The 142247-nt window shown below is 38.8% G+C and overlaps 4 protein-coding genes and 1 pseudogene across 7 annotated transcripts in view; 1 reads left to right on the top strand and 4 right to left on the bottom strand.

Annotated features, from left to right (window-relative positions):
• Positions 1–2935, bottom strand: part of LOC309486868 (5-hydroxytryptamine receptor 1D-like) — a 5689-nt pseudogene extending 2754 nt beyond the window's left edge. Inside the window, exon 1 of the transcript in view lies at positions 2915–2935. The product of the transcript in view is annotated as a 5-hydroxytryptamine receptor 1D-like (transcript). The remainder of the gene's footprint in view (positions 1–2914) is intronic.
• LOC309486866 (putative methyltransferase TARBP1) lies at positions 2857–26367 on the bottom strand (the record flags this gene model as incomplete). Its single annotated transcript, XM_082154333.1, has 28 exons — positions 2857–3458; positions 3890–4014; positions 5948–6127; positions 6335–6506; positions 6720–6801; positions 6835–6934; positions 8627–8765; positions 8845–8931; positions 9154–9306; positions 10616–10726; positions 10899–11019; positions 11294–11365; positions 13128–13318; positions 13431–13619; positions 15200–15419; positions 16473–16600; positions 17253–17411; positions 17630–17727; positions 17812–18063; positions 19498–19660; positions 19770–19859; positions 20867–20963; positions 21347–21482; positions 21609–21706; positions 21813–21865; positions 25262–25407; positions 25494–25645; positions 26282–26367. 28 exons carry the CDS (start codon positions 26365–26367, stop codon positions 3318–3320), a joined length of 3741 nt encoding a protein of 1246 aa, XP_082010459.1. The 3' UTR covers positions 2857–3317.
• Positions 26368–74744: 48377 nt separating this feature from the next.
• On the top strand, positions 74745–76638 carry LOC309487194 (solute carrier family 35 member F3-like). Of its 2 annotated transcripts, XM_082154748.1 has the most exons (4): positions 74745–75025; positions 75390–75582; positions 75702–75791; positions 76361–76638. In XM_082154748.1, the coding sequence occupies exons 2-4, from the start codon at positions 75477–75479 to the stop codon at positions 76597–76599; spliced, it is 435 nt and encodes a 144-aa protein (XP_082010874.1). In that variant the 5' UTR covers positions 74745–75025; positions 75390–75476; the 3' UTR covers positions 76600–76638. The 2 variants fall into 2 exon arrangements, with proteins under 2 accessions (XP_082010874.1, XP_082010873.1); XM_082154747.1 differs by lacking the exon at positions 74745–75025 and having other exon boundaries at positions 75057–75582.
• Positions 76639–79691: 3053 nt separating this feature from the next.
• Positions 79692–87181, bottom strand: LOC309486972 (5-hydroxytryptamine receptor 1D-like). 2 transcript variants are annotated; one of them, XM_082154493.1, is made up of 4 exons: positions 86929–87181; positions 86655–86751; positions 85386–85546; positions 79692–81336 (listed from the first exon to the last, which is right to left on the bottom strand). In XM_082154493.1, exons 2-4 carry the CDS (start codon positions 86749–86751, stop codon positions 80071–80073), a joined length of 1524 nt encoding a protein of 507 aa, XP_082010619.1. In that variant the 5' UTR covers positions 86929–87181; the 3' UTR covers positions 79692–80070. The 2 variants fall into 2 exon arrangements, with proteins under 2 accessions (XP_082010619.1, XP_082010618.1); XM_082154492.1 differs by lacking the exon at positions 86929–87181 and having other exon boundaries at positions 86655–86846.
• Positions 87182–87284: 103 nt separating this feature from the next.
• Positions 87285–125492, bottom strand: LOC309486908 (putative methyltransferase TARBP1). The gene is made up of 29 exons (XM_082154375.1): positions 124809–125492; positions 124631–124728; positions 124151–124220; positions 123919–124064; positions 120481–120533; positions 120277–120374; positions 120015–120150; positions 119534–119630; positions 118441–118530; positions 118163–118325; positions 115365–115616; positions 115183–115280; positions 108801–108981; positions 108236–108329; positions 107099–107318; positions 105318–105506; positions 105015–105205; positions 102232–102303; positions 101837–101957; positions 101554–101664; positions 100177–100329; positions 99868–99954; positions 99589–99788; positions 97685–97766; positions 97284–97455; positions 96897–97076; positions 94799–94923; positions 94230–94366; positions 87285–87734 (listed from the first exon to the last, which is right to left on the bottom strand). Exons 1-29 carry the CDS (start codon positions 125482–125484, stop codon positions 87563–87565), a joined length of 4464 nt encoding a protein of 1487 aa, XP_082010501.1. The 5' UTR covers positions 125485–125492; the 3' UTR covers positions 87285–87562.
• Positions 125493–142247: the final 16755 nt, after the last annotated feature.

The following is a 142247-nucleotide window of genomic DNA, read 5'->3' as shown; positions in this document are numbered from 1 at the left end:
AGTAACATTTGGAATAAATACTAGTATCTAATAAATAGTTACTAGTATCTATTCAATAAGTACTAGTAGCTAATTTATAAGTACTAGTATCTAATTAATAGGTACTAGTATCTAATGAATAAGTACTAGTATCTAATGAATAAGTACTAGTATCTAATGAATAAGTACTAGTATCTAATGAATAAGTACTAGTATCTATTGAATAAGTACTAGTATCTAATGAATAAGTACTAGTATCTATTTAATAGGTACTAGTATCTATTTAAGAGGTACTAGTATCTAATGATTCAGTACTAGTATTTATTGAATACATACTAGTATCTAGTAATAGGTACTAGTATCTAAAAAATAAGTACTAGTACCTAATAACTACTAGTATCTAATATATATGTACTAGTCACAATTGGAATACATACTAGTCAGAACTGAATAGTTGATATCTGAATGACAGATCCCCATAGAAGTCAATGGCAAAAAAAAAATATTTGTTACTAGTAACAAAATAATAGTTACTAGTCACTATTGGAATAAGTACTAGTATCTAATGAATAAGTACTAGTATATTTAATAGGTACTAGTATCTAATGAATAAGTACTAGTATCTAATAATAAGTACTAGTAACTAATGAATAAGTACTAGTATCTAATAAATAAGAACTAGTATCTAATGAATAAGTACTAGTATCTAATGAATAAGTACTAGTATCTATTTAATAGGTACTAGTATCTAATGAATAAGTACTAGTATCTAATGAATAAGTACTAGTATCTATTGAATAAGTACTAGTACCTAAAGAATAAGCACTAGTATCTAAAGAATAGGCACTAGTACCTAAAGAATAAGCACTAGTATCTAAAGAATAGGCACTAGTACCTAAAGAATAAGCACTAGTAGCTAATGAATAAGTACTAGTATCTAAAGAATAGGCACTAGTACCTAAAGAATAAGCACTAGTAGCTAATGAATAAGCACTAGTAGCTAACGAATAGGCACTAGTACCTAAAGAATAAGCACTAGTATCTAAAGAATAGGCACTAGTACCTAAAGAATAAGCACTAGTAGCTAATGAATAAGCACTAGTAGCTAAAGAATAGGCACTAGTACCTAAAGAATAAGCACTAGTATCTAAAGAATAGGCACTAGTACCTAAAGAATAAGCACAAGTATCTAAAGAATAGGCACTAGTACCTAAAGAATAAGCACTAGTAGCTAATGAATAAGTACTAGTATCTAATGAATAAGTACTAGTATCTATTTAATAAGTACTAGTATCTAATGAATAAGTACTAGTATCTATTGAATAAGTACTAGTACCTAAAGAATAAGCACTAGTATCTAAAGAATAGGCACTAGTACCTAAAGAATAAGCACTAGTAGCTAATGAAATAAGTACTAGTACTTAATGGAATAGATACTAGTATCTAAAAAATAAGTACTAGTATCATGAAAATAGAGACTAGTCGGTTAAAATGATTAAATGTTAAAACGGCTTGCCATACGCGTGCAAATTAATTAATGTAATGCGGAACTATTGTTAGATACGCGGGTTCTTTAGGGACACCTAATCTGTAGCCCCGCCTTAGCTCTGAAGCAGGCTGCGATGTAAAGATTGCAATGCTGGAATATATATATTCGTGGGCGCGATCGAAAAGTAGCAAAGTGTTTACTTATATTTGTGTGCGTGCGTGCGTGCGTGCGTGCGTTCATCATTATGTTTTGCAACAATTAGGTTGCGAAGGTCTTGAGACAGCTCTTTGCTTTTACCCATCATGAGATGTGTCTTGTGTGACACCTTGGCAATGACACCTTTTTGTAGGCCATCATTTGGGACTGAACCAGCTGTTATTAATTTCCACTGACAGGGGGCTGGATTGCTTTTTAATTACTGTAAGTTTTCAGCAGTTGTCTTGGCTTCCCATGCCTTTTTGCGCCTCCCTTTCTTCATGTGTTCAATACTTTTTCCCTGTGTCATTTCACATTATTACACATAACTTAATTTCTGAACTTATTTTTGTTTGTTTCTTTGTATGTATGGCTTACTTAGGTTGTTACCAACATCTGGTGAAAATTTCATGTCAATAGTCAAGGCAAGTTTATTTGTATAGCGCTTTTCACAATACAGATTGTATCAAAGCAGCTTCACAGTATTAAATTAAAATAATACAACAAAGTTTGTTTCAAGAGGAATTTATTGATTGATAAAATTAAATTAAATATCCCCAAAAGCACCTTTGGAAATATATTTACTGAGAAAAATGATGACGTGTTCAATACTTATTTTCCCCGCTGTATATATATATATATATATATATATATATATATATATATATATATATATTTTTTTTTTTATTTTTTTTTTTTTTTTTATACATATTTATTTATATTTATTTATTTAAATTTTTTTAGGTTACTTTTTACATCCTTGTTTTATTCAATTGTTTTCTAAGTGTTTTACGGCTTAATGTTCACTTAAAGGGATAGTTCACTTTGAAATTAAATTTTGATATGTTTTAGCTTACCTCAAGGGCATCCAAGATGTAGGTGTCTTTTTCCGCAGTAGTTTCAATTTTGATCTTTTTAGGTCAAACCGTTCTTGTCTGTCAGTCATATAATGCAGGTCTATGGTCACCACCTCAAAGAGCATGCACAGAGTCCAAATTAAAACAATTCCCCGTCGTCCAAATTAAACAATTCCACATCGTAAGTACACATTGATGGCCTAAGACACGAAACGAGCGGTTTGTGTGAGAAAACGAACAGTATTTATATCGTTGTTACCTCTTGTACACAGCCACGTCCAAGTGATCTGAGAGCGCGGGCGGGTATAATGCACAAACCTATGTCACTCCCACATAGCATCTTTTCTCTACTTACAGATATGACTAGACATGCACAGGCGAGTGGCCTATGTACGCAATTTCCAGCGAAAACCATCCCGACCTGTCTAAAACAAACACTTATAGGCTTACCATAGTGAATTAGGGTAAGACAAAAAATATGTTTTGGAAGAAGGATTGAAAAAAGTTACATAATGTACGTTTAAGCTACATTTTTAAAAGACGCATCCTTTTTTATCAAAGTCATCAAATAATTATTAGGGTCACTGATCCTTAAAAATTTATAAATATATTTGCATTACATAACAAAATGTAAAAACTTAAAATGTGGTTGTCAAACATTTCTGTAGCTACTCTGCTAGGACATTTGCTAATATGATTGAACATTCATATATTTTTGAGTGTGGCTGAGATGTACAAACACTTTTTGGGGCCACTGCATATAGACAGCATTTGGGTGGTGAGTTGGAGGTGTTGGTTTACCCGAGTAAAAGGAGGCTTCTCTCAGGAAACGTGTAATCTTGTAAACTCTGGCTGTTGGATGTCTGCTCTACACCTATTACCCAATATCCCTCTCTCTTCTTCAGCTGCAGGTAATCTGACAACTCGGCGGGCTTCACCTGGAAAATGAAGGCAGATAACTTGAGATTTCTGAACAGCTTCATTAATCATGACAGATTCAATCAACAGAATGCTCATTTTCTACATTTCACCCCACAAAACCGAGCTTCTGATGGTTTTGTGTGGTACATATTTGGCTGATGTAATGCATGATTATGAAGAATAACATCTCTAGGCTTGTTTCAACTCACACTTAGAGGAAATATGAAAATATAACTATTTCTTTAAAGCTGCAGTGTGTAATTTCTGCACCCCTAGTACCACAATTGTGGAAACAATTGATTTTGAAAAAAAAAACCACACAATTTTTGCAGTTTGGATTAGTTTTGAGCAACTGATATATTTGTCAAAAAGGCTGCAAAATAAACTGAACAGAATTGATACTCTATACAAATAAAGAATCTATATCTGGCCAGAAATAAAAACACACCTCAAGCATTGGCAGCCACAACTCTGAAGACACACTGAGCGCCTGGAACTGTTTATCATTAATGTGTCGCAAACTGTCCAGAACCAGAGCTTTGGCCCCAAAGATCTCACACGTCCTGCACAGACCTGGAAAAGACACACAAACACTTGCGGTTTAGTCCTCTGATAATCTTAATAGTAACACGTCTAGATAGATAGATATTTTTATATTTCATATTTCAAATAAATGCTGTTATCTTGACTTTTTATTCATCAAATAATCTTTAGAGGGGGGAAAAAAGCAGCACAACTGTTTTCAACATCAAATCAGAATATTAGAATGATTTATGAAGAATCATGTGACACTGAAGACTGAAGTAATGATGCTGAAAAATCAGCTTTGATCACATGAAAAAAAAAACATTCTAAAATATAGTAAAATAGAACACAATTGTAATGATTTTAAATTTACAGTATTTTTGATCAAACAAATAAATGCAGTCTTGGTGAGCATAAGAGATTTCTTTCAAAAACACATAAAATAAAACATTTCACATATATTATATGATACAGACATTCATATTCATCTGTGGTTCTTTTATCAGTCTTATTGAAGGCAACTGAGCGCTGATATTTATTCATAGAATGTGACTGAGATAAAGCATGAATGAAAACCATATGCCTATCAAACAAACAATAGTTGGCTTGTGCAGAATGTTTGAATGTGATGAATGAGCCTTTTTTGATGAGCTTGTGTTAAAACAGATTTGTTGGTTGATTCAGAAGGGAAGATGTGTGTGTTGAATGTCTCTGTTATAGTTGCAATGATGACATTCAGAAAACAACAAAGATCAAACAGAATGAAAACAGTGTGAGACACACTAGCATCTGTCACAGCAAAGACAATGAAGACCATAACAGGATGCACTCAATAATAGGGCTATGTTTCGCCAGGAATCTGGTGATATGATATGCATCACAATTTGATATATTGTGGTACTGCAAGAAAGGTGATAATATATTGCACTATTTCTTGTTGAATCAAATTTTAGGGAACACCTATATGCATAAAACTAGAGCAAAAACTCGTATTTCATTTTATTTAATAAAAACAGTGGGATCTGCATTTATATCTATATCACTAATCACTATTTTCTTTAGGTATATATTAGTTCTGGGCAATGATTAATCACGATTAATCCAGGGTTGCTGCACACTTTTTAGAGTCCAATTTAGGGCTAAGACCTTTTTAAGACCTGAAGAAATCATAATTAATACCGTACATTAGGGGCGAAATTTCAATATAGTTTTGTTGATAATAATTAGATGATATTTTACTGATTGTATTTTTGTACTGGTACCATGGCTGGTTTAGGCCTGTTGTTGACAGCAGACTCACAAAGAAATTCATATTTTTCATATTCTATGCAGTGGTCAGTTCAAAGAAGTGACAGAAATTAACATTTTTATTAAGGGGCGATATTTGCCACCTTAAATTGATTTCCAGGAGCATTTTCACCTATGGACATTTTTTTCTAAAAGATAATATGTATGCGAATTAGATAGTTTTAATTTGGAAAGCATTTAGATATGTTTAAGTCAAAGTGTCATCTAAAATTTATATAAATAACACATTTTTCTTAAATATATACATGCATATGTGTGTATTTACAAAATAATTATACACAGTATACACACAAAAATTATGTAAACACAGACTTATTTTGGATGCGATCAATCGCGATTAATCGTTGCCCAGCACTAGTGTATATATGTGTATATATATATATATATATATATATATATATATTACAGACAGAAACAGAAATTGCATAGTCCAATCCATGACTACATGACACTGTTTTATATTCAATACAGTAAAGCTGCTTGTTTTAAAGCAATCTATTGTATAAAGTGCTATATTAAATATGCCTTCACTGGAGTGCTGAATTGCTGAGCTCGTTCAAACATCCACATCGATATGATCAGATGTTTTCTAGGGTTTAGCCATCATAAACAATTTTATTGATCCCTTCTCCTATATAATATTACTATCATTCATTTTGTCTATTTGTCTTACCGCCCAGATTGGTGGGCTTGTCGATGAGTGATGCGACCACCAGGAGGTTGCTGGTGAGTTTGCCCAGGCGTGCTGCCCTCTGCTGGGCCATGAGCTCAGGCTCCTGCTCCTGGACGCTCATCTTCCACGGGGTGATTTTCTTCTGAACTTCTGCCCAGCGCTCGTCCTGCTCCAAAACACCTATCAGACATATAACATGTGTGCTTGTAATGTAATGATTTCACTCTTCTTCTAACAAATTAGCTGGTGCTGTAAAACACTGAACATTAGAGCTGACAAGACCGTATCCCTCACACTGATTGAAACCAGGGAAATAGCTGAAGATTCTCATGGTTTTTATAAGTGTGGTGAGGTTCCTGCTCTCTGCTGCCCTCATGTGGTGATTACCTTTGTCCTGCTGGATCCAGTCACCAGGCTGGAGTTCACAGAGATCCCTCACACGGTTCTTCAAAGGCAGGGCGGCGCACATCGGGAAGACAACAAAACTCTCAAATTTCCACAGTGGAAGCCACTCATCTTCTGACAACTCTGAGAGACTGGGAAAGGTCTGGAATATTGTCTGGAGAAGCAGAGAACGTGATGCTGATGGATTATGACAGGTCAGAACAAATGACATTATACACAGACAATAGGAAAAAAAGGTGTGTGTGTGTGTAAAGGAATAGAATATACAGTTTGTACAGTATAAAAATCATTACACCTATGGAGAGTCCCCACAAAGATAGCAAAACCGTGTGTGTGTGTGTGTGTGTGTGTGAGAGAGAGATCTCACCTCAACACTGTAATCCCTGATTGGGTGGAAAGCACTGAAGAAGAAATGCTCCTGGATTCTAGACCAATTTTTCATTGCATTTCTGTGAAAAAAAAAAAAAAAAAAAAAGTTTTACAAGTCTCTGGTATCTCCAGGTTTCTTCTGAGAATCTAAGAAAAACCAGTCCCAAAATTTGTCGCTATAATTTAGGATCGCATTCACAGGTCTATTAAACCCTGTAAAGCAGATATGGAGTTCATATTAAAGGGATACTCCACCGAAAAATTAAAATTCTGTCATCATATATACTCACCCTCATGTTGTTTCAAAACTGTATGAATTTCTTTCTTCTGCTGAACAGAAAGGAAGATATTTAGAAGAATGTAGGTAACCAGACAGTTTTAGATCCCATTGACTTCCATAGTAGGAAAAAAAAAATACTATGGAAGTCAATGGTATCTAAAACTGTCTGGTTACTGACATTCTTCTAAATATCTTCCTTTCTGTTCAGCAGAAGAAAGAAATTCATACAGGTTTGAAACAACATGAGAGTGAGTATATGATGACAGAATTTTCATTTTTCGGTGGAGTATCCCTTTAAAGGAGGAAAAAACACTAGTTTTATTCAGAGGCCCAAACTGAGCAAAAAAATATGTAATTTGGTGCACTTGCTGATAAAAAATTCTGATAGACTTAAAGGTCCTCTAAGCGATGTCACGCGTTTTTTAGGCTAAAACATTTTTTGTCACATACAGCAAACATCTCCTCACCATCCGCTAGCTGCCTGTCCCCTGAACACACTGTAAAAAAAAACACGGTCTCTGTAGACAGCCCAGGCTCCACAAACGGCAAGAAAAACAAACTGGCCCAGCCTGGACCACGAAACATAACAAACAGTGTTCCAGCCAATAACAGACTAGAATGATTTGGGGGTGGGGGTTTGGGGGTTAGTTCGCATGCACGTGTGGGGAGTGGAGGAGAGAGAAGCATGTAGAGGGAAGTTAGCTAGAGAAGAGATGTCCTAGACAACGACAACGACTAACGTTACAAATGTATATTCTTGAGAATTTTGATATGGCCGACACACGACCAAAGAGACGACTTTCCGATGAACAAATAACAAAGAAGAGGGAAAAGGAACAGTGAAGTCCTGAATTTACATCGGAAAAGCATTCAAAAGGTGGCGAGAACTCCGCCGGCAGAAGGGCTTCCAATCCGACATTCAGGTGGCTCTGTTTTTGCTGGACAGGTGGGTAAATCCAGTTTGTTTTTTCTAAATGGTTCATGACTGTTTCAGGAAGCACGGAAGGGGGGGGGGGGGAAATCAAGCTAGCCTCTGTTTTGTTTGACAATACTTCGAACAACAAGTGACATCACCCAACATCGTTTAGAGCACCTTTAATGTAAATTAATGAGATCTGTATCACAGTATAGCAGACTACTTACATAAAATGGTTATAAATATCTGTTGTCACTCTGTATCTCCCAATAATATGCGTTAGATTTTTCTGATCAAAGCTCTGTAGTTTTTATTGTGGGGGGAAAACATATGATGACTGACAAATATACATTCATTGAAAGCCTGAAGGCCACAATTTAATATGATCTTTCTAAAAAAAATTATGTATGGATAATCAATTAAACCTAAATAGCTTCAGTCCAATAAGTGTTCATCTTGAAATATTAAAGTTCTTAAATTTACTAAACAAAAATCAGTAAAGATTTCCGATTTACCACGGCCTGAAGGGGGACATTTTTACAGTTCTATTAAAAGGCCTTTTGCTTGCTAAAAAAGCATAAACTATCAATTAGACATCAGAAGGCATTTTTCAAAGTTGATCATGTCGACAATTTAGAGGCCTTAGAAATTCCCGAATCAAATAAGATGAAGTGCGCTTTACAGGGTTAATGAGTGAATCTTTTCTCACCCAGGTTTTCCTCCAGGGCACGGGCGTCCTCCAGCTCCCACACCCTCTTAAGGGCGAGCAGGGCATAGAGACGAACGCTGAAGTTATGACTGAAACACCACTGCAGGCTCACCTCCACCGCTCTACGCCACTGCACCTCCTGAGAGAAAACACAAATAAATGTTGATTTCTTCCTGTTCGCAGAGGAAGAAATTAGATTAAAATGATAAAAACTGCACCTTATCTTGCAGTTTCGGGAAGAGGACGTTCAGGTGCACGAGGACAGAGAAAAAAGTGCAAATGCTTGTTCTTGTCTTCTCATGCTCCTGCAAAACAAATTATTTACCAGTAAATAGACATATCTACATAACTCAAGCTGCTGTGTGTAACATTTTAGGTGTTAAAATACTTCCTCCTGTCCGAGTTTAATCTAGTTCTTTTTTTCTACCGCAGAACTTGGAATGAGAAGCATTCAAGCCTGGTTTTGTTGCGTATGTGTTGCACCTGTTTGTAGATTGAGGTTTGTGAGTTAATAAGTTCAGACTCACCAGACTGAAACAGTTCCACAGGTTCTGGATGCGAGACGGGTTCAGATGGAGGATCAGGATCAGGGTCCATTCGATCAGGTACTTGACGGATGCTTGGTTACTGCAGAACCCGGCCTCACACACGTGACTCAACACACAGTCCGACACAAACTCCTGTAGCAGATAACAAAGTACACTATTAAAGTGACTATATAAGTCTTACCTGCTAGAAAAACGTAACTAATTTTCATATGGAAAAACTGAATTTAATTTTTTTTACAAACACACACATATAATTTTTTTACATTTCTTCTACACACACACATATATATATATACATATATGTACACATATATATATATACATACATATATATGTATATGTATATGTATATGTATATGTGTGTGTGTGTGTGTGTGTGTGTGTGTGTGTGTGTGTGTGTGTGTGTGTGTGTGTGTGTGTGTGTGTGTGTGTGTGTGTGTGTGTGTGTGTGTGTGTGTGTGTGTGTGTGTGTGTGTGTGTGTGTGTGTGTGTGTGTGTGTGAATAGAAAATGGTTTGATTTTTAAAAAAAAGGTTTAATAATTTATATAAAATAAATTGCATTATATATATATATATATATATATATATATATACACACACACATACATGATCTATACATCATATATATCTATACATTAAAAAATCTAATTCAAATATATATACAAAATCTGATCTTATTTCATCTGCTATTGGCATGTGTGAGGAAAAAATATAATTTAGATTGCATCTCATGTTTGTAAAAAAAAAAAAGAAAAAGAAAAAAAGAAGATTACAAACAAAACAAAAATAGCAAGATTGTTTTATTTAGTATAGACTGCATTAGTGCTCGCCCACTCTTTCAGCAGCGCTGGTTCCGGAAGAATTTTTTTCATTCATTTTTCCCATAGGGATTTAAAAAAAAGTTTTTGATAAAGTATTATAAGCCATGAACCAAGCCAATCAGCCATGAGGTGAATCATAACTTTACAAACTTCGATTTGAAGCAAAAAAATAAAAACTTTCGGTACAAGACTGTGTATTTTATGGCTTTACGGCTGAGAACTACAATCCAGTAAGGCTGTCTTTAATGGTTTATAAGTTATTGTTAAAAATCAGTTTCCCTATGGAGAAAATGAATAGAAAAAGTATTTCCGGAACCCAACTGTTGCACTCTATTACAAATAACAGCCTTATATATATATATATATATATATATATATATATATATATATATATATAAGTCGTCATTATAGAATATTTAATTAATTCATATTTTTTCTTCATTGTGCCCGTCTAACTATGTAGGCTTGTTATACATCCACTAGATTTAATCGAGTAATGTTTAGTAGAAATGACTGAATGTTAATATTACTTTGTGAGGTTGTTATCAAATTGGTATCGGCCAAAATCCTTGAAATCCAAGTGTATTAATATGCATGTGCGTGTGTGTAGAGATCTAACCAGTCTGAGTTTATGCAGTAGCAGCAGCAGCGTCTGCCACACACGGTTCTTCACTCTGTGCTGGATGGAGTTGCTATAGTAACGTACTTTGGATTTTGAAATCTCGGCATCCTGAGGGAAGGAAAAGAGAAACAGGAGGGAACTTTAATCATAAACACATGCAATAACCATGAGAAGAACAGAACAGAATCAAACACACACTCATTGTTTTCAGGAAGTGTTTTCTTTAAGAATTGAACACCCAATTTCCAGTAAGAGCTGTAGTTAAGAACTGAACACAAACCTTCCTCAGTAATCGTTGCACGAGCTCTTCCATCAGACGCTGGTGGAGACGATTAGATGGATTCAAGCGGCAGAGAAAAGCCAAAGCACACACTCGAGGAAACTGATCGTCTCTGTTATCACTGGAAATGAGATTCAGAATAATAAATGTAAATCAGCATCAAAGTATTTGACATGCTACTGTATGAGGAAAAGTACAATGAATATATTTAATTCAAGTAGTTTTGAACCACAGTCTATTTATAAAAGTCATGCTTAGTCAATGATGCCAACCTCTAAAATGTGCATACCACAACATTTCTTCACAATTATGGAATGCTTTAATGAAACATTACTCACTAGTGTATCAAAAGTGACAACTATCTTACATTACAAACAGCTAGTGTTGTGGTTTACCTGCTGACAGCTGTGTTTGCTGCACAAGTATCACCAAATTGCTCAACATAGCTTTGAACCTCCTGAACAAGCCTGAAAGCAAGAGAATAAAGGAAAATAAATGAATAAAAAAAGAATAGTGTGTGTATATATATATATATATTTATTGATTTATTTATGCACATATGCGTATGTATTAGAGCAGTCAAATAGATTAATATAAAATATTATATAAAAAGATATGGGTATTATAAAAAGACAAATACTACGGCTGCATGATATCGAAAGAAAATGCGATATTCGATACGATAATGCTTAAAGTGTGTAAAATTAATTTAAATGATCTTTAAAATATATTCAAAATGGTATAACCTACATACGTGTTTCACATTCTTTTTGTGACAAGAAAACATCCCAACAACTTCTGAAAGTGAACATCAGTGTTTTACTGTAGCATAAGTATAAGTGTTATTTTAACATCAGTGTAAACTACGGGGTTTAGGGTTTCAGGTTATCCTACATTAGGTTTATTTAACAGCAGAAACTGAATAATCAAATTTAAAAATAAAACACGGCTTAGTTTTCACTCTATGAATTAAATATCGGCTATATAGTATACTGATTCTTATTAAAGCTACAAAAGTTATGCAGCAAAGAGCAGTGAGTGATTTTTGGTCTATTGCTCATGACCCCAGTTATTGCAAGCCGTTGCGATATGCATATACATTTGCGATATTTCGATATATTGTGCAACTTTTGTAACTTACAAACTTTGTTACTATATATATATATATATATATATATATATATATATATATATATATATATAGGGGTGGAACGGTACACAGAAGTCACGGTTCGGTTCATACCTCGGTTCAGACATCACGGTTGGGTACGAGCTCTGTACAATGGAGGGAAAAGCAAAACAAAAATGCAGAAGGCTTGTGCATGTCTCAGGCTGTACCACCAAAGGAAAATAAATTACTTAAGCCTTGTATTTTATAAATATAGGTTGTCCTCACAGTAGAATTATGTTGTCTAGGAATAAAAAACACCAGACAGAATGACTATATTGGAACGACACATTTATGAGCGTTTCAATTTTTGTTTTATGCACTTACATTTCTACATTTTTTCAATTATTTAAAATATCTTTATCAACTGTCATAAAACGGATTTACTGCTAAATAAATGCAATGAAATTAGGAGGGATCAACTGATCATCTAATTGTTTGATTGATTTAAGACAAATATTGTACACAAACTATCAAACTAATTGTATGTTTTTCATCAAGTTTATTCATCATCTGACAATAAATATTTCACACACCATTTTACGTTAGTGCAATGACAAATTAAAGCAGGTCTTTTAGAACTGACGATCAAAACGTCTCGATCGCCCCGGTGACTGGTCCTAGTAAAGGTCATAAGCCCCGCCTCCCCGTGTTATTCTCCCCCGTGAGACCAACTAAACAATTCAATTACACTTCAAATATCTTTTTTCCAAAGGTGGTTTCTGTCATTTACTGTAGTTTTTTTTATCACGCTGATGTAAGTTCAAGTGTCTGTTTTTTAAATAAGCTTGTTTTTAGTTAATTACGCGATGCTATAAAAACGGTGTAACGTCATGATTGACAGGTTCTATAAGTAGTCACTGATGCACCAACAGACTTTTTATATATATATATATATATATATAAAAAGTCTGTTGGTGCGTATATATATATATATATATATACATACACAGTATATATAGAGTTTAGTATTTTTTCAAAATATTTATTCTGTATTTATTTAAATATTAATATAAACATTTTACTATTTGAATATCTTTCTTAATGTTGTTCAAATTGACCTTTGGTCTCTTCTGAACACCGGGCCGTACACACAGGCCTCAGTCAGGATGTTGAGGTGTAAGAGAGCCGTACTGAACACAGCGTCTGACTGGACACCCTCTGCTGGAAGCCACGTCTCACAACAATGCTGGATCAGAACATTAAACACCCCTGATCGGACCTGAGCCAACTCCATGAGCTCACTCAAAATCTGTCAAAAACCAGAAAGCTTTTATTATATACACTAGCTATATATATTTTTGATCAAAATATGTTGTGGATGTAAAGGGAGAAGGCGAAGTGCTTGTAGATCTTTCCCTGACCTGTTGTATGCAGGCCGTGATGCTGGGGTTCTGTTCCTCTGTGAGCTGCAGAAGCTCATGGTCAAAAGCTAAGCGCACGAATCCCTGCAGTGTGGACCAGAAGTCATGAGGGTTTGTGCTCAGAGCCTGAACCACCTTCCATGATGCACATACGGCCTCGACGCACAGAGATTCTTCACACTGCACCATCTGCTGGTGAAAATACACCCATGAACTAAACACGCATCACAACAACATAACCTGTCCGTAAAAAGGCACAGAAAAATAATATACACACATATATTCTTTTTTTACCAACAGAAAATCATATTTCTACAATTGTAAAATTCCCTGAAATTCCTGGTGTTGTTATAATGTTACTGACACTTGTTTGGCACAAGAAACCTCAACTAAGATTATCAGTTGACTTTAAGGAAGACTACTTAGATAACAGTAGAATATGTATTTGTTGCGCTTTAAATCTGAAATGATAATTGTAACGTACTCTAAAGTACACTGAGGAGTTCATCTGGTTTGTGTTTCAGATTCCAATGGACGAACAGCTTGTCATTTTTCATCACAGAAGTTGACGGCCCGGTTCACGTTGCAAATCACCTTTTACCGTACCCGTTTAAATACCCGTATCTCCTCTGTCCCGGAAGCTTTTTGCTAGATTTGTTTGACTGCTGCCATCTTGAACACACCTTGTTAGCGCGAATCTGTGTTTTTGTGATTACATGCTGTTGCTAGAGTTTATTATGTGTTCCTTTACAGTACTTGCCCGATGCATTCTATGTTATCATGTATATGTGGATGTAAAGTGTCCAGTTGTGTATGTTCTGTCGGTAGCACTTTAAGTCCTGTTCCAAATGTTCATACTATGTACTTATTATAGTAACTAAAATAACTAGGTACTAACTCTGAACCTACCCCTAAACCTAACCTTAAAGGGATAGGTCACCCAAAAATGAAAATTCTGCCATCATTTACTCACACTCAAGTTGTTCCAAACCTGTATGAATTTCTTTTTTAACACAAAAGAACATATTTTGAGCAATGTCGGTAACCAAACAGTTGAGGGGCCCCCCACTGACCTCCATAGTATGGGGGAAAGAATACTATGGAAGTCAATAGGGCCCATCAACTGTTTGGTTACCGACATTCTTTAAAATATATTCTTTTGTGTTCAGCAGAAGAAAGAAATTCATAAAGGTTTGGAACAACTTGAAGGTGAGTAAATCATGACACAATTTACATTTTTGGATGAACTATCCCTGTAACCCATGTAATTACCTTACATTACCCAGTGTAGAACACTTCCTGTAAAATAAAGTGCAAGTTTCTCTCTTCTCAAGTCGTCACGTTGTGTGAAGGCTGAAGAGGAGCGAGTAGGTAAGCAAGTCGTGCAACATTCATTGTGCACCACACAGGAACGTCCCGTTGTATTAGACACACTAGGTTTAGGAGAGAGTGCCACACCCCTGTTTGTTTTGTTTATTTTAATATTTAGAATAGTTTAGTTAGGGCGTTTCACGCTGAAGACTTTTCTGTTCTACATTTTATTTAATTGTCAGTTTAGTTGATAAAACTAGTTAGATGAGTTTCATTTATTTATTTTGTTTGGTACCTCTCATGCTCGCCTTCCTATCTTAGGTTGTTATTTGTATTGTTGTTATTTGTCTCTTGTAAATATAGATTTTTCACCTTTTTAACTTGGCACTGAACACAAAAAGAAACCTTTTAATTTAATTCAAGAGTACAGTCTATGTCCTTCTCTTTTGCTTCCCCACCTGTGGCAGGACTGATGCCATGAAGTCCAGCACCGGGAGAACGAGATGGCCAGGCAATAATGCCAGAGCGTCCACCGCAGCCCTCAGGACCTCAGGAGCTTCAGGAGCCCGGACGGTCCCAGTAGACTTCTGCAGGAAACTCAGACACGTCCACTGATCTCCAATAAACTGGGCCACAATTCGCCCCCAGTCCTTCAGCAAGAGGCCATCTTCTGGATGACTGGAGTAAACACACATTCATAAATGAATAAGTGATAATCCTCCTCAGAAAAACATACTTTGATAAAAGTTCTCCTCCATATGGATGTGGAAGATTATGATAGAATTGAAATTTTTGGGTGAACTTTTCATTGAAGACCCACAGCAGCCATGATATAAGTAGGTAGCTTATTTAAGATGTTTTGGTAACACTTTACAAAAAGTTCCCATTAGTTAAATCCTAGTTAGCATTACCTAACATTAACAATGAGCAACACTCTTTGTTAAGGTTAGTTAATAAAAATAACAAATCTTCATTGGTAGTTCATAATATTAGATACAATTTAATTTTAATAATGTTTTGGTAAATGTTGATATTAACTGAGGTTAATAAATGCTTATTTTTCATTGTTAGTTTATGTTAACCAATGTAGTGTGTAATGTAATGTAAAATTGGTAAGTTCACCCAAAAATGAAAATGCTGTCATTAATTGCTCACCCACATGCAGTTCTAAACCCGTAAGACTTTTGTTCATCTTCAGAACAGATCTTTTTGATGAAATCTGAGCTTTCTGTCCCTCCATGTCCCTCCAATAAAAGCCTAAATTCAATCTGTTCATCATATAAAGCGATCATGTCGCTTCAGAAAATTTGGACTAAACGGCTCAATTCATATGGATTCGTTTTATGATCTCTTTATGAACTTTTTGAAGCGTCAAAGTGTCAGTTGAGTAGCTGTCAAAGGAGGGACAGAAAGCTCTCAGATTTCATTAAAAAGATCTTTATTTGTGTTCTGAAGATGAATGAAAGTCTTACGCATTTGGAACGACATGAGGGCGAGTAATTAATGACAGAATTTTCATTTTTGGGTGCACTATCCCTTTAACTAACAAATGGAGCCTTATTACAAATGGAGCCTTATTACAAATGGAGCCTTATTACAAATGGAGCCTTATTACAAAGGTCTACCGAAATTGTTTTAGAGCTTGAACAGACCTGACTGTCGCAGTTGTGGGCTTCAGTAATGTCTGGTTGAGATGCTGGGATGATGATGATGATGAAGGGTAGAAATAGTCAGTCAGAGTAAAGTGATCTCATGGCCTCAGACTGGGACTTCAGGACACCTCGATCAGCCACATCACACAAGAGCGCAAGTGTGGCCATACCGACCGCTCTCTGAACCTGCCCTGGCACAGAGGGATTCTGGGAAAACACAGTTTAGATCTCATTCCATCAGAAATTGCCATCCACTTACAAAATGTTTTAGTAGGCGTCTAATTTGCTAACTAGGAGCTAACTTCAAAAAACATCCAAAATTACACTGAAACAAATATATATATGGAAAATATACTGGGAAAAAAATGAACCAACACAACTGAGGTTTAGCTCAAAGAATTGGGAAAGAATCTCTGCTTTGAAAAAAAATTAAACAAGACTGTTGTGCTGCTCGACTTACTTTATGGTTCTTCTAAATACTTGAATCTAAATTAAATATTTCTGTAACGACAGCCTAACTTTATATTTGACTTAAAAGTGAAGGGAAATAGAGCATATACACAAGAGCATTTTAGGGATAAAAACCTGTAGAATTTTAGGGTTGGTAAGATTTTTAATGTTTTTGAAAGAAGTCTCTTAAGCTCACCAAGACAAGTACAGTAAAAACAGTAATATTGTGACATATTTCAAATGTCATTTATTCCTGTGAGGTCAAAGCTGAATTTTCAGCATCATTACTCCAGTCTTCAGTGTCACATGATCCTACAGAAATTCTTATATGCTGATTTGGTGTACAAGAAACATTTATTTTTGTTATCAATGTTGAACACATTTAACAGTTAATATGTTTGTGCTGCACCTGTTCAGAAGGTTCATTGAGGATCCTCAAGCAGTGAGTGGTGAGTTTTGGGATGTAGTTCTGCTGCAGATTTGAGCCGTACCACGAAACAGTGGAGTAAGTGAGAACCAGCTCCCTTAATACTGAGAGATAAAGTTCAGACCTCTCCACATCACATAACTAGAGAGAGAAGGATGGTAGTTTATTTAACATGGTTTTAGGTGGTTCAAATTGATGGTCATCAGCTAGTCTAAATGGTTGAAGGAACAGGTTTCGACATGGTCGACCCGCTGATTAGTGCTGGTACACCACCTTTGATCAGCAATAAACCAGTTTTGACAACCCAGGCTTAGTTTTTCCCGGTAGGATTCTGTGTGTTACTGTGTGAAAACACTCACCTCCCTCAGTTCCCCACTCAACCTCCTCAGCAGAAACTCCTGCACTGAATCCCCCACCGACAGCATGTGCGTCTTCAAAGCGACAGCCACAACATCTTCTACAAACATCCAAACACATTAGCTTCCATTCAGCATGTCCAAACACAGCATGTTTGTCTTCTTTTCTCAAACACAACACACACCATTCTCCTGCTCTGTATCTGAGCGTCTGCGATGCAGCCGCAGCAAGCTCAAGAGTAACTGCAGGCTCTTGTCCGTCTTGTGAAGCACCAGATAGACATTAGTGCTAAGTCTCCGTAAGACATCCAGTAGAGGCTGGAGAAGCAGTTCTAGACCAGGTTCCTCATTCCTGGTCTTCTGTAGGTCTGCTGTAAGCAGTACGGCCCGCGCCAGCAGCTCGGCCTCAGCTGGATCAGGTAGACTTCCTTTTTGATCTGCCAGAAGAGAAGAAACTATACTCACGTACAGCCTAAACTCGAATATATATATATATATTTTTTTTTTTACTAGTGGGTACAGGACAATATAGTTCATTTATGTAAGTGAGGATCGCAAAATAAAGTAAACTGTGACATATTATACCCAAAAACTCTTCAACCAGTGGACTACCAGTAAAATGTATAAAAATGTGGGACCAAAAATGATTCAGACACTTTGACCTGACCATGTTTTGCTTAAGTGTTTTTTCTTTAATTGCTAATGTGACCTTTTTACACCACAGACTGAACAAAATTAAGCATTGCTTAGTAATTGGTTGAGCTAAATTGGTATTATCTAATTGTGTACTTAAATTTAACAGCTGACAGCTATTAAACAATTTATTTGTGAGACAGTCTAACAGAAGGATGGCCAAAACCAGTGAAATATCAACTGATTTGATAACTGAGTTCTTATCACATTTTATTTCCATTTTCTAAACTATAGCGAATAAACTGTGATAATGTGAGAAATGTTGAAGGTGTCTGAATAAATTTCGGTTTGACTGTATATACAACATACTATTTTAAAGACATTGCTAAATGTGACATTACAATGGGTTTATTTATGGATTGTTCACTGAAATGAAAAAAAGTTTATTAAAATTATGAAATTAAAAGTAATTTCAGGGCTCAGCGCTGAAAAATAATGTTTTACTGGCCCCACCACAAAAAAGTAATAAATAAATAAAATAGGCCTAGTTGTAGTCTTCGTTGTTTTGGACCCATAACCTTAATAAATAAGGTTGTTACAGCAAAAACTATTAGCACAAATACAATTGAACAAAGACAAACATACAAATAAAATAAACACAGCTTCATATTTTTCAGGTAAGTCTAACAGTAATTTTCATGTAGAGAAAATGAATAATCAAATGTAAAATAGCAATGCATAGTCTTCATTGTATAAATTAAATATATATTAATCCTTATTAAAGTTACAAAAGTTATTCAGTCAAGAAGAGCAATGAGTGAGAATTTCTGTGTCCTTTGTTGTTTGATTAACATTAAATAAAGACAGCAACTGGTTTATTAAGCTGCTGTCACTTTAAGAGCTGCAAGGATCCAAAATACTGTTACACCTGCGTTTTATAGGTGAACAATTTGCTCACTTAAGATATAACAGACTATGTTTACTAGGATACTCGCCAAGACCAGCATTTTTTGACGTAATTTTGTGTGAATATGTCCGATCAAGCGCAAGAAGGGCATCCACACGGAGTCTGAGAAGCGGCTTTCTGGAAGATAGGATATCGTTCCTCAGTGCCGTTATCGTTATAGTTGTCATCCTTTTAGTGTGAATGAGCATAGACAGGAATGTTGTTACAGGATTGACAAAGGATGTCGATGTAGAAATGTCCTATTCGGCCAAAATGTTGTGCTGTCTCTCACCTGAGTTGGCTGGAACTGCGAGAAAGGTCTTGAGTCGCTGCTGGACGTAGCTGAATATAGAGACACCTTTACAGTCTGAAGTTGCAGTGCAAAGTTCAGAAGAGCCTAAATCCCCGTCAGTCAGAAGAAAACGGCCTTCATTAGTCTGGAGCCAATTACACAGCTGTGATGGGAGCAAAGTTTGAGCTTTAGTACGTTGTGAATATTAGTTAAGATACAAATACTTTGCATTTTGTGCATGACTTATAGGTTTAGTTAGACTTTGAGTTTACCTCCTCCCAAAGTGCTGTACCCCGACATAGACTCTCATCAGCTCGAAAATGTGCAAGGAAACCAAAAACCTCATCTAGAGACACAGTGGACTGCCAAAACAAGAAAATCATTCAGATATCTGTTCTGTTTGATCATTAAATTAACTATTAAATGACTTTGCTAAGAAATGACATTAAGGAGGTTGTGTGCATGTTTCATAACTAATGGCAATGAGCCATGTTTCAACATGTGGAGGCACAAGATGTACAGGGTTATTTAAATGTCAGTTTGCCTCACCTCAGCTATTGTATGGTAAAAGAAAGTCATGTGGGATTGGAACAAAGTGAGGGTGAGTTTATGATGAAAACAAGTCAACTATTACTAACCCTATAAAGCTTATAGTATTATATTTAATATGAGAATTTCTAAAGCCTCTAAACTGTCAACATAATCAAACTTTACTTTTTAGCAAGTAAAAGGACTTTTAGAATAATTATAATATTAATATATGCTTTGCTGTGAAATTATTTTTATAAAGTAAACAATAACTTGCGGATAACTTTATAATGTTAGTAATATTTCAAGATGAACATTTACTGGACTGAAGCAACTGATTATCCACGCATCACAGGTTATCCATGAATGCATTACTTATATACGTCACATGATAATATGTGAGTATTAAATATGATTCAACAGGCTTTTAAGAAATGTGTATCTCTCAATCATCATTATATTGCATTGCATTACATGTTTTGCCCCCTACAATGAAAATTTAAGCATAAAACTAAGTATTTAAATATAATCTTACTAAGACATTTACATAAATGCTACCAGAATTTCATCTTACATTTTGGACATATGAATAACAACATCTGTACCTAATTGCATTTTTTCTGCTCACTTTGGGCCTAAATAAAAATAAAAATTAGGTGCGAACTACATATTCTCACTGTGTCATACTACAGGGCCATAAAATCCAGATGTACAATCAAATATGATAAAAAAATGTTGTCTAAAGGTAAGCTGCTCCATTTAAAGAGATAATTCTGACTATTATTTAATATCAGACTTAACTGTGTTAAGGATCTGAAGGAAAAAAGCAACTGTACAGTACCACATCTGTCAGGCAGAGAGCGGCATGGAGCAGAAAACACTGTGAAGCTCCTCTCAAAAGAACCTGGTGAGTGATCATAGTACAGCGCAGAACTTCTCTGAAAAAAACACAAACATGAAAATACTATGAGCAGATCATGTGAATTACAAACATCTTTTTTTGTTACAGTCTGCCGTGTCTATCAAAAGACTTGGTTTAAAACTCTTGATTCACAAGTATTTATTGTACGATTTTCGGTTTCGAATCATCAGAGTTTTGGGTGAATAGACTTTGAATGGAGTGCCAGAACTCTCTCAGGTTTCATTAAAAAATATCTTTATTTGTGTTTCCAAGATGAACAGAAGTCTACCGGGTTTGGAACGACATTAGGGTGAGTAAATGATGTCTAACTTTTCATTTTTGGGAGAACCTTTCCTTTAACTCTCTCTATATTTCTCCAATTTGCAGGATTTCATGATTCCAGCAGCTAGTAGTTTGTACCTGAACGCGTGGAGTCCATCAGATCCCAGTAAAGGACAAGGGGACAGACAGGACAGGGCCTGGGACAGAAAGAGCAGCGGGACTGCGCACCATTGCCGTGAACCCAAACGCTGAATGAGCTGCAGCAACACTGAACCTGAACACAATAACAGCAATTATTTCTGGATGTGGAATTGCAGGATTTAGACCAACTCAAAATATCCTGAACTCTTTCTGATGGATTTATTTAATAGCCTAAAACAGAGACCAAAACCCTCTTTACCTCTGTTCTCTTCTGGCAAACTGCTGAAGAAATTCACCATAAAGATTTGGAGTTTCACTCCCAGCTCTGGACAATCTCTGATGTTCTGCTGTGGTGCCCTGTGGAAACAAACAGCTTAAAAACATTCAAAGATAGAGACCAAACTAATTGTTTTATGTAATAAAACTTCACCTAGTATGAATTTTAACACCAGGGGACAATTACCTGTGATAGAGGGCGCTCTCTGCAAGAACATCCATGAGAGGGCCGATAACAAACTGACAACCAGAAAAACATTCATTATCAATAAATGCTTTCACAAACTATTTTACTTGCATAATGTGACATATTTCTGGGTTATGACTATCTCATAAGGCATTAGATCCCACTATCCTAAACCTATAAAGCCTACTGTATCATATTTGATTTGCGAGTTTCTAAGGCCTCTAAATGATCAACATTATCAAAACTTTGCTGAACAACCTTTTGTGCTCAATCTACCTCTAACCTTCTATCATATGATTGATAGTTTATACATTTTTAGCTTTATAGAATTACTGTCTATCGCAGGACTTTTATAGAGCGGATGTAGGCAGGGTTGACCCACCATTGAGGTCCTCGGTAATTTTTCGAAGTGCATATAATGAAGGTTGTGAAATAATTGCCTAATGTTAACTCTACTTTGGTGCTGCTATGATATTGCATATCGGCGATAACCGACTTCGTCTGAGCTGCTTTAGGGGCCGTTCTCACGTTCGTTATTTAAAATGTAGATGTGCGAAAAGTGCGCCCAAATAGAGAGCGACGCCCTCGCAACACCGCTTGTTTTCCCAGGCAAGGTGAAAAAAACGATCAGATGATCAGTTGATCTCTCCTAATTTCATGCCTTTAGCAGTAAATCCGTTTTATGACAGTTCATAAAGATATTTTAAATAATTGAAAACATTTATAAATGTAAGTGCATAAAACACAAAAATTAAAAACGCTCATTAATTTGTCTCTCCAATATACAGACTGTCAGGTTTGATTTTTTTAGTGCCTAGACATCACAATTTAACTGTGAGGACAACCTATATTTATAGTTCGGATACTGGCTATCAATGTGATGGTAGGTTATATAGCAGAGCTGTTTATGAGAAATCTTGGGCACATAAAAAATAAATAATAAAAACGTACATTTTAAGAAGGTTTACTACTGTTGTGACAAGCATTCTGAGACATATGCAAAATACTCGCGTTCTTGCGAAATGATTGGCCATTTCGTTTGTCGTTGTTTACGTAATGCCCCGCCCCCTCAGTGTGTCTGCAAATCAGAAGCGGGGAATGTCCGTGTGCATAGAGCCTATTAGATTAAAATTAAATCAGGAGGGTTTTTTTAATGTACATCATTGTTTAGCGCATACAGTATTTAGAAAATATTATAACATTATTTCATATTAATTCGAGCTATTGTAAAATTATAATTATACATTATAATACATTTCATAATGACAGTTCAAAAAAGGCTGATGTTAGACTTTGTAATCATGCTTTCTTATTCCATATCAGTGATAAATTGTTTAATTCTTTCTGGTTTGTCCACCCCAGTAGCTTTTAGGGGTGGAATGGTACATGTATTTGTATTGAACTGAAACGGTACGGGCGTCATGATTCGGTGCTTAAATTTACACGGAGAATACACGGTATAAAAATAAATAAAACTCGCGTGCAAATTAATTAATGTAATGCGGAACTACTGTTAGATACGCGGGTTCTTTAGGGACACCTGTAATCTATATATATTCATATATATATGAATGAGAGAGAGAGAGGCGCGGGCACGATCGAAAAGTCGCAAAGTGTTTACTTATATTTGTGTGTGTGTGTGTGTGTGTGTGTGCGCCTGTGTGAGGTGCGGGCGCGATCGAACAGTGGAAACATAAAAACATACTCCATGTGTTTTAAGTTACTGTTAATTAAAATTTGAAGGAAAACATATATTAATCTGAAATGTAGCAAATAAATTTTCAATTCATTCAGGTACAATTACCAAACATATCTCTAGGTCTTTTGGTCTTTTTATTAATTTAATTAATAAACTAATTATATAAAACTATTGTCAGTGCACTACAAATAAACTGGTTCTATGACTTTACTTTATTAATAAAACTTATTTAAAAAATACAAGGCTTAAGTCATTTATTTTCCTTTGGTGGTACAGCCTGAGACATGCACAAGCCTTCTGCATTTTTGTTTTGCTTTTCCCTCCATTGTACCGAGCTCGTACCCAACCGTGATGTCTGAACCGAGGTATGAACCGAACCGTGACTTCTGTGTACCGTTCCACCCCTATTTTATATTGTTAGTGATATATTAAATATATACCGAATATTGACTGAATTTTACTGACTGAAGCAACTTTGGTTTGCATGATTATCCATGCATCATTTTGATCAAAATCATGCTAAAATGCGAGTCAAATATGATACATCAGTCTTTTAATGAAAGTATATGCATTGCATTGAATTGAATGTTTTCCCCCACAATGTTTTTTTCCTTCTCAAGTGTGAGCTCAAAATTCTCCCATATCATACTAGATGAGCCTGATGTAAAAGTCTGATGTATCAAATATGAAAAAAAGAAAAGAAAAAAAATCAATATGTAAACTTTTTTTAAAGTTTAAAAAAAATGTGTCTAAAGGTATGCTATACTGTTCTATTTCAAAAAACAGATTTTTCAGACTATTAATTCAGATTCAAGTCAGATTTTACAGGGTTAAAAGGATAGTTGACCAAAAAAAGGAAATTCTTTCATTAATTACCATCATGCAGTTCCAAACCTGTAAGATTTTCATTCTTCTTCATCTTTTTGATGCAATCTGAGAGCTTTCTGTTCCTCTATTGACAACTACCACTTTGACGCTTCAAAAAGTTCATAAAGAGATCATTAAACTAATCCATATGAATTGAGCGGTTTAGTCCAAATTTTCTGAAGAGACATGATCGCTTTATATGATGAACAGATTGAATTTAGACTTGTACTGACAAATAAACATTCACCAAATCACACATCAGAATGTGGTAAATGGAAGCTCAAATATGTTCATTTGGCATGCGAGAAACAATGAGGTTCATTCTCGTGTTACGCATCATGTTTGAGCTTCCGCAAGAACCAATGAGGTTAATTCTCGAGTTACGCAGCACATTTGAGCTTCAGCAAGAACCAATGAGGTTCATTCTCGTGTTACGCAGCACGTTTGAGCTTCAGCAAGAACCAATGAGGTTCATTCTCGTGTTACGCAGCACGTTTGAGCTTTATCAAGAACTAATGAGGTTTGTTCTCGCGCATCAAGCATGTATGGTTGAGCTTCTATGTTCGCTAATCAATGTTTAAATGTGAATAAAAGACTAAAATAAATCTTCATCATATAAAGCGATCGAGTCTCTTAAGAAAATATTGACTAAACCACTCAATTCAAATGGATTAGTTTTACAATATCTTTATGAACTTTTTGAAGCATCAAAGTCATAGTTGCAAAGCTGTCAATGGAGAGGACAGAAAGCTCTCAGAGTTCATCAAAAAGATCTTCTGAAGATCTTCTCACGGTTTTGGAACGACATGAAAGTGAGTAATTAATGAAAGAATTTTTATTTTTGGGTGAACTATGCCTTTAAGATTCAAGGATGGATGGATACCTGTGAGAATGCCAAAGCAAACGCAGAACGACGCAGTGCTTTCAGCTCTAACAGGTGATTGACTCCTTCTTTCATTACTGCCTTGTTCTCACTGTGAAACATGCGCTGATACACACACAGCAGCCAGGACGGAGAAAACAGCCCACCTGATTATGGAGAGAGTCGGGGAACAGATTTAAGACAAATTAGAGTAAAACTAATATTGTGCTGCCATGTAAGAAACATGACAAACCTTGAATATCTTTTGCCGCTGTCTCAACAAGCACGTCAATCCTGTTGAGTACAGGTCGAATCACGTGAATCTTTAAAAAAAAAGATAAATAAACAGCATAAGACACAAATAGAGAGGTTAAATATATATTAGCATAAAATCGAATTATTAAACTGAACATAAAATGCAGTTAAAAAATATTTAATTTCCATAATCCGACAAATATTCAGATTGTTGGCCAGTTAATATGAAATTTGAATCAAATAATCAAAATATATTTTCTTTTCTCTGATGATGTGTTTACAGCCACGAGGGCGGGACAGCCTGTCACTCAAATGACATCACAGAAATTGCAAACCACAAGTCAATCCGGCCTGAATTGCCCTAAAAAACCTTTGAGATCTTCTAGGATCTGGCCGGTCCTGAGAGGTTTCCGGGGAGTAGAGGTGGTCAGAGAGAGCAGTGAGACACAACAGAACCCGAGCTGACACTGATTCTGTCCGATCTCTCTGATGCCAAGACAGCAAATCCTCCCATATCTGATGTAGGACCTCTGATTCAGCCTCTTTATGGCAGGACTTGAGTATGGTGAATCAGACCCGCACTATGATTTTTGAAACTATGGAGTCAGATAGATCTTTGACACAGCAAAGTGTGCAGGATAGAGTCCTGGAGATGATGTCTCCGTCATATGAGATGCTAGATAACAGCACTGCAGTGACTTCAATGGCAACATCTACGTCTAACCTGCCGGTTTCATTGTTGCCATCATCTCTCGTCATCAGCACTTGCAGAAGACCATGACTTACCTGCTCAGGTACATCGTCAGCCTGACAGGTACTGACACAGACTGCAAAGAGTCCACAGACAGAGCTGAGCAAATCCTTACCTCCATCTTCTGCACTGGAGATCATTTTCAGTAGCGGCATGCATTGATCCCATATAACTGACTTCACCTTACAAATAAAGCGCTCCTCTTGTGATTTATTGGAAAGCTGCTTGATCAAAACAGTTAAAGCTTCAATCTCCTCTATTTCGGGGCGTGATGAGCTTGCCCAGCACAAATTATTTATCAAACTCTCGGGATCGGGAGAGTGGGACAATAGGGTGCTTATCAAAATATGTGCCATCTCCCTTACAAGATAAAAAACATCCGCAGCTTCAAAATAGTAAAATCCGGTTCGATGTTTTGCCTTCTTCACACGTGTGAACCGGTGCGTCTACTTCCTGAAATATTACGTGGACGATTGGCGCATGCGCTGTGTGTGCAAAGTTGCTGCCAGCAGGGGGCGCGTGGTGGCTAATAGACAGTAGCTATGCTAATAACCAATAACGGCAAAACATATTTTTTTAGTTTTTTTTTTTTTACACACACACACACACACGTGTGTGTGTGTGTGTGCGTGCGTGCGTGCGTGCGTGCGTGCGTGCGTGCGTGCGTGTGTGTGTGTGTGTGTGTGTGTGTGTGTGTGTGTGTGTGTGTGTGTGTGTGTGTGTGTGTGTGTGTGTGTGTGTGTGTGTGTGGAAGGAAGATCAGGACTCTTCTTCTTTTTTTTTGCAGACTTTTACATTAACTTAATATTAAGAGCAGAGCAGCCACATTTCTACAAGAGTGACATTATTTGAACATGCTTGGTTGGTTAATTGGATGTTTCTTGGACATTTCTTGGATGTTTCTTGGACTGTTCCAAGCCAATATCTGTGCTCCTTAAAACTTATGGCCACTACGGATACACTTGGTGCATAGATCGTAAACCATTACTATCGTTTATTTTGGGATAATTGTCTCTGTTTAACTCGGGATGAGGACGCAAAAAAAAATGAGAAAGAAAGAGATACGTTAATTTTGAACGTAGGCTACGGTCTAAATATAGTGGTCTAAGGCTCTCGTTAATTTAGGGTTCAATTCAAGCACGGCGCTACACCGGGGCTATGGGGCGCTAAAGCCCCGTCAAAAATCTGTGTAGCCCCAGTTAAGCCCACGCAACCAGGGGGCAAAAGACCCGCGCTCTTAGTTCGTACCGGAGTACATCTGACCTCAACACGCAAAAATCCGGTGCAGCATCAAAGTATTTGACGAGCTGCACATGACCACATGACCACATAGCGCGTAGTTGTATGCATGCATCAAGGGATTTGTACGCTCTAATCATTTCTCTTGTATACACACTTGGTGTCTGAATTAGATAATTATATATATCAGGCCATACAATTGCTGGCCACTTCTTGTCATCCACAATCCAAAGATCGTCAGGTATTATTGTATAGGGATCCGGCAAGATCTCACCATTGCTGAGAGTAAGTTTTTTAATATAATCGCCACGGTCAGTGGTAGCCTACTAAGGCTTCCCACATAATCCATCGTCAAATCTTTGATTTACAGTAAAGTAACGTTATATGTGTGCAGAGTGCAGTCATGATATGTTGCAGGTCGTAAAGTAACGTAAACAAGGTTAACTTATATAAAAGCAAATTCGGGCTCTATCGAGGCTATTACATTACTAATTTAGTAGATAATTCATAGGCTACATGCATCACAGTATGTCCGGATTTTGATTCGTAAACAGTTGGACGTTTTACATAATGTAATATTAATATGAAACACAAACAAACAGATCCAACTCTGAAATTGCAGTTTATTATTGAGTCAACAACAAGAAATTACAAACAATGCGAAATAACGTTAATTACAATGTTCTTTTACAGAACTCGGCATAACAGATAGGCCTAGCTGTTTTTTGCCCAGTTCATTTTTAACAGGTACAGGGTGTTTGTTTTTCTTGCTGTGGCGTTGTATATTATTAATTCTATTTTTGACGTTGTGATCCGAATCATTAGACACCAGTGATGCACGGGTCAATGTACACTCTATAAATAACCCGCACCCGACCGACGTTTTCAACTAACCCGCCCGCAACTCGGACCGCAAAAAAAGAAAAAGAAAATATTGTAGGTTACCCGACCCGCTTCCTGACCCGCTGGCTATGTCTATTTTGATGTTTCTGCGCAAGTTCAGCAGACAGTGTGGTTCGGGTTTGTTCCGATCAGAGCTCGTGAGCGGAGAGCGCATTTCTGAATATTACGCTCCTCTCACGGTCGCTCCCCCAACACAGAATGGCCTGTTGGTTCGAAAATATGTGGAATAAGGGAGCCTCCGACTAATTTTTTTTCTAGTCGACTAGTAGTTGTTCATTTAAGCAATTCGTGGACAAATCGCCCCTTTATATTAATTTAATTAAATAGGCAAGCCTACAGGATAATAAGCCGCACGCATAAAACTTGCCACAAAGAACCGGTTAAAGTAATGATTATGAATGTGTCTAAATTAGCAAGGAGACATTTAATTGTTTAGTAATAAACTGGTGTTCTCTGTGTCGCTGCAAAGATGAAGTTGACGATGCGGACTCGCCATGAACGCCAGAGAAATGCACATTTCATTTGGATTACATAATCAGAGAGTAGCCTATTTATTTTGGTTTGAACATTTTCGTTTAAAAGTAGACATTTCAAACTTTCTGTAATATATAGCCTATATTTCTCAAATCTGTGAGGCACAAGCTGAGTTTCGGCGCCCTCCGGTTCACGTGCAATTAAGGCTCCTTATTACATTGTCTGCTATATATTTGATTCTTATTCATTAAATACGGGCAATTGATTGATAAAACATTGATCAAAATTAAGATACAATTTATACAAAACGAAAATCTTTTAAAAAGAGTTTTCTATAAAACAAAACTTAATGAAGTGGTCAAAATCATGTTTTACCAAAAACAGCGCCGTTGCTAGGAGGGCGCCAGCGCCTCTGCCTTTCAGCGCCTCTGCCTCGCGAGTGGATGATAGCCCTGAAGACGCCTAGCAATGATATACCTTTAGTGGTAGTATACCTTTAGTTAAGCTATACCTTAAGAGTCTTTGTAGCGCGCTAAGAGACAATGTTATCGGAAAATGCAGCCCAGGTATGATGCGTAATGGAGATTCCAAAGCTCTCTTCTTTGGTCAGAACCATGGAGAGCGATCGCGGATAGGTCTGTCCTATGCACCGAAACTTTTAATAATGTAACAAAATATTTAAAGAGTATCAAGCTATTAAAATCTATATTATGTATACGCACAGTTAATATAACAGTAGCCTATATTAGTCAATATTTTTTAAGCAGTTAAGCAGTGATTGGATAACGTTTTTTATTTTTTTATTTAACGTTTTTAATTTTAGGCTTAGTTATTTTGTTGACTATTCTTTGGCCAAATCCAGTTAAAGTGCTGTGTATCATAGCTGCTTTTATTGAAAAAACGAGAACCTCTATATTATAGAGTAACTTAAGTAATGAAAATCAATTGTTTTCTTAGCACCCCCACGTATCGGTCCAGCTCCCCATTAGCACCAGTAGAGAAAAAATCCTGGCGCCGTGCCTGGACAGAGACATCAAACCACTGTCATTCAGTAGAGGAGGACAGGGGACAAATTTCATAACCTCTCCTTTTACCCCTACTGGTGGAAAAATTCATGACCAAATTAAACTTTATTTTTGTAATAGCCATTTATTTTACAAAATGTAAAACATTTTATTGACAAGCCAATAGCTATTTTATTTATTATCCATTAGGAAGAGAGAGATGTAAAACTCAGTAGAGGGGGGCAATTGACATAAGACAAACTCTCTTTTTTCTTTTACAAAAACTAAATGTCATGTTTTGTTTACATGCAGCCAATATCCGGGTTATGGTCGGGTTAGAGTCACTATTTGGGTTTCTGAAACATTCGGAATAACGCGTTTACATGCGTGAGCAGAGAGAGTTACTCCTGTAGCAGCTATACATGGAATTTGCAATATCCCGATGTAAACGGCGACGCACGGTTAGCGTCTGGACGTACGGACTTCCTTAAGACGCAATATGCGTCATTTCCGATTCTTTATCCTGTATCCAAAGACAACAACAACAGCAGCAGCACGCGGATAATGAATAGTTCGGGGCAGATAGCGATAGCCTTTGTTTGCGCTTTCCTCCTCGCTCCAAAAGTGTGGTGCTGTGCTGCGTCTCGCCATGTTTACCTCTACTTCTTGTTTACTTCCGGTATACTGCACGCGGGTTTCTGTATGCGCCGTCCCTACTCAAAAGACCAAGATTCCTTGCGAATAGAACATGCGCAGAACACAAATCAATGTCCCTTTTGATGGGGATATGCCGATACGCGTTTACATGACCAAATATTCGGGTTAGAAAAGGGGTACCCCAGGGATAATATCCGGGTTTTTAAAAACCGGGATATGAGCATATCCGGGTTTTTGCCGGTGTTTACATGGCCGTGCGCGACCGGGTTATTGCTAATATCCCGGTTTTGAACGGGTTATTGGCTGCATGTAAACGTAGATATGTTACTATGTTCAAATGTTAAATAAAATGTTTACACACTTGTGGTTTTGCATTGTTTATATGGAAGTCTGCAAGATTAAAATATATATATTTTTAAAAAGTTGATAAATAGGCCTATACATATTTATACAACTACAATTTAATGTCAGGATTTTTTTTTTATTGACTAAGTACTGATCTTAGTAACCAATCCTCAAATATAACTGTCAAGAATGCAAAAATAGAGTTAAATATGAGTTCTTAAATATGTTACAAAGAATTTTTTTTTTTTTTACTTGTTCATTAAAATGCTGTATTTCTTACAACATCAGGGAAGCACTTAAATATGCTTGGACTTGGTCCTTTTTCCATATGCATTGGCCAGTAGCAGAATAGAAAAAAATAGAAACACCACAATAAAAATATTCATGATTTTGTATATAAAATAAATAAGTATCTAAATAAATATGTCACTTACTACAAACTGTATATCTTGGAAATTCAAAATACTAAACATATTAAAAAACAATACCGTCATTTGTTTTAAAATATAGATTATTACTGGATCATGCACCCGCTAATTAAAAATGACAATTTATGCCAAAGACCCTTTAATTATGGTATTTCTTGCAAAATGAACAGTGATTCTTATTTTATCTTACTCTGAATATTTAGGGAAATACAGAGACTCAGGAGAGTTTTCTATGACTTTTCAAACCATTCCATTGCAAGTCAGTATATTTCTAATTGACTTAACTAAACCTAATCATCATCAATACTGAGAGCTTTCTCCCAAGTACCCACTGGGTTCCAATGAATAAAAATGAAAATGAAATTTCAAAATAAGGTGTTGAGTATAAGTAAGTTTTAACAAGCATAAGTTGGGTTTTCATGTTTTTTTAGGGGATATTCCATAGGCATATATTCAAACTGTATATTCTGTCCAACACGAGTGCTGTGTGCTATGCTGAGAAGAGTCTTCCAACGCCTGCTTTCATTCTTGTGAGATGATCTACTGGTCTCCATCTAAATCCCAGAACGATACAACTGAACTGGTGAAGTAATGCTTTGTATTGTCCTCTCTTCCACTGAATATTGTCGTGAAGTAATTCCTCATTGAAGGCTCCTGCTAATCCTCTCCCTCTCTCTGAAAGTACAAGTCTCGTGAAGAACCGTATGGCTGTGGAAAAGTCTGAATCGTTATACTTCCTGACCGAGCTCTGAAGATGTACAACATCGCTGGTAAAGCTGCCTATCGAGTCTCTCGCTAATGTTTGATGAAGTGAGTTTTAAAGTCACAATTCCCCTTTCACGTCCTGATAAGAGAAGCTGCTGTTAAGAGAAGAAACCTTACCTGTTACCTACCGTCTGAGTCCTGCAGATGTGCAGCAACGCTGTGAAGTGAGTTTTAAAGTCACAATTCCCCTTTCACGTCCTGATAAGAGAAGCTGCTGTTAAGAGAAGAAACCTTACCTGTTACCTACCGTCTGAGTCCTGCAGATGTGCAGCAACGCTGTGAAGTGAGTTTTAAAGTCACAATTCCCCTTTCACGTCCTGATAAGAGAAGCTGCTGTTAAGAGAAGAAATCTCACCTGTTACCTACCGTCTGAGTCCTGCAGATGTGCAGCAACGCTGTGAAGTGAGTTTTAAAGTCACAATTTCCCCTTCATGTCATGATAAGAGAATCTGCTGTTGAGAGAAGAATGCATTATCTGTGACTTCCCGTTTGAGTCCTGCAGATGTGCAGCAACGCTGCGAAGTAAGCTTTTAGAGTCACTGTCTCCCCATTGTGCCCGACGACGTATCTGATACTGAGAAGAATACATTACCTGTTACTTACTGTCTGAGTCCTGTAGATGTGCAGCAACGCTGTGAAGTAAGCTTTTAGAGTCACTATCGCACTATTGTATCCCGAAGGCAGTGAAGAATCGATCCAGCGGCTACTCCGGTCAAATAGCCCTAGAAGAGGAGAGTTGCTTATTCTTTTCTCAAGTTGATTGCTATTCAATAAAGATTGTTACTTTTGAACTCAATTACTTGCCTCCTCTTTTGTCCATCTGTTGCGTGCCTGTGGTGTTAGCTCCTCACGGTGGTGTCTGGAGTGAGGGGCGGCTGGTCATCCGAGTCCGCCCCGGCCTGCACCGGTGACATAGGCCCCGTCCGTAACTCGCATTCCGAGGGTACGGAATCTGCATATCCTGCCTGAAGACGAAGGCAGGGGCGCAGCTCACCCCCAAAAATTAGGTGGAGTAATAATCCACCGAGACGGGGCCCACCCCCAAAGAACGGTAGAGGAAGTATACCCGCCCGTCGTGAATCCTGAAGTTCCTAAAATAGAAAGAAAAAATATTAGAACTTATGCATGTTTTTTTTTATATATTTTTTTTATATACAGGCCATCTTTTGATAAGTCACGTGGGCCACAGGCCATCTTCTGATAGGACACATGGGCCACAGGCCATCTTTTGATAGGACACATGGGCCACAAGCCATCTTTTGATAGGACGCATGGCCACAGGCCATCTTTTGATAGGACACATGGGCCACAGGCCATCTTTTGATAGGACACATGGGCCACAGGCCATCTTTTGATAGGACACATGGGCCACAGGCCATCTTTTGATAGGACACATGGCCCACAGGCCATCTTTTGATAGGACACATGGGCCACAGGCCATCTTTTGATAGGACACATGGGCCACAGGCCATCTTTTGATAGGACACATGGCCCACAGGCCATCTTTTGATAGGACACATGGGCCACAGGCCATCTTTTGATAGGACACATGGGCCACAGGCCATCTTTTGATAAGACACATGGACCACAGGCCATCTTTTGATAGGACACATGGGCCACAGGCCATCTTTTGATAGGACACATGGCCCACAGGCCATCTTTTGATAGGACACATGGGCCACAGGCCATCTTTTGATAGGACACATGGGCCACAGGCCATCTTTTGATAAGACACATGGACCACAGGCCATCTTTTGATAGGACACATGGGCCACAGGCCATCTTTTAGTTCTGTCATATGGACCACTGTCCATTATATTGTTACGATCACGTGAGCCACAGCCACCTTTGGATCTGTCACATGGGCCACAGGCCATCTTTTTGTTCTGTCGCGTAGGTCTCAGCCACTTTTGGATCTGTCGTCTGATCGCAGCAATTTAATTTGCTACGTGGCTGCTGGCCGTCCAGTCGATGAACCACAGCCATCATAATACATGCAAAGCCACTTGGCCAGACACCACCACCAGTGTTTAAATAGATATTTACCTGGACTGTTACTGGAGAGCTTGCTGAGCTTCGAGGATAGTTTTTAAATCTGGTCTTATTTAGGACTCAAGTGCCGAGGAAGACCATTTGCCCAGCATCTTGATAGCTGGAGAAGAAATGCCACGTTCATCTGCTGAAGTGGCTGTCCCGATCCTGAGGAATGACCAGTATACTGGGAGGGAGATAACTGCAGATTTTGAGGACAGAAACTAGATGAGTCCTGAACCAGGCTTAAGAGAGAGATGCTTCGTTAGGTAGGAAAATAGGGGAAGTGATCAGAGGACCCAGCATAGAAATGTTAGGGAGATGAAGGAAAAGTCCCGTCTTGGTGGTGGATGGGGAGGATGGAGGTGGTTGAAGCGACAGCATCTGCGAACTCAGACATGTGTAAGTACCACCCTTTTATACTGGCTATTAGGATATGATTGGATAGATGAGAAGGTAATACATGACGTGAACGATTGAGTCTTCCTGGCAGAACTTACGCTAGCTTCATTTCCTGAGTTGATGGCTGGAAACATTACTAGAAGTTTAAATAAAAACATACTCAAAGTCATTTCTAGAGAAATTCAAAAAAGCTGCAGACTGCATGATGATGTGATCCTGGAGCTGATGTTGACTCAGAAAATTATGAAAGACACAGATCTGTCATACAGATTTTGCCCAGGATATGTCCAACATCTGCAGGTGGATCCATTTGGAGTGCATCTTTACACTGAGACAGGACTGGTCATTCTTGTACAACATCTCAGAAAAGGAAATCCTGTTACCCTGTATTTGGATGCTACTGGAGGGGTTGTGAGTCGAGTTCCAAGTCAGGCAAAGAGAGTGCTGTACTACAGCATCAACCTACCAGGACATGGAAAAAACAAGCCTCCTCTTCCTGTGTCTGAAATAACAAATGACCACATGATCCCAAACATTTCTTTTTGGTTGCATCAGACTGTAACAAAGTTACGGAAACTCACTCTCTACAACATACACAATAAACAATCCATACAGAGTGAAGTACAACGATGATGATCCACAAAGAAAGGTAATCCACACGAGGAGAAGAGAGAGCCACACGAGGAGAAGAGAGAGCCACACAGGAACAGCACACGACACCGGGGAAGCCACAACGATCTGACAACATGAGATGAGGATTACTGAACATATACATACAGCAAGATGGTTACAGCTGTGGAGTTTATGTCATGCAGGTAACAATTTTATGTAACCTTGGAACAAGACAAAATTTTACATAACCTTGACAGTGTAATATTTCAATTTCTTATTCTGCTATGGCTAATGTATTTTGCAAGTTTATTTAATGCTATCTATGTTACCAAACAGATGGCTAAGGAGGTAGTGGAGGCCTTTCCAGTGACACCATCTGAAATAATGATACCATCCCATAAGCGTCTCCTGTCAGAGCTGCGTAAGGGGGTGGCTGTAACAATCCTAGAAGCATCAGGTAAGCACACAATTAAGGAGAATCTTGCACTGATCCTTCAGTGTGAGCAGACTTGGGAGGGTTACTTTAAAAATGTATTCCGTTACAGTTACAAATTACTTAATGAAAAAAGTATTCAGTAACGTAATACAAGTACCACAATATGAAAGTAATGTAATCTGATTACTTTTGGATTACTTCAAGGTCACATATATAAATAAAGTCAAGCAAGAAGAAATATAATTTTTTTGAAAACCTTTTATTTATTAAGAATTTGGTCCTGTGTAAAATATTTGCAAAATATAAACTATTTAAGAAAACGTCTTATAGCTGTAAGTAACTATGTTGTAGCTAAAAACCTATTAAAACTAAGCAATCATGTCTCATTTCCACAACTTGGGAACACACAGCCCTGAATATTTATGTAAAGGGCTATACAGACATCTAGTGGCTACTGTAAGGTATTACAGATTATTTTTGTTTTATTTTTAACAAGGAAAAAACAAAAAACACAACATTTAAAATTTCTACACAATCTAAATATTAGTTTATTTGAAAATAGGCCTAGGCTACATGTTGACTAAAGCCGTGATCTTTCTTAATTTGCCTGACTAAACTTGGGGCGTTGGCAGTGGGAGTTACCCTACGTTACCTAGGCAGCGAACATCCCTTTAAGTGAGAAGAGATTAAGAAAGGACATTTTGGTACAACCATGTTGTTTGCATTTTCTTCTTTGAAAACAAAATGTCAGCGGAGTTTCCATGAATTGAAAGCGTTTTTGTCCCGCGGGCAACGTTTCTACTAGCAGCAGTGATTCATTCAGCGTCTGAGGAGATTGTAGACAGCTGTTATTTGCGCATGCACCAGCGCACATGAGTCATTACTGTCAACAGAAACAGGAACTACTGTATAATCAAGCAGCGCTTAATATACAGTGTTATTATGCCAAAATACTGATTTATTAAGTTTTAAATTAAACCATTGTAATCCTGAAAGTAATTTTTTTTTTTCAAAATGTAACTATAATCTGATTACTAGGCTACGTTTTTTGACGTAACTGTAACGAATTACAGTTACTGGATTTTTGTATCCTGATTACATAACGCCGTTACATGTATTACTCCCCAACCCTGAGTGTGAGTGCTCTTTTACTACACATGGACATGAAAAGCCAAGGTTCCCACAAACTGATCTATAGTCATTTTTGAGTGGTGAGTTTGATTTTTATTATTATGTTGGCTTTACAATGGTAGCCTACTGAAAACATAATGTTTATATATTTATTGGTTATTATAATGGGTCCAAGCATCAAACGTACTGAAAACCTTTTGTATTTGCAGAAATTCTTTGTCTAGTCATCAGAGACCTAAGCCATAAACATTTTCTCAAAGTTGATTAAATGGATCCAAATCAACCCCATTACTCAGTCATTGTTGATGTTGTAATAAAACTTTAAACATGGTAAAATGTCATAAGTAATATAGTAGTACAGCACATACATATCATTTGCAAAATATAGTTAAATCACATTTTATATATTTCATTATGTACATTGTTAATATATTAAGAAGAGGATATATACAAATAGTGATTTTATTCCTTGTCACTGCAATTAACAAGATTGTTTTAATTACATTTATTTAATTAGCTCATATATGAAGAGTTTGATAATTCTGAGTTTAATAAACTCATTAACCGCAAAGTGTTCTCAACTTCAGATTAGGTGAAAATCCGAAAACTTTAAAGGACATTAACTGCACTACAACTTAGTTGTCCTTAAAATGGTTACAAATGCATGAAGCATATAGACATAAAACCATATATTGGCACACTGAAGGGAGTATTTAGAAAAGAAATACAGTATATACAGAGTGCACTTGAATGGGATAAATGCAGAGCACAAATTCCGAGTATGGTTTACCATAATTGACCATCACCATGCTTCACTTCACTTCACTTCACTTCACTTCACTTCACTTCACTTCACTTCACTTCACTTCACTTCACTATACGTATATAACGCAATCCTTTCAATGTGTTAACAATTTATGTTTTTATGTCTATGCAAATGCAAGGAAAGGTACATGTGAAAGGAAAAATAGATACTAATTCTCCTGAGATAACATTAAAATACATCAGTTAGGTTTAGTGGTAGAGTTAGGGATATGGGAAAGAACATACTCTGCACAGTATACAACTCCTATTAATATATTAACAATGTAGAGAATACAATAAATAAACTACAATTTAACTATAAACAAAAGCTCATAGTGTATGTCAAGAATGTATTAACCACGAGTAACTGTCATAGTTCTCCATGAGCTAATGTACAGTGATAATTATTTACTTATGTTGTTAACAAAGAATAAAAACCATCATCTTAGTATTTACATATGACCTAATTAAAATATTTAGATTTCTACCCTGAAAAAGAATGAAGAACTCACTATTTGTATATAGTAATCTATTTATACATAAACAGTTAAGACACTACAATAGATAAACCATGAATTAACTGTAAAATTTCCAATTGATTTGGAAACACTTTTATTACTATATATACTTACTATAAAGTGTATTTTTTTTTCACCGTTTCTGAGTACAAAAATAATAATAATAAAAAACTAGCTGAATTACAGCTTATTACAGTTTTCAGAAATCTTTGTACAAATATTAATTTTACCATAATATAAGATTATTTCTTGTCTGGTAATTGTAGGCCATTTCAGTTTTATGTACTTACTGGAAGAAATTTGATTGGCTGCCGTTTTTTATTTTTATTTATATAGCCAATTCATATTGGACATGTTAGAACATTCACCAAAGAAGATGCATTCGTTTTTTGTAGCATATTTGTTTTTTTCTATCTATCTATCTATCTATCTATCTATCTATCTATCTATCTATCTATCTATCTATCTATCTATCTATCTATCTATCTATCTATCTATCTAGTCTGTCTGTCTGTCTGTCTGTCTGTCTGTTAAAAATCAGCTAAAATAGAGCACTGATTTGTGAAAATGTAATTACAGTGTTCAACCCCAAGGATCATTGCTCCATTTGTGGACAAGAGTCTCCTGTTGGACATGCACATGGGTTTGTGTCCTTTTCTTTGTACATTTTCTTATTAAATGAGCTATTAGACATAGATATCAAGTGTTAAATTATTAAAAGTACTTAAATAATTAGCATGCAAATAATGATGTAATTATTATGCAGTTAACTTTGAAATAACTTTATAGCAAAAGCTCTGTAGTACTTTTCTAATAAGTAAATAAAGATCAAATATTTTCATTATTGTACTGTACATTGGATTACTATTTAATAAGATGTTTTCATTTTGAAAATAATATTACTTTATTATTCATGTAGGATAAAAAAAATAAAAAAAACGATTAAAGTTTATTTGTAACTTAATATGTTCGATTTAATATAAAAGTATACAAAGTTTAATTGTCACAATTTTCCCTCACCAGATTCAGTGCAGCAACTGTGAAAGGTGGTACCACTCTGTCTGTGTCAACATTCCAAAAAGAGACATTCGAAAATGTAAGAAAACGCTGTGGTTGTGTGTATTCTGTAGGTAAAAACCACAAAATCATTTGAAATTGTCGCTGTAAAAAAATATTGTTTTACTCTTTTATGTTTTTTAAATGTTTTATTTTGTTTGATCAGTTTGTTCAATCTCCTCCTATGTCTTTGCATAAACATGAGTTCTGTCAAAATGGCTGTTGTCCGGATAATTTTCGGAACTTTTTAACAACATATGGTAATTTTTTTTTCATTTTTAATTTCATATCAAGTCAAGTCACCTTTATTTATATGGCACTTTTTACAATTCAGATTGTTTCAAAGCAGCTTTATGGTATTAACAGGAAAATTCAGCAGATTTTGTCATTGATATAAATCAATGATCATATAGTAATATAAATAAGGTACAATTTGTACAAAAACACAAGTAGTGGTGAAAAGAGATATTGTGAAAGTTGTCCCGTCCTCCTTTACTGAATGACAGTGGTTTGATGTCTCTGTCTCCCCAATGAAAAAAGCTATTACTAAAATAAAGTTAATTTTAGACATGCAATACCCATTTCAGCCAGTAGGGGTAAAAGGAGAGGTTTTGAAAGTTGTCCCCTGTCCTCCTCTACAAAATGACAGTGGTTTGATGTCTCTGTCTCCCTGATGGACAAAGATATTATGTTAAAAATCCCAATTAGTCACTCTACTGTCACTCTATTGGGAGACACGCCCACTTCCTGGAACTTTCTTCACCTGAGGATAATTACCAATCAGTCTCACTAATGTGTCTCTCTTTGTGCTGACTGTTTGCTCCTCTGCTTGCTGTGTCTATGCTTTGTAAGTTTATTTAAACCTTTTGTATTGATATTAATTTGATAACTAATTTGGTTAAAGATTTTCTTTATGGTTATGTGAATGTATAATTATTCTTATAATGATTTGTATCAGTAAAGTTCATTTTGTTTGATTGTAGACATCAGCAATATGCAGCAATTGTAAAGCCACATTAAGGAAATGGGACAATGAAGAAAGAAAGCAAATGGCAATAAATTCAATTCAATTCAATTCAAATTTATTTGTACAGCGCTTTTCACAATACATATTGTTTCAAAGCAGCTTTACAGAAAGTGCATTTCAGAAATGTACATAGAAAAATACAGTTAGTTAATCATGTATTAATTTAGGGCATAAAATATCGCCGTCGTCGAGTCGTCTCTTCACGGGCGTCGAGTCATCTCTTCACGGGTGTTGGGGCATCTGAAGTTTCCATGAGAGGCTGGATACAAACTGGAGCTGACGAACTCTATTTACGACAGAAAAGCAGATGGGAAATAATTAGCATAGCTGCTGTTCATAATATTAATGCATTCAATCTTACTCAACTGTAGTATAAAAGGTAAGTATTATGTGAATGCTTGGCTAAAGAGATGCGTCTTTAATCTAGTTTTAAACTGGGACAGCGAGTCTGAGCCTCGAACAATATCAGGAAGGCCATTCCAGAGTTTAGGAGCTAAATGTGAAAACGCCCTCGCTCCTTTAGTGGACTTAGATATCCTAGGAATGACCAGAAGCCTCGAATTTAGTGATCTTAAAGAGTGTGATGGATTGTAGTAGGGCGATAGAAGTTCCGTTAAATACCCAGGAGCTAAACCATTTAGGGCTTTATAGGTCAGTAGTAATACTTTGTAATTGATACGGAACTTAATAGGTAACCAGTGTAGAGATGATAGAATTGGTGTTATATGATCATATTTTCTTGACCTAGTAAGAACTCTAGCAGCTGCATTTTGGACTAACGCTTTTGTACATTCTTGTTTATTGAGGATGCAGGACAACCAGCTAATTAAGCATTACAGTAATCTAGTCTCGAGGTCATGAATGCATGAACTAACTTTTCTGCATCAGAAACAGAGAGCATGTTACGTAGCTTAGCAATGTTTCTAAGGTGGAAAAACGCTGTTCTTGTAACATATGAAATATGATTTTCGAAAGACAAGTTGCGATCTAGTATAACTCCCAGGTCTTTTACTGTAGTGGATAAAGTAACAGGACATCCTTCTAAATTAAATGAATCATGATAAATGAATCATGAATAATAAATGAATAAATGAATTGAGAAGTAACTTCTGGACTCATTCCTGTGTTCTAATCGACACACCATTCTGGTAGCACTCATCCTTAACCAGCCAAACACCAAATATTGTACATATTACTAAAATAGTTAATTTTAGACATGCAATACCCATTTCAGCCAGTAGGGGTGAAAGGAAAAGTTGTGAAAGTTGTCCCCTCTCCTCCTCTATTGAATCACAGTGGTTTGATGTCTATGTCTCCCTGATGGACAAAGCTATAACTAAAATAAAGTTAATATTAGACATGCAATACCCATTTCAGCCAGTAGGGGTAAAAGGAGAGGTTGTGAAAGTTGTCCCCTTTCCTCCTCTACTGAATGACAGTGGTTTGATGTCTATGTCTCCCTGATGGACAAAGCTATTACTAAAATTAAGTTAATTTTATACATGCAATACCCATTTCAGCCAGTAGGGGTAAAAGAAGAGGTTGTGAAAGTTGTCCCCTGTCCTCCTCTACTGAATGACAGTGGTTTGATGTCTCTGTCTCCCTGTTGGACAAAGCTATTACTAAAATAAAGTTAATTTTAGACATGCATTACCCATTTCAGCCAGTAGGGGTGAAAGGAGAGGTTGTGAAAGTTGTCCCCTGTCCTCCTCTACTGAATGACAGTGGTTTGATGTCTATGTCTCCCTGATGGACAAAGCTATTACTAAAATAAAGTTAATTTTAGACATGCAATACCCATTTCAGCCAGTAGGAATAAAAGAAGAGGTTGTGAAAGTTGTCCCCTGTCCTCCTCTACTGAATGACAGTGGTTTGATGTCTCTGTCTCCCTGATGGACAAAGTTGTTACTAAAAGAATGTTAATTTTAGCATGCAATACCCATTTCAGCCAGTAGGGGTGAAAGGAGAGGTTGTGAAAGTTGTCTCCTTTCCTCCTCTACGGAATGACAGTGGTTTGATGTCTCTGTCTCCCTGATGGACAAAGTTGTTACTAAAAGAATGTTAATTTTAGCATGCAATATCTATTTCAGCCAGTAGGGGTTAAAGGAGAGGTTGTGAAAGTTGTCTCCTTTCCTCCTCTACTGAATGACAGTGGTTTGATGTCTCTGTCTCCCTGATGGACAAAGCTATTACTAATGGCGCTTTTCCACTGCATGGTACGGTACGGCTCGGTTCGGTACGGCACGCTTTGGCGCTTTTCCACTGCATGGTACGGTATGGCTCACTTATGGCGCATTTCCACTGCATGGTACGGTACGGTACGGCTCGCTTCGGCTCGCTTTAAATGGTACCACCTCTGTTGAGGTTCCAAGCGTACCGTACCGATACTAAAATGTGACGTGAAAACACTGCAGATCACTGATTGGTCAGACAGAATCATCACTACCAGCGTCATTGTATTTACGACACGAGACACTAAACCCGCTAGATTTAAATAGCCAGTAGACAACAGCCAACGCTGTAGCGCCTGTTTTAAAAGTATTTGCTTAAAAAAAAAAAGAGTATAAACTTAAAAAAAGAAATGGCTGAATCGTGGTCAGTGGACGAGGTGCAGACGTTCCTCTCGTTGGTTGCAGAGGAGCGGATGGGGAAACACGGAATGAAAAATTCGCATTTAATATGATGATGTCATGGCAGTAGAGACGGCAACTATAACGATCAGTCCCACCCACTTTGAAGCGGTACTAACTGCAGTGGAAAAGCAACCGAGCTAAAGCGAACCGAACTGTGCCGTACCGAGCCGAGTCGTACCACGCAGTGGAAAAGCGAAGCGAGCCGAACTGTTCCGCGCCGAACCGTACCGTGCCGAACCGAGCCATGCAGTGGAAAAGCGCCATAAAATAAAGTTAATTTTAGACATGCAATACCCATTTCAGCCAGTAGAGGTAAAAGGGGAAGTTGTGAAAGTTGTCCCCTTTCCCCCTTTACTGAATGACACTGGTTTGATGTCTCTGTCTCCCTGATGGACAAAGCTATTACAAAATGAATGTTAATTTCTGACGTGCTATACCCCTTTTCCCTTTACCCTTTTAGAGGTTATAAACTTCTTGTTGGTTAATGAAAACCAACAAGCTGAAAACATTCAGTGATATGTGTAAGAAGAGAGAAGTGAAATCAAGTGGGAGGGCAGTCATCTTGAAAGCAGACAGGTCTCTGTTTGGACGCATCATAGTGATGGCAACGGTACGTAGTCTTAACATGGAGGAAATCCTTTCTCATCCTCTTGGTCCATTGCCCTGGGCACTCTCCACACCGGATGGATTGCTGAGAAAAACAAAACAAAGCTACTATGGCCACAGCCTTGCAGAAAAATTTAGCACTACAGGAAAAACACCCAGAAAACTCTGCCACAGTGGTTGATGGGATGAACTTAGTCCAACGAGTGAAAGGTGATGAAGTTACTTTCAGAGATAATGCCACAACAATCCTGGGTATGGCTCTGAGGGAAGGCAGTCAGAGTAGAAGAATAGATGTTGTGTTCGACACATACAAGCAGAACTCAATCAAAAATAGTGAAAGATCTCTACGGGGTGAAGAGACTGGTCATGAGTTGCAGGATATCATAAGCACACAGATGGTGAGGCAGTGGAGGAACTTCCAGACCAAAGTCAATAACAAAACTAGTCTCATTAGCTTCATAGTGAATGAATGGAGGAAGCCAGAATACAGAGAAAAGCTACAGGAGAAGATTCTATATGCAACTGTGATTGACAAATGTTACAGAATCACATATCAAGACAGTGAGGAGGTGTCAACTCTTCAATGTCAACAAGAAGAAGCAGATGGACGACTACTTCTCCATGCCGCAAGAGAGGGATACCAATCTATAGTTATCTGTTCAGAAGACACAGATGTCTTTATCATGTCTTTAGCATTCTGTGACAAGATTGAGGCCCCATTGTTCCTGAAGTGTGGCACAAGAACCCGTACAAGGCTGGTAGCTATCAGGAAGGTTGCAGCCACTGTTGGCATGGACACTTGTCGGGCTCTCATTGGGTTGCACGCCTACACAGGATGTGACACTGTAAGCGCTTTTGCAGGCAAAGGGAAGACAAGGGCTCTTACACTCCTGATGAACAACAAAGAAACACAAGACACATTCTTGAAGTTGGGCCAGGAATGGGACCTCTCACCAGAACTGAGCAACAAACTGGAGGCATTTCCATGTGTCCTCTATGCCCCAAAAGCATCAACCACCATGATCAACAAGCTCAGGTACCACCTTTTCTGTGCAAAGAAAGGTGAAATCAAGAGTCATCGATTCCCCCCGTGCAAGGATAGCTTGAGGCAACACACACTGCGAGCTAACTATCAGGCTGGTATTTGGAAAAGATATTTAGAAAAGGACCCACAAGTGCCAAGCCCTGTTGGCAGAGGATGGAAGATGGAGACAGAGGAGGAAGGTGAACAGTTGGTGCTGCACTGGATGGAAGGCCAGCCAGCACCTGAAGCTGTCCTGGATCTACTCGCCTGCAACTGCACAAAACATTTTTCACTCCCACGATGTATGTGTCTTGCAAATGGCCTCAGGTGTACAGACATGTGTAAACTGACAGAGTGTGAAAACCAGGTGACCTGTGTAGAAAGTTCAGATGAAGACGAGGACGACATGGAAAATGATGATGATTAGATAATAAAATAATGGACATCAACATACAAACCAGTCTTTGATTAAATATATTCACTTTACAACCTGTTTCTTTATTGACTTTTACAACTAATAGGTCTCCATCCTATTTGTCCATTCTATTCACTTTATTCTATTTTGAAGACTTGTGCTGGGCTCAGTAGTTTCGGGATTTCTTTGCTGTTTTCTCGCTTTTTACTCGCAGGTTTCTCTCTAGAGCTCCCCCCACAGCTTCGGAATAGATATTTGACAACACTGTTGTAAAAACTCGTTAGCGATTCTTAGACACCAGAGGCTAGTAGATCAACGACATCAAAGCAGATGGGACATTCTTTAAAAAGTCTTCTTCATTCGGGTTCAAACAGCGTGAGGGAGCGCAATAATGAAATGCATTTTAGCAGATTTCTTTTGGCCGTAAAGCAATTGTTTACATCGCGAGACCTGATATCACGCGATACTTCCTGACGCGGCGGCCGGCGACCCGCCGGCCCGCCGGCTCAAAGTTGCAAGTGCGTATTTTCCGCTCACGGGCACCAGGGGGGTAGAAAAACGACCACCATTCAGCCCGAAATAAGTAATATAACCATTCCAATGACTCCGAAGCTGTTCAGTTAAGGTAAAAAAGTTACTTAGATCACCTTTAAGGCTCTCACAAATACATAGTATGGGTATATTAAACATTTTACATTAGACCAATTTTGGGGCCCTCGCTCATGGATTATTATGCCAACATCATTTTCGAGTCTATTTACATATAAATCATACATTTGTAGTCTATATAAAGCGGAACTGCAATGCTTGGGTCTGAATTCCTCATTATTATAGCTCCACAGGCCCCTTTTCTACCCCTTTTCTGATGTGCGTCTGAGAGCAACTCGTTTTGGTGCGGTCTCTTTAAATACAATTGAGACACTTCATACCCCGCCCCCTCTCCAGGTTGCAGAGGCGACACTCGGTTCAACTCCACCCCGTTCAGCCATTTTTGTAGTTTGATAGCAGATATACGATTATCTAGCGGCACAGAAACGTTTTATTCACACGTTATTAACAAAATGTCAACAACGGAAGACTTGTCCAGCCAGCTTTACATGTTCGAGCCAGAGTCGGAGCCGGAGCGAGATGAAAATGAAGACGACGAACCTGCAGAACAACGTCTTCATATGGATGTATGTATCGCAATGGTGTGTTACTGTATTTACACATGAAACTTTGGTCTTCCGACCTTTTACCACCGTGTTGATTTATTTTGATTAATATGTGCGAGGGAGAGAGAGCAAGACAGCGCCTAGTTTGGAGACGGTGAAGTCTTGTTTACACTTTCGCCTGGCTCCGAAGAGAGAGAGTGCCGTGTCTCTCTCTCTGCTCGTTCTTTCACTTAAACATGCGCCCTGTCACAAGCGCGCTGTTCATCTACATTAGACGGTGTAATGAAGCGTGCGGGTTACTATATCCAACAACCGAACATTTTAACTTACCCTCTCGTAACTTCTGCATCCTTTAGCTTGGACTACAAAATTGCAGCGAGAAATAAAAATGGCGGATTGCTCGAAGTGGTGGGCCGGAAGTCAATGTCCTTATTTGGCAGTTCCGCTGCAAATACTGTGACATAATAGTTAAAAAAACGTCATAGAGAACAGAAAAATCGGAACAGGTTGAAAAATATGACCAAAACAGAATATAAAGATATCAACGAAGCACCTGAAGAGAATAATTTCAACTTTTCTGTACTTCTAAACACTCCAAATATACAACAAAATGCATTTAAGGGCTAAAAAAGTGGATTTAGCATGATATGTCCCCTTTAAAAGAATGTTGTGGTCAATAGTATCAAATGCAGCACTAAGATCGAGTAACACTAATAGAGAGATACAACCACGATCGGATGATAAGAGCAAATCATTTGTAACTCTAATGAGAGCAGTCTCAGTACTATGGTACGGTCTAAATCCTGACTGAAAATCCTCACAGATATCATTTCTTTCTAAAAAGGAACATAGTTGTGAGGATACCGCCTTTTCTAGTATCTTTGAGAGAAAAGGTAGATTCGAGATCGGCCTGTAATTGACTAATTCTGTACGATCAAGTTGCGTTTTTTTCTCTTCTATAGCAATGAATGAATAAAATGTTTCCTTAGGGACACTACAATGCACTGCCTGATGCGATACTGTAGTAGACGGTTGCATAGTTATAATTTTCTCCCTGATATTATCAATCTTGTAAGTGAAGAAGTTCCTAAAGTCATTACTGCTGTGCTGCTTGGAAACTTCTGGGCTTGAAGCTTTATTTTTTGTTAGTTTAGCCACTGTTTCAAATAAATACCTAGGGTTTTGCTTATTTTCTTCTAATAGGGTTGAAAAATAAGCAGATCTAGCAGCTTTTAAGGTCTCTCTGTATGCAATCAAGCTCTTTTTCCAGGAAATGCGAAATACCTCTAATTTAGTTTTCCTCCAGTTGCACTCCATTTTTCTGGCTGCTCTCTTAAGGGCCCGAGTCAAGTCAAGTCAAGTCAAGTATATTTGTATAGCGCTTTTCACAATACAGATTGTATCAAAGCAGCTTCACAGTATTAAATTAAAATAATACAACAAAGTTAGTTTCAAGAGGAATTTATTGATTGATAAAATTAAAATTAAATTAAATATCCCCAAAATATCCCCAACTGAGCAAGCCAAAGGCAAAAGTGGCAAGGAACCGAAAAACTCCATCAAGTGACCTAATGGTGTCCTAAAACTCCATCAGGTGACATAATGGAGAAAAAAAAAAATACCTTGGGAGAACCCAGGCTCAGTCGGGGGCCAGTTCTCCTCTGGGATTTAAGAGCTAGAGGCCGGATTGTAGTTTGAACTGTAAGATTATATGAATGCCTGGCTGAAGAGATGCGACTTTAATCTAGTTTTAAACTGGGAGAGCGAGTCTGAGCTACGAACAGTATCAGGAAGACTATTCCAGAGTTTTGGAGCCAAATGTGAAAATGCTCTCCCTCCTTTGGTGGTTCTGGATATCCTAGGTATGACCAAAAGCCTTGAATTTAGTGATCTTAAAGAGCGCGATGGATTATAGGGCGATAGAAGATCCGTTAAATAGACTGGAGCTAAGCCGTTTAGGGCTTTATAAGTCAGTAGCAATACCTTGTAATTAATACGGAACTTTATAGGTAACCAATGCAGTGATGATAAAATCGGTGTTATATGATCATATTTTCTTGATCTCGTAAGAACTCTAGCGGCTGCATTTTGGACTAACTGTAGCTTGTTTATTGAGGATGCAGGACAACCAGCTAATAAAGCATTACAGTAATCTAGTCTCGAGGTCATGAATGCATGAACTAACTTTTCTGCATCAGAGACTGACAGCATATTACGTAGCTTAGCAATGTTTCTAAGGTGGAAAAAGGCTGTTTTTGTAACATATGAAATATGATTTTCAAAAGACAGGTTGCAATCGAGTATAACACCCAGGTCTTTTACTGTAGAGGATAAACTAACAGGACATCCTATGATGTTAAAGTTGTATTGTGCGAGGTTTTGTGGGCGGTTTTTTGAACCAATAAGTATTACCTCTGTCTTGTCTGGATTTAATAAAAGAAAATTACGCGTCATCCAATCTTTTATATCTTTAACACACTCTGTCAGCGTTTTCATCCGGCCTTGATGAAATATATATTTGAGTGTCATCAGCATAACAATGGAAACTAATTCCATGTTTCCTTATAATATTTCCAAGTGGCATCATATATATTGAGAATAACAGAGGGCCTAACACAGATCCCTGCGGCACCCTGTGAGTGTGTTTGCTTCGGTGCTGTAAGCTCCGTCTTAGCCTCGTATTTCCTTGTTTTGAACCATCATTTACTACAATTTCTAGTTGTTTATACTACTACTAAATACAGCTTACCCAACATCTCAGATGAACCTGACATCGCTTGCTTCCGTTACTACTAGCACAACACGCTAGTAATTCGCTAGCCTGTTAACGCGCCACCCGTGCGCTCAGCTATTTTTATTTATTTATTTTCTCTCGCGCGCTCGCGCCTTTGAGTTCATAAAAGCTCAGGTGAGTAAGAAACACTCAACAAACACGGTGAGTAATGTCTTGTCCTGCTAGGAAAAATCTAATTGTTATTAAAACAGAAAATGTTGCTATTAGTAAACAAAAACTATTTCTAAAGCTAGGTCTTCTAAACATTAGATCACTCACACCTAAGGCAGTTATTGTAAATGAAATAGTCACAGATAATAGCTTCGATGTACTTTGCCTTACTGAAACCTGGCTTAAACCAAATGATTATTTCGGTATTAATGAGTCTACTCCTCCTGGATACTGTTATAAGCATGAGCCACGTCTGATTGGTCGTGGCGGAGATGTTGCAACCATTTATAGAGATATTCTAAATGTTACTCAGAAAACGGGTTATACATTTATTTCATTTGAAGTACTTGTACTAAATGTTACGCTCTTAGATGTTAGAAAAACATCCCTATTATCTCTAGCCTTGGCTACCGTATATAGACCGCCAGGGCCTTATGCTGATTTCCTAAAAGAGTTTGCAGATTTTCTCTCAGACCTATTAGTCAATGTCGATAAAGCATTAATTGTTGGAGATTTTAACATACACGTAGATAATCCAAATGATGCGTTAGGGGCTGCGTTTACAGATTTATTAAATTCATTTGGGGTCAAGCAAAACATCACCGGACCGACACATCGTCTTAATCATACACTCGATTTAATTATATCACATGGAACCGATCCAACCGATATAGATATCATTGCACAAAGTGATGAAGTCACTGATCTCTACATGGTAACTTGCATATTACGTACTGCTGTAATATGTCATGCGGCGTCGCGTTATCAGCCAGGCAGAACAATCCTCCCATCCACCATAGATAATTTCTCAAATTGCTTATCTAATCTGTCTCAGCTGCTGCCTGAACCCAAACAAACAGATGAACTAGAAGAACTAACTAGCACTATGAGCACCATTCTCTCTAGAACATTGGATGTGGTTGCACCTATTAAATTAAAAAAGGTCAGAGAGAAAAATAAAGCACCATGGTATAACAATACTACGCATGTTTTAAAGAGAGAAACCCGTATTTTAGAGCGTAAATGGAAACAAACTAATTTAGAGGTCTTTAGAATCGCGTGGAAAGACAGTATGTCACTTTATAAAAAAGGCCCTAAAACCGGCCAGGGCTGAGCACCTCCGCAAACTAATAGAAAACAACCAAAACAATCCAAGGTTTTTATTTAACACCGTGGCTACACTAACAAATAAACAGACGTCACCCGAACAAAATATCCCGTTACAGTTCAGTAGTAATGATTTCATGAACTTCTTCACTGAGAAAATAGAAAGCATCAGAACCACAATTGTAAACGTTCAATCTTCAATCGCGCCTTATAATTCAGCTTCAATTATCACCCCGCAAGAACAATTACAGTGCTTTACAACTATAGAACAAAAAGAGTTCAATAAACTTATCACTTCATCTAAAACAACAGCATGTTTATTAGATCCTATACCAACTAAACTACTGAAAGAAGTGTTACCTGTAGTGGAAGAGCCTCTCCTCAATATTATTAACTCGTCTTTATCTTTAGGTCATGTTCCAAGAACATTTAAACTGGCAGTTATAAAACCTCTCATTAAGAAACCACAATTAGATCATAATAATCTAGCAAATTATAGACCCATTTCAAATCTTCCATTTATGTCTAAAATATTAGAAAAAGTGGTGTCCGCTCAACTGGGCTCTTTCTTGCAACAAAATGATATCTATGAAAAGTTTCAGTCTGGATTCAGACCGCATCATAGCACTGAAACTGCGCTCGTTAAAATCACAAATGATTTACTTTTAGCTTCTGACCAAGGCTGTATCTCAATACTAGTTTTACTTGATCTTAGTGCTGCGTTCGATACTATAGATCACACATTACTCTTAGATCGACTACAAAATTATACTGGTGTTCAAGGACAAGCACTAAGCTGGTTCAAATCATACCTATCTGACCGCTACCATTTTGTCTATTTAAATGGAGAAAAATCGATCATAACTCCAGTAAACTATGGAGTGCCGCAGGGATCTGTATTAGGCCCTCTGTTATTTTCCATATATATGATGCCACTTGGAAATATAAGGAAACATGGAATTAGTTTCCATTGTTATGCTGATGACACTCAAATATATATTTCATCACGGCCGGATGAAAACGCTAAATTTTCCAAATTGACAGAGTGTGTTAAAGATATAAAAGATTGGATGACGCGTAATTTTCTTTTATTAAATACAGACAAGACAGAGGTAATACTTATCGGTTAAAAAAAACGCCCACAAAACCTTGCACAATACAACTTTAATTTATCCTCTACAGTAAAAGACCTGGGTGTTATACTCGATTGCAACCTGTCTTTTGAAAATCATATTTCATATGTTACAAAAACAGCCTTTTTCCACCTTAGAAACATTGCTAAGCTACGTAATATGCTATCAGTTTCTGATGCAGAAAAGTTAGTTCATGCATTCATGACCTCGAGACTGGATTACTGTAATGCTTTATTAGCTGGTTGTCCTGCATCCTCAATAAACAAGCTACAGTTAGTCCAAAATGCCGCCGCTAGAGTTCTTACGAGATCAAGAAAATATGATCATATAACACCGATTTTATCATCACTGCATTGGTTACCTATAAAGCTCCGTATTAATTATAAGATATTGCTACTGACTTATAAAGCCCTAAACGGCTTAGCTCCAGTCTATATAACGGATCTTCTATCACCCTATAATCCATCGCGCTCTTTAAGATCACTAAATTCAAGGCTTTTGGTCATACCTAGGATATCCAGAACCACCAAAGGAGGGAGAGCATTTTCACATTTGGCTCCAAAACTCTGGAATAGTCTTCCTGATACTGTTCGTTGCTCAGACTCGCTCTCCCAGTTTAAAACTAGATTAAAGTCGCATCTCTTCAACCAGGCATTCATATAATCCTACAGTTCAAACTACAATCCGGCCTCTAGCTAATAAATGCCAGAGGAGAACTGGCCCCCGACTGAGCCTGGGTTCTCCCAAGGTTTTTTTTTCTCCATTAGGTCACCTGATGGAGTTTTAGGACACCATTAGGTCACTTGATGGAGTTTTTCGGTTCCTTGCCGATCAATAAATTCCTCTTGAAACAAACTTTGTTGTATTATTTTAATTTAATACTGTGAAGCTGCTTTGATACAATCTGTATTGTGAAAAGCGCTATACAAATAAACTTCAAGTCAAGTTTATTTGTATAGCGCTTTTCACAATACAGATTGTATCAAAGCAGCTTCACAGTATTAAATTAAAATAATACAACAAAGTTTGTTTCAAGAGGAATTTATTGATTGATAAAATTTAATTAAATATCCCCAAAATATCCCCAACTGAGCAAGCCAAAGGCAACAGTGGCAAGGAACCGAAAAACTCCATCAAGTGACCTAATGGTGTCCTAAAACTCCATCAGGTGACCTAATGGAGAAAAAAAAAACCTTGGGAGGACCCAGGCTCAGTCGGGGGCCAGTTCTCCTCTGGCATTTATGAGCTAGAGGCCGGATTGTAGTTTGAACTGTAGGATTATATGAATGCCTGGCTGAAGAGATGCGACTTTAATCTAGTTTTAAACTGGGAGAGCGAGTCTGAGCAACGAACAGTATCAGGAAGACCATTCCAGAGTTTTGGAGCCAAATGTGAAAATGCTCTCCCTCCTTTGGTGGTTCTGGATATCCTAGGTATGACCAAAAGCCTTGAATTTAATGATCTTAAAGAGCGCGATGGATTATAGGGTGATAGAAGATCCGTTAAATAGACTGGAGCTAAGCCGTTTAGGGCTTTATAAGTCAGTAGCAATATCTTATAATTAATACGGAGCTTTATAGGTAACCAATGCAGTGATGATAAAATCTGTGTCATATGATCATATTTTCTTGATCTCGTAAGAACTCTAGCGGCGGCATTTTGGACTAACTGTAGCTTGTTTATTGAGGATGCAGGACAACCAGCTAATAAAGCATTACAGTAATCCAGTCTCGAGGTCATGAATGCATGAACTAACTTTTCTGCATCAGAAACTGATAGCATATTACGTAGCTTAGCAATGTTTCTAAGGTGGAAAAAGGCTGTTTTTGTAACATATGAAATATGATTTTCAAAAGACAGGTTGCAATCGAGTATAACACCCAGGTCTTTTACTGTAGAGGATAAAGTAACAGGACATCCTATGATGTTAAAGTTGTATTGTGCGAGGTTTTGTGGGCGTTTTTTTGAACCGATAAGTATTACCTCTGTCTTGTCTGGATTTAATAAAAGAAAATTACGCGTCATCCAATCTTTTATATCTTTAACACACTCTGTCAATTTGGAAAATGTAGCCTTTTCATCCGGCCGTGATGAAATATATATTTGAGTGTCATCAGCATAACAATGGAAACTAATTCCATGTTTCCTTATATTTCCAAGTGGCATCATATATATGGAAAATAACAGAGGGCCTAATACAGATCCCTGCGGCACTCCATAGTTTACTGGAGTTATGATCGATTTTTCTCCATTTAAATAGACAAAATGGTAGCGGTCAGATAGGTATGATTTGAACCAGCTTAGTGCTTGTCCTTGAACACCAGTATAATTTTGTAGTCGATCTAAGAGTAATGTGTGATCTATAGTATCGAACGCAGCACTAAGATCAAGTAAAACTGGTATTGAGATACAGCCTTGGTCAGAAGCTAAAAGTAAATCATTTGTGATTTTAACGAGCACAGTTTCAGTGCTATGATGCGGTCTGAATCCAGACTGAAACTTTTCATAGATATCATTTTGTTGCAAGAAAGAGCCCAGTTGAGCGGACACCACTTTTTCTAATATTTTAGACATAAATGGAAGATTTGAAATGGGTCTATAATTTGCTAGATTATTATGATCTAATTGTGGTTTCTTAATGAGAGGTTTTATAACTGCCAGTTTAAATGTTCTCGGAACATGACCTAAAGATAAAGACGAGTTAATAATATTGAGGAGAGGCTCTTCCACAACAGGTAACATTTCTTTCAGTAGTTTAGTTGGTATAGGATCTAATAAACATGTTGTTGTTTTAGATGAAGTGATAAGTTTATTGAACTCTTTTTGTTCTATAGTTGTAAAGCACTGTAATTGTTCTTGCGGGGTGATAATTGAAGCTGAATTATAAGGCGCGATTGAAGATTGAACGTTTACAATTGTGGTTCTGATGCTTTCTATTTTCTCAGTGAAGAAGTTCATGAAATCATTACTACTGAACTGTAACGGGATATTTTGTTCGGGTGACGTCTGTTTATTTGTTAGTCTAGCCACGGTGTTAAATAAAAACCTTGGATTGTTTTGGTTGTTTTCTATTAGTTTGCGGAGGTGCTCAGCCCTGGCCGGTTTTAGGGCCTTTTTTATAAAGTGACATACTGTCTTTCCACGCGATTCTAAAGACCTCTAAATTAGTTTGTTTCCATTTACGCTCTAAAATACGGGTTTCTCTCTTTAAAACATGCGTAGTATTGTTATACCATGGTGCTTTATTTTTCTCTCTGACCTTTTTTAATTTAATAGGTGCAACCACATCCAATGTTCTAGAGAGAATGGTGCTCATAGTGCTAGTTAGTACTTCTAGTTCATCTGTTTGTTTGGGTTCAGGCAGCAGCTGAGACAGATTAGATAAGCAATTTGAGAAATTATCTATGGTGGATGGGAGGATTGTTCTGCCTGGTTGATAACGCGACGCCGCATGACATATTACAGCAGTACGTAATATGCAAGTTACCATGTAGTGATCAGTGACTTCATCACTTTGTGGAATGATATCTATATCGGTTGGATCGGTTCCATGTGATATAATTAAATCGAGTGTATGATTAAGACGATGTGTCGGTCCGGTGACGTTTTGCTTGACCCCAAATGAATTTAATAAATCTGTAAACGCAGCCCCTAACGCATCGTTTGGATTATCTACGTGTATGTTAAAATCTCCAACAATTAATGCTTTATCGACATTGACTAATAGGTCTGAGAGAAAATCTGCAAACTCTTTTAGGAAATCAGGCCCTGGCGGTCTATATACGGTAGCCAAGGCTAGAGATAATAGGGATGTTTTTCTAACATCTAAGAGCGTAACATTTAGTACAACTACTTCAAATGAAATAAACCTATAACCCGTTTTCTGAGTAACATTTAGAATATCTCTATAAATGGTTGCAACACCTCCGCCACGACCAATCAGACGGGGCTCATGCTTATAACAGTATCCAGGAGGAGTAGACTCATTAATACCGAAATAATCATTTGGTTTAAGCCAGGTTTCAGTAAGGCAAAGTACATCGAAGCTATTATCTGTGACTATTTCATTTACAATAACTGCCTTAGGTGTGAGTGATCTAATGTTTAGAAGACCTAGCTTTAGAAATAGTTTTTGTTTACTAATAGCAACATTTTCTGTTTTAATAACAATTAGATTTTTCCTAGATCCTGCAGTAGATTTATTATTTGATCTCACTAAACGAGGAATAGACACGGTTTCTATGCAATGTTCTACACTAGTATTTATTTCAGTTAAATTGGTGCAGCAGAGACTATGATTTGGACTTTTGGTTACTAGTCAAAGGGTATTTAACATTTTGGCAGCATTAGCCAGCACTTTTAAATTTGCTTTGATGTCAGGCGCTCTGGCTCCCGGCAAACATGTGACTATGGTGGCTGGTGTCTCTATTTTCACGTTCCGTGTAATAGAATCGCCAATAACTAGGGCATATTCAACAGGATTCTCAGTGGGTGTTTCACTGATTGGGGAGAATCTATTTGAAGTTGTAATCGTGGGGAGGGCGGTGTTTTGTCCCGCGACTACAGCGTCTCACCGTCACCCAATTTTTCTTCTGCACGGGCTCTACTTCAGCCGGAACCGAACAATGTAAAGAGTTCACTAAGCTAGTCGCATCCAAAGCAGTATCTAAAGCCCTTGCACTCTTACAATTAACCTTGATTAAAGCTCTCTAGTTCTGAAATCTTCCCCGTCAGCTTTACTATCTCCCTGCATTTATCACATGTAAATCCTGTGCTGACAGAAAAGGATATGCTAAACATGTTGCATTAGGTGCAACAAGTAACAATAAGAGGAGAAGATGACATGACTTACCGTGTTTGTTGACAGATCTTACTCACCTAAATTGTTTGATGGACTCGTAAAAGGCGCAAAAAAAAAAGAAAGAAAGAAATAAAGAGCGCACAGATGGCACGCCAACAGGCTAGCGAATTACTAGCGTGTTGTGCTAGCAATAACGATTTAGATTGAAGCTAGCGAAGTCAGGTTAATGTGTGATGTTGAGTAAGTTATATTTAGCAGTATAAACAACAAGGAATGATAGTAAATAATGATTCAATCTTCAACCAGATGGAACTGGATAAATCATAGATGTGATTGGCAAAGGACAAAAAAGCAGGAAAATATACGCCGCACCTACCATGACACGGCGACAGCACCACTTTTTGTGTATTATTTTGTGTAGATCCATGTCACAAGCACATTTCTTTACACACACACACACACGTGCACGCATGAAGACATGAATCAGAGGCACAAAAAACGTTGACAGTGGTGAGCGGTCATTATGTTTAGCAATACCCGACCTGTGCCTTGCGTGCGCATCGCGCCGATTTACGAGAGCATAATTTTCAGGTCTGAAAAGCCGGATTTCCGGATTTATCTGGAAAAATTCCACCCCTGATAAATATTCTGAATGTTCTAATCCAATCTGACTTCTGACCTGTAATGTTGCCTGAAACAGGGTGTGCATTGGTGTGTGGGGACAGGGAGTTCTGGAGCTGGGGCGGCCCACCCGGTCCTTGGCTGCAAATTGTTAATTAATTAAATGAATAAAAATAGTACTTAAACCAGTTGTGGAGACAGACAATGTCCAATTCAAGCCGCTTCTCTGGGTTTCTTTGCAGGAGAGAGCAAAGTAATTTGCAGCATTCTGTGAAGAAAGAAAAGAGAAGTCCTATTACTATCTTAAACTTCACACTTGCTCTCTTTGATTAAGCTGAAAGATCTAAATATTACTGCATTACCCACACAAACCATTTGTATTACTTCGTTCTATTTTGTATGATTTAGAATTACAAGTGTCCTTTGCTGAAATTAAGATCTCACCTTGTGACAAGTCATCTTTGGTCCAGCTGTTACCACTGAGCTCGTCCAAGTCTTCTGAGTCTGGAAATTGCCCACACAGCAGCACAAACAAGCGTACCAGCGAATTTCAGCGCCACCTGATCAACAAAACAAAAAATGGATTTGTGTTAGTTATTTACAATGTGTGTGCAGAGTTCAAATCATTTCAGTCATTAACCTTGATCAGACATGTTCAATTTCAAGAATTTAAATTCTAATCATGTAGATCATGTCTAACAATTTAAACAGGTCTGAGAGGTCAAGTGCTCTAAGTAGTGAACATAAGATACACTGAGAACGCTTGAAAAGAAGAGAGTGATTCGAGTATATGATAGGGCAAGAACACTTTGATAGATAAATAATGCAAGTAAAATAAGTAATACCTCAAGGCCATCTATTAAGCGAACCCCTGCATAAACGCTTCCAAAGGCTCCTTCACCGAGCTTCCTGACGATTTCATATCTGGAGAAACCGACGTCTGTTAAAAGAAAAATAAGAAGAGTTGACATGAAAACTGCTTTGTGCCTGAGTAGAGACATATATTGTATCAAACGTGTGTTTGTCTTGTGTTATGTTGGAGTTTTGACAGTAAACTTACCAATAATCTTTTCTTCAGGCTGACAATTAAAATACTTAAACCAGTTGTGGAGATCGACATTGTCCAATTCAAGCCGCTTCTTTGGGTTTATTTGCAAGAGAGAGCAAAGTAATTTGCAGCATTCTGTGAAGAAAGAGAAGAAAAGTCCTATTATTACCTTAAACTTCACACTCGCTCTCTTTGATTAAGCTGAAATATCTAAATATTACTGCATTACCCACACAACCATTTGTATTACTTTGTTCTATTTTGTATGATTTAGAATTATAAGTTTCCTTTGCTGAAATTAAGATCTCACCTTGTGACAAGCCATCTTTGGTCCAGATGTTATCATTGAGCTTGTCCACGTCTTTTGACTTTGGAAAATTCCCACACAGCAGCACAAACAAGAGTATCCCGAGTGACCAAACTGTCGCTGGTTTCCCGTGATACTTGCCGTTTAAATAATACTCAGCGGGGCAGTACGGTTCTGTGCCTGGAAGAAAGACATTTTGTCTGATTTATCAGCTTGTTTTAAAGCAACATTTTGACTAGGTAATCATTAGCATGGATGGAATAATTTGATGCTATTGATTCACAATGGTGGATTCCATTACATGATGCTTTGTAAGACCTTGACTCATTCAAGGCGAACGGTCTCAAACTCGTCATCAAAGTTTGAGACCCACCTTACAGCTCTGAGGAATAATACATACCAACAAAGGACGTGTATCCCGCATTGGTCAGGATTTCACCGCACCCAAAGTCAACCAGTTTGACTTCCAGGGTGTCCGGGTTAATCAGCAGGTTTTCCAGCTTTATGTCGCGGTGCAGCACTCCACGTTGGCAGCATGCTTGAGCTGCGAGTGTTGCCTGCTTCATGATAGCCTTTATTACGTTCTCTTCGAGGGTGCCTTTGTGGCGGTCTAGAAATTCGAACAAGTTCTCACAGGGTGTAGGCAGCTCTAGAACCATAATGTATCGTTCTGCCTCTTCGACCCAGTCCAGAAGCTGGATGATCTGGGGAACCCTGGGGCCTTTGTTGGCAAGAATTAGCAGACCGATCTCCTGTGGAACGGGTTCAGGATGACCCTCCTAGAAGAAAGTCAATTGTTATGATCTTACATGGAGAAAGGATGGTAGACCACTACTAAACTACTGACAATACCAGTTTGTCTATTGAAAAATAGACTGAGAGAAACAGAGTACTTACAATGTCGATCCATTCTATACCCACTTTGTCAGCGAATTTCAGCGCCACCTGATCAACAAAACAAAAAAATGGATTTGTGTTAGTTATTTACAATGTGTGTGCAGAGTTCATATCATTTCAGTCATTAACCTTGAACAGACATGTTCAGTTTCATGAATTTAAATTCTAATCATGTAGAGCATGTCTAACAATTTAAACAGGTCTGAGAGGTCAAGTGCTCTAAGTAGTGAATATAAGATACACTGAGAATGCTTGAAAAGAAGAGAATGATTCGTGTATAAAATAGGGCAAGAACACTTTGCACTTTCCAACAGGTTTTATCGTAGTTTTTGTCCAATTCCATTGACTTGTATTGGATTAAAAACTACAATAAAACCTGTTGGAAAGAATCTTTTGCAGCAATTTTTGTGTGAGCATATCAGTGAACACCCCTGACCACTCGGTGAGTTTCACGTCTTTGTAAACTAAAGTTTAATGCGTTTTAGGAAGGATTGCAGCCATTCTGGAGGTGGGGGGGCGAAAGAAACCTAAAATTCTCGGGACAGCAGCATGTGTCCAAAATTTAATCTTAACCGTTCTATTTCATCAGAAACGATCTGTAAACATGGTTTTTAAGTGTAAAATACCGAACTTGTCCTTTAAAGGGTTAAATTCTCTTGCACAGATGGACAAACACGAAATATGCTTGATGCTAGCTCTGCGATGCGAAGTTCACCAAACATCACCATGATTTTGAGGCGGCGGAGGACGAAAGGAGCCATCATTGCAGCCTGTGCTCATGCTTCAGTTATTGAGTATGAGAGAGATCTCAGGACTCGTGGGAGCATATTGTGTTTAAAATATTGGCTTTAACGAGGAGCGGTCGGTCCGAAATTTTAGGATGAGCAAGCCAACCTTTAATATGTTGTGTCAACATTTGTCCACATTCCTCTCCTATGACGACACAACGTTTCGTCCCTTCGCAGATGCGAGACGGGATTGCTCTCGTAATTTAACTGCGGAGATGTAGATAATGCCTCAGAAAATCCGATCTGCCTGTTTACATGACAGTCGCATTGGCACATATCTGATTTATATCTGATTTATTTCCACATATGATCAAGGCCTGAAAACGATCACGAAATGTTCGAACGCATGCGTTTTTTTCCTGTTTACGCGGTCATAGAACACATCCGATCTGCGTCACACGTGAGCAAAAAATCGGAATTGGGTCACATTTCACTGACAGTGTAAACGAGGCCTTTGATAGATAAATAATGTAAGTAAAATAAGTGATACCTCAAGGCCATCTTTCAAGCAAATCCCAGCATAAACGCTTCCAAAGCCTCCTTCACCGAGCTTCCTGCCGATTTCATAGCTGCATGAACCGATGTCTGTTAAAAGAAAAATAGGAGTTGACTTTAGTAAAGACAGATATAATATCAAAAGTTTGTCTGTTTGTGTTATGTTGGAGTCATGACAGTCAACTTACCAATAATCTCTTTAACCTCCAGTTGCTTCAACTGAGGTGATACAGTGTCCCCTGTCTGTCCGACATGGGGGACGTTGACTCTACAGTCTGACGTGGCACAGACTTCAAATTGAAGGTCATCAACACAGTCAGCCACATCCAAGCCTGGAGCTGAAGTGGCACAGACTGTAAATTGAGGGAAATCATCTCCACAGTCTGATATTGCACAGACTGTAACTTGAGGGACATCATCTCTACAGTCTGATATTGCACAGACTGTAACTTGAGGGACATCATCTCTACAGTCTGATATTGCACAGACTGTAACTTGAGGGACATCATCTCTACAGTCTGATATTGCACAGACTGTAACTTGAGGGACATCATCTCTACAGTCTGATATTGCACAGACTGTAACTTGAGGGACATCATCTCTACAGTCTGATATTGCACAGACTGTAAATTGAGGGACATCAACACAACAGTCCGCCACATCCAAGCCTGGAGCTGATGTGGTACTGACTGGGACCTGGGGAACGTCCACACTGCAGTCTGCCACATCACGGACTGGACCTCGAGGGACACTGGCTCTATCGTAGGCCACTTCACGGACTGGAACTCGAGGGATATTTGCTCTATAGTAGGCCACATCTCGGACTGGAACTCTACAGTCGGATGTAGCACAGACTGTAGCTTGGAGGACGTCAACACTCAAGTCAGTCGCAACACAGACTGGAGTTTGGAGATTATTGACATTTAAGTCTGAGAAGATACAGCTCAAAGAGTTGAGGACGTCGGCACCCCAATCTGACGAATCTCTGACTAAGTCCTGGAAGGCGTCATCACTCCACTCGTCATCGATTTCAGCATGACCAGGTTCCTCTGCAACGCTGAGGACTTCGGCCTCACTGGTACTGGTGACATGCTGAGAAGTCTGATCTAAAGAGGGAAATGATATAACCAAAAGATGGTTTTAATGAAATACTATTAATAAAAGATTGATAACCGTATACATTACTAGACACTAATATTGCTGCAGCTAAGCTTGCTGGAAATTATGAAGCGAGTTTTTGGGGCTTTTTTAGACAGGTCTAATTCGTGCATTCCGCTTTCTCAGTTGTCGGTCAGTGAGCACATGCAGGAATGTTCTGTTCTCTGTTTAAGTGTCAAATTAAAAATAGTTCAACTTTTCAAAACATACCCCAAATAAGTTTCATTAAGTTAAGTTTACATTCATTAAGTTAAGTTTTACATTAAGTTTCATTCATTTGTGTCAATATCAATGGGGAAATCCAGATATTGCTTGGTAACCCTTAAGTAACCATAACAGTTAGGCCTACATGCTCAAATGTAGAATTCATTAATTTGCCATCTAATTAGCACAACATTTTCATTTTCAGACTTGAATTCGGCCCACTGGGCAAACGTAACGCGGCATATTTATTATTATTCTTGAGCAATTTCACCTTGTTAGGACTTAAGTTGTAAAGACAGCATTAAAACTTCAATAAAAATCTGAGGTAATACATTTTAATGTCTGTTTAAAGGCATTTACGCATCTTTCATCACTATTTGTCAAGTATATTACGGTATGTTACTGAATTCTCTAGTAGTTTTTCAATTCATGGTTGAGCATTATTATTATTTATTAGACTTTAAAAACAAAACTTTACATATTCTACATACTCTACATATACCAATAATAACATTGACATGTCTAGATCTCTTTCTTACCTTGACTTGAGCTGGTCTTATTGGTTTTTGCCTTCCTTTTGACTTTCTCTTTTTTGTGTAAATTGACCACACAGTTAGAAACATCTACACATTTAACACGAGAATTTTTTGAACCCATTTTCAAATTCTAAATAACGACGCTGCTAGAAATGCTAGTAAGCTGTCTGCAAAGAATATGAAACATGATAATGAAGAAATGCCTGTAGAAAACTATCAAAGTAATTAATAGAATCCGTCTATGACGCATTTCATTGCAGGCTTGCCAGGCTACGCGTAACGCGTCACTGATTAGTCACTGTGTGGGCGGGGTTCTGCGTAACTGAAAATGTGTTGTTGTTTAAACTTACGTAGCCTATCTGAAATTACTAGGTTTAATCGGATTTAATGTAAACAATTTTTAATAATGATGTCTAGCCTGAAAAGAGACTGAGGCACATATTGTATAGCAGCAGCACGATTAATCATTAAAAGATCGCGAAATCTGCATTTGCGCTGCCGCTGAAGAAAGCAAAGTTATCTTGCCGTCAAACACTGAACTCTTGGTTGACTAAATCAAACCTTGCTTACTCAAGCTATGCTGGTTATAAATACTCGTCCAGGAGTAACATCAGCCAACCTAGATTGAATGTTCACGGTTAATTCACAAGACATGCTCTACGAATCGACGAGTCACCATGAAAACGGAGGTTAAAAAAAAGCGCAACATCTACAATTTTTTTACAAAAAAGCAATTTTTCTACTTTATTCTATTTTTGTTTAATGCCGATTTACATAGGCTACTTGGTAAATATATCGCCACCTATTTTGGTGGTTGTAATAATTTTTCAGTCTTTTATTTTAATAATCTTTAATTACTGTGAATAAGAACTATATTGTTTGTTTGATGCTAATCATATAATAAAAAGAAAGACTGATTAAACAGTCTGTGCTTGCAAAGATAACATGGCTGTGAAGTTTATTCTTTATGTTTGGTCATTTTGCCTCCATATTGCTTGAAAGTTAAGATATATCATAGATGGTTTTATTATAGAAACACATTATGCATAGAAAACGTTCTGTTGCAAAAAACAAAACAAAAAAAACATCAACTTTGAATGCAGATCAACAATGTGTGAGATGATAATTATTTATACTGTACTGTACATACATCTGTATACATACATAGGCCTATAAATACAGTATAATAGAAAAAAATTCCAATGTTACCTTGTTTTAATAGTGCTTTTTTATATATCGATATTAATATTTATAATATTGTGTGCAATCTGTCATGCCCAATGGACTTTGTTTTCAGTTTGTTCAGTCTGCACTGTTTCCACTGTGTAGTTTATTGTCATGGTTTCAGATTAGTTGTCATTCATTTCAGGTGTGTTATTATATATCCTTGTTTGCACGTGTTCCAGAGTTCCTGTTTCTGTTCATTGCTGTCTTGTCTCGTCTGTGTCTAGATGTGTTTTATGCTGCTCTCTTTGTGCTGCTTTATGCTACTTATACATGTGGATTTTTAGCCTGAGGGAAGTCCGTTTGACCAATTGTGCGATCCTGCTGTATCATCCATCATCGTGGGAGTCCCAGTGGAGTTCGAGGGGATTGGAGCGAGCCCCACACTCCCGCCACTGAGAGTCTGGGCCGGATTATCCTATGGGCACGGGGCCAGGGGCCAATGCGCACTTGGGGCCCAAACAGGGGGAAGAAAACAGTGCACAGTCCACTTAACGTCTGCTGTGGAGGAGGCTGTAGGGAGTGTGGCATGTTTGAAAGATTGAAATCGCCTTTTTCCCATCACATATCTGATTGGAAAGGCATTTATTTTCAATAAAAATGAAGAAAATATTTGAAAAGTGGATATAAAGTGCCCATCGACTGTTTAATAATAAAATGTTTATTGGAAACATTATTTTTATTTTTAATAGAATCAGCAGTCCTCAAAACAAAAAAAGCATATAAAATAATAAACATCACATTTCAACCCTTTTAACCATTATTTAAGACAATTTTATTATATATTCTAAACACAATATTATCCAAATTGTTGTGATTTTTAGAATGCATATTAGCTTCCCTTTCCCTCAAAACTGGAGCTTAGCCAATTGCTGATTAAATAAATAAATGTTTGGCATAAACTGTAGGTAGCATATCAGCGAGCTCAAATCTAGTCCGCTATGGGCTATTCTTTTAGCGGCCCAAGCGCGCGCCCGTCTCTATCAAACAGCAGGCTAGCGATAAAGGGAAGCTGTGCGCGCGAGGCTTCTCTCGTAGCTGGTAATGCCTTCATTTGCTTTCCATTCTTACTTTTTAAAACAACGGGGATAGATCCAGCATGGACAGTTACCGGAGTGAGGGATATGAAGCACCTGTCTGAGAAAGTAAATAACGTTAAACAGTTTGAGTTAATTTTCAAATGCAAATGGAAAGTTTTTCCAATATATTTGTTTTTATGTGAGAATGCCTCAATTTTAATAATGGCATTAAATAATTACTGACTTTTTCACAGAGCACTGGTATCCTGCAGTTTGTATTGTGTTTGGGTGGTTATTATATATTCTCAAACTGGGGTATGTCACGTGAGGTGACAGAAGGGTTCCCTGAAGAGGGAACTCGCGTTGCGTCGAAACTGACGCTATGGGGAACGCTTTGCGTGATGACGTCTTGAAGCACATGTAAAATCAGTCCAATGGTGTGGCGGAACGTCAGAGGCGGGTGACGTCACGTACCAGGAAGCTATAAAAGCCGGCCCGAAACAGAAAACGAAAGCTTTCTGAGTCTTCAGTTGCTCTCTGTGTGAAATCTGTCTCTGTATATTTGGAGTTGTCTGTCTATATCATATATATATATATTCAGTATGGCGAGCAAGCAGCAGTTTAGAGTGTGTGTCCATCCCTGCCCGCGTTATTTAACGGGAGGTGATACTCACACTCTTTGTTTTGTTTGTTTGGGTGAGGAGCATGCCCAGTCAGCACTCGAGGGTGGTGACTGTGTGCATTGCGACACGCTTCCATTGCGTACGCTCCGATCCCGCTTGACTCGGTTCAATCCCGATCGCGTTCCCCAGGGCTCTGGTCCCGCCGCTTCCGAGGCACGGCGTCAATCACAGACCTGGGGTTCGCAAATGGATCTATCAGTGGATGTTGAGACGGGCTCTGCCTTATCTCAGCCTCCTTCTGATAGATCCAGTGCCTCTCATCAGGGTGTTTCCCCCCCGATGGAGGCACCAAAACTGCAATTGTCCAGCTCTGAGGAGTTGGACGTTGTTAGTATTGACGCTGAGTCTGAGGATTCGCCACCTCAGTCTCATGCGTTTGAAGAATTGCTTGATGTTATCACTAGAGCTGTCGAGCGATTATCTATTGAGTGGCCAGAAGATAGGCAGGGCGCTCGTTCGAAAAGCAAGCTCGACGAACGTTTCCTGCCATCTCGTGCACAGCCTCAGTGCAGAAGCCTTCCGTTTTTCCCCGGTCTCCACACCGAGGTGTCGAGATCATGGGGGAAACCAGTGTCATATCGAGTGTATACTGCACAAACATCACACTATTCATCCATTCACAATTATAAAGAGCATGGTTATGGGGAAATGCCGAAGGTGGAAGAGACGCTCGCGAGCTATCTCTCTCCAGCAACGGCATCTTCTCTGAAGGCTCCTGCACTTCCATCCAAGCCAGTAAAATTTACATCTTCTCTGGTTCATAAAGCTTATGCCGCCGCCGGCCAAGCTGCAGCGTGTTTACATACAATGTCTATAATGCAAGCTTACCAGGCTGAATTATTGGGTGATTCTGAAGAGGGCGGGGGTATTAGTGCTGATACTGTGTCTGAACTACGTAGAGCCACAGATTTGTCTCTCAGGGCCACCAAGGAGACGGCTAAATCCATCGGCCGCTCTATGGCAGCCCTGGTGGCCACTGAGAGGCATCTGTGGCTCAACTTAAGTGACATAAAGGACAAAGAAAAACATGTTCTTTTAGATGCACCAGTATCCACTCAAGGGTTATTTGGAGATGCAGTTAACAGTGCTGTAGCTAAATCACAAGAAGCTTCAAAACAGGCAGCTGCACTTCAGAAACTTCTCCCCCGCCGTTCTTTCATTGAGGCTGCTGAGCGGGAGCAGCCTCACTCATCTAAAAAGAGTGCTGAGCACCGTGCCACTCAGAAAAAGAGCGTTTCCTCCCGTGCTCCCCCACAAAAATCTCGGGGACACGGAGGGCGCTCTCAAACCCAGCAGTCTTCGAGGGGTAAAACGGATCTGCGGACCGTTATTACCGCCAAGAAGGCTGCTGCGAAAAAGTCCTGATGTCTGAGGGCTCAGGACAAATGAGGGTAGTCCCCCCCGAAGCAGAGCGGTTAACACCTCTTTTCACGGTGCCCGTCTCTCTTCGGTGCCCTCAGGGGACCGTTCTGCCAACCCTGCCGCCTCCGGTGTTACAGGGCGCAGCGGTCTCCGGCGAGCACATATCTCAAGGTCCACCCGGAAACGTAGTGGCCTCGGGATGCCCGCCCCCTCTGAGGAGGGTGCTAGAGCAGTCTGTTCGGTCGTTCCCTGCCGGTGCGCCGTTACAGGGCGACGAACCGACTACTCAACAGCAGGAGAAAAATACGGTGCCCGTCTCTCTTCGGTGCCCTCAGGGGACCAGTCTGCCAACCCTGCCGCCTCCGGTGTTTCAGGGCGCAGCGGTCTCCGGCGAGCACATATCTCAAGGACCACCCGGAGACGTAGTGGCCTCGGGATGCCCGCCCCCTCTGAGGAGGGTGTAAGAGCAGTCTGTTCGGTCGTTCCCTGCCGGTGCGCCGTTACAGGGCGACGAACCGACTACTCAACAGCAACACAATCCAGAAACCAGTCTCGAGAGGCTGGTACCTCTAGTAGAATCTTTGACAGCGTGGAAGCTACTGTCAAATGTTTCTCGTTGGGTCCTGCAGACCGTGGGAAAAGGGTATCAGATACAATTCTAGAAATGCCCACCTCGGTTTATGGGGGTCCTGCCCACAGTGGTGGGCCCCGAGCAGGTTCTGGTTATGGAACAGGAAGTAAACACTCTGTTAGTGAAAGGGGCCATAGAATATGTACCTCCCTCCAACAGGGAAACCGGGTTTTACAGCCGGTACTTCATAGTTCCAAAGAAGGACGGGGGATTGCGTCCCATTTTAGATCTTCGAGTTCTGAATGAGTCAGTCATGCAGCTCAAGTTCAAAATGTTGACATTGAGACAATCGTGCCACAGATCAGGTCCGAGGACTGGTTTGGCACGATAGACCTCAAGGACGCATATTTCCATCCGTCCATGTCATTGGAAGTTCCTGAGGTTTGCTTTCGGGGGCAAAGCATACCAATATCGAGTTCTTCCATTCGGCCTGGCTTTATCACCCCGCACTTTCACCAAATGCGTGGATGCAGCTCTGGCGCCTCTGCGCCTCCAGGGTATTCGCATCATGAACTACATCGACGATTGGTTGATTTTAGCTCAGTCGCATCAGTTGGCGGTTCAACATCGAGATGTTGTTCTCGCCCACATGAAAGAGCTGGGGTTACGGCTGAACGCCAAGAAGAGTGTGCTTTCTCCATTTCAGAGGACCACTTTTTTAGGCGTGGTTTGGGATTCAGTGTCGATGCAGGCGCGCCTGTCACCGCCACGTGTAGATTCCATCCTTGCAGCTGTGAAAAGTGTAAAGCTAGGCCAGCTACTCACTGTCAAACAGTTCCAGAGACTGTTGGGTCTCATGGCAGCAGCTTCCAACGTAATACCTTTTGGACTACTGCACATGAGGCCCCTGCAGTGGTGGCTCAGGACCAGAGGGTTTTCCCCGAGGGGCAACCCATTTCGCACAATCAAGGTCACGCGGCGATGCCTACGTGCCTTGGTTATGTGGAAGAAACCCTGGTTCCTGTCCCAGGGCCCAGTGCTGGGAGCTCCTTGTCGTCGCAAACTGCTAACGACGGATGCTTCCCTCACGGGCTGGGGAGTGATCCTAGAGGGTCGTTCATCTCAAGGTCTGTGGGAAGACCATCATCGTTCCTGGCATATCAATCGCCTAGAGATGTTAGCTGTCTTCCGGGCTCTGAGGAGCTTTATCACAGATCTCAGGGGACACCATGTGTTATTGCATACGGACAACACGTCGGTAGTCGCCTATCTCAACCACCAAGGGGGTTTGCGCTCGCGCCCATTATCCAATCTGGCACGCCATATCCACTTGTGGTCCCAGGGGAAGTTGCTGTCACTCAGAGCAGCCTACATCCCCGGGATCCAGAATATAGGAGCAGACACTCTGTCGAGACAGGGGCCGAGGCCCGGGGAATGGAGGCTCCACCCCCGAGGTGGTGGAGCTGATATGGACGGAGTTTGGCCAAGTATAAATGGATCTGTTTGCGTCTCGAGAGACGTCTCACTGTCCACTTTGGTTCTCCCTCACGCATCCAGCTCCTCTGGGACTGGATGCTATGGTACAGACGTGGCCGAGGCTACGTCTGTACGCCTTTCCCCCAGTTGCTCTGCTCCCGGGAGTTCTGGAGAGAGGAAGGTCTGGGTCTCTCGGTCAACTGGACCAAGAGCTCGCCATCACCCCATCAGTCAATTTCCTTTCTGGGAATAGAACTGACTCGGTGGCTATGACGGCCAGATTGTCGGAGCAGCGCGCGCGCCGCATCCGTCACCTCGCCGCGTCCTTCAAAGTAGGCAGCCAGGTTCTGCTGAGGACATTCCAGCGTATCCTGGGGCATATGGCCTCAGCTGCAGCGGTGCTCCAGCTGGGCTTACCGCGCATGTGCCGCTTCAACGCTGGCTGAAAGCGCGCGTGCCCCGCCGAGCCTGGGAAACCGGCGGCTCGCGAGTCAGAGTGAATCAGGGCTGCATTTCAGCCCTGCAGCCCTGGCTGGCAGCCGAATGGTATCACACTGGAGTGACTATGGGAGTGATTTCACACCGGAAAGTTGTCTCGACAGACGCTTCCAACCTAGGTTGGGGAGCGCTCTTCGAGGGCAGACCGGTCTATGGCCGCTGGTCAGACCAGGAGAATCTCCTACACATAAACTGTCTAGAGATGCTCGCAGTCAAGAAAGCGCTCAAACACTACCTCCCATTCCTCCCAGGTCACCATGTTTTAGTCCGCACGGACAACACATCGGTAGTGGCCTATGTGAATCGCCAGGGCGGTGTCAGATCGAAGTCGCTCTGCACCCTGGCGGAACGCCTCCTCGTGTGGGCTCAGCACTCTCTGCGCTCGATGAGAGCCGCGCATGTGCCTGGCCACCTGAACGAGGGCCCCGACAGACTGTACAGGGACAACGTTCCCCTGGGGGAGTGGTCTTTGCATCCCCAATCAGTCCAGTCACTGTGGCGCCGTTTCGGCAGAGCGAAAGTCGACCTCTTTGCGTCAATAGACAACGCGCACTGCCCAAGGTTCTTTTCAAAGAGCGAGGACGCGCTGGCCCAAGCCTGGCCCAGCGACCCGCTATACGCTTTTCCCCCGGTCTCTCTGTTGCCACAAGTCATCAGGAGAATCAGGGAAGCGCGCCACATGGTGCTCCTCATAGCCCCGTATTGGGAGAATCAGACATGGTTCCCGGATTAATACGGCTGGCAGACACAGCTCCCTGGCCGATACCGGTGAGAAGAGACCTTCTCTCTCAAGCCCACGGCTCGATCTTGCATCCTCATCCAGAGCGCTGGTCTCTGCATGCATGGACTCTCAACGGATACCCGTTGACTTGCTAACAGGGGTTGTAAACACGATCACACAGTCTAGTGCTCCCTCTACGAGGCGGCTCTACGCGTCTAAATGGTCTGTGTTTAATAAATGGTGCACCGCCAAAGGGCTGGATCCACAAGCATGTGGGGTGTCACGTGTGCGTTGTTTCCTCCAAGAGCTGCTGGACTTGGGCAGGTCCCCATCCACGCTCAAAGTATATGTTGCGGCCATCTCAGCTTCGCCGACTCGGCGCTGGGCCGCGCATTAGGGAGAAACGCATACATCATCCGCTTCCTGAGAGGAGCTAGGAGGATGAACCCCCCGCGACCCCCTTCGGTTCCTATTTGGGATCTTTCCCTGGTCTTAGAGGCCATTAAAGCGCATCCCTTTGAACCCATGGAAACTGTGGATATGAAATACCTTACGCTCAAAACCGTTTTTCTGATAGCTCTGTCTTCAGTCAAACGTGTGGGTGACTTTCATGCGTTATCAGTTAACGCCTCATGCCTGGAGTTCGGACCTAATGACTCTAAAGTCATTCTCAGACCAAGGCATGGTTACGTCCCCAAAGTTTTGGACACACCCTTCAGAGCACAGGTCATTTCTCTCTCAGCTTTGCCGGCAACCGGCAGCGAGGTTGACAGTAACCTCCTTTGCCCTGTCAGAGCACTGAGATATTACATTATGCGCTCCGCCGCCGCCAGGCGCTCGGAGCAGCTTTTCGTTTCGTTTGGTGGGCGCACTAAGGGTCTCGCCGCCTCGAAACACAGTCTGTCTAGATGGATAGTGGACGCTATCGCAGCTGCTTATGCGTCTAAAGACCTGCAGTGCCCCCTGGGCATCAGGGCCCACTCTACTAGAGGCATGGCCTCGTCGTGGGCTTGGTCTAGTGGAATTTCCATTCATGACATTTGTACGGCGGCGGGCTGGGCCTCCCCCTCTACATTTGTTAGATTTTACAATCTGGAAGTTCCCGCCCTGCAGGCTAAACTTTTATCAGTCTAAATCTCGCGTAGGCCGGCCCACTTCTGTGCGCGGGCTACTGCTGTTGATTTAGCTCTCCTGGTTGAGCTGTACCATACAAGGGTTTGTCAGTCAGACCGGCCGCGCCGCTCTGTATGCCCTATTGTGTGCTTGTGTACTCGCGCTAGCCATCATATTGGCCGCCTGGCTCACACTCTTTGTGTTCCCCGGACTTCCCTGGGACTCATTCAGTGGATGCTGGGCGCGCACGGCGTTGACAAGGGAGTTCCCGCAGCGTAAGCTACTTACGCAATACGAGAGAACCTCTCGTAAGAGAACGTATCGGTTACCTAACTTAATCTCTGTTCTCTCTAGAAGAGGGAACGAGTATTGCGTAACCTGCCGTGCTCGCGCCACGAGCTCATTCGCTTCAAGCGACAAAAACCAGAGAAAGCAGCCCCCGAGCCTCATTTTATAAGCTAAGCCACGCCCCTCTTACGGGCCGTGACGCGTGGGGGCGCTGAGCGCTCCCATTGGGCGTGACGTCACGCCAGGCTCACTGGTAGGCTGCTGCAGTTGCGGCAGGGCAGCCAATGAGCACGCTAGTTAGCCTGCTCTAGGTCTGCGTGCTGCTGCACTGCGTTGACAAGATTATAAAAATTAAGGATAATTTTTTGGCTTCATATCTCGAGAAAGATGACTTTTCCCGCAGCGTAAGCTACTTACGCAATACTCGTTCCCTCTTCTAGAGAGAACAGAGGTTACGTTAGGTAACCGATACGTTTTAATAAAATGTGACAAATTACCTTACATGCGATGAACTCTGCTGCCCTCTTGTGTAAGATTTTTATAGCCACCAAATTGGAAAATGTTTACATATTACTCGTAAAAAACACTAGATATTGCAAATACATGTTTGCTTCTAAAATAAAATAACTGCTTTAATTTGTCATTGCACTAACGTAAAAAAGTCTGTGAAATATTTATTGTCAGGTGATGAATAAACTTGATGAAATTTTTTTTACTTGTTTTAAGGATGCCACTCTTGTCATTGCTCGGGGATCTTGCTGTGTGTGTGCTCTCAGGGCAGAATGCATCTTTAGAGAGTGTGCCGAGAGTGACGAAAGAAAAGGGTGTGCAGAATGCCCTCATATGGACATGGCTTGGGTGTGTTTTATGTAAATTACTTTCCTCAGGCACTTACTTTCGCTCATTTAGATACTACGACTTCATCAACATTATAACAAGGTTAACCCTTGTGCATCCTTGAGGACATTTTTGTCCTTTTCAGTTTTGTTTTTTTGATCACTTTGCCTGTGTTAATGCTAACTGCATAAAATTTGTCACAGGTGTGTATTTTTATTGGAATTTTACTATTTCATCACCATTTCCTTTAAAAAATCTATTTTGCACTAGTTACACAAAATACTTCCTCTCAGCGCCTTTTGGACAAAAATGGCCCCATTGAAACCCATTAAAACTGCATTTTTGAATCCCTGTGCCGTTTAACTATAAAATGATGCAATCTTTTTTAATAGGCTTTCATTCTGTTGGCAAGGCTTCAAAATTGACATTTTTACAATTTTTTATCAGATGGTACCATTTTTTCAGGTTAGGCATATAAAGCAAATACTCGCTTTATTCCTGTTTTCTGCTTCGGCATATTATAGAGCTAACTGGATAAATTATGCAACGATAATTGTGTGGGTGTGTTGGTATGGATGTCTAAGTGTGATTTGTATGTGTGTAATAAAATAAAAAGTGTGTTTGTGTGCTTGTAATATTTGAGAGAGAAAAACTCAACTGCAAATCGAAAATCCAATCATTGTGTTCACCAGTGGAGTTTTGCTGGCATCCAATGGGGAAAGTCTGGTACTGCGCCCAAACAAAATCTTACTGAAAGCTCATTTTTTTGAGATATCATCCTCAAATTCGGAACACAACCTGTTTAGATTTATGGCTTTGAATTTATATCAGTTTTAGAGTTCCAAATGTTTCATAAAATATATATTTTATATAAAATATTGATTATAATGTTCATAAATATTTTTCATAAACTTAAACTTCTATAACATTTTTTTGGTTGCACTTTTTTCCAATTTTTTCCCTTCAACAACAATCTGCCAAGGGTCTTCTTTAAAATGAGACCAAACTTAAGTATTTGCTCCCAAGCATAACATTTTTATGAGAGTTTTTTGACTTGGACATTTTTGTCCCTTTTGGACCTATGAGTAAGTTTTTTTTTGTTGTTAATGTTAACTGCATGAATTTTGAGCTATTATAGAGCCAGTTGGATAAATTATGCAATGATAATTGTATGCGTGTGTTGGTATGGATGTCAGAGTGTGGTTGATATGTGTGTTATAAAAAAAAAAGTGTTTGTGTGCATGTGTGTGTTTGTAGTATTGAGAGAGAAAAACTCAACTGCAAATAACAAAGCCAATCATTGTGTTCATTGTGAGTTTTGCTGGGATCCAATGGGGAAAGTTTGGTACTGCGCCCAAACAAAATCTTACTGAATGCAAATTTTTTGAGATATCAACCTCAAATTTGGAACACAACTTATTTAGATTTATGGCTTTGATTTTCTAGCCGTTTTAGAGTTCAACTTGTTTCATAAAATATATATTTTATATAAAATAATATTCAGAAATAATTTTCATAAACTTAACTTCAGCAATAATCTGCTAAGGGTATTCTTTAAAATGATACCAAAGTTAAGTCTGTGCTCCCAAGCTTCAACTTTTTATGACAGTTTTTTGACATGGACATTTTTGTCCTCTTTGGACCTATGAGTAACTTTTTTAAATTGATGCACAAGGGTTAAGAACATTTGAAATAAATTTGGCGGAACGTTTAGGCTACATGAGAAGTTTAAATGTGCGTATAAATACGAATAGTGTGCGCAATTATTAGTGAGTAAGACCCATTTTGTGTAGGATTATTACTTGTATGGTCGTCATCTTGGAATTATAAGATTCTTTCTGACATTTTTGTCAATTTTATTATTCACATATTCTTATTCTGTGACAACTTGTTTACATTATGTAATATACCCTTTTTGGTATCTACGAATTTGTATTTTGATGATCTAAATCAGGGGTTTTCAACCGGTGGTCCGCGGCCCCCTGGTGGTCCGCGGCGGCATTGCATGTGGTCCGTGACATGCATTCCAGCCTACATAATTTCACTATTGAAATCACTTTTTTTCCATAAAAAAAAAAGTTTGTCTTAAAAAAAAGGCAAGTCAGTCAGTAATAAATACATTGGCATTCAGTAAAGTGTCAAACCCATAAAAAGTAGAACCATTGTCCGCTTTACATAAAACAAATCACAACATGACCTTGTATGAGTGAGTGAGTGAGTAGCGTTCACACCAAACGCGAATAGAGCGTCTGGCGCAAGTGATTTTCATGTCAAGTCAATGTAAAGACGCGTTTACGCGCATCTGGAGGTCCTGCAGCGCGAATGAGGCGTTTAGCGCGGCGCGGTCGCGCGAATGAGGAAAATTGAGCGTCTGGCGCGATACGCGCGAGTGATTTGAGGGTGAGAGAGCGAGAGAGAGAGAGAGAAAGAATTCTGATTAGTCGAGAGGATGTATCGCGTTTAGGCTAAAAATAGGTTTGGCGCTTATCGCTATTTGGAAAGAAACTGCATCTTGCAGTACATTTTAAACAAGGAAATAGCGATTTGGCATGAAATGTTGATGGAGCCGTGAATAGGTTCAGTACACAGCAAAATGACATGACAAACTCTTTTTTTCTTTTTTTTTAATGCCATTTCCTCAATTCGACGTCTGACTGTGCTATCTGACAAAGGAATCCACACACTACACACACAGAAACACACAATAGTGGGCCGCCGATTACTTGTTAGTCAGAATGGTGGTCCCTGGCACAGAACCAGTTGAAAACCCCTGATCTAAATGATCATGTATATTATATGATGATACATATGCAACATATTAATATTACAAGAATCTTTAATAGTGTCTGCATCAACACCCGATCCAGTTACATATGCAAAATACTATGCTTGCCTTGAAGACAAAGAGTCGTAAATGTTCCCTTCTAAAGCAAGTTACTATTGGCTTACTGACCACCCTGGAGGAGTGACCTCTATAGAAGTTAAAGTGCACCTGCACACGGTTCTTCTCCTCTTCTTCTCTCTCGTCTTCTCCTGGTTACTGTCCGTGTGGAATGCCAAGGGATCTTTGTCCCGGAGTTGGCACAACCACGTCAACAGGGCCTCAAGTATTGTAATACCTCAACAACAACTGAGACAGGCTAACATCGCAAGTTCATCATAATTTCTTCATTCATCATGGAGAAAATCAATTGCAACTTCAGCACCATCTGACCCCTGAACCATCAAGACTTTCTCCCGAGACTGCATATGCGGACACTCGTTCAACGGCAAAGGCATTGCAAGTACTGTACAATAAACTAAACAGAGGTTTATTATACGCTTAAAAAGGTGCTTTGAAATAAGAAACTGATGGTTCTGTTCAGATGGTTAAATTACTCTTTTCATTCCCCTGTTCTGTTTCTGGACGGAGCCCATGTCTCCATGCCTAAATGCATTGAGTTGCTGCTGTGTGATTGGCTGATTCAATATTTGAGTTAATCAGTTGATCAGGTATACCTAATAAAGTGGCTGGTGAATGTATTACAGCTAAAATAAAACAAGTATAATGTGAATAGCATTGAATGATCATTGAAATGAACCACCTGAATGAACCAATTAACCGAAACTAACTTATCTGAGCTGGTCTTTTTGTTTATGTTTTCTCAGGTGCTTTTCAAGCTCGTCTTGGGCAGTGGCAAGTTTGGAGAGGCGGCTCTGTTTCTAACCATTGTCGGCGGTGCAAACTTTGTCTTTATGAGCTTTGTGCCAGTTATACTGTACTTCACACATGTTGAGTACTTCACATCCGTAGCTGATCTTCCCTGGGCCTACATGTGTGGAGTGGCTGGACTCTTACTAGGTAAATACAATACTGACAGAAAAAAGTATATTATTATAAGTAGAGTATTGTTTATGTAATGTGCAACAATTAGAAGAGATATATAACATATAACTGTTCATCATTTTCTTCTTCTACAGCATTCAATATGCTGGTGAATTTTGGCATTGCCATTACATACCCTGAGCTGATTTCACTTGGCATTGTGCTGAGTGTCCCTGTCAATGCAAGTGAGTTCATTTTCATCAAAGTAAACTTTTTTAAATATAAAAACAAACTTGTTTATAGAAAACCTATATTTTGTGCCACTGACAGACTTAAAGGGATATATACAGTTACACTCTTAGTTCATTGTAAATGTCTAAAGTTTTTTGTGAAACTGTTTTTGAACCCTGTCCCACTGAGTATAGCAAAGTGGCAGAACCTGATTTCACCAAGTGCAACATGTTCCTGGATCAACATCTTTGTTGATCCTGGAACAACAGTCCAATCAGATTTGAGGGACAAGTTTACAGTATGTCAAGTTTAGGAGAGTTAGGTGCTTCTACGTCAATGTTATTCACCAAGCATTTCCTTCTGATTTTAGGCATAGCTCATGGGTAGGGTTAGGTTTAGGGGTAGGGATATGGTTTGGACTAAATTTTTGGACCAGAATGTTGTTCCAGGATCAACAAAATATGTTGACCCAGGAATGTGTCTAACTCGGCAAAATCAGTACGTGCAGCAAAGTGGGCAGTCATTGCAACTTCATAGACATTTTACCGTGGTGGCTCTAAAGTGTGTGTTGTTGGTGTTGCAGTGGTGGACCTGTACACCTGTGATATCCACTTCAATACAGTGCGACTCATCGCCGTGTTGATCATCTGTCTGGGCTTCCTAATGCTGCTGTTACCGGAGGACTGGGATCAGTGTTTAATTGAGCTCGGCACCAAACTCAGAAAGCGGGAACAGCCTGTTGAACCGGCTGAGACCGGAACCAGCTCAGGACTCAACTGGACCCGACGGGCCAGGACCTCCATGTCCACGTTTCCTCACTGACACGCACAAACCTTCTCCCGTTCTTATTCCAGTGACTGGATAATGCTGAGAAGGACATTCATTCCATATTCCTCAGTCAACGAGACTCCGTAGGCCATCATTTACCCTCATGCACATTATAACAGACGATTTCCTAAAGCCAAACCTTTTTTTAAACTTTTTTTTTTGCTCATCTTACAACTGTAAGTGTATTGGAACAATGACTTGGGTCTTGGAACTCAAGAGCAGGGGTCTCAAACGACTGACCTACAGGCCAAATTTGGGCTATCAAGTGTCAAGTTTATCCTTAAATCGAGCCCACCAATCCCTTTATAGACTTAAATTTTTTAATATTTTAAATAAAACCTTTACTATTTACATGTTATTTTATTTCAATTAATAATGTTTAATTTTTATTTTATATATTGTTGTAATTTAATGTATATTATATATTGCAATTTAATTTTATACATTTCTTATTATCCACATGGCTTTTACAGGCCTAAAACTTGAATGTAAAAGAACAGCTGTAGCCCATTTAATAAAAACAAGCAAACACTGCACGGCACAGAAAATAAGTCTGAGTTACATGCATCTACATCAAACTAGATTCAAACAGGAGCGGTTTACACAGGGAACAGTCTTGTTGTGGCAATAAGTCTTCAGTGGATAGAAGTTTCTATTTTTGATGCACTACAGCTATACTCCAACCACTTTATTTTCCTGTCTGATATATATATATAAATATTTTGAATATCATATGTAGATTGATAGCTTTGTAGTCTTTTTTTATATCGAAATATTTCTGATTATGTCACAGCTAGCTTGTGATTTTTCTTACACTGCTAATTGCAGAAAAGAACATTTAAATAGTTTAGAATACAAGCATTATTACTCCACTAAACATGCAGAGCATTATGCTAGGAAATATGTCTTCATTAACTCTATAGTTCAACTGTATGGTCGTAAAACAGGCCCAAATGGTGGATTTTACCAGGCTAGTGGTAGTTTGAGACCTCTGCTCAAGAGACCCATGAACCAATATCTCCACAATAAAGAGTCCCTGCAGATCTTCAGAAGGTTACACTCTTTTTGGAGCTCAGACTGACTGGCACGAATCACTACCAGTGCCCATTAGAACATATGTGCCAAACATTGACGTAGACATTAAGAACTGCAACATATGCTGTCTTCTAATACAACAAAGTTCTACCTAGCAACAGTTGCATCTGAGGGACTCCACTTCCCAAACTGTGAATGAAGGTGTTTTTGAACTCATGTTGGTTAACAGCGATATGGAGGGTTTAGGAGAAAGAGCGAAACAGGAATAGGATACCATGGTGCTGAGGTTTGCTGGGATGCTGGAAGACTGCAGATTTCCAGCTCTCCTTGTACAAACAAAGGTCTACCGTCCTATGGGTGCATCTGAGGTCTAAAGGGATTTCCTTTCCTAAACTGTGAATGGAGATTTTTAGGGGGTTAACTACAGCATCCAGACTGTTTATACTGAAGCTATACTTTGATTCCATCACATCAGTCACATGCTAACCACTGTGAGGACACTTCAGGGGCAGTATTGGCGAACCGAAGAGGCAATCTTCAGCAAGATGTGTTACCGTTAAAGGGTGGCATGTGCATCCAGTGAATGTATGACCATTTCTGAAAAGTGCACCTACACTATGTGCTTTGAAAAAGGTGGTGACTGGAACTGATAACCACCTTTAAATACACTGAAAACATCCTGCACTTCATAAGACTCCAGTCACTTTTTTTTTAAAACAATGCATTGCATTTTTGTTTTTATCTTATGGACTGTTCCATTGGATGGAAATTAGTTCTACAGGAAAACGCATGCAGAAAACGCCAATAAATGCTACATGATGGCTTCACTGCCTTTTCTTTGATTTGCAATAGGATCTCATCAGCACTGTCTCCCATTGTCATTGTTATGATGACAATAAATATAATATTGTATTCCTCTGGAATTATTGCTAGACATTATTGTAAACCTTTGTAAGGAATGATTTTTACACTGAAATGCATTACGATCACATTTGAGGAAAATGACAAGAAAACAAATAAATCATCCATTTAATAGATCCGCTTTGTCTGTTTTCACATGTATCATGTAAATCTATATTTTCTGTTTGTTTTGTTTCTAAACAAACAAATCCTATAGACTGATGAATATCAAACAGGCTTATGCTGAGCTGAGAATGAATGGTTTTTTTAACATGCCCAATTTCACAGAGACCATCTTAGTGGGTTTCAGTAATTATCCATCAATTGAATTTGTGGAATGTTTTAATAAATAGAATATACCTTGTGTCAAAATTTGATTAGATAAAAGCTGCCAGTTATGTTAAATCGTTTAATATTTTGTCGTTTGATGCATCAGAGAAGACAAAGATTATACATAGTTTAAAGAGCATGATGCAATTTTATTTTTGTACTAATCGATATTCCAATCCATGTGTTGTTTTATATTGCCAATCTGCCTTTTTGACCAGAGTGAAGATGGTAATGGTGAAATTGAGAGGAAAATAAAAGTCATCAACATAACTGGCAGTATAAATAAAAAATGCAGTTATTATAAAGCACCTATAAGGAAGAACACAGACCAGGCAGTAAACATTAAAATAGTTTCTTAAAAGAAAGTTAGCATGAGGCTAATATAACAAAATTGTTTACTGACCTTGTTGGTATTTGGTATTTGGTATGAAAATGGTATTTCATTTGTTCACTTAAATGTCACAAACACGTAACGCTGGTAAACCCCAGTAACTTTCACATGACAAGCCACAACCTACAGAAATCATGTCAGCAACGCATGACCTCGAGTTCATCCACATACAAAATAGGTCCACCTAAACAAAGGGAAGATTTAGACCAGTTAAAATCTCAAATAAAAACAGTTTTGTACTGAATAATTAATGTAAGTGCTTTAACAAAAAAATGTGACCTTCACTTTTTCTGCTTTAAAGCCCTCTAAAACACTGGCCCGTGTTACAACCATAAGCAAACAAATCAATAATAAATAAAAACCTTTGCTTTAAATATTGAAAAATATATATTTTACAAATAATCCATTATATAAATATATACAATAGCAGTCAAATGTTTGGAACAATTACGATTTTTTTAATAAGTCTCTTATGCTCACCAAGGCTGCATTTATTTGATTAAAAACACATTATTCTTAAATATTAATATATATTTAAAATGTAATTTATTCCTGTGGTGGCAAAGCTACATTTTCACAATAAATAATCAATGTTTTTTTTTCTTTCTTTTTTTTTTTCAGTTGTCTTTGTAAAACTTTACATTTTCTTTACAACCTCATTATGGCAATATTATTATTTAATCTTTTTAATGCCTCATAGAACTTACATTTTATTGAACCCATAACATTCCATTGAAATAATCATCCACCCACAAAATACAAATAACATTCATCTTTGTTTCCATTATGCAGGACTGTATGTGATGCACTCAGCAAATATGTTCCACTCTAACTGTGATCTGTCCATAAAAGAATGTGGCTTGTTTCTTTTTAGTAGCAGCAGAATAAGGGAGTCTGTTCCGCTCACGCTGTTTGGAGGGAACCTGCAGGTGGTCCACCGCCCTCGAACCCCGTCCGCCACATTCATGACAAACAGGACGAGAACAAGTTGCCAGCGGAAGAACATTATTCAGTTGCTCCCTGAGGCTGTTGGGAAACTGAGAGCTGAGAGCAAAAACGGAAGAGTACGTCGACTCCCCGTCGTTTCTGGAGTGCGCCGTGGAAGTGTGGGTCGATCTGTTAGTGGGGTCACTCTCACCTCCACCTGTAGATCTCTCAGCTCCTACTTTCTCCACAACGCATCCCAACCTGGCCTGGATCTTCCATCTCAAACTCTGGAAGGCACCTTGGAAGCGCTTGCTGAGGAGCGCATACAGCAACGGGTTGATATCTGAATTAAACAGCACCAGCCAATAGGAGAAAGTGACAGCAGACGGGGGAACAACGCTCCTGGGCCGGGACAGGGCGGTTTCGGTGGCCTGCACCAGAGCTACGCTGATGTAGGGCGTCCAGCATAAGAAAAAAGCGGCGATGACCAGAAATAACCTCAGAACTCCATGATGCTGAGGTTGACTGGGATGTTGAGGGCTACTGGTATGGATTTGAGCCATGAAAGAGTGCAGACGTCCACCAGTTGGCTTGGAAGACATCTCAGATGGTGCATCTGGAGCAACTTCATCAGGAACATCCAACTGATCCGTCACAAACCTCCCACTCACGTAGTAAATCAGCCTGGATGGTGTGTAAGTGTCCATGAATGAGTGTTGGAGATTCAAGACAGATGTGGCTCTGTTACGCTGGAGATGTTCTTCCAAACTGTGGATCCTCCTAGCATGGTATCGTGCCACGCGGACAATCTTCACATAGCAGAACAGGATGACTATAGCCGGTAGAAGAAAAGATAAGGAGGCCATAATGACCGTGTAGCTTGGGCTTTTGGCCCAGTTCACGGCACAGCTGTACATGGGAGCCACGAAACTGATGTTGCTCCAGCCGAGGAGAGGAGGACAGCTGGTCAACATAGCTTGCAGCCAAATCCATATCACCACGGAACCGGTTCTCCATATCGTGCAGCGGGAACCGTACCGCAGGCAGTCCACGATGGAGAAGTAACGGTCCAGGGCAATAGCGGCGAGTGTTAAAACTGACGCGGTGCAGTAGACTGAGGATGTGTAGCCGACATACAGACATAGATCCTAGAAGATCAAGAGAGAGTTCAAAATGAGCAAAAACATCTGTTAATGCACTCAAAATTAGGGATGCGCGATATATATGCCGATACCGATATGGTGGTGGATATGTTCATTTTTAATGTTATCGGCCTGATAAGAAAATATGGACGATATATTAAAGACGATAAATAAGGGATTATTTCCTTCAGCTCAGACACTATAGATGCGCACTGTTCACCATGATGGTTTTGAATTGCTTGAAATATGATTAGAATCACTTTAAAAAAAAGGAAAATACAGTTAAGTGTAGCATGTGCAGCACAAGTCTGTCATATAGGCTACATAAAATTGCTTGGGACATGACTTTAATGGTGAGACTTTTGTTTTTGTGATTAGGCTCTCAAAAATAATATAAAAATTTGGATTTAGATTTATCGGTCAAAATATCGGTTATCGGCTTTCAAATAAAAAGAAATATCGGTATTCGCCAAAATTTTCATATCAGTGCATCCCTACTCAGAATGTTATTTTGTAACTTTAACAACTTAAAGGTGATCTATGTAATTTTATCAATGTTAAAATAAACACTGGTTCTATGCAAAACATTGTTATGTTTGTTTCAGAATGTCAATCATCCTAGTAGAGTTTTCAAAAAATATCGACTTAGGAACCAAGTCTAGGAACCAAGTTTAGAAATTTTAAATTGTGACGATACCAGCATTTCCCTCTAGCATTTTGAGCGCTGTTGAACAGATTCTTAAACACCTCTGATTGGTCACTGTGCTGAGCGCTCAACATATATGTCTGTGATTGGCCATTGTGTTGACGCGCTCAACATACATGTCTGTGATTGGCCATTGTGTTGACGCGCTCAACATACATGTCTGTGATTGGCCATTGTGATAACGCACTCAAGATATATGTGTGTGATTGGCTACAATGATCAACAATGACATCTTTGACGCTCTTCATAGAGCGCTTACATAGATACACACGAGAGCGTTTAAAAGCAGGCATCTATCAGCGGATCCCTAATATATCCACTGATTGACAGATCCACTGATATGTCGTTTTCAAACACTCAGCGCTTGATGAAGAGCGTCAAAGACGACATGTTTTTGAAGCGTTGATCATGGTAGCCAACCACAGATTGAGCGGTGTGAACACAATGGCCAATTTAGAGACAAATATGTTATGAACGCAATGGCCAATCAGAGGGGTTTAAGAATCCGTTCAACAGCGCTCAAAATGCAAGAGGAAAATGCTGAATTTTTAAAAATTCAGTACTGACTTCGGTACCTCTGCACTTTTTTTTTTCCTACTGATGAATGTTAAAAACATTGACAGCCAATCAGAACCCTTCTGACTTTAAAGAGCTTATAATAAACAGAACGTTTGTCATTCATTGGTGTAATATAGTTATCGCTATAGTTGCGGTTATCTGGGTGAACAGGCATTAGTTCACCCAAAAATGAAAATTCTGTCAGTAATTACTCACCCTCATGTTGTTCCAACCCTGTAAGACTTTCGTTCATCTTCGGAACACAAACTAAATCTGAGAGCTGTCTCACTCCTCCATAGGCTTCTTTGTAAATGAAACTTGCCGGCCAGAAAGTTAGTAAAAAAAAAAAAAAAGTGTTTAAAATAGTCCAGGTGACTACAGTGTCTCAACCATAAGTTTATCAAGCGACGAGAATACTTTTTGTGCGCAAAACCCCCCAAAAATAACTACTTTATTCAACCATCTCTCCCAAGATGTTGACGTAGTGTAACAGCGCAGCACTTCTGGGTTGTACGTCAGAACGTAGGCTCACTATTGGCCAGCATTACACGCATGACCAGCGTCGCCCAATAGTGAGCCTACGTTCTGACGTACAACCCAGAAGCGCTGCGCTGTTACACTACGTCAGGGAACGGCAACTGGCGGCCCGCGGGCCAAAACTGGCCCGCCAGCAATATTTTCTGGCCCGCCGGATTATTTTGGTAGTCCTAAATGCTGCACAAAACTCTTCCACTACTTGAGAAAAGCCGTAGTCGCGCGGCGATTTCACCGCCGCATACTGTGTGAAACGCCCATAGGGAATCATGCGGCGCGGGATTACATTTTAAAGTATAACTGTGCGTTCACACCTGACGCGAATAGCGCGTCAAATTCGCGCCTGCCGCGTCTAGTTATACGCTTGACCACTTTGTGTCCATTCGCGCGTCAAAAGACGTTAGCGGTCAGAACTCTGGTGTACTTTGGACGGAGCGGGCGGTCTGACTGACAATAGCCCACTCGCACTCCCGACATCTTTTGACAGCGTATCCGCACTTAATTCTGACCGCCTGTACACCTATCTCTGAGGAGCTGTTTGGTATTGAAACCATTGTCAGTCAACAACATTCTTTTTTTGCAAGGATGTTTGAAATAGTTCGGCAGAAAATAGCCTACTTCATTTCGTCAGTAGGGCAATATGATTTTCGTTTATGTTGCTTAGAAATTTGAGTGATAGGCTTTGTCCTATTTAATTTATGTTATTTATATTTCTTTTTTTCTTTTTTTCTGTGGCATTTTTTTTCTCTGCTGACAGTACAATGTTAAAATAGCCTAATATTTATATTGACACGAACCCAATTTTTGTATTGCATTTATAATTATTATAGGCTACTTAATCTCCTTCTTTCCGTTAGAGACATTTGAATGTGAGATTATGGAAACGAGATCTAAATTTTGTGGACCCGTCAGGTCGGGAAATAAAGCGGGGGTAACACCAAGTATATTTTAAGCGGTTGCTGAATAGAACCTTGTGGGAGCGGGACGAAAAAAAAAAAACAGTCCCGCGCAGACCTCCTTAAACCTTAGGTGTGTATGTGTGTGTCCCCGAATAAATAATAAAAAAAAAAAAGGAATAAAGTTCAAAAGTCGGACTGTACGGAATGAGGCATGATTGCTATTCACACCTTTATTAAAATGGCTGTAATCTGTTACCACAATAGTACTTGATCTGTTTAAAATGATTTCCTTGATATATGCATAAGGTGTTAAATTAAAAATTAAAAATCAAAATGAAAATATGTCTAATCCAGTAATTAATTTTTTCTATTTTTGATCTGAGCACAATCAGAAAATCAGAAAACCCATCCTTATTCGTTTTTTTCATTTCAGTTCAGGAAATAAATAATGGAAAAACAAGTCGTTTTTCATCTTTTTATTTTTGGTTTAAAAAAAAAAAAAAAAAAGATTGAATGAATGATCCACGGATGGTGACGGACACATCATATTCCACAATTATAGGCCTATATAAGAGTATTTAATTTGTATCCATAGGCCTACTCCGTGTAGCTGGCCCGCCATCTACTGGCTAAAAACAATATTGGCCCGCGGCCAAAGTTACTTGCCGACCCCTGCACTACGTGAACTCACTCAGAGGCCCACACAGAAGAAAATTAATAGTTGAATAAAGTCGTTATTTTTTTAGCACAAAAAGTATTCTCGTCGCTTGATAAACTTATGGTTGAGCCACTGTAGTCACTTAGAATATTTTAAACATTGTCTTTACTAACTTTCTGGGCCGGCAAGTTTCAATTACAAAGAAGCCTATGAAGGAGTGAGGCAGCTCTCAGATTTCATCAAAAATATCTTAATTTGTGTTCCGAAGATGAACGAAAGTCTTACGGGGTTGGAACAACATGAGGGTGAGCAATTACTGACAGAATTTTCATTTTTGGGGGAACTAACCCTTTACTCTAATAAGAGAATAGTGAAGTCCACACCACAACTATAACGATAGAGGAACGGTATAACTGAAATCACTAAGAGCTCAGAGCATTTAAAACTGTGGGGTTCTTATAATAAAAAGAATGTTATCCTCCGTTATCATTTTTATTATGAACAGGCCTTAAACCTGCAACATTAATTCAACCAATGGCTTGAGTTTGGGGGCGGGACTAATGGCTTGGTCAGCGAATGGCAGATGGTTTGGAAACGGTCATTACTTTTGCGATTCCGTTTGGTCTCGCTAGTGGTTCAGACATCTCACACACTTCACCTTTAAGTTATAAATGTTGGATGTAAAGCATTATGTACTAACATTGTAGTTGACCCATCCGTTGTTCATAATGGAAACTGCCACAAACGGCATGACACCTATTCCCACTAAGAAATCGCTAATGGCCAGATTGATGATCAGGACGGAGGTCACGGTGTGGAAGGTTTTTGTGGCTGCCACAATCACAATGACCAGAAAGTTTCCTGAAAAGGAGGAACAAAAGCACAACAGAATAAACACATTTTTGCATTAATGTTGTACAAATTCTATTATAAAATAATAAAATAAAATAGTCAGAAAAAAAGAAATCATGTCAATGTCAATATTTGTTATATATTGTGTCAATGTGTTTATGAGTGTGACGTCACAAAAGCACAGATGTCTGCAATGATTTTGCAGTTTAGTTTCAATAGTTTATTTGGAATGAGTAAAGCGTTTTCAGTTCTGAATCTTCCAGCATAGTAAGTTTTGATTGATGCATTTTATTTCTATTGTTCTTGACATCACCCCAAATATAGGTAACACTTAACAATAAGGTTTCATTAGTTAATATTAGTTAACAACATTAGTAAACATGAACTAGTAATATCTACAGCTGCATGTCTACAGCATTTATTAATATTTGTTAATGTTAATTTCAACATTTACTAATACATTATTAAATCAAAAGTTGTATTTGTTAGCATTAGTTAATGCACTGTGAATATCATAAACAATAAACAGCTGGGTCTTGATTGACTAATGTTAACAAAGATGAACTAACAATACATTTGTTACTGTATTTGTTCATGTTAGTTAATACATTAATGTTAACAACACCTTATTGTAAAGTGTTACCAAAATGTGTTTAAAACTATATATATATATATATTTTTTTTTTTATTTTTTTTTTTTTTTATTCTGAAATGATCATACTAATGTCTTACAGGATAGAATGTTTTAGAGAAAGGCAAAAGCACATAATGCCACAACACACTACAAACTGGAGGTAGGTAAAGAGGAGGTAAACTAGATGTTTGGGTTGTCGTTTCCCACCAAAAATAGTCATATCCTGCAGGATGATGTCATTAGGGCTATGGATTTTGTTAGCACTGTTTTAGATACCAGTCAAAACAATATTCACAAGAAATGTTTTCTTCTAAAATATTAGTTTTTGCATGTTACAGCTAATACAACTTAACACAAATCATTTGATCTTATACCATAATAATTAATCTGAAATATAGTTAGACATCAAATGCAAAACTTTCTCATGTCCACACGACATCTCTGACATTCACACACACTAATGAAGCGTAGTGTAAAGCTCACCCGTCACTGCGGCCAGACTCATCAGCACCATCAGAGTCTCCAGCACCAGACGCGCTCGAGGCGACAGAACGGTTGAGTTCCTCAGTGCAGTCCGCATCTGAAACTCAGACTCATCTGAATCAAACCACTCACCAGCCGAGGACTCCATTTAAAAACACTCAGTCTGATATCCCGATCTCAGGTGCGTCACAAGCAACCTGGCCATTTAGTAAAAAAAAAAATGCAAAAAGCTATTTTAAGAATATATTACAGTATTTTATCAAAATATAATAACCTGCCTATACTTAAAGCAGACAGTTTGCTTCTGACTCCTCTCTGGTTCTTCATTTGCCCTGTGAGCACCTGACAGTGCAGTTTACTATCTCCAGGGTCCCTTCATCAGTTTATCCACAGCGATGACAACATGGAAAAATCAAACGCTTGACTTGTGAATTACACAGCTAGAGAAAACAGACCGCTTGAATATGTGGCTCATTTAAACAGTCTATATTTACACAGATGCTTAGTTTCTCAAGGGATTACAACGGCTATGGATGTGATTAATTGAGACCTTTTGCATTGCATTTGTCCATGCTACATGCGTGGGAACAAATATGATGTGTAAATGTGAATTAAATATCAACTTAGTCATTGTGAGAGAGAAAACAGTTTATTTAATCTAAATTCAAATGTATATTAAAATACTTCTCTTAAAATATAAGATAAAACACAAAGTCATCAAACAACACTTGTCAATACAGAGTGAAAAATAAAAACTCAAAGGGAAGGAAAAGGAACAACAGAGTCTTGTCATGCAAAACGCATCTTATGCATCACAACTTTTCCTTAGAAAAATGGTGTAAAATGCAACATCTCCCAAATACTGACAGATGTTTTCTGCTAAAACACAGAAGACTTGCTCAGCAAATTCAGCACCGAGGGGCTGCGGGGTTTTGTCCTAAATGCTGGCGGGTATATTCCCACACCAGCAGGGCGGCGCTCACGTGCACATTGAGGGAGCGGGTGACACCGTTCTGAGGAATCTCCACACACACATCCACCAGCTGCAGCAGGTTTGCAGGAATGCCTTCCCTTTCATTACTGTTCGGAGACAAACAGACACTTTAGAGTCATGCACCGCACCAAGCAGAATAAAAAAAAAATCAATATTCGATGGAATGCTAAGGTATGTTCAAGTCAAGCTAATGAGTTTATAAAGCCATTTAAAATGGTACTTTTACACCATTGACCAGACCCACACAAAATCGGCACCCGCCCATCATTCACAGTTCTACAATACTATAACTAGCATGTTTATGTTTAAAACATTTACCCTGTTTAATGCCTAAAAATAAATTACTTGACAAGTGCATTTTTGGTTCCCGTATTTCCTTTTGGAAGAAGCACATGGAAAATGAAATGCTATTTGGGAATTATATTGGACAAAAATTAGCATATGCCTCTTCGGACAAGATCAGCCATCTGAATTTTTTGCTACATCTTCCTTAAAGAGAAAGGCTCTAAATGTTAATGTGTATAGCCTATCTACTGAAAGTTTGTCAACTTTAGCATATAGATAATAACCTTAATTAATAAAATAAATAAATTTAATTTTTAAATCTGAATGTCTTTAAAAATGCATTCTGTAAATATAGAAGTAGGTCTACACTAGCATATAGATGACCTTAAAGCTTAATAAAACAAAATAATATTTACATGGTCTTTAAATGCATTCTGTAAAAATTGAAACACTAATTTAATCTAGGCCTGCTGAGGAGGTCAGATAAGAAGTGCAGGTGCTGATTGAACTAATAAACCAAGCTTTTAAATAATATGTTGGGTGGTTTTGCTGATGAGCGCTCGGCATGTCAGAACCAGTTTATGGTCAGAACCGGTCAGATATGGGGCGCCGTTTGTAAAGTGTCTCATGCTGAAAATAACAGCAACATTTTGTCACATTTAGCTTCAAACAATGTTTAAAAAACTGGTATGAATTTTTGACGGTCACTTTTTACCACATTTACAACAATATTTGTCAACTTAGAGATATTTTAAATAGTTAAATCTAAATATTAAATGTTACACCTAAATGCTAAATCTAAATGTTAAATCTAAATCTAAATGTTAAATCTAAATCTAAATGTTAAATCTAAATGTTAAATCTAAATCTAAATGTTAAATCTAAACGTTAAATCTAAATCTAAATGTTAAATCTAAATATTAAATCTAAATCTAAATGTTAAATCTAAATCTAAATGTTAAATCTAAATGTTAAATCTAAATCTAAATGTTAAATCTAAATCTAAATGTTAAATCTAAATCTAAATGTTAAATCTAAATCTAAATTTAAATCTAAATGTTGAATCTAAATGTTTCGGGTGAAACTAAATATTTAACTAATATGCAAATTCAAAATGCCGGTAACCGGAAGTGCCAAAATAAAAGCTTGAGTGTGTGTTTATAGCATGGTTTATAGTGTCAAATAACGAATAAAAACCATCTCATAATAATAACGATAATATAACGATAATAACGACCTAAAATAATAAACACGTTTGGAGAAACTGTAGAGTTTCGTGATGAGAGTGATGACATGACATTCAGTCAAAGTGAGCCCCCTCGTGGCTGGCTATTATGGCTGCAGGTCATAAGTCCCGCACTTTTCATTAAAGTGACACTAGCCTACTCTTCAAATACAGTTTCTCCAAATGTGTTTAAAATTTTAGGTAGTTATTATCACGATAATCCATGTCCAAGAGTCCATTTCCTCGGATGAGATGGTTTTTATTCGTTATTTGACACTAAACCATGCTATAAACGCACACTGACCTCCTCGAGCTTTTATTTTGGCACTTCCGGTTACCGGCATTTTGATTTTGCATATTAGTTAAATATTTAGTTTCACCCGAAACATTTAGATTCAACATTTAGATTTAGATTTAACATTTAGATTTAGATTCAACATTTAGATTTAACATTTAGATTTAGATTTAACATTTAGATTTAACATTTAGATTTAACATTTAGATTTAACATTTAGATTTAACATTTAGATTTAGATTTAACATTTAGATTTAACATTTAGGTGTAACATTTAATATTTATATTGAACTATTTAAAATATCTCTAAGTTGACAAATATTGTTGTAAATGTGGTAAAAAGTGACCGTCAAAAATTCATACCAGTTTTTTAAACATTGTTTGAAGCTAAATGTGACAAAATGTTGCTGTTATTTTCAGCATGAGACACTTTACAAACGGCGCCCCATATCTGACCGGTTCTGACCATAAACTGGTTCTGACATGCCGAGCGCTCATCAGCAAAACCACCCAACATATTATTTAAAAGCTTGGTTTATTAGTTCAATCAGCACCTGTTAAATAAATAAATTCATACCAGTTTCATACCAGTTAAATACAACATTGTTTGAAGCTAAATGTGACAAAATGTTGCTGTTATTTTCAGCATGAGACACTTTACAAACGGCGCCCCATAGTCAGAACATGCCTCTCTCTCTCTCTCTCTCTCTCTCTCTCTCTCTCTCTCTCTCTCTCTCTCTCTCTCTCTCTCTCTCTCTCTCTCTCTGCATTCAGAGGTGAGGAAATCTCACAGGGAGAGACACATCAATTAGCCTCATGTTAAACTGCATCGTGACTAGTATCTATTTAATCCGAATGTTACTAGTAAGATTTTTTATTTTACTAGTCACAACTGCTTTTTTACTTGTCTTATGTTATGACTAGTCAGAACGGCCACTGGATAGTTCAATTAAAAATCTTACTAGTAAAATAAAAAATCTTACTAGTAACATTTGGAATAAATACTAGTATCTAATAAATAGTTACTAGTATCTATTCAATAAGTACTAGTAGCTAATTTATAAGTACTAGTATCTAATGAATAAGTACTAGTATCTATTGAATAAGTACTAGTATCTAATAATAAGTACTAGTAACTAATGAATAAGTACTAGTATCTAATGAATAAGTACTAGTATCTATTTAATAAGTACTAGTATCTATTTAATAGGTAGGCCTACTAGTATCTAATGAATAAGTACTAGTATCTAATGAATAAGTACTAGTATCTAATGAATAAGTACTAGTATCTATTGAATAAGTACTAGTACCTAAAGAATAAGCACTAGTATCTAAAGAATAGGCACTAGTACCTAAAGAATAAGCACTAGTAGCTAATGAATAAGTACTAGTATCTAATGAATAAGTACTAGTATCTATTTAATAGGTACTAGTATCTAATGAATAAGTACTAGTATCTAATGAATAAGTACTAGTACCTATTGAATAAGTACTAGTACCTAAAGAATAAGCACTAGTATCTAAAGAATAGGCACTAGTACCTAAAGAATAAGCACTAGTAGCTAATGAATAAGTACTAGTACTTAATGGAATAGATACTAGTATCTAAAAAAGAAGTACTAGTATCATGAAAATAGAGACTAGTCGGTTAAAATGATTAAATGTTAAAACGGCTTGCCATACGCGTGCAAATTAATTAATTTGAATAAACGGAACTATTGTTAGATACGCGGGTTCTTTAGGGACACCTAATCTGTAGCCCCGCCTTAGCTCTGAAGCAGGCTGCGATGTAAAGATTGCAATGCTGGAATATATTCGTGGGCGCGATCGAAAAGTAGCAAAGTGTTTACTTATATTTGTGTGCGTGCGTGCGTGCGTGTGTGTGTGTGATCATCATTATGTTTTGCAACAATTAGGTTGCGAAGGTCTTGAGACAGCTCTTTGCTTTTACCCATCATGAGATGTGTCTTGTGTGACACCTTGGCAATGACACCTTTTTGTAGGCCATCATTTGGGACTGAACCAGCTGTTATTAATTTCCACTGACAGGGGGCTGGATTGCTTTTTAATTACTGTAAGTTTTCAGCAGTTGTCTTGGCTTCCCATGCCTTTTTGCGCCTCCCTTTCTTCATGTGTTCAATACTTTTTCCCTGTGTCATTTCACATTATTACACATAACTTAATTTCTGAACTTATTTTTGTTTGTTTCTTTGTATGTATGGCTTACTTAGGTTGTTACCAACATCTGGTGAAAATTTCATGTCAATAGTCAAGGCAAGTTTATTTGTATAGCGCTTTTCACAATACAGATTGTATCAAAGCAGCTTCACAGTATTAAATTAAAATAATACAACAAAGTTTGTTTCAAGAGGAATTTATTGATTGATAAAATTAAATTAAATATCCCCAAAATATCCCCAAAAGCACCTTTGGAAATATATTTACTGAGAAAAATGATGACGTGTTCAATACTTATTTTCCCCGCTGTGTGTGTATGTATATATATATATATATATATATATATATATTTATTTATTTATTTATTTATTTATACATATTTATTTATATTTATTTATTTAATTTTTTTTTAGGTTACTTTTTACATCCTTGTTTTATTCAATTGTTTTCTAAGTGTTTTACGGCTTAATGTTCACTTAAAGGGATAGTTCACTTTGAAATTAAATTTTGATATGTTTTAGCTTACCTCAAGGGCATCCAAGATGTAGGTGTCTTTTTTTCCGCAGTAGTTTCAATTTTGATCTTTTTAGGTCAAACCGTTCTTGTCTGTCAGTCATATAATGCAGGTCGATGGTCACCACCTCAAAGAGCATGCACAGAGTCCAAATTAAAACAATTCCCCGTCGTCCAAATTAAACAATTCCACATCGTAAGTACACATTGATGGCCTAAGACACGAAACGAGCGGTTTGTGTGAGAAAACGAACAGTATTTATATCGTTGTTACCTCTTATACACAGCCACGTCCAAGTGATCTGAGAGCGGGCGGGTATAATGCACAAACCTATGTCACTCCCACATAGCATCTTTTCTCTACTTACAGATATGACTAGACATGCACAGGCGAGTGGCCTATGTATGCAATTTCAGGCATGAAAACAGGTCAGGGGTAAAAAAGGTGAGAAGGATGCGGCAGCAAAAAATCCAATCCAATCAACTTATATATATATATATATAGTGCTTTTTAAATGTAAAATTCATCAATCTGGTGCAAATTAAACAAAGAAAAATTATTTTAGTTACAGTGTCTGTCTACATTACTACTACATAATAATAGTTACAATATTAATCCCATGATAGTAATAGCCATATATTGTAAAACAAATGCACTGAAAAATAAAGGAAACTTTCATAATTAGTTTTGTACTAATTTCTATACTTGAAAGAGTATATTTCTATACTTCACATTAAAGGTGTGATTGGGCTAGCCCAATGTCAATCAAGAAAATAACCAAATGGGCCGCTGATCTACGTGTTACATGGGGTGTCAGAAAAAAAAAAACTAACGCTGACTTTTTATTGACCAATGCATTACACACTAATTACGCACTAACCCAGCGCCGCCAATTAAGCAAAACAAAACGAATGGGCCGCCGATGTACCAGTTTTATGGGCCGTTAAGACAAAAAACGAAACAAAAAAGTATGAGATGTATCGGCCCAAAAAAGCACGTCGGCCCACCGGGAATATCCCGGTAGTCCCGATGGCATGGCATTAGCCTACATGCCTGGACACAAAACAAAATCCTACCTGTAGCCTTTCACCATCCACTTATTTAGCTGCTGTTGCATCAATTGACATGCCATCTCCTTTCCTCTCTTTCTTTTTCTATGTTTAGCCCCCGACAGCTTTTTTGCATTATCCATCTTTTTCGACGACAACTCACTACTCGTTCCTGCTCGCTCAGCGCTCACGGCGCCCGCGCCCGCTCGCGATATTATCCCGCCCTCTTCTATGTCAAAATTAAAAATAATGACATTGGCAACATCGCTGTCTGTATCTGACAGGACAGTTAACATTGTAAGCTAACTTACCTCAGGCTTGCTTCCCGACGTGCGGTTCTTTGTTCGGCAGTGTGTCATCAGACTCGCGGTGTTAAAGACTTTGAAAACAATTCTGCCCTACTCTGACTCGGATTGGCTGTCAGGTTTCTGCATTAGGAATGATGATTGGTTTTTTAAAGCTGCTAAGTTTATGGTAACTAGCGGGTAAATGCTGGCCACGACCACGACCACGACCCCCCCTCCCACCCCATAAATATTTTCTCATCGGATCTGCACAAATCACGTAGGTGACCCATTTTGGTTTTAAAACGGCGAATTTCGCCGAAAGGTGAGAAGTTTTCATGCCTGCAATTTCCAGCGAAAACCATCCCGACCTGTCTAAAACAAACACTTATAGGCTTACCATAGTGAATTAGGGTAAGACAAAAAATATGTTTTGGAAGAAGGATTGAAAAAAGTTACATAATGTACGTTTAAGCTACATTTTTAAAAGACGCATCCTTTTTTATCAAAGTCATCAAATAATTATTAGGGTCACTGATCCTTAAAAATGTATAAATATATTTGCATTACATAACAAAATGTAAAAACATAAAATGTGGTTTTCAAACATTTCTGTAGCTACTCTGCTAGGACATTTGCTAATATGATTGAACATTCATATATTTTTGAGTGTGGCTGAGATGTACAAACACTATTTGGGGCCACTGCATATAGACAGCATTTGGGTGGTGAGTTGGAGGTGTTGGTTTACCCGAGTAAAAGGAGGCTTCTCTCAGGAAACGTGTAATCTTGTAAACTCTGGCTGTTGGATGTCTGCTCTACACCTATTACCCAATATCCCTCTCTCTTCTTCAGCTGCAGGTAATCTGACAACTCGGCGGGCTTCACCTGGAAAATGAAGGCAGATAACTTGAGATTTCTGAACAGCTTCATAAATCATGACAGATTCAATCAACAGAATGCTCATTTTCTACATTTCACCCCACAAAACCGAGCTTCTGATGGTTTTGTGTGGTACATATTTGGCTGATGTAATGCATGATTATGAAGAATAACATCTCTAGGCTTGTTTCAACTCACACTTAGAGGAAATATGAAAATAGAACTATTTCTTTAAAGCTGCAGTGTGTAATTTCTGCACCCCTAGTACCACAATTGTGGAAACAATTGATTTTGAAAAAAAAAAAACACACAATTTTTGCAGTTTGGATTAGTTTTGAGCAACTGATATATTTGTCAAAAAGGCTGCAAAATAAACTGAACAGAATTGATACTCTATACAAATAAAGAATCTATATCTGGCCAGAAATAAAAACACACCTCAAGCATTGGCAGCCACAACTCTGAAGACACACTGAGCGCCTGGAACTGTTTATCATTAATGTGTCGCAAACTGTCCAGAACCAGAGCTTTGGCCCCAAAGATCTCACACGTCCTGCACAGACCTGGAAAAGACACACAAACACTTGCGGTTTAGTCCTCTGATAATCTTAATAGTAACACGTCTAGATAGATAGATATTTTTATATTTCATATTTCAAATAAATGCTGTTCTCTTGACTTTTTATTCATCAAATAATCTTTAGAGGGGGGAAAAAAGCAGCACAACTGTTTTCAACATCAAATCAGAATATTAGAATGATTTATGAAGAATCATGTGACACTGAAGACTGAAGTAATGATGCTGAAAAATCAGCTTTGATCACATGAAAAAAAAAAAATCTAAAATATAGTAAAATATAATAAAATAGAATACAATTGCAATGATTTTAAATTTACAGTATTTTTGATCAAACAAATAAATGCAGTCTTGGTGAGCATAAGAGATTTCTTTCAAAAACACATAAAATAAAACATTTCACATATATTATATGATACAGACATTCATATTCATCTGTGGTTTCTTTTATCAGTCTTATTGAAGGCAACTGAGCGCTGATATTTATTCATAGAATGTGACTGAGATAAAGCATGAATGAAAACCATATGCCTATCAAACAAACAATAGTTGGCTTGTGCAGAATGTTTGAATGTGATGAATGAGCCTTTTTTGATGAGCTTGTGTTAAAACAGATTTGTTGGTTGATTCAGAAGGGAAGATGTGTGTGTTGAATGTCTCTGTTATAGTTGCAATGATGACATTCAGAAAACAACAAAGATCAAACAGAATGAAAACAGTGTGAGACACACTAGCATCTGTCACAGCAAAGACAATGAAGACCATAACAGGATGCACTCAATAATAAGGCTATGTTTCGCCAGGAATCTGGTGATATGATATGCATCACAATTTGATATATTGTGGTACTGCAAGAAAGGTGATAATATATTGCACTATTTCTTGTTGAATCAAATTTTAGGGAACACCTATATGCATAAAACTAGAGCAAAAACTCGTATTTCATTTTATTTAATCAAAACAGTGGGATCTGCATTTATATCTATATCACTAATCACTATTTTCTTTAGGTATATATTAGTTCTGGGCAATGATTAATCACGATTAATCCAGGGTTGCTGCACACTTTTTAGAGTCCAATTTAGGGCTAAGACCTTTTTAAGACCTGAAGAAATCAAAATTAATACCGTACATTAGGGGCGAAATTTCAATATAGTTTTGTTGATAATAATTAGATGATATTTTACTGATTGTATTTTTGTACTGGTACCATGGCTGGTTTAGGCCTGTTGTTGACAGCAGACTCACAAAGAAATTCATATTTTTCATATTCTATGCAGTGGTCAGTTCAAAGAAGTGACAGAAATTAACATTTTTATTAAGGGGCGATATTTGCCACCTTAAATTGATTTCCAGGAGCATTTTCACCTATGGACATTTTTTTCTAAAAGATAATATGTATGCGAATTAGATAGTTTTAATTTGGAAAGCATTTAGATATGTTTAAGTCAAAGTGTCATCTAAAATTTATATAAATAACAAATTTTTCTTAAATATATACATGCATATGTGTGTATTTACAAAATAATTATACACAGTATACACACAAAAATTATGTAAACACAGACTTATTTTGGATGCGATCAATCGCGATTAATCGTTGCCCAGCACTAGTGTATATATATGTGTGTATATATATATATATATATATATATATATATATATATATATATATATATATAAATATATTACAGACAGAAACAGAAAGTGCATAGTCCAATCCATGACTACATGACACTGTTTTATATTCAATACTGTAAAGCTGCTTGTTTTAAAGCAATCTATTGTATAAAGTGCTATATTAAATATGCCTTCACTGGAGTGCTGAATTGCTGAGCTCGTTCAAACATCCACATCGATATGATCAGATGTTTTCTAGGCTTTAGCCATCATAAACAATTTTATTGATCCCTTCTCCTATATAATATTACTATCATTCATTTTGTCTATTTGTCTTACCGCCCAGATTGGTGGGCTTGTCGATGAGCGATGCGACCACCAGGAGGTTGCTGGTGAGTTTGCCCAGGCGTGCTGCCCTCTGCTGGGCCATGAGCTCAGGCTCCTGCTCCTGGACGCTCATCTTCCACGGGGTGATTTTCTTCTGAACTTCTGCCCAGCGCTCGTCCTGCTCCAAAACACCTATCAGACATATAACATGTGTGCTTGTAATGTAATGATTTCAGTCTTCTTCTAACAAATTAGCTGGTGCTGTAAAACACTGAACATTAGAGCTGACAAGACCGTATCCCTCACACTGATTGAAACCAGGGAAATAGCTGAAGATTCTCATGGTTTTTATAAGTGTGGTGAGGTTCCTGCTCTCTGCTGCCCTCATGTGGTGATTACCTTTGTCCTGCTGGATCCAGTCACCAGGCTGGAGTTCACAGAGATCCCTCACACGGTTCTTCAAAGGCAGGGCGGCGCACATCGGGAAGACAACAAAACTCTCAAATTTCCACAGTGGAAGCCACTCATCTTCTGACAACTCTGAGAGACTGGGAAAGGTCTGGAATATTGTCTGGAGAAGCAGAGAACGTGATGCTGATGGATTATGACAGGTCAGAACAAATGACATTATACACAGACAATAGGAAAAAAAGGTGTGTGTGTGTGTAAAGGAATAGAATATACAGTTTGTGCAGTATAAAAATCATTACACCTATGGAGAGTCCCCACAAAGATAGCAAAACCGTGTGTGTGTGTGTGTGTGTGTGTGTGTGTGTGTGTGTGAGAGAGAGAGATCTCACCTCAACACTGTAATCCCTGATTGGGTGGAAAGCACTGAAGAAGAAATGCTCCTGGATTCTAGACCAATTTTTCATTGCATTTCTGTGGAGAAAAAAAAAAAAAAAAAAGTTTTACAAGTCTCTGGTATCTCCAGGTTTCTTCTGAGAATCTAAGAAAAACCAGTCCCAAAATTTGTCGCTATAATTTAGGATCGCATTCACAGGTCTATTAAACCCTGTAAAGCAGATATGGAGTTCATATTAAAGGGATACTCCACCGAAAAATGAAAATTCTGTCATCATATATACTCACCCTCATGTTGTTTCAAAACTGTATGAATTTCTTTCTTCTGCTGAACAGAAAGGAAGATATTTAGAAGAATGTAGGTAACCAGACAGTTTTAGATACCATTGACTTCCATAGTAGGAAAAAAAAATACTATGGAAGTCAATGGTATCTAAAACTGTCTGGTTACTGACATTCTTCTAAATATCTTCCTTTCTGTTCAGCAGAAGAAAGAAATTCATACAGGTTTGAAACAACATGAGAGTGAGTATATGATGACAGAATTTTCATTTTTCGGTGGAGTATCCCTTTAAAGGAGGAAAAAACACTAGTTTTATTCAGAGGCCCAAACTGAGCAAAAAAATATGTAATTTGGTGCACTTGCTGATAAAAAATTCTGATAGACTTAAAGGTCCTCTAAGCGATGTCACGCGTTTTTTAGGCTAAAACATTTTTTGTCACATACAGCAAACATCTCCTCACTATCCGCTAGCTGCCTGTCCCCTGAACACACTGTAAAAAAAACACGGTCTCTGTAGACAGCCCAGGCTCCACAAACGGCAAGAAAAACAAACTGGCCCAGCCTGGACCACGAAACATAACAAACAGTGTTCCAGCCAATAACTGACTAGAATGATTTGGGGGTGGGGGTTTGGGGGTTAGTTCGCATGCACGTGTGGGGAGTGGAGGAGAGAGAAGCATGTAGAGGGAAGTTAGCTAGAGAAGAGATGTCCTAGACAACGACAACGACTAACGTTACAAATGTATATTCTTGAGAATTTTGATATGACCGACACACGACCAAAGAGACGACTTTCCGATGAACAAATAACAAAGAAGAGGGAAAAGGAACAGTGAAGTCCTGAATTTACATCGGAAAAGCATTCAAAAGGTGGCGAGAACTCCGCCGGCAGAAGGGCTTCCAATCCGACATTCAGGTGGCTCTGTTTTTGCTGGACAGGTGGGTAAATCCAGTTTGTTTTTTCTAAATGGTTCATGACTGTTTCAGGGAGCACGGAAGGGGGGGGGGGGGGGGGGGGGGGGGGGGGGGGTCAAGCTAGCCTCTGTTTTGTTTGACAATACTTCACCCAACATCGTTTAGAGCACCTTTAATGTAAATGAATGAGATCTGTATCACAGTATAGCAGACTACTTACATAAAATGGTTATAAATATCTGTTGTCACTCTGTATCTCCCAATAATATGCGTTAGAATTTTCTGATCAAAGCTCTGTAGTTTTTATTGTGGGGGGAAAACATATGATGACTGACAAATATACGTTCATTGAAAGCCTGAAGGTCACAATTTAATATGATCTTTCTAAAAAAAATTATGTATGGATAATCAATTAAACCTAAATAGCTTCAGTCCAATAAGTGTTCATCTTGAAATATTAAAGTTCTTAAATTTACTAAACAAAAATCAGTAAAGATTTCCGATTTACCACGGCCTGAAGGGGGACATTTTTACAGTTCTATTAAAAGGCCTTTTGCTTGCTAAAAAAGCATAAACTATCAATTAGACATCAGAAGGCATTTTTCAAAGTTGATCATGTCGACAATTTAGAGGCCTTAGAAATTCCCGAATCAAATAAGATGAAGTGCGCTTTACAGGGTTAATGAGTGAATCTTTTCTCACCCAGTGTTCTGCATGGCTTCAGCCTGCTGTAAACAGGCCTGGACCACCGTGGTCAGCCCACCCAGGTTTTCCTCCAGGGCACGGGCGTCCTCCAGCTCCCACACCCTCTTAAGGGCGAGCAGGGCATAGAGACGAACGCTGAAGTTATGACTGAAACACCACTGCAGGCTCACCTCCACCGCTCTACGCCACTGCACCTCCTGAGAGAAAACACAAATAAATGTTGATTTCTTCCTGTTCGCAGAGGAAGAAATTAGATTAAAATGATAAAAACTGCACCTTATCTTGCAGTTTCGGGAAGAGGACGTTCAGGTGCACGAGGACAGAGAAAAAAGTGCAAATGCTTGTTCTTGTCTTCTCATGCTCCTGCAAAACAAATTATTTACCAGTAAATAGACATATCTACATAACTCAAGCTGCTGTGTGTAACATTTTAGGTGTTAAAATACTTCCTCCTGTCCGAGTTTAATCTAGTTCTTTTTTTCTACCGCAGAACTTGGAATGAGAAGCATTCAAGCCTGGTTTTGTTGCGTATGTGTTGCACCTGTTTGTAGATTGAGGTTTGTGAGTTAATAAGTTCAGACTCACCAGACTGAAACAGTTCCACAGGTTCTGGATGCGAGACGGGTTCAGATGGAGGATCAGGATCAGGGTCCATTCGATCAGGTACTTGACGGATGCTTGGTTACTGCAGAACCCGGCCTCACACACGTGACTCAACACACAGTCCGACACAAACTCCTGTGGCAGATAACAAAGTACACTATTAAAGTGACTATATAAGTCTTACCTGCTAGAAAAACATAACTAATTTTCATATGGAAAAACTGAATTAAATTTTTTTTACAAACACACACATATAATTTTTTTACATTTCTTCTACACACACACATATATATATATATACATATATGTACACATATATATACATACATATATATGTATGTGTGTGTGTGTGTGTGTGTGTGTGTGTGTGTGTGTGTGTGTGTGTGTGTGTGTGTGTGTGTGTAAATAGAAAATGGTTTGATTTTTTAAAAAAAGGTTTAATAATTTATATAAAATAAATTGCATTATATATATATATATATAATATATATATATATACATACATACATACATATACACACACATATACATTATATATATATATATATATATATACACACACACACACACATACACATGATCTATACATCATATATATCTATACATTAAAAAATCTAATTCAAATATATATATTGCAATTTAGATTGCATCTCATGTTTGTAAAAAAAAAAAGAAAAAGAAAAAAAGAAGATTACAAACAAAACAAAAATAGCAAGATTGTTTTATTTAGTATAGACTGCATTAGTGCCCGCCCACTCTTTCAGCAGCGCTGGTTCCGGAAGAATTTTTTTCATTCATTTTTCCCATAGGGATTTAAAAAAAAGTTTTTGATAAAGTATTATAAGCCATGAACCAAGCCAATCAGCCATGAGGTGAATCATAACTTTACAAACTTCGATTTGATGCAAAAAAATAAAAACTTTCGGTACAAGACTGTGTATTTTATGGCTTTACGGCTGAGAACTACAATCCAGTAAGGCTGTCTTTAATTGTTTATAAGTTATTGTTAAAAATCAGTTTCCCTATGGAGAAAATGAATAGAAAAAGTATTTCCGGAACCCAACTGTTGCACTCTATTACAAATAACAGCCTTTATATATATATATATATATATATATATATATATATATATATATAAGTCGTCATTATAGAATATTTAATTAATTCATATTTTTTCTTCATTGTGCCCGTCTAACTATGTAGGCCTGTTATACATCCACTAGATTTAATCGAGTAATGTTTAGTAGAAATGACTGAATGTTAATATTACTTTGTGAGGTTGTTATCAAATTGGTATCGGCCAAAATCCTTGAAATCCAAGTGTATTAATATGCATGTGCGTGTGTGTAGAGATCTAACCAGTCTGAGTTTATGCAGTAGCAGCAGCAGCGTCTGCCACACACGGTTCTTCACTCTGTGCTGGATGGAGTTGCTATAGTAACGTACTTTGGATTTTGAAATCTCGGCATCCTGAGGGAAGGAAAAGAGAAACAGGAGGGAACTTTAATCATAAACACATGCAATAACCATGAGAAGAACAGAACAGAATCAAACACACACTCATTGTTTTCAGGAAGTGCTTTCTTTAAGAATTGAACACCCAATTTCCAGTAAGAGCTGTAGTTAAGAACTGAACACAAACCTTCCTCAGTAATCGTTGCACGAGCTCTTCCATCAGACGCTGGTGGAGACGATTAGATGGATTCAAGCGGCAGAGAAAAGCCAAAGCACACACTCGAGGAAACTGATCGTCTCTGTTATCACTGGAAATGAGATTCAGAATAATAAATGTAAATCAGCATCAAAGTATTTGACATGCTACTGTATGAGGAAAAGTACAATGAATATATTTAATTCAAGTAGTTTTGAACCACAGTCTATTTATAAAAGTCATGCTTAGTCAATGATGCCAACCTCTAAAATGTGCATACCACAACATTTCTTCACAATTATGGAATGCTTTACTGAAACATTACTCACTAGTGTATCAAAAGTGACAACTATCTTACATTACAAACAGCTAGTGTTGTGGTTTACCTGCTGACAGCTGTGTTTGCTGCACAAGTATCACCAAATTGCTCAACATAGCTTTGAACCTCCTGAACAAGCCTGAAAGCAAGAGAATAAAGGAAAATAAATGAATAAAATAATAATAGTGTGTGTATATATATATATATATATATATTTATTGATTTATTTATGCACATATGCGTATGTATTAGAGCAGTCAAATAGATTAATATAAAATATTATATAAAAAGATATGGGTATTATAAAAAGACAAATACTACGGCTGCATGATATCGAAAGAAAATGCGATATTCGATACGATAATGCTTAAAGTGTGTAAAATTAATTTAAATGATCTTTAAAATATATTCAAAATGGTATAACCTACATACGTGTTTCACATTCTTTTTGTGACAAGAAAACATCCCAACAACTTCTGAAAGTGAACATCAGTGTTTTACTGTAGCATAAGTATAAGTGTTATTTTAACATCAGTGTAAACTACGGGGTTTAGGGTTTCAGGTTATCCTACATTAGGTTTATTTAACAGCAGAAACTGAATAATCAAATTTAAAAATAAAACACGGCTTAGTTTTCACTCTATGAATTAAATATCGGCTATATAGTATACTGATTCTTATTAAAGCTACAAAAGTTATGCAGCAAAGAGCAGTGAGTGATTTTTGGTCTATTGCTCATGACCCCAGTTATTGCAAGCCGTTGCGATATGCATATACATTTGCGATATTTCGATATATTGTGCAACTTTTGTAACTTACATACTTTGTTACTATATATATATATATATATATATATATATATATATATATATATATATATATATATATATATATATATATATATATATATATAGGGGTGGAACGGTACACAGAAGTCACGGTTCGGTTCATACCTCGGTTCAGACATCACGGTTGGGTACGAGCTCGGTACAATGGAGGGAAAAGCAAAACAAAAATGCAGAAGGCTTGTGCATGTCTCAGGCTGTACCACCAAAGGAAAATAAATTACTTAAGCCTTGTATTTTTTAAATAAGTTTTATTAATAAAGTAAAGGCATAGAACCAGTTTATTTGTAGTGCACTGACAATAGTTTTATATAATTAGTTTATTAATTAAATTAATAAAAAGACAAAAAGACCTTGAGATATGTTTGGTAATGGTACCTGAATGAATTGAAAATGTATTTGCTTTTTAATTAACAGTAACTTAAACACTTTGCAGTTTGAATGATGTCCTGTATAAAAAAAATGACGGAGTATGTTTTCATTTTCCACTGTTCGATCGCGCCCACACCTCACACACACACACACACACACGCGCGCGCGCGCACACAAATATAAGTAAACACTTTGCGACTTTTCGAACGCGCCCGCGCCTCTCTCTCTCTCTCTCTCTCTCTCAGCGTTGCACATCGCTGCCTGCTTCAGAGTAAGCACCGAAACGTGACACCCGGCCGTACCGTTTCGGTTCAATACGAAAACATGCATGTACCGTTCCACCCCTAAAAGCTACTGATACATACGACAAACCAGAAAGAATTAAACAATTTATCACTGATATGGAATAAGAAAATAGCATGATTACAAAGTCTAACATCAGCCTTTTTTGAACTGTCATTATGAAATGTATTATAATTTACAATAGATCGAATTAATATGAAATAATGTTATTTTCTAAATACTGTATGCGCTAAACAATGATGTACATAAAAAAAAAAAAACCTGATTTATTTGTAATCCAATTCCCTGACATTCCCCGCTTCTGATTTGCAGACAGACTGAGGGGGCGGGGCATTACGTAAACAACGACAAACGAAATGGCCAATCATTTCGGCAAGAACGCGAGTATTTTGCATATATCTCAGAATGCTTGTCACAACAGTAGTAAACCTTCTTAAAATGAACGTTTTTATTATTATTTTTATGTGCTCAAGATTTCTCATAAACAGTTCTATAACCAACTTGTTTTTTAACTTACAGCTCTTATCCTTAACTTTACCTACCGTCATGCACATTGATAGCCAGTATCCGAACTATAAATACAGGGTGTCCTCACAGTAAAATTATGTTGTCTAGGAATAAAAAACACCAGACAGAATGACTATATTGGAACGACACATTTATGAGCGTTTCAATTTTTGTTTTATGCACTTACATTTCTACATTTTTTCAATTATTTAAAATATCTTTATCAACTGTCATAAAACGGATTTACTGCTAAATAAATTCAATGAAATTAGGAGGGATCAACTGATCATCTAATTGTTTGATTGATTTAAGACAAATATTGTACACTGACGATCAAAACGTCTCGATCGCCCCCGGTGACTGGTCCTAGTAAATGTCATAAGCCCCGCCTCCCCGTGTTATTCTCCCCCGTGAGACCAACTAAACAATTCAATTACACTTCAAATATCTTTTTTCCAAAGGTGGTTTCTGTCATTTACTGTAGTTTTTTTTATCACGCTGATGTAAGTTCAAGTGTCTGTTTTTTAAATAAGCTTGTTTTTAGTTAATTACGCGATGCTATAAAAACGGTGATGTAACGTCATGATTGACAGCTGTGATTGACAGGTTCTATAAGTAGTCACTGATGCACCAACAGACTTTTTATATATATATATATATATAAAAAGTCTGTTGGTGCGTATATATATATATATATATATACATATACACAGTATATATAGAGTTGTTAGTATTTTTTCAAAATATTTATTCTGTATTTATTTAAATATTAATATAAACATTTTACTATTTGAATATCTTTCTTAATGTTGTTCAAATTGACCTTTGGTCTCTTCTGAACACTGGGCCGTACACACAGGCCTCAGTCAGGATGTTGAGGTGTAAGAGAGCCGTACTGAACACAGCGTCTGACTGGACACCCTCTGCTGGAAGCCACGTCTCACAACAATGCTGGATCAGAACATTAAACACCCCTGATCGGACCTGAGCCAACTCCATGAGCTCACTCAAAATCTGTCAAAAACCAGAAAGCTTTTATTATATACACTAGCTATATATATTTTTGATCAAAATATGTTGTGGATGTAAAGGGAGAAGGCGAAGTGCTTGTAGATCTTTCCCTGACCTGTTGTATGCAGGCCGTGATGCTGGGGTTCTGTTCCTCTGTGAGCTGCAGAAGCCCATGGTCAAAAGCTAAGCGCACGAATCCCTGCAGTGTGGACCAGAAGTCATGAGGGTTTGTGCTCAGAGCCTGAACCACCTTCCATGATGCACATACGGCCTCGACGCACAGAGATTCTTCACACTGCACCATCTGCTGGTGAAAATACACCCATGAACTAAACACGCATCACAACAACATAACCTGTCCGTAAAAAGGCACAGAAAAATAATATACACACATATATTCTTTTTTTTACCAACAGAAAATCATATTTCTACAATTGTAAAATTCCCTGAAATTCCTGGTGTTGTTATAATGTTACTGACACTTGTTTGGCACAAGAAACCTCAACTAAGATTATCAGTTGACTTTAAGGAAGACTACTTAGATAACAGTGGAATATGTATTTGTTGCCCTTTAAATCTGAAATGATAATTGTAACGTACTCTAAAGTACACCGAGGAGTTCATCTGTTTTGTGTTTCAGATTCCAATGGACGAACAGCTTGTCATTTTTCATCACAGAAGTTGACGGCCCGGTTCACGTTGCAAATCACCTTTTACCGTACCCGTTTAAATACCCGTATCTCCTCTGTCCCGGAAGCTTTTTGCTAGATTTGTTTGACTGCTGCCATCTTGAACACACCTTGTTAGCGCGAATCTGTGTTTTTGTGATTACATGCTGTTGCTAGAGTTTATTATGTGTTCCTTTACAGTACTTGCCCGATGCATTCTATGTTATCATGTATATGTGGATGTAAAGTGTCCAGTTGTGTATGTTCTGTCGGTAGCACTTTAAGTCCTGTTCCAAATGTTCATACTATGTACTTATTATAGTAACTAAAATAACTGGGTAATAACTAGGTACTAACACTGAACCTACCCCTAAACCTAACCTTAAAGGGATAGGTCACCCAAAAATGAAAATTCTGCCATCATTTACTCACACTCAAGTTGTTCCAAACCTGTATGAATTTCTTTTTTAACACAAAAGAACATATTTTGAGCAATGTCGGTAACCAAACAGTTGAGGGGCCCCCCACTGACCTCCATAGTATGGGGGAAAAAATACTATGGAAGTCAATAGGGCCCATCAACTGTTTGGTTACCGACATTCTTTAAAATATGTTCTTTTGTGTTCAGCAGAAGAAAGAAATTCATAAAGGTTTGGAACAACTTGAGGGTGAGTAAATCATGACACAATTTACATTTTTGGATGAACTATCCCTGTAACCCATGTAATTACCTTACATTACCCAGTGTAGAACACTTCCTGTAAATTAAAGTGCAAGTTTCTCTCTTCTCAAGTCGTCACGTTGTGTGAAGGCTGAAGAGGAGCAAGTAGGTAAGCAAGTCGTGCAACATTCATTGTGCACCACACAGGAACGTCCCGTTGTATTAGACACACTAGGTTTAGGAGAGAGCGCCACACCCCTGTTTGTTTTGTTTATTTTAATATTTAGAATAGTTTAGTTAGGGCGTTTCACGCTGAAGACTTTTCTGTTCTACATTTTATTTAATTGTCAGTTTAGTTGATAAAACTAGTTAGATGAGTTTCATTTATTTATTTTGTTTGGTACCTCTCATGCTCGCCTTCCTATCTTAGGTTGTTATTTGTATTGTTGTTATTTGTCTCTTGTAAATATAGATTTTTCACCTTTTTAACTTGGCACTGAACACAAAAATAAACCTTTTAATTTAATTCAAGAGTACAGTCTATGTCCTTCTCTTTTGCTTCCCCACCTGTGGCAGGACTGATGCCATGAAGTCCAGCACCGGGAGAACGAGATGGCCAGGCAATAATGCCAGAGCGTCCACCGCAGCCCTCAGGACCTCAGGAGCTTCAGGAGCCCGGACGGTCCCAGTAGACTTCTGCAGGAAACTCAGACACGTCCACTGATCTCCAATAAACTGGGCCACAATTCGCCCCCAGTCCTTCAGCAAGAGGCCATCTTCTGGATGACTGGAGTAAACACACATTCATAAATGAATAAGTGATAATCCTCCTCAGAAAAGAAAACTTTGATAAAAGTTCTCCTCCATATGGATGTGGAAGATTATGATAGAATTGACATTTTTGGGTGAACTTTTCATTGAAGACCCACAGCAGCCATGATATAAGTAGGTAGCTTATTTAAGATGTTTTGGTAACACTTTACAAAAAGGTCCCATTAGTTAAATCCTAGTTAGCATTACCTAACATTAACAATGAGCAACACTCTTTGTTAAGGTTAGTTAATAAAAATAACAAATCTTCATTGTTAGTTCATAATATTAGATACAACTTAATTGTAATAATGTTTTGGTAAATGTTGATATTAACTGAGGTTAATAAATGCTTATTTTTCATTGTTAGTTTATGTTAACCAATGTAGTGTGTAATGTAATGTAAAATTGGTAAGTTCACCCAAAAATGAAAATGCTGTCATTAATTGCTCACCCACATGCAGTTCTAAACCCGTAAGACTTTTGTTCATCTTCAGAACAGATCTTTTTGATGAAATCTGAGCTTTCTGTCCCTCCATGTCCCTCCAATAAAAGCCTAAATTCAATCTGTTCATCATATAAAGCGATCATGTCGCTTCAGAAAATTTGGACTAAACCGCTCAATTCATATGGATTAGTTTTATGATCTCTTTATGAACTTTTTGAAGCGTCAAAGTGTCAGTTGAGTAGCTGTCAATGGAGGGACAGAAAGCTCTCAGATTTCATTAAAAATATCTTTATTTGTGTTCTGAAGATGAATGAAAGTCTTACGCATTTGGAACGACATGAGGGCGAGTTTGGGTGCACTATCCCTTTAACTAACAAATGGAGCCTTATTACAAATGGAGCCTTATTGCAAAGGTCTACCAAAATTGTTTTAGAGCTTGAACAGACCTGACTGTCGCAGTTGTGGGCTTCAGTAATGTCTGGTTGAGATGCAAAAAACATCCAAAATTACACGGAAACAAATATATATATGGAAAATATACTGGGAAAAAAATGAACCAACACAACTGAGGTTTAGCTCAAAGAATTGGGAAAGAATCTCTGCTTTGAAAAAAAACTAAACAAGACTGTTGTGCTGCTCGACTTACTTTATGGTTCTTTTAAATACTTGAATCTAAATTAAATATTTCTGTAACGACAGTCTAACTTTATATTTGACTTAAAAGTGAAGGGAAATAGAGCATATACACAAGAGCATTTTAGGGATAATTTTAGGGTTGGAAAGATTTTTTATGTTTTTGAAAGAAGTCTCTTAAGCTCACCAAGACAAGTACAGTAAAAACAGTAATATTGTGACATATTTCAAATGTCATTTATTCCTGTGAGGTCAAAGCTGAATTTTCAGCATCATTACTCCAGTCTTCAGTGTCACATGATCCTACAGAAATTCTTATATGCTGATTTGGTGTTCAAGAAACATTTATTTTTGTTATCAATGTTGAACACATTTAACAGTTAATATGTTTGTGCTGCACCTGTTCAGAAGGTTCATTGAGGATCCTCAAGCAGTGAGTGGTGAGTTTTGGGATGTAGTTCTGCTGCAGATTTGAGCCGTACCACGAAACAGTGGAGTAAGTGAGAACCAGCTCCCTTAATACTGAGAGATAAAGTTCAGACCTCTCCACATCACATAACTAGAGAGAGAAGACAGACACAACAGTGTAAAAATCCCCTGAAAATCCAGCTAAACCGGATGGTAGTTTATTTTACATGGTTTTAGGTGGTTCAAATTGATGGTCATCAGCTAGTCTAAATGGTTGATGGAACAGGTTTCGACATGGTCGACCCGCTGATTAGTGCTGGTACACCACCTTTGATCAGCAATAAACCAGTTTTGACAACCCAGGCTTAGTTTTTCCCGGTAGGATTCTGTGTGTTACTGTGTGAAAACGTACTCGGTTACTAACGTAACCTCGGTTCTCTCTAGAAGAGGGAACGAGTACTTGCGTAAGATATCTTACGCTAGGGGAAAACCTCTTTTCCTCGAGATATTGAAGCCAAAAATTATCCTTAATTTTGCAATAATGTAAAACGCATTGCAGCAGCATGCAGACATGGGCGAGACAGCTCGCGCGCCCATTGGCTGCTCTGCGGCAACTGCACCAGCCTATCGATAGAGGCTCCTCATGACGTCAGAACCAATGAGGGCGCTTCGCGCCCATTACGTCATGTCCCGCCAAAATCGGGTGGGGCCAGGGCTATAAATACGGCCCAGAGAGGCTGGTTTGGTCAGTTTTTCATCGCTGAAGCGAATCAGAACATGACGCATGCACGGCAAGATACGCAAGTACTCGTTCCCTCTTCTAGAGAGAACCGAGGTTACGTTAGTAACCGAGTACGTTCTCTTACGAGAGGTCTCTCGTACTTGCGTAAGATATCTTACGCTAGGGGAACACAATGTAAAACGCCGTGCGTGCTTGAGACATAACACTAAAGTCCCAAGGGCAGGTGCCCGGGGCTCATACAGTGCCTAATCACAAGGGACTCACAGAGAATCCGGGAAGAGGGGCTAGAATAGCATCATTCCTGTAATATTGAGCTCTGATAAGAGCATGTTATATCAAGTGTTCCACACAGCCAGGGCGAACTCAGCCTGGACTGGTAAATATGGGGGACTTACGTACTGCCCACAGAAGTATATAGGCGATCAGTGATCGACGCTCTAGCAGTTTCAGCATCCCGAGCCGACAGCATCGGGCGGGCAATACTGAAAAATTAAACCGAGAGCAACCTAGCTTGCAAAGCGGGAACCTCAAGGTTATAAAACCTTATAAATGTAGACGGGGAGGCCCAGCCTGCCGCCATACAGATATCTTGCAAGGCAATCCCACTGGACCAAGCCCACGACGAGGCCATGCCTCTTGTGGAGTGCGCTTTGACACCTATCGGGCATTGCAGGCCCTTGGATGTGTAAGCTAGCGCTATATCATCAACTATCCACCTGGATAGACTCTGTTTTGACGCAGCTAGTCCCTTAGAACGTCAGCTGAACAAAACAGAGAGCTGCTCCGTCTGTCTGAAAACAGATGAGCGAGACACATAGGCTCTTAACGCCCTGACCGGGCAAAGGAAGCCTGCGTCCCCTTCCTCCTCAGATACCGGCAGGGCCGACAGGGAGATAACCTGTGCCCTAAACGGTGTGTTGAGGGATTTAGGAACATATCCGTGCTTTGGTTTGAGTATGACTCTCGAGTCATTCGGCCCAAACTCCATACACGTCGTGCTCGCTGAGAGCGCTTGCAAATCCCCTATGCGCTTCACTGAAGCGAGAGCCAGAAGAAACACTGTTTTGAAAGACAAGGGTTTCAGGTCTATTGACTGTATTGGCTCGAATGGGGCACCTTTCATGGCTTCCAGAACCGTGGAAAGGTCCCAAACGGGAACTGAGGGTGGTCTGGGAGGGTTCAGCCTCTTAGCTCCTCTAAGGAAGCGAATTACCAGATCGTTCCTTCCTAATGACTGGCCAAGCGGTGGTTCAGCGAACGCTGCTATGGCCGCCACATAAACTTTGAGCGTGGATGGGGTTCTGCCCTTATCCAGAAGCTCTTGTAAAAAAGGAGAGAACCTCCGGCACCCCACAGCGTGAGGGTGAAGTGCCACTCGCTGTACACCAGCTAGTGAACACAGACCATTTTGAGGAATAGAGCCGCCTCGTAGATGGAGCTCTAGCCTGCGTGATCGTGTTTAACACTCCCGCTGGGAGGTTAATGGGTACCCGTTGATGGCCCACACATGTAGGGACCAAAGCTCCGGGCGAGGATGCCAGATCGAGCCGTTCGCCTGCGAGAGGAGATCCCTCCTCACCGGTATCGGCCACGGGGCGGTACTCGTCAGCTGCATCAGGACTGGAAACCAGACTTGGTTTGTCCAAAATGGGGCGACGAGTAGCACTGGGCATCCGCTCTCCCTGATTCGCTCTAACACCTGGGGTAGGAGCGTGACAGGGGGAAACGCATAGAGCGGGCAGCAGGGCCAGCGTGAGCCAGCGCATCCCTGCTCTTGGAGAAGAATTCCTGACAATGAGCGTTCTCTTGAGACGCAAATAGGTCTATTTCCGCTCTGCCAAATGTCCTCCATAGCATTTTGACTGTCTGTGGATGTAAAGACCATTCTCCTGTCGGCAGATTGTTTCTGGACAGTCTGTCTGGTCCCACATTCAGATGGCCGGGCACATGCGCTGCCCTGAGCGAGCGCAGGTTGTGCTGAGCCCAGACCAGGAGGCGTTCCGTCAGCCTGTGAAGGATTCTGGATCTGATACCTCCTTGGTGATTTATATAAGCCACCACTGACATGTTGTCCGAACGGACCAAGACGTGGTGTCTTTTTATCTGGGGACAAAAAACGCCTCAGCGCGTTGTCGACTGCCATCATTTTCAGGCAGTTTATATGCAGAAGCTTTTCCCGTTCCGACCACTGGCCGAATAACGGTCTGCCCTCGAGCAGCGCTCCCCATCCCGAGGTTGAGGCGTCCGTAGACACCACCTTCACACTCAAGGAAGTCCCCAGGCTTACACCTGACCGGTACCAGTCGGTCACTGTCCAAGGTTTCAGAGCTGCGATGCATTTCTGATCGACCTTGAGGCGCGCGAGACCGGAGGTCCAAGCTCTGCGCGGCGCGCGCTTTCAACCAATACTGCAGCGGGCGCATGCGAAGCAGACCCAGCTGAAGCACTGAGGATGCTGAAGCCATGAGACCCAGCATCCTTTGAAACTTTTTGAGCGGGACTAAAGTGCCGTGGCGAAAAAATCTCTGTCATGCGCTGAATACTTAGTCTGCGCTGCGGCGACAGCTGTGCTGTCATAGACAGCGAGTCCAGATCTGTGCCCAGAAAATATATATTTTCTGACTGGGAGACAGTGAACTCTTTGCCCAATTGACTGTGAGACCTAAATTCTCGAGGTGATCGAGTAATATGGTCCTGTGTTCTATGAGCTCCGACTGTGATCGAGCTAGAACCAGCCAATCGTCCAAATAATTCAGCACTCGTATGCCTCGGAGCCTGAGGGGTGCGAGCGCTGCATCCATGCACATCGTGAATACGCGAGGTGCCAGGGATAGGCCGAATGGCAGGACTGTGAACTGATATGCCTGGCCCTCGAAGGCGAATCTCAAAAATCGCCTGTGACGTGACGCTATTTGTATTTGAAAATAAGCGTCTTTCAGATCTATCGACACGAACCAGTCCCCTTGGCAAATTTGCGAGAGGATTTTCTTGGTCGTGAGCATTCTGAACCGTCGTTTCAGAAGTGCTTTGTTTAGTCGTCTTAGATCTAAAATGGGTCTGAGACCCCCGTCTTTTTTTTTTTTTTTTTGGTACCAGAAAATATCTGCTGTACATGCCCCCTTCGCTCTGAGCTTGTGATAGGGGTTCTATAGCCCCTTTGCTCAGTAACTTCGCTATTTCGGCCCGAAGTAGGTGTGCTACTTCCTTTTTCACCGTAGTATCGATTCGCGCCGCTTTGCGTTGCGGGCGTCGACCGAACTGTAGCGAATAGCCTCTTTCTATAATGTCTAGCACCCACTTCGAAACCCCGGGTAGCCTTGCCCATGCGTTTGCACGAATGGCTAGGGGTTGAATGCGAAGCGCACTCTGGTCGCTCAGCGACAGAGGGGCTTCAGTGTGCTGCAACATAAGCGTCGCGCTTATGACATTTGAGGCAGGGGGCGCGCTGATAACAGCGGGCAGATTGCCCGCGCTCGACTCCTCTGCGGTGGTCAATCGAGAGGGGGAGGGCTGGGCGAGTCCCGTAAGACCTGTCATGTCTATGTTTGAATGTGGGCGTGGGATAGCGGGCACATTTACAACACTGAGAGCATTGTCTGCCTGAGCAGAGCGAATGCATGTTGGTTTCGTTTTACAGAAACCTTGAGACATGCAGAACGTAGTGTTTGTGGGCACTGGGCAGTGGGCACATTTACCACATTTAATGCGCAATCGATCTGGGTCGATTTCATGTGCGCGAGCCCTGTGTGACGGGCTGTGTTTCTGTGTAGGAATGAGCACTGGGCATTTTGTCTACACTCATAACACCATCGGCCGTGGCCGGAACACCAGAAAATACACTCTATGGGATTTATCTGGGTAGCCGTAAAGCGGCGTTTGTGTGCAGGCAAGCGGGCTGTGTCGCCGACTTGTTTACTGCAGAATACACTGGAACAGTCGCATTTACTGGAACTGAACGAGCGAGAAGTTGCCATAGAAACAGAGAGCGTCAACACGCTGGCGTTTGTTTGCAGGTGTGCGTGTATTACAATAGACTCGTCCACTGCAATATTGACATTTTCCAGAGAAACGTGTGAGAATGGAGGTAGTGACGCACGGAAACCATAGAAACGGTGCTTGGGTGCAGGCGAGCGGGTTGTACAACGCGCTCGTTGGCTGCAAAAATACACATCTGCAGTCGCCTTTTCAGGGAACTGACAGAGTGAGCACTGACAGGCAAGCGGGCTGTGTCGCCGACTTATTTACTGCAGAATACACTGGAACAGTCGCATTTACTGGAACTGAACGAGCGAGAAGTTGCCATAGAAACAGAGAGCGTCAACGTGCTGGCGTTTGTTTACAGGCGCGCGTGCATTACAACAGGCTCGCTCACTGCAGTATGACATTTCCAGTCGCCTGAACTTCAGAGGGGAATGAGAAATGTGTAAGAAATAGAATTCGGCCCGGCCGCAGCGGGACATTATCACTCTTTTCTCCTTTCGCCAGTGACGCACGGGAACCATAGAAACGGTGTTTGGGTGCAGGCGAGCGGGTTGTACAACGCGCTCGTTGGCTGCAAAATGCACATCTGCAGTCGCCTTTCAGGGAACTGACAGAGCGAAGCATTGGAGGCATAATTAATCTGCCGTTAGACCGAGATTCGAACTCCGGTCTCTCGTGTGAAAAACCAAAGATTCCGCCACTGAGCCGCAGGGGAGAACACAAAGGCTTTCAGATGCACGAGCATATAAGAGCGTCAACATGTTTTCTTCGGCGTTTGACGCGTGAATGGGGCGCAGAGGTAGCTTTCTTGTACGTAAAGAAAACTAACCCCGACCGTCCGCTTCCAGCCTCCCCTGTGAACGGCGCATTTTGCGCGGCTCGAACAGAGGGAGAGAGAAAACTAGCCCCGTGACCGTCCGCTCCTGACATCCCCTGTGAACGGCGCGTTTTGCGCGGCTCGAACAGAGGGAGAGCAGGTATCATCCTCCAAGCAGGCAAGGCAAGCGGGCGCACCGGCGAGCTTTGCGGGTTGGGGGGGGGGAAGGGGCGTCTTGAAAAAGACGCCCGGCTCTTTTAGTGCAATGAGAGTGTGTGTCGCGGCGGCGAACACACACACATACACAAAACACAGTAACAGAGAAAAGGATATGTACGCCGGAAAGCGTCAGCAGGAACGGCGACTGAAGGCGGCGAGTTGTCGACCGGCAGCTTCAGATGCAGAGTAATCCCGCTGGGTGCTTGCAATCAGACGGCGCGGCTTCCTCTCAGGATCCAGCGATGCGTGAGCCCGCTGAAGAGATGAAAAACTGACCAAACCAGCCTCTCTGGGCCGTATTTATAGCCCTGGCCCCACCCGATTTCGGCGGGACATGACGTAATGGGCGCGAAGCGCCCTCATTGGTTCTGACGTCATGAGGAGCCTCTATCGATAGGCTGGTGCAGTTGCCGCAGAGCAGCCAATGGGCGCGCGAGCTGTCTCGCCCATGTCTGCATGCTGCTGCAATGCGTTTTACATTATTGCAAAATTAAGGATAATTTTTGGCTTCAATATCTCGAGGAAAAGAGGTTTTCCCCTAGCGTAAGATATCTTACGCAAGTACGAGAGACCTCTCGTAAGAGAACACTCACCTCCCTCAGTTCCCCACTCAACCTCCTCAGCAGAAACTCCTGCACTGAATCCCCCACCGACAGCATGTGCGTCTTCAAAGCGACAGCCACAACATCTTCTACAAACATCCAAACACATCAGCTTCCATTCAGCATGTCCAAACACAGCATGTTTGTCTTCTTTTCTCAAACACAACACACACCATTCTCCTGCTCTGTATCTGAGCGTCTGCGATGCAGCCGCAGCAAGCTCAAGAGTAACTGCAGGCTCTTGTCCGTCTTGTGAAGCACCAGATAGACATTAGTGCTAAGTCTCTGTAAGACATCCAGTAGAGGCTGGAGAAGCAGTTCTAGACCAGGTTCCTCATTCCTGGTCTTCTGCAGGTCTGCTGTAAGCAGTACGGCCCGCGCCAGCAGCTTGGCCTCAGCTGGATCAGGTAGACTTCCTTTTTGATCTGCCAGAAGAGAAGAAACTATACTCACGTACAGCCTAAACTCGAATATTTTTTTTTTTACTAGTGGGTACAGGACAATATAGTTAATTTATGTAAGTGAAGATCGTAAAATAAAGTAAACTGTGACATATTATACCCAAAAACTCTTCAACCAGTGGACTACCAGTAAAATGTATAAAAATGTGGGACCAAAAATGATTCAGACACTTTGACCTGACCATGTTTTGCTTAAAGGTAGGGTAGGTAATCATTTTTCTAAAAAAAAAACATCCCAAATTTGTTTAAACTGTCTGTATATATCAATACATAATTAAAATGTAAGTACTCTGAAAAAGAAAATATAAAAATCGAGTGACTGTAGACCTTTTAATCTGCAATAAACACAGCTCATTATTTCCATTCACTCCACCCCCTCCCTTCTGAGCTCCTTCCAAAGCCACGCCCCCAAAACACATGAACGCGCGACGCCAAACGCTCAGGCTGGAACAAGACGCATTTATTACCTGAGACGAGTGGAGAGGAAGGAGCGCAGTACATACAGTGACATCATGTCAGAATCACATGTAATAAAATACCTAACTTTATCACTATGAATATAAACAAATAAGATTTCTTTTAGTACTCACTATCAAGCTAGCATATCGATAATGGTAAAGTTTCATTCGGTAACGAGCTATATTTATAAGGCAAAACTAAAAACAGGTTGCATTGATACACGTTTTTCCATTACCATCAGTTACACTGTGATGAAGATGAATTTCGTGTAAGATTCATAACATATACGGTGTTTTGCATGTAAGAGTTTCCATGATGAAAACATTGTTGACTCTAATGAAGACTAACGTACACTCCGAGTCCGGAGACAAGTACCGCATCGTCGGTTCGAGGACAGGTCCGGGGTTGAGGGCGAAGCAGAGGAGGTCGTTCAAGAGCGCGGGCAGGGTCCGAGGAAGTAGTTTTTGCCTTGTTTGCCTTCGCTGACTGCATATGCAGGTGCTTTGAGCTGAATATTTCCGGGAACGGTGACATGTGATGAGTGCACGCCGGGCAGCGCGCGCAGTGGGGCTCGGGGCGGGCACGAGACATGAAGGCATCTGATTGGTTCTTTACATTCGCACCGAATGGCAGTGATTGGTCAGAGTTTTTACTGTCCTGCAGCTGCTACAGAGGTCTGATTTTTTTCATTCCTTTTTCTAAACACATAATGTATTGACTACTATCAGGATGGAAGGACCATTTCACCCAGTATAAAAAAAAGTGTTTCTGAACAGGATTACCTACCCTACCTTTAAGTGTTTTTTCTTTAATTGCTAATGTGACCTTTTTACACCACAGACTGAACAAAATTAAGCATTGCTTGGTAATTGGTTGAGCTAAATTGGTATTATCTAATTGTGTACTTAAATTTAACAGCTGACAGCTATTAAACATAATTTATTTGTGAGACAGTCTAACAGAAGGATGACCAAAACCAGTGAAATATCAACTGATTTGATAACTCTGAGTTCTTATCACATTTTATTTCCATTTTCTAAACTATAGCGAATAAACTGTGATAATGTGAGAAATGTTGAAGGTGTCTGAATAAATTTCGGTTTGACTGTATATACAACATACTATTTTAAAGACATTGCTAAATGTGACATTACAATGGGTTTATTTATGGTTTGTTCACTGAAATGAAAAAAAGTTTATGAAAATTATGAAATTAAAAGTAATTTCAGGGCTCAGCGCTGAAAAATAATGTTTTACTGGCCCCACCACAAAAAAGTAATAAATAAATAAAATAGGCCTAGTTATAGTCTTCGTTGTTTTGGACCCATAACCTTAATAAATAAGGTTGTTACAGCAAAAACTATTAGCACAAATACAATTGAACAAAGACAAACATACAAATAAAATAAACACAGCTTTTCATATTTTTCAGGTAAGTCTAACAGTAATTTTCATGTAGAGAAAATGAATAATCAAATGTAAAATAGCACTGCATAGTCTTCATTGTATAAATTAAATATAGATTAATCCTTATTAAAGTTACAAAAGTTATTCAGTCAAGAAGAGCAATGAGTGAGAATTTCTGTGTCCTTTGTTGTTTGATTTACATTAAATAAAGACAGCAACTGGTTTATTAAGCTGCTGTCACTTTAAGAGCTGCAAGGATCCAAAATACTGTTACACCTGCGTTTTATAGGTGAACAATTTGCTCACTTAAGATATAACAGACTATGTTTACTAGGATACTCGCCAAGACCAGCATTTTTTGACGTAATTTTGTGTGAATATGTCCGATCAAGCGCAAGAAGGGCATCCACACGGAGTCTGAGAAGCGGCTTTCTGGAAGCACGCACATAAAAATTCTCACACTATTGAATTAACTCGCATTGTAGAGGGTTGGATTCCAACGATATCGGTCCTCTGTGCCGTTATCGTTATAGTTGTCATCCTTTTAGTGTGAATGAGCATAGACAGGAATGTTGTTACAGGATTGACAAAGGATGTCGATGTAGAAATGTCCTATTCGGCCAAAATGTTGTGCTGTCTCTCACCTGAGTTGGCTGGAACTGCGAGAAAGGTCTTGAGTCGCTGCTGGACGTAGCTGAATATAGAGACACTTTTACAATCTGAAGTTGCAGTGCAAAGTTCAGAAGAGCCTAAATCCCCGTCAGTCAGAAGAAAACGGCCTTCATTAGTCTGGAGCCAATTACACAGCTGTGATGGGAGCAAAGTTTGAGCTTTAGTACGTTGTGAATATTAGTTAAGATACAAATACTTTGCATTTAGTGCATGACTTATAAATTCTGGTTTAGTTAGACTTTGAGTTTACCTCCTCCCAAAGTGCTGTACCCCGACATAGACTCTCATCAGCTCGAAAATGTGCAAGGAAACCAAAAATCTCATCTAGAGACACAGTGGACTGCCAAAACAAGAAAATCATTCAGATATCTGTTCTGTTTGATCATTAAATTAACTATTAAATGACTTTGCTAAGAAATGACATTAAGGAAGTTGTGTGCATGTTTCATAACTAATGGCAATGAGCCATGTTTCAACATGTGGAGGCACAAGATGTACAGAGTTATTTAAATGTCAGTTTGCCTCACCTCAGCTATTGTATGGTAAAAGAAAGTCATGTGGGATTGGAACAAAGTGAGGGTGAGTTTATGATGAAAACAAGTCAACTATTACTAACCCTATAAAGCTTATAGTATTATATTTAATATGAGAATTTCTAAAGCCTCTAAACTGTCAACATAATCAAAACTTTACTTTTTACCAAGTAAAAAGCCTTTTAGAATAATTATAAAATGTGGTACATGTGTTTTAACTATAAACACAAACTTTATATTGTTAGTAATATTTCAAGATGAACATTTACTGGACTGAAGCAACTGATTATCCACGCATCACAGGTTATCCATGAATGCATTATTTATATACGTCACATGATAATATGTGAGTATTAAATATGATTCAACAGGCTTTTAAGAAATGTGTATCTCTCAATCATCATTATATTGCATTGCATTACATGTTTTCCCCCCTACAATGAAAACTTAAGCATAAAACTAAGCATTTAAATATAATCTTACAAAGACATTTACATAAATGCTACCAGAATTTCATCTTACATTTTGGACATATAAATAACGACATCTGTACCTAATTGCATTTTTTCTGCTCACTTTGGGCCTAAATAAAAATAAAAATTAGGTGTTTTTATTTCTCTCCTTGAGTGCGAACTACATATTCTCACTGTGTCATACTACAGGGCCATAAAATCCAGATGTACAATCAAATATGATTAAAAAAAAATGTTGTCTAAAGGTAAGCTGCTCCATTTAAAGAGATAATTCTGACTATTATTTAATATCAGACTTAAGTTAAGGATCTGAAGGAAAAAAGCAACTGTACAGTACCACATCTGTCAGGCAGAGAGCGGCATGGAGCAGAAAACACTGTGAAGCTCCTCTCAAAAGAACCTGGTGAGTGATCATAGTACAGCGCAGAACTTCTCTGAAAAAAACACAAACATGAAAATACTATGAGCAGATCATGTGAATTACAAACATCTTTTTTTGTTAAAGTCTGCCGTGTCTATTCAAAAGACTTGGTTTAAAACTCTTGATTCACAAGTATTTATTGTACGATTTTCGGTTTCGAATCATCAGAGTTTTGGGTGAAAAGTCTTTTAATGGAGTGCCAGAACTCTCTCAGGTTTCATTAAAAAATATCTTTATTTGTGTTTCGAAGATGAACAGAAGTCTACCGGGTTTGGAAAGACATTACGGTGAGTGAATTATGTCTAAATTTTCATTTTTGGGAGAACCTTTCCTTTAACTCTCTCTATATTTCTCCAATTTGCAGGATTTCATGATTCCAGCAGCTAGTAGTTTGTACCTGAACGCGTGGAGTCCATCAGATCCCAGTAAAGGACAAGGGGACAGACAGGACAGGGCCTGGGACAGAAAGAGCAGCGGGACTGCGCACCATTGCCGTGAACCCAAATGCTGAATGAGCTGCAGCAACACTGAACCTGAACACAATAACAGCAATTATTTCTGGATGTGGAATTGCAGGATTTAGACCAACTCAAAATATCCTGAACTCTTTCTGATGGATTTATTTAATAGCCTAAAACAGAGACCAAAACCCTCTTTACCTCTGTTCTCTTCTGGCAAACTGCTGAAGAAATTCACCATAAAGATTTGGAGTTTCACTCCCAGCTCTGGACAATCTCTGATGTTCTGCTGTGGTGCCCTGTGGAAACAAACAGCTTAAAAACATTCAAAGCTAGAGACCAAACTAATTGTTTTATGTAATAAAACTTCACCTAGTATGAATTTTAACACCAGGGGACAATTACCTGTGATAGAGGGCGCTCTCTGCAAGAACATCCATGAGAGGGCCGATAACAAACTGACAACCAGAAAAACATTCATTATCAATAAATGCTTTCACAAACTATTTTACTTGCATAATGTGACATATTTCTGGGTTATGACTATCTCATAAGGCATAAGATCCCACTATCCTAAACCTATAAAGCCTTCTGTATCATATTTGATTTGCGAGTTTCTAAGGCCTCTAAATTATCAACATTATCAAAACTTTGCTGAACAACCTTTTGTGCTCAATCTACCTCTAACCTTCTATCATATGATTGATAGTTTATACATTTTTAGCTTTATAGAATTACTGTCTATCGCAGGACTTTTATAGAGCGGATGTAGGCAGGGTTGACCCACCATTGAGGTCCTCGGTAATTTTTCGAAGTGCATATAATGAAGGTTGTGAAATAATTGCCTAATGTTAACTCTACTTTGGTGCTGCTATGATATTGCATATCGGCGATAACCGACTTCGTCTGAGCTGCTTTAGGGGCCGTTCTCACGTTCGTTATTTAAAATGTAGATGTGCGAAAAGTGCGCCCAAATAGAGAGCGACGCCCTCGCAACACCGCTTGTTTTCCCAGGCAAGGTGAAAAAAACGATCAGATGATCAGTTGATCTCTCCTAATTTCATGCCTTTAGCAGTAAATCCGTTTTATGACAGTTCATAAAGATATTTTAAATAATTGAAAACATTTATAAATGTAAGTGCATAAAACACAAAAATTAAAAACGCTCATTAATTTGTCTCTCCAATATACAGACTGTCAGGTTTGATTTTTTTAGTGCCTAGACATCACAACTTCACTGTGAGGACAACTTATATTTATAGTTCGGATACTGGCTATCAATGTGATGGTAGGTTATATAGCAGAGCTGTTTATGAGAAATCTTGGGCACATAAAAAATAAATAATAAAAACGTACATTTTAAGAAGGTTTACTACTGTTGTGACAAGCATTCTGAGACATATGCAAAATACTCGCGTTCTTGCGAAATGATTGGCCATTTCGTTTGTCGTTGTTTACGTAATGCCCCGCCCCCTCAGTGTGTCTGCAAATCAGAAGCGGGGAATGTCCGTGTGCATAGAGCCTATTAGATTAAAATTAAATCAGGAGGGTTTTTTTAATGTACATCATTGTTTAGCGCATACAGTATTTAGAAAATATTATAACATTATTTCATATTAATTCGAGCTATTGTAAAATTATAATTATACATTATAATACATTTCATAATGACAGTTCAAAAAAGGCTGATGTTAGACTTTGTAATCATGCTTTCTTATTCCATATCAGTGATAAATTGTTTAATTCTTTCTGGTTTGTCCACCCCAGTAGCTTTTAGGGGTGGAATGGTACATGTATTTGTATTGAACTGAAACGGTACAGGCGTCATGATTCGGTGCTTAAATTTACACGGAGAATACACGGTATAAAAATAAATAAAACTCGCGTGCAAATTAATTAATGTAATGCGGAACTACTGTTAGATACGCGGGTTCTTTAGGGACACCTAATCTATATATATTCATATATATATGAATGAGAGAGAGAGAGGCGCGGGCACGATCGAAAAGTCGCAAAGTGTTTACTTATATTTGTGTGTGTGTGTGTGCGCCTGTGTGAGGTGCGGGCGCGATCGAACAGTGGAAACATAAAAACATACTCCGTGTGTTTTAAGTTACTGTTAATTAAAATTTGAAGGAAAACATATATTAATCTGAAATGTAGCAAATAAATTTTCAATTCATTCAGGTACAATTACCAAACATATCTCTAGGTCTTTTGGTCTTTTTATTAATTTAATTAATAAACTAATTATATAAAACTATTGTCAGTGCACTACAAATAAACTGGTTCTATGACTTTACTTTATTAATAAAACTTATTTAAAAAATACAAGGCTTAAGTAATTTATTTTCCTTTGGTGGTACAGCCTGAGACATGCACAAGCCTTCTGCATTTTTGTTTTGCTTTTCCCTCCATTGTACCGAGCTCGTACCCAACCGTGATGTCTGAACCGAGGTATGAACCGAACCGTGACTTCTGTGTACCGTTCCACCCCTATTTTATATTGTTAGTGATATATTAAATATATACCGAATATTGACTGAATTTTACTGACTGAAGCAACTTTGGTTTGCATGATTATCCATGCATCATTTTGATAAAAATCATGCTAAAATGTGAGTCAAATATGATACATCAGTCTTTTAATGAAAGTATATGCATTGCATTGAATTGAATGTTTTCCCCCACAATGTTTTTTTCCTTCTCAAGTGTGAGCTCAAAATTCTCCCATATCATACTAGATGAGCCTGATGTAAAAGTCTGATGTATCAAATATGAAAAAAAGAAAAGAAAAAAAATCAATATGTAAACTTTTTTTAAAGTTAAAAAAAAAATGTGTCTAAAGGTATGCTATACTGTTCTATTTCAAAAAACAGATTTTTCTGACTATTAATTCAGATTCAAGTCAGATTTTACAGGGTTAAAAGGATAGTTGACCAAAAAAAGGAAATTCTTTCATTAATTACCATCATGCAGTTCCAAACCTGTAAGATTTTCATTCTTCTTCATCTTTTTGATGCAATCTGAGAGCTTTCTGTTCCTCTATTGACAACTACCACTTTGACGCTTCAAAAAGTTCATAAAGAGATCATTAAACTAATCCATATGAATTGAGCGGTTTAGTCCAAATTTTCTGAAGAGACATGATCGCTTTATATGATGAACAGATTGAATTTAGACTTGTACTGACAAATAAACATTCACCAAATCACACATCAGAATGTGGTAAATGGAAGCTCAAATATGTTCATTTGGCATGCGAGAAACAATGAGGTTCATTCTCGTGTTACGCATCATGTTTGAGCTTCCGCAAGAACCAATGAGGTTAATTCTCGAGTTACGCAGCACATTTGAGCTTCAGCAAGAACCAATGAGGTTCATTCTCGTGTTACGCAGCACGTTTGAGCTTTATCAAGAACCAATGAGGTTCATTCTCGTGTTACGCAGCACGTTTGAGCTTTATCAAGAACTAATGAGGTTTGTTCTCGCGCATCAAGCATGTATGGTTGAGCTTCTATGTTCGCTAATCAATGTTTAAATGTGAATAAAAGACTAAAATAAATCTTCATCATATAAAGCGATCGAGTCTCTTAAGAAAATATTGACTAAACCACTCAATTCAAATGGATTAGTTTTACAATATCTTTATGAACTTTTTGAAGCATCAAAGTCGTAGTTGCAAAGCTGTCAATGGAGAGGACAGAAAGCTCTCAGAGTTCATCAAAAAGATCTTCTGAAGATCTTCTCACGGTTTTGGAACGACATGAAAGTGAGTAATTAATGAAAGAATTTTTATTTTTGGGTGAACTATGCCTTTAAGATTCAAGGATGGATGGATACCTGTGAGAATGCCAAAGCAAACGCAGAACGACGCAGTGCTTTCAGCTCTAACAGGTGATTGACTCCTTCTTTCATTACTGCCTTGTTCTCACTGTGAAACATGCGCTGATACACACACAGCAGCCAGGACGGAGAAAACAGCCCACCTGATTATGGAGAGAGTCGGGGAACAGATTTAAGACAAATTAGAGTAAAACTAATATTGTGCTGCCACGTAAGAAACATGACAAACCTTGAATATCTTTTGCCGCTGTCTCAACAAGCACGTCAATCCTGTTGAGTACAGGTCGAATCACGTGAATCTTTAAAAAAAAAGATAAATAAACAGCATAAGACACAAATAGAGAGGTTAAATATATATTAGCATAAAATCTAATTATTAAAGTGAACATAAAATGCAGTTAAAAAATATTTAATTTCCATAATCCGACAAATATTCAGTTTGTTGGCCAGTTAAAATGAAATTTGAATCAAATAATCAAAATATATTTTCTTTTCTCTGATGATGTGTTTACAGCCACGAGGGCGGGACAGCCTGTCACTCACATGACATCACAGAAATTGCAAACCACAACCATCCAATCAATTACCGGACAAAATCAAGTCCCGCCCTACTTTTTTTTTTTCGTATATAAATAGGCAGAAGTAGTATGACTATAGTTTAGGCCATTTGGGTTTCAAGATTCTAAAACTCTAAATAAAGTATTCCTACCTGATTCTCCTCTAGAGTCTCTAACACTAGAGCAAAATCTTCCCAGAATTCTCTCAATAACTGCTGTTGTTCTGGCATCCATCTGAACAGGATTTCATCTGCAGAGATCCAAGACACGTGTGAACAACGTTAGAAGTCATGAACATGTTGCACAGACAGATCCTGAAGATCATCCTACCTGTGTGGGGTTCCACGCTGGTAAACACATCTTCTTTCTTGATCTCTGCCAGTGCCACACACCTGGTGAGCAGGTAAAGCGCCCGTTTGCGGGTCACACTGTCCTTGTGAGTCAATCCGGCCTGAATTGCCCTAAAAAACCTTTGAGATCTTCTAGGATCTGGCCGGTCCTGAGAGGTTTCCGGGGAGTAGAGGTGGTCAGAGAGAGCAGTGAGACACAACAGAACCCGAGCTGACACTGATTCTGTCCGATCTCTCTGATGCCAAGACAGCAAATCCTCCCATATCTGATGTAGGACCTCTGATTCAGCCTCATTATGGCAGGACTTGAGTATGGTGAACCAGATCCGCACTATGATTTTTGAAACTATGGAGTCAGATAGATCTTTGACACAGCAAAGTGTGCAGGATAGAGTCCTGGAGATGATGTCTCCGTCATATGAAATGCTAGATAACAGCACTGCAGTGACTTCAATGGCAACATCTACGTCTAACCTGCCGGTTTCATTGTTGCCATCATCTCTCGTCATCAGCACTTGCAGAAGACCATGACTTACCTGCTCAGGTACATCGTCAGCCTGACAGGTACTGACACAGACTGCAAAGAGTCCACAGACAGAGCTGAGCAGATCCTTACCTCCATCTTCTGCACTGGAGATCATTTTCAGTAGCGGCATGCATTGATCCCATATAATAATACGTTTTATTTATATAGCGCCTTTCCAGAGCTCAAGGACACTTTACAATAAACAAACAACAATAAATGCAGTTGACAAAGACAGCAGACAGAACAACAACAGGCAGTTGAGAGTGCAAGTACGGTAAATGAGAATAGGTAGATGGGGCGGCAACCAGCAGAAAACAAACAAATATAACTTTGAAAAAAAATAAAATAAAAAAATAAAATAAATAATAAAAAATAATTACGAATTATAACATTCAGAAAAAAGGTGAGTTTTGAGCATGGATTTGAATTCAGAGATAGTGTTAACAGAACAGATTAAACGGGGGAGAGAGTTCCACATTTTGGGCGCAACTACACTGAATGATCTGCCCCCCATTGAAGCAAGGCGATGCCGAGGGACGACGAGCAGGCTGGAATCAGCGGATCTTAAAGAGCGAGTAGGGGTGTAGGGGAGAAGCAGGTTACAGAGATAGGGGGGAGCCAGGCCGTGCAGAGACTTAAAAGTGAGAAGGAGAATTTTGAATTTGATACGGTAAGCCACAGGAAGCCAGTGAAGATCATGCAGAATTGGGGAAATATGTGCAGAACGCTTGGTGTGGGTGAGTAGTCTGGCAGCAGAGTTTTGAATGTATTGTAATTTGGAAATGGAGCCAGCTGATAGGCCAATGAAGAGTGCATTGCAGTAATCAAGACGTGAGGTGACAAATGCATGGATGACAGTTTCAGCATCTGAGATACTGATAAAGGGACGGAGCTGAGCGATACGACGTAGATGAAAGAATGCCAATTTAGTGATAGAATTAATGTGAGAGTGGAAAGATAGAGAGGAGTCAAAAATTACACCAAGATTTTTAATAGTTCTAGATGGTTTGATAAGAGAGCCAGCGATCTCACAGGTGAAGTTGGTAGGAATTTTATTATTGAGTGATGAGGGTCCAGTGAAAATAATCTCAGTTTTGTCCATGTTAAGTTTTAGAAAATTTGAATGAAGCCAATCTTTTATTTCATGTACACAAGCAGAGATTTTGTCAGTTGTGAGAGATAAAGTTGATGTACAGGTAGTATATAATTGAATGTCATCAGCGTAAAAATGATAATTAAAACCATGGCGGCGGAGGATCTGACCAAGAGGTATTATATAGATTATAAATAATAATGGCCCAAGAACGGATCCCTGAGGGACACCTTGCTTCAGGGGGACAGTAGGTGAGCGAAAATTCTGAAGTGAAATGTAGAACAGTCTGTCAGAGAGATAGGAGGAAAACCAGGAAAGAGCAGCACCAGAAATACCCACATCCGAAAGGCGCGAAATGAGTAGTTGATGGGAGACGGTATCGAAGGCAGAGCTGAGGTCGAGCAGCAGGAGCATAGACAGAGAACCAGAATCACCAGAGAGAAGCAGATCGTTCAGTACCTTAACTAGTGCAGTTTCAGTACTATGCAAAGGGCGAAAACCAGATTGAAAAGGATCAAAAAGATTATTTTCAACTAGAAAAGACTGAAGCTGGGAGGCAACAGTACTTTCCAGTAATTTAGCTATGAAGGGGAGATTTGAAATGGGACGATAATTAGATAAAACTGAGGGATCAAGGTTGGGTTTCTTGAGAACAGGGGTAACAGCTGCAGTTTTGAGTGACAGAGGAAATGAAGCAGAGGTAAGAGATGCATTGATGAAGTGAGAGATAGGTGCAGAAATAACTGAATGGCAAAGTTTCAGAAGAGTAGTAGGAGCAGGGTCAAGATGACAAGATGAAGGGTTCGATTTCAAGATTAACTCAGAGACAGAAGAAGGAGTAGACAGAGAAAAGAGAGGCAGGGATTGACCAGGTTGATTCGGCAGATAACTAATGTTAGTAGCATCATTAAAGAGGCACTGGTTTACGGCATCTGTCTTTTCTAGCAAGTAAGCCAAGAATGAAGTGCAAAGTTCATCACAAGCTAGAGCAACATGAGATGGAGGTTTGGTAAGTTTATTTATTGTGTTAAATAATGCTTTTGGCTTGTTACTTGATTTATTAATTGTAGCAGATACAAAACTGGAACGAGCCAGGTTCAGGGCCGATTTGTATTTTTTGATATGTTCAATAAATGCCAAATGGTGAACAGTCAGGCCAGTTTTCCTGTAGTAACGCTCAAGTCGTCTACCAGTTGCCTTTAAGATACGGAGCTCAGGAGTGTACCAAGGAGACGAATGTGTGGAGGGGACACTTCTGGTCTTGACAGGAGCATGCTTATCTAAGATATCCGAGATAATGGAGTTATAGTTTGATAGTATCAGTGAGGGTGAAGAGATATCAAAGACATCAGAGAGATTAGAAGAGGAGACGGAGGTACAAAATAATGCAGTATCAACAGCTTTGAGATTGCGGTAAGATATGACAGTTGTAGAACAATTCTTATGCATAGGCAGGCTGAAGCTAAAATCAAGAAATTTATGATCAGAAATACCAGTGTCAGTAGAAGTGATGGAAGAGATATTGGCCCTTGATGTACAAATCAAATCAAGGGTATGACCACGCGTATGAGTAGGAAAATTAACATGCTGAATTAGATTAAAACATTCAAAGATAGAAAGTAACTGGTTGGTGTTAGAGCAAACAGCATCAACATGAATATTAAAGTCACCAAGCAGTAGAATGGGAAATGACAATGAGCAGGCCAGGGTCAACAGTTCACTGAGTTCAGAAAAGAAGTTAGACAGGACCTTAGGAGGTCGGTAGAGCAAAATAATTATGAGAGAGTCAGCCTTCAAAACCATATACTCAAATGTATTGGTGTCATGAAAGTCAAGTTGCTTGATACGGAAGTTATCACGATGGATGATAGCGAGACCACCCCCTTTACCATAGGGTCGCGGTCTGGACAGATAATTATATCCATCTGGCGTAAGTAGATTTAACTGTAGAAAATCTTCAGGAACTTGCCAAGTTTCAGTGAGAAGAAAAATGTCAAGGTTATTGTCAGTGATCATTTCATTAAGATAAGGGGCTTTGTCCGAAATTGATCGACAGTTCAAAAGTGCAAAGTGATGATGCGAGGGATTCGAATTAGGTGTATGTTGCTGATCGCTATCAGTGAGATAGATCAGAGAACGCTGAATGGAGGGACCGGCAGGCAGTTGTCTAGGCATGGAAGATAGTCTATTGTTGGTCCAGATGCATGGAGGAGCGTCAGGCTTTGAACAAAAGGAACTCAAGAGTGTGCGCCGCGAACGGTGTATGTATCTTGGGCGACGGAGAATCCCTAGTCTCTGACAGTATTCATACGTCACCGAATCAAGATGCGGGCGGCAGTTAAAGGCCCTCAGTTGTGATGGAGAATATTCAATATCCATCACAGATGTAAGACAAAAAATAAGGCAGAGGAAAAAAGAGAAAAATGTTTTTGCACAAGGCATGTTGATACTGAGAAAGTGAAAGCCCAATCACAAGCAAAACCACGTTAGCCAAACCTGAACGTCACTTCACCAAAACAGCTGACTAAATAGGAGGCAACGCACCCAGATAGTAAGCAGTAAACAAACAGCGCAACCGACAGAGAGAGCGGTAACTCACCCATCTGAGGAGCCGAGTGTGGTAGAGATGTAACAGGGAAGAAAGCTCGCAGCAGCCCGATGGCAGACTAATCAACAGTTCAGTTCAGAGTTTAAACAGTGTAAAAAGGAGTAATCCAACCAGGCGCGAAAACAGCTGCACAGACACGCACAGTATTCTCAACGTCTTGCAGACAGCAGAGGTGGTCAGTGCAGTGACAATAGTCCAGGTCAGGCGCATATAACTGACTTCACCTTACAAATAAAGCGCTCCTCTTGTGATTTATTGGAAAGCTGCTTGATCAAAACAGTTAAAGCTTCAATCTCCTCTATTTCGGGGCGTGATGAGCTTGGCCAGCACAAATTATTGATCAAACTCTCGGGATCGGGAGAGTGGGACAATAGGGTGCTTATCAAAAAATGTGCCATCTCCCTTATAAGCAGGGATGTAGTGGAGGCTAAACGCACGTAAACGCCGTTTAGGTACCTCCCAAAATTCGGAAATAGCGTTTGCCCACCTCCAAAGTGCGTTTATCCACCTCTAAATTTCACGTTATTTGAGCGGACTTTCCTTTTCCAGTGCGTGATTGCCGATCGGTACATGATTCGAGCATTTGGGCCGTTAACGACAGAGCAGCAGAACGCGCAGCGCAAACACGGAGCAGAACATTGAGCCGAGAGCGCAGCGCGCCGACACACACACACACACACACACGGAACAAAGAGAACGGCGCACACACATAGCAGAAAACACACGCTCGTGAAGTTACTAAACAAGAATTTTAGGCCATAAAAAGTCATAAAAACGTCCGGATTTTCCATACAAGGTCATAAATTTCATTTAGCCACGTCTTAAATTGATATGCTCGTTCATTCGTTGGTTCTACCATTGCTTTTTCCCCCTGAAAATGCGCTGGCGGCATAATGTTAAATGCACAGGTTAAATGCGGCAAAAGCGGAACGCTCATTTGAAACGCGCGCCACACGAACCATTTACCCGCTCGGCTCCAAGTCCAAACGGCAGCGCAGCGCGAGCTCAATAGAACTGATGCGTTTACTCTGATCGGTCTCGGTCACAAGATCCAGTGAGAAGTGCTTGAATTCAGCGAAGAACACACTGTCTCAGTGATTTAAACCAGTTTAAAGGCAGATTAAACAGCGCTGACCAACAGGAGAAACTCTGCACAACGATACAGTCTGAAGGCTTTTCCGTCTACAATCTCCCATCATTTATCATGGATTTACTGTAACGTTAGCCTAGTAATATTAACTGCACCATGTGGGATATACATATTGAATTTTATTATATTATTAGTGCTGATAATGTATTAAAGGACTAATGGAATATTTACAGTATTTAATAATGTATTTAGGCTACTGTTTTTCATACATTTCCTGAAGATATGTGCCATCAAAGTTAGGCAACACAAACCTGTTTCAAGACTTGGCCCCTATTAGCACATGCAGAAACTAAGTAATTATTTTCCCAATAAAGATATTTATTTTGTTAAGGACAAATGACAAATGTTTGAATGTCCTACCTCAGATTTGTGAAATGTTCACCTGTTTTAGCAAGTGTTTGTCATTATATTTTCTGTCAATAAAGAGTAAAGTTAGTTTAAAACCACAATTAAAGCTCTGGTTTCTACAACTTTCACTTAGAAGTAACAGTCTGCCTTTAAACTTGAAAGAAATAAAGATTTGACATTTATCGTGATAATTATCGATATTGACTAATATAAAACAATTATCGTGATAATTGTTTTTGGCCATATTGCCCAGCCCTAACTGAAATCTCCCGGTCTATCACAATGGGAAAGTGTACATTTAACGAGCCATGGCTCAAAGATGGTGTGTTTAGTAGTTGGCTCAAGCCTGTTGCAAATAATCAGTATCAAGCATATTGCACACTGGGTAAGAAGGCGTTGGAGCTGTCTTTAGGCATTTAAATAATACATCTTGTTACTTTCAATGAAAGTCAATTTAAAAAAAAAACTTTTGAAAGGAATTTTAATGATTTTTCGTAATTCGTGTAGGTCATAAATTTCAATCATAATGGTCATAAAAAGGTCTTAAAAAGTCTTAAATTTGACTGACCAAACCCTGCAGAAACCCTGGTGTGTGTGTGTGTGTGTGTGTGTGTGTGTGTGTGTGTGTGTGTGTGTGTGTGTGTGTGTGTGTGTGTGTGTGTGTGTGTGTGTGTGTGTGTGTGTGTGTGTGTGTGTGTGTGTGTGTGTGTGTGTGTAAGGAAGATCAGGACTCTTCTTCTTTTTTTTTTTTTTTTTTGCAGACTTTTACATTTACTTAATATTAAGAGCAGAGCAGCCACATTTCTACAAGAGTGACATTATTTGAACATGCTTGGTTGGTTAATTGGATGTTTCTTGGACAACCTGGCATAAACATAGTCAAGTGATGGAAAAAATTGCTTTTAAAAGTAATGTATTTGTTGCTTTACTCCTTAAAAAGTAAGTAGGCGAGTTGCCTTAATCACTTTTTATGGAAAGTAATGCGTTGCGTTATGTTTGTGTTAGCCTATAGTTTTTCTCACCTGGGGTGGGCTGCAATATACGGTGGGCTTGCTTGTTTGTTTTTAATAACAAAAAGAAACCCCTATAATTCTGTTCCAAGCCAATATCTGTGCTCCTTAAAACGTATGGCCACTACGGATACACTTGTTGCATAGATCGTAAACCATTACTATCGTTTATTTTGGGGTAATTGTCTCTGTTTAACTCGGGATGAGGACGCAAAAAAAATGAGAAAGAAAGAGATACGTTAATTTTGAACGTAGGCTACGGTCTAAATATAGTGGTCTACGGCTCTCGTTAATTTAGGGTTCAATTGATCATAGGCTACTACTAAACAATGATGTTATAACCGAAATGAACTTTACACAGTTATTGAACGGATTTGAGCCACTCTAAACAGCTGAACAATGATGACACGGTTAATTGTCTTTTTAGAGCTCTTAAGCCTTGAACTGTTGTTTGCATCACTGAATCATTATTTTCCTGTTTATCATGTAAAGCTGCTTTGAAATCTGTCTAAATTTGTATAAAGTGCTAAATAAAGGTGACTTGATAAAAGTACAATTCATGTGCTACTACAATAGTGTTTTGCTATAGCACATCTGAAAGAAGTTAAAGATAATTTCACCTGTAAAGCGTCTGTTTACTAACATCTGATAGACGTTAAGATGTCAGTTTTACATACATTCTAAATCATAAACATCTAGATCTTAACGTCTATTTGAAATCTGTCAGGAAACATCATGTTTCCGTCATTGTCTTTTGATGAACGAAAACATGTTCTATCATAGTAGCTCAAAATTGATCAGAAATTACAACTCTGCTTTGCTCTTTGCAAAATGTGTTTGTTCTTCCTCCTCCTTGTACCCCTATTTTTACAGTACTGTACCCTGCATCTCACAAACTTGTCCTTTGTCTCTGTGATACTGTAATTCTTGTTCTTTGTTGATATGAACCTGCAACCAGTCAAAATCTATTGAGCAGTCAGTGCTGTTAAAAAATGGAAAGCACAATGTTCAGGGACATACAATGTGTTCACTGTACAGTATACAGCCCACAATGCACTGTACTACAGAATACAATACTAAAAGGGACAAAAATCAAAGGAGTAAACATGTGATCAGTGTGCTTCTTCTTGTCTTTGGGCATCATTTGACACAGGTTAAATCAGTTTTGAGTGGTTGTGTTCAATCAATGACACGTGTTCTCTATTTGTATTTGATTGTTGCCACTTGTGTACCAGTGTGGATGACATGTGCATTAGAGTGTGTTTTGAGAATGAGAAAGTGTTTAGAGTTTTGCTGAAAAGTCTAAGTGAGATCTGCAAATTGTGTTTTACCATGTGAAATGGTTTAAGGTATTGACAACAAGACTGCACAATTAGCTAAATGAGTTCAGGCAACTGAGAACTTTGTTCAGCCAATGGGTTTTAGTGTTTTAGCAATTGAGAAAAACTGTAATAAGATTATAGAATATTTTATATACATCTGAAAATTAAAAGTCATTGAAAGTGATAAAAATATTAATAAAAATATATAAAATTCCCAACTGTCCCCCCAGCGATTTCCAGCCCTGGTCGTCAATAGAAAAAAAGATTCTTTGGCCTTGCATAGGCTAATGTTAGTTACACCATCTGGCTGGAACTAGCTCACACTAACCCTAACCAATTTAGAGCTTCTTGGCTGAAATTAACCAACAATCCTGTTTTAAAGATATCGGGGTGGATGTGACTGGTACTTCTGACTAGTTTTCTAGATAGCAGAACTGTATATCGTTTGCAATTATGTCTTTGAAATACTCTGTAGCCTATAGGCCATTACTTTTAGACAGGCACAAATACAGGCACTATTTTCTGGTGTCTTCTGTACAATCATTTACAGAAACTGCTGCGCCATTGTTAATTTTTTTCCACTCCATTTTACTACTGAGATATAATATATTTTACATAATATTTTTTGACAAAGAAGATTTACATTGAGAGAGTGCCATATCGCCACCTTGTGGAGCAAAGGGACGTCCCGCGTGACGTCACGCCATTTAGAGCAGCCATCTTGACGGAATAGAAAATGCTAAACCGCTGGTGATAATACAGCTCGTCGCGAAATATTCATCTATTTACCAACCTTTGCGGTGATGATTGAAAAATCCTTCCCCGCTGGCGTCCAAATCAAAGAGTTGCTGACCCATCCGGACTCGTGATACCGATAGCCTGCTAAGCATTTGTATGCTTTTAATGAAGCTCCGGTGTAGCGTGATGGGAAGTGAATAAGGTAGCTGTAAATGTCACCGAACTCAATGTCAGGAAGTTTTTCTACACATTTAATGCCTGTAAAAAGAACTCGTGGTGCTTCATATGGATCTATGATTCCTAATTATTTTATCTTCCTCTTGTATATTTCTTTTTATGATGACAATGACGTGAAGAGTTAGCTGACGGCCGCTGCGCTAATAATAGATAGGCTAGTGGCCAGTGACCGCGACGCTGAAGTGTGTGAGAACAAATGAATAACATCAGTGCGAACCACGAACATTTATTTATTTATTTGGATTAAATATTGAAATATTACATTTTAATCATTCTGTGTCATTTTTCAATGTCAGTCTTTTCACTATTTACATGTTTACGCCCAAAATGCTATAATATTCAAAGTAGTTGACTGTCGTTCTCCTCTACCCTGTGTACATTATTGATTAAATACTAGCCTAACGTTAGCCTATTTAAAATCGTTACAGGCACCTCGCGAGCATTCATTCATTCAACTATTTTAAAAGACTGGAATGAACACCAGCACACACAAGCAATCTTTTTTTATAGTCAATTTAATAAAAAAAAATGTAACAACAGGTATGAAATGTCAGAAAGAGAAAAAAAACTTAATGGGAAGACGAGCATAGGACTGCTGCAGCTTAGTGGATAAATATATTTAGCCTATTTATTATTAAGATTGCACAGTTGGAAAGAAAATATATTTATAGGAACATTTCAGCAGGCTCAAGATAATTATACAGTGACCATTATTCATTATTTTAATCAATTCGCAGCCATATAACGTGATAATCCGCATTCTCATGTATGTGCGCTTGTGCAATAGTATTCCGTCAAAATGGCTGACACGCGGCTAGGGGTCACGTGACTGGGAGATCCCTAATAGGGATTGCCACTGACAAAGTGTTCATAGGCCTAATTATATTTTTGATCACTTCTAATGTTATCCTGTTTTCAGATTCCAGTGACTTGTCCCGGATAGCACACGTATAGGCTATACATCACGGAGACTTCTTGATGCCTGCATTTACATCTGCAAGTGTTCGCTCATCTGCAATAATGTTCCTTTCAGACATTAGAGAAATACCGTATTTTCCGCACTATAAGGCGCACCGGATTATAAGGCGCACCTTCAATGAATGGCCTATTTTAGAACTGTTTTCATATATAGGGCGCACCGGATTATAAGGCGCATAGAATAGAAGATACTGCAGTCAAACGTTTGACTGGGTTTGCGTTATGCAGTGGTCACCAACCTTTTCAAGCCTAAGATCACACCCAAAGTCCAAATGTAAACCAAGATCTACCACTTGCAAAAAAATATGAAAAAACAAGTGGCTGAGCTGTAAAACCTTGTTTATACTCGACGCGTCCGCATGAGCGCGAAGGTAATAAAAAACTAATATCCGTCTGCTCGGGCAGATTCGGCTCAAAGTCGTGCATCTTCGGATGCGGAGGCGCGCGCGCGGCAAAATGACGTCATTGTGACAGCGCGCGCGCCTCCGCATCCGAAGATGTACGACTTTGAGCCGAATCTGCCCGAGCAGACGGATATTAGTACATCTCATCACACCGGCACCCAGTTTGCGCGTCTAAATCAGTTGTATGGTCTGGTGTTCAGTCTAAAACAAAACAGTTGCGTCAAGTATAAATGCCTCGTCTGTTTGGGGAGGTGCGCGCGCAGTCAGCGGAGGCTCGCGCTCCGGTGCCAGGCGAAAGTATAAACAAGGTTTAAGTCAGCGGTTGTTTTACAGACATCAATATAAGGCGCCAGATCCATATATAAGGCGCTCCGGATTATAAGGCGCACTGTCGTTTTTTGAAAAAATTAAAGGCTTTTAAGTGCGCCTTATAGTGCGGAAAATACGGTAGTTATGAAAATGTCTTTAAGATGTTTATAGAATGTTTGTAAAACTACTTTTCCTAAGAAATTTAATTCACTGTCAATATCCTCTGAGTTGTAGCTAATTGAATTTTGAGAAACTCACACTGATGGTCTATTTACTATATTGTATAAAGCACTGCAAATACAAGTATGACTGCTTTTTCAGTAGCCTATCGAGATCAGGGTTATTATTGTTAACTAAAACCATAAACATTTCATTTATTGAGATAAAATACAAAGTTAAACTAAATTTATTTCAGCTACGTTTGCCTAGGCAACGTTTCTCATTTTAGTTTATATAGGCCCAAAGTAACTAAATCTAAAAAATACAGAAAATAAATCAAATTACAAAAACACAAAATTGGGCCAGCTAAAATTTTAAATTAAATATTAAAAAATCTCTCTAGATAAAAACTTTCCCCCATTCAATTAAATAGACCTTACTTTGTTGTGTGGCATCTTTCAACTTATTTTAGTCTTTGATTGATTGCACAGACTTTGTACACATTATATGTAGTTTTGAATTACATAATTATTACTGTCTATAGTTGCTAATACTTTTTTTTTTATGCTTTATTGTCAACAGCAGGTAGCATGTACAGTGCCATATCTCATATAACAGAAAATATTTCACATGCCTCAACAAGAAGGAACGAGGGAGAGGAAAAAAAAAATAAATAATAATAATAATTTTAAAAATAAATAAATAAATAAAAATAAAAAGACGAGAGGGTACATAAGCATCAGTTTACAAACAGATATACATTATACATATAACAATTCCATAGGATATCACAATGCAATTTAAAGACAGAAAATATACTTTGCAGGTCAACACCATTCATTATATTGAATTTTTTTATATTATGTGAAAATGTTAAAGGAGGAGCATATATTAATTGTTTTAATTGCTTTACTATTTTTAGATTTTGACATCACATCTACATACATTTTAATCTCCTTTTCAAGCACCATAAAAAGAGGTTTGCCTTTTTTAAACTTGCATTTATGAATGTGAAATTTACATAAAAATAAAATAAAATGTATAATAAAACCAACATCCTTTAAAGAGCGATCCTTGATAACCCAAAATCACTTGTTTATAAGATAAATATTATCAGCAATGAAAACCTCCACATTATTCCAAAAATACTGGGTATATTGGCAAGACCAAAACAAATGAGAAATTGTTTCAGTGGCGCATTCACAGAAAGAACATTTTAAATCAATATCAATTTTAAATTTTTGTAGGAATACCTTTGTAGGATAAACTCTACGAATTAATTTATGAGATTTCTTTAACCTTATTTGTAAGGAGGAATTTTTGAGGTAATGACTAAATTTGAGTACAATTTACATTATTAAAGAAACTGTTCCAGTAGAAAATAACCAACCCGATCTCACGGGAAAACGTACAAATTTTACAAAGTGGCTAATTCGTACGAATTCATACGACCTCACTCGTACGAATTAGTACGATTTTTGTAAAATCGTACATATTTTACGAATTGGCCAATTCCTATGAATTCATACGAATGACCTACCCCTGACCCCGCCCCTAAACCTACCCATCACGTGGGTTTAGACAAATCGTACAAATTAGCCATCTTTTTATCATTCGTACGAATTGGTCGTGAGATAGCGTTGAAATAACATAAGGCGTAGAAATAATCTCTCTTAAAAACAAGGATCTAATTTTATAATTGTTAGGCTTTAACCCAGAGAAACAGATAGTGCCGACAGAGGTATGTTCAGGTCTAGGAGGACAGACAGAGAGTGTGGATGTATATACACTGCTTTTGAACAGCATATGTACGATGTTGCTAATACTTCTTCTTCCGCGTGTTTAATGCTACCGCCGAATGACCCATAGACAGTATATAAAATGAGCGCATTTGCTTTTCCAACTGCCCGCCTTCCGTTGGCCGCGAGTGGGCGGGGCCTAGAGAGGTACGTCATTACGCTACTCGTGTCACTGCTGAAGTGGGTGCTTGAACGCACCAGGTTAAAGGGACAATGTGTAGCTTTTTAGGTATTTTATTATCTAAAATCTATATTTTTATTCATAAATATGCCCTCAATGGTGTACAAATACCTATGCCAATGTTCAGACTAATCCTCGTAAACGAAGAATTTATTATCTTTATATACATGGGACGGGTAAGTCCACGGAGGCTTCCATGTAGTTCCGCCATCTTGAAAAACTATAATAGCAGAGAGGGACAAAAAGTACTAGGCCAACGCGTTTCCACAACGCATTTCGTTCAGAGCCAGCGTCACGTGACTGAAGCCAGCAGAAGCGGAGGAGCAGAGAGAGGCGCTTGTCACTGCCGCGGCAAGTTTAAAAGGCTGCACTGCACGGTTATTTATACACCGTTCATTCATACATACATATGAGTCACAGGATAAGGAGTCCTCGTCGTCGAAAAAGTCCAAAATAGATCGTAAAAGGAAACGTGACCGGAGATTACAAAAACAAGGGTTACTGTCAGGATAGCTAATGCAGGAGAAAGCTTTCAAAAGAGACCCTGAAGTTGCCTGCTTTCTTCTCGACAGGTAAGTCAATGTTACAGTCTTAATTACAAGCTTTTTTTTCATTGCTTGGTTGTGTACTTTATTATATAGACAGTCGAACATTTATAGTTAAAAGTTAAACAGGCTCTTTGATGAATAGCAGCTATTGAGTAAAGTAACGTTAGAGAAGGCTCTGATGATGATGATATCTAACAATGCACATACTTCAAAAAATATAACGAGTAAAGGCGGCATTACTACTAATTACCATAGTAATGTTTTTGACAGTCAGTAGTTCATACTGTAACATTCTTTTTTTCGTTGTTTCAAGTTTCAGTTTGTTTTAAATAACAAACATGTTCACCCGAAGAAAAACTCGAAGTGCTATTATAAGACATCCTGTCATAGCTTTTTGGTACATAACGGCAACCGTAGATGCAACGCGCATTTGAAAAAGTGAGGCGCTGGAGAGCATTATTCGTTTGAATGCAAAATACAATTTCACCACTAGATGGGAGAAATTCCTACACAATGTCCCTTTAAATCCGGAAAGTGCAACTTTTCTCCGTTTCTAACTGTAACAACGCAAAGGGTGTGTTTTTGTTACAGCTTTTTATTTTAAAGGGCCCATTGACATGAGACCAGTGCAGTTCGGTAGAGGTGCCGAACTTAAAATTAACAGAGGGGTATTTTTCACAACCTCTCTTTTTTTTTTTACCCCTTCTTTGGGAAGGGGTATAGCACGTCAGAAATTAACATTCATTTTGTAATAGCTTTGTCCATCAGGGAGACAGAGACATCAAACCACTGTCATTCAGTAAAGAGGGAGAGGGGACATCTTTCACAACTTCCCCTTTTACCCCTACTGGCTGAAATGGGTATTGCATGTCTTGAAAATTTTAATAGTTTTGTCCATCAGGGCAACATTATGAAGCTGCAGACTCGGAGCCTGCATCTACAGTCCCGCACCCAGAGTCCCGCATTCTCAGACCCCTCATTTTTCGAGACAGCGCCTCCTGCTGTTCGGAAAATCGTATAACACCCTTATCCAAATGCCATTGAAAACAATAGGATGCAATACGGTCTCGTTTTATTTAAAGTTATCCAAATAAATATTTGTGTTCCCTGCTTAATGCATGTGCCAAAAAAAAAAAAACTCATTGTGTTCTCTGACTAACAAATTACCCAGTAGTTATTTTTTGAGCGTGGGTGTAATTGAAAGAAAATTACTGATGGAAGGGATACAATTACTATGGAAGCTTGACTCCGCCACTGAATAATAAATAAATAAATAATAATAATTGCGACTTTTTATCTCACAATTCTGATTTTTTTTTCTCACAATTGCATCAAGTCAGAGTTGTGACTTTTTCTCAGAATTGCGAGATATAAAGTCGCAATTCTGAGAAATAAAGTCGCAATTGCATATTGAACTATCTTCTGAAAAATATTATGTGATATTATACTGTATTGCTACAATGTTTTTTTTTTTTTATTCAAATTCCAATTTTTCTTTCAGTTCAATAATGGTCTAATTAACATTATACCATGCTAACATTACAAAACCTGTTTTTTGATATTTTGAATGCGAAGCAAAACTCAAATAAGAATAGACAAAACACCAATAATAAACAATTCTGTACTTTATTTAACGATCACCTAAGCATCATCTTGCTGTAAACAGGACAAAGGAAAGAAAAAAGGAAAGAATTGTGTTGGTGACTTTACTTTTCGTCTTCAGTTGCATAAAAAAAAAAAAAACTCCTCATTTATAAGTCGCTTTGGATAAAAGCGCGTCTGCTAAATGAATAAATGTAAAATGTAAATGCATAAGGTAAAATAATTTCTGGTAGGCGAATGTTCCTTCTTTTTGGAATCGCTCTGTCAAATTCCTCGACTTCACTAAAATAAAAGATGAATGCCATTGTCAAAAATATTGTGTAATAATAAATAATATTTTTTTGCAAATGCAAATTACAAGCATACCTAGGGTGATAAGTAGGGCCACGGAGGAAATGGCCGGATAACAATCAGTTAAATTAATATTGATTCATTTTAATACTACGTTTTATAATAACTAATTTAAGTAATCTACATAAATTATATAAAGTAAAATAATTACTCCGGCATTAATTAATTCAACTTAATAGTTTAAGGAAAAAAGGTCCGGTAATTAAAAAAAAAGGTAAAATGGTGAATCTGATTAAATAATTAATGATGACATTCTTTGATATTAACACACTTAATGTATTTAATTGGTCTACTTTAATGTCAACGAATTTTAATCAAATTTTTACAATGGCTTGTCTACCAAAAGTCCAAGGTTAAAGGCTAACGTAAGCTATCAAAATATTTTCTGGGAAAAAAGGCGAAAAAACATACATTAACGGCTCAAATTTAGTTACAAACTACTTTACAAATATTAAATGGACTATTCATATGTTGGTGTATCGATGAGCTATAAAGTAGTTTGATTAAAAAGGAAATCGATTGAGGTATGATTCGCTAAATAAAATTGACGATACTCACGTTTCGGCTTAAGTTCTTCACATGTTTATCCGATCTAATTTGATAGGAGGCGCTGTCTCGAAAAACGAGGGGTCTGAGAATGCGGGACTCTGGGTGCGGGACTGTAGATGCAGCAGGCTCCGAGTCTGCAGCTTCATACTACTCCATCAGGGAGACAGAGACAAGCACGGCGCTACACCGGGGCTAGGGGGCGCTAAAGCCCCGTCAAAAATCTGTGTAGCCCCAGTTAAGCCCACGCAACCAGGGGGCAAAAGACCCGCGCTCTTAGTTCGTACCGGAGTACATCTGACCTCAACACGCAAAAATCCGGTGCAGCATCAAAGTATTTGACGAGCTGCACATGACCACATGACCACATAGCGCGTAGTTGTATGCATGCATCAAGGGATTTGTACGCTCTAATCATTTCTCTTGTATACACACTTGGTGTCTGAATTAGATAATTATATATATCAGGCCATACAATTGCTGGCCACTTCTTGTCATCCACAATCCAAAGATCGTCAGGTATTATTGTATAGGGATCCGGCAAGATCTCACCATTGCTGAGAGTAAGTTTTTTAATATAATCGCCACGGTCAGAGGTAGCCTACTAAGGCTTCCCACATAATCCATCGTCAAATCTTTGATTTACAGTAAAGTAACGTTATATGTGTGCAGAGTGCAGTCATGATATGTTGCAGGTCGTAAAGTAACGTAAACAAGGTTAACTTATATAAAAGCAAATTCGGGCTCTATAGAGGCTATTACATTACTAACTTAGTAGATAATTCATACATGCATCACAGTATGTCCGGATTTTGATTCGTAAACAGTTGGACGTTTTACATAATGTAATATTAATATGAAACACAAACAAACAGATCCAACTCTGAAATTGCAGTTTATTATTGAGTCAACAACAAGAAATTACAAACAATGCGAAATAACGTTAATTACAATGTTCTTTTACAGAACTCGGCATAACAGATAGGCCTAGCTGTTTTTTGCCCAGTTCATTTTTAACAGGTACAGGGTGTTTGTTTTTCTTGCTGTGGCGTTGTATATTATTAATTCTATTTTTGACGTTGTGATCCGAATCATTAGACACCAGTGATGCGCGGGTCAATGTACACTCTATAAATAACCCGCACCCGACCGACGTTTTCAACTAACCCGCCCGCAACTCGGACCGCAAAAAAAGAAAATATTGTAGGTTACCCGACCCGCTTCCTGACCCGCTGGCTATGTCTATTTTGATGTTTCTGCGCAAGTTCAGCAGACAGTGTGGTTCGGGTTTGTTCCGATCAGAGCTCGTGAGCGGAGAGCGCATTTCTGAATATTACGCTCCTCTCACGGTCGCTCCCCCAACACAGAATGGCCTGTTGGTTCGAAAATATGTGGAATAAGGGAGCCTCCGACTAATTTTTTTTCTAGTCGACTAGTAGTTGTTCATTTAAGCCATTCGTGGACAAATCGCCCCTTTATATTAATTTAATTAAATAGGCTAGCCTACAGG

Source organism: Leuciscus leuciscus (assembly GCF_965113295.1).
Source record: "Leuciscus leuciscus genome assembly, chromosome: 22".
NCBI classification, from domain to species: domain Eukaryota; kingdom Metazoa; phylum Chordata; class Actinopteri; order Cypriniformes; family Leuciscidae; genus Leuciscus; species Leuciscus leuciscus.
This window is presented reverse-complemented; position numbering and strand designations above follow the sequence as displayed.

Coding starts and splice junctions, on each gene's coding strand:
- LOC309487194 (XM_082154747.1), top strand. CDS start 75,330: ATGAACCAATTAACCGAAACTAACTTATCTGAGCTGGTCTTTTTGTTT. Junction 75,583..75,701: donor AGTGGCTGGACTCTTACTAG/GTAAATACAATA, acceptor CTTCTTCTACAG/CATTCAATATGCTGGTGAAT. Junction 75,792..76,360: donor GAGTGTCCCTGTCAATGCAA/GTGAGTTCATTT, acceptor TTGGTGTTGCAG/TGGTGGACCTGTACACCTGT.
- LOC309486972 (XM_082154492.1), bottom strand. CDS start 86,802: ATGGAGTCCTCGGCTGGTGAGTGGTTTGATTCAGATGAGTCTGAGTTT. Junction 85,547..86,654: donor GAGTCTGGCCGCAGTGACGG/GTGAGCTTTACA, acceptor CCTCCTTTTCAG/GAAACTTTCTGGTCATTGTG. Junction 81,337..85,385: donor ACGGATGGGTCAACTACAAT/GTTAGTACATAA, acceptor TTGATCTTCTAG/GATCTATGTCTGTATGTCGG.
- LOC309486908 (XM_082154375.1), bottom strand. CDS start 125,484: ATGCCGCTACTGAAAATGATCTCCAGTGCAGAAGATGGAGGTAAGGAT. Junction 118,531..119,533: donor CTCTCTGCCTGACAGATGTG/GTACTGTACAGT, acceptor TTGTTTTGGCAG/TCCACTGTGTCTCTAGATGA. Junction 101,665..101,836: donor TGCAACGATTACTGAGGAAG/GTTTGTGTTCAG, acceptor TCCTTCCCTCAG/GATGCCGAGATTTCAAAATC.